The sequence below is a fragment of the Tiliqua scincoides genome, chromosome 4 (genome assembly GCF_035046505.1).
Source record: "Tiliqua scincoides isolate rTilSci1 chromosome 4, rTilSci1.hap2, whole genome shotgun sequence".
Lineage (NCBI taxonomy): Eukaryota > Metazoa > Chordata > Lepidosauria > Squamata > Scincidae > Tiliqua > Tiliqua scincoides.
Window position 1 is genome coordinate 194,168,665 of NC_089824.1, and position 144,179 is coordinate 194,312,843.

At 43.6% G+C, this 144,179-nt stretch overlaps 2 protein-coding genes across 4 annotated transcripts; both read right to left on the reverse strand.

Moving 5' to 3' along the window:
* Positions 1-17,280: 17,280 nt before the first annotated feature.
* On the reverse strand, positions 17,281-30,234 carry AAR2 (AAR2 splicing factor). 3 transcript variants are annotated; one of them, XM_066625509.1, is made up of 4 exons: positions 30,168-30,234; positions 28,220-29,004; positions 25,350-25,579; positions 17,281-18,389 (listed from the first exon to the last, which is right to left on the reverse strand). In XM_066625509.1, exons 1-4 carry the CDS (start codon positions 30,170-30,172, stop codon positions 18,222-18,224), a joined length of 1,188 nt encoding a protein of 395 aa, XP_066481606.1. In that variant the 5' UTR covers positions 30,173-30,234; the 3' UTR covers positions 17,281-18,221. The 3 variants fall into 3 exon arrangements, with proteins under 3 accessions (XP_066481606.1, XP_066481607.1, XP_066481605.1); XM_066625510.1 differs by lacking the exon at positions 30,168-30,234 and adding an exon at positions 29,954-30,161; XM_066625508.1 differs by lacking the exon at positions 30,168-30,234 and adding an exon at positions 29,757-29,939.
* A 9,896-nt stretch (positions 30,235-40,130) lies between these two features.
* On the reverse strand, positions 40,131-98,468 carry EPB41L1 (erythrocyte membrane protein band 4.1 like 1). Its single transcript, XM_066624690.1, has 22 exons — positions 98,280-98,468; positions 87,532-87,696; positions 82,470-82,574; positions 82,327-82,369; positions 80,539-80,614; positions 79,845-80,063; positions 79,507-79,594; positions 76,308-76,460; positions 75,519-75,616; positions 71,609-71,784; positions 71,237-71,239; positions 69,985-70,133; positions 68,074-68,109; positions 64,905-65,096; positions 49,246-49,626; positions 48,063-48,149; positions 47,531-47,608; positions 46,610-46,663; positions 44,045-44,140; positions 43,242-43,322; positions 41,787-41,903; positions 40,131-40,213 (listed from the first exon to the last, which is right to left on the reverse strand). Exons 1-22 carry the CDS (start codon positions 98,466-98,468, stop codon positions 40,205-40,207), a joined length of 2,595 nt encoding a protein of 864 aa, XP_066480787.1. The 3' UTR covers positions 40,131-40,204.
* Positions 98,469-144,179: the final 45,711 nt, after the last annotated feature.

The window sequence follows — 144,179 nt, forward strand, 5'->3', positions numbered from 1 at the left end:
CTTCCAAGAGGGCATCAGATAAGACCAATACAGAGAATGTGCTGCCACCTGCCTACACTCCTTTGTCAATGCACCAAGAAAGCTGTCCAATGAAGCATGGTCGCTCAAGGCGATACTAAGACTGCAGGGGGCTCAACTTGAGAATTATTGGGAGCCAGTATTTATTGATAACTAGCTTTAGTAAACCTATTGACCCAGAGAGGAGCTGCGGTGTGTTACCATGATGAATCGAAGCTGCCCCACGCAGTCATCCATCCACTCTTAAGATACATTTACTATTTCATTTATTAAAAGAGCTGATTGAGAAGGGGGGAAAACTAGCTACAAAACAACAGCAAAGCTCTCTCTGCTTTCTCCAGATTGGAACAGAGATCAATAAATCAGAATGATTCAGACCAGAAGAGAGGGAATCAACCAGAGACTTTTTCTTCCATGAAAGAGAATGCGGCCTTCTAACATTAAACACACAAGAGGAATGGAAACATATGCCTGGCTTCTTAGGGAAAGCTAGATAAACTTATGGTACAACGACACATTAATATAAGGATCACCTTCTCCCACATGAACCTGCCCATGAATTACAGAAATCTTAAGAGGCCCTTTTCCACCTACGCCTACATTCTTAGGTCAGGTGGGTGGCTGCTAGAAATAAGACAATTTACCTTAAGAAAAAAGCTTCCATTGACTTTCAATGAAAGTTTTACTCCTCTTGTAGTAACATGCAAGGGGATTGCAAGTGGAAGTAGAACCATTGTGGGGGTAAGTTTCCAAACCCCATCCATTGTTTCCATCTGTTTTGCATACCCCTTGTATGCTATTTTAAAGAGAATTAAGGAAAAAAGCAGGACCAACTCACATGTTCTATAATATAATGTGCAGTTTTCCACTGTTTTTATATCCTGTCTCTTTCCTTCATTCTCTCTGAGTGACAAATTGGAATGCTACAACACCAAGGTTTATGAGTCAGAGCTATGTAGAGTCCCACACTTGACTTCAGAATGGGCTCCCATATTCTTTAATCTGGCTGTGTATAAGAGGCATTTCATTCAATTACTCTGAACTGTTTGGTGCCTTTCCCCATCCACCTGATTATAGGACAGCAGTTCCCAAACTGTGAGGTTGTGATCTACCAGTGGGTTACGAGCCAATTTTTGGTGGGTCATGAGGCCTCCAGGGCAAGTGTTCCATGGCCTCCAGTCCCAGTGGGAGATCCTGGCTAGTCATGTCCAAATGTGATCATGTGGGCCAGACACTGGTTGTGGTGGCACAAGGCATTCTGGGGCGCTACCCAGCCAATGTGACTGACAAAGCTTTGGAAACCATGCTCAGGTGTGCTGACCAACTTAGCATCGTGTTAAATTACAGTATTTATTTGTATAAAGTGGGTCTTGGTGCTAAAAAGTTTGGGAAGCTGTAGGATAGCAATAACAGTAGGTGTTTGTAGGTGAAGACACTGGACTGGTTTAAACTACCGTATTTTTCGCTCCATAAGACGCACTTTTTCCCCCAAAAAAAGTGGGGGGGGGGAAGTGTATGCGTCTTATGGAGTGAATACTGCAACTCTCAGAATACTGCGTTCTCAGGGGCAGGAGAGCCGGAACAAAGGGGCAAGGTTTACAGAGAAAAGAATCAAATAACTAATGGCTCCCTGTCCCAAAAGGGCTCACAATCTAAAAAGATGCAAAAGAACACCAGCAGACAGCCGCTAGAAAAGACACTGCTGGGGTGAGATGGGCTAGTTTAAGGTAGTAGTGAAACAATGTATGAACAGGGCTGGGTCAAGACTTCTCAGAGCCTAAAGTAGCATGTCAAATGCTGCCTCAAATGTGTGCCAGGCTTTGCACACATGTGCGAAGTGAAGGGAAGTGTGGGGGAATGGAGAGTAGTGAGTCTTCTAGGAGAGTGGTGAGTCTTCTAGGAGAGTGGTGAGAATGGAGAGTAGTGAGTCTTCTAGGAGGACCAGTGGAGATGAGTGGGCACTCTCTGCCAATCTGCTTCTTGAGGCAACCTTCTCAGTCAGCCTTATAGATGGGACAGCCTGGTGTGTGAAGGGCAGTTCAAACATGCCAGGTGGATGGCAGAAAGTGCACAATCTTGTTTCTCATTGCACGGTTTGGTGCGGCCGGTCGAATACATCCTAACTGGCGCACTGATAACAAATAGCATAATCAAGCCAGATGTATAGAAAGCCTGGGGTCAATCTGCCTCAGAGAGCCAGGATGACTCATCTGTGCAGGAATTCTAATTCCACTTTCACTCCCGAAAGGAAAAAAAATGGTCCATCAATATTTTTGAGAGCTGTTTTCATTCTTTTTCCTTGAGAGCTCTCCTGCCAGCCCAGTCTGGCCTGGAAATAAATAAGAAACATTAAATGAACATTCATTGGGATATGTTCATATCCCTTCTTCCACTCCAAGGCACAGCCACACAGGAAACTCTCAGAAGTTGCAGCATGCCTGCGACAAATTAAAAGAACTGAAATTTCCCATTAAAAACTACAGCTGTTTTAAAACCATTGCAAAAACTCAAGGACTGGAGAATCAATGAATTGAATGCAGCACATGTGTAGTGCATCCATTAAAAGCCATCAGTGGAAAACGTTAACGATAATAATTGTTATCTCTGTTAAAGGGTATCAACAGAAAGAGGAAAACAGATCTGTCACATTTCTCTCTGCTCACCATGTCAGTTATTTACATTCCTGCCATGTCTTCCATCCAGACTTTTGTCAGACACCTGCTAATTATCGGTATTAGTTAGTCCCCAAGTCCATTGGTGTGACTACACATGTTACACTTATCTAACCACTATTCTCCACAGGATGTTTCAGAATCACATTTTTCATAGTCATTTAATAGCCTCTCCGTTCAAAGTACCGGGCTGGAAGAAACTTTATCGGTCATCCTGAACAATGTGCTCTTTCGAAATGTTGTCCTTTGTTTGGTTGATTCAACATTTTGGCTTCAAGAAAAATGTAGGTCAGACTTATTTTACCAGGTAGCAGAAGAGCATTTCTACCATCAGCACAATAGGGCATCAGGCTGCTTTGGCCCATGAAGATCAGAACATGTTTAGCTCCATTCAAAAAGATATCTGCTTATTTACTAAGATCATTCACATGACCTTCCTCGGAATTCAGCTCTCAGTGGAAACCTTCTTGCTTACATTGGGTTGTCATGTAATTTATATAAGTTTCCCCAGAGAGAATATCTTATAAAGAGAAGAGTGAAAATGGCACAGTCGCTGGGACAATTGTAGTGTTACAACACACTCCTTAGGAAAAAAAAAAAAGACTTCTGCTAAGCAAAGTGAGCAAAAATGTCCTAAGGAACCTTATGCCATCATGGCAACAAGTCTTACGAAAATGAAACCAGTCAAATGAATACGGTGAAGAATTTCTATCAATGTGATGTATGTTGAGTGATCCGCCCCAGTGGAGAGCCAATAATGAAATAAACCTATTAAAAGACTCAAATGAGAGTACACCAAGGTTGGGTAATGTATTTAAGAGGTCCCCATTGGATTGCAAATGGAACGTCTTTTAAATGTCTGTAATACAGACGTTCAACTGTGTTCAGAATCATTTGTTAAAATCTAATGTGACTGTTCAATTGACAAACAGTGGGCGCAAAAGGAATTTAACTTTGTGAGCCAATAGGGAGAGTAGCTTTTTTAAAAATATACACATTTTTTAAATTTAAAATTATTTCTTGCCCCTCTAATCTTGAAGCTGTTACGATTAGTGACTTCCTCCAGTGAATCTCTTGCCAAAGCCAGTCCAGAGACTTAGACCATTTCAGAAGCCAATACTTGCCCTCTAAAAATTCTGAAGTATCCACATGCATCATTGTCTTTCTAGCCAGCCACAGGTGAGTTACTCAGCAGGTTCATGCATGCATGCCAAGGATTATAGCATCAAATGGTGAGTGCAGCAGCTGAATGATTACATATCAAAACATCACTGTCAGAATGTTCATATATCTCTACCCCTAACACTGTGCAGATCAATGGAAACAGCTACGCTGAGCAGTCCTCACCTGTTAACAGAACAAGTCAACAATTAACCAGGCATGTCTGAACCGATCTTTAAACAACTATGGTTTTCAAATTGTACTGTAGTCTGTAATCATTTCTCCCTAGTCACTGGTCACCTAATCAGCTGTGATGCCAGGAACTGGTTTCTCTGTGCGTAATATCTGCAGCACAAATGAACACAAAAAACTATATGGCCACAGTATCAAGGTGCATTGGATATGAAAGATAAGATTCTGTTCCTCCAGAGGGCAATTTTCAACCAGCGTGCCATGGCATGTTGGAGTGCCACGAATAGTCCCCAGGTGTGCCAATGAGGGAGGGTCATTTATTAGTAGAGCCATTGGGGTTGCAAGCCCCCCACAAGTAGCATGGTGTGCCTTGTCAATTGTCAAAACACTGATGGTATGCCTTGACAATTTAAGTGCCTTCTCAGCTTGCTATGAGATGAAAAAGGTTGAAAATCGCTGTTCTAGAGCATGGGTGTCCGAAGTTTTTGGCAGGAGGGCCACATCATCTCTCTGACACTGTGTCGGGGACCAGGGAAAAAAGGAATTGATTTACATTTAAAATTTGAATAAATTTGCATAAGTTTACATAAATGAATATATTAAAGATGAACTTATATGAATGAATGAAGGTCTTGCAATAGCTTAAGGCCTATAAAAGGCCTTTCGCTAAGCAAGGCTAGCTTTTGCTGCCGCTTCTGCATCACAGACGTGAAATAAGCAGTGGAGGGAGCCCTCATCCCACAGCTCACGTGAGAGGTCAAACAGTCGCCCTCATGCTGAGAGCAGTTGCGTCGGGCCAGTGTGGGCTCCAACAAATCTCCAGAGGGCCAGAGGCCCATTGGAGACTGGGGGCTCCCTAAGGGCCACACTGAGAGGCCTCGAGGGCCAAAAGTGGCCCCAGGGCCAGGGTTTGGGCACCCCTGTTCTAGAGCAGTTTTCAACATTTTTCTTCTCATGGCACACTGACCTCTATGGTCTTCCCCTCTTCTGATGTCACGTCCAGCTTCCGGGAGACTCTTCTGGGTTCTGTGGCTCTGTTTCTAGGGTAACTGTCTGTTGTAGCGAATTGCTGGTGGAAGAAGGGACAATTTATTACAACAGTTGCCCTAGAAATAGAACCTGGAAGAGTTTTTCAGAAATTTTCAGCTGCTACACTCCTGCAGGACACCTGAGGACCTTTCACAGTGCACCTATGTGCCAGTTCTGCTGGGTATTTTGCCTCCCCAAGGTATAAAGTCTGTCACCATTATAAATGGGTGGGTTTGTTGCTCTTAAAAGTTCTCAGCAGCCAAGCTCAGTTTCTCATTACTGTAAAGAGAGACTTAAACTCAATCGACACCTGAGGCAGAATGAGGGAGTAAGATAAATGGTAGAATTCTGGGTTGTTTTGCATCAGTTTGCAGGTAGAGGGGTGAAATTTAGGATCAAACCTAAGAGAGGGGAATTCAGTATAGAACTGCAGTGCCTGGTGAAGGAGGGTTTAATGCTTCCCCCCCCCCTCATGGCAACCTCACCAAGCAGCAATAGCAAAAGGACAGCCCATTTCTCATATACCTATTATGCATATACTTCTTTAAATGTATGCAAACATTTGGGTATGTGGGGAAGAAACCAGACTGAACTTGTTTACTCCTGTCCAGTGGCAATGCTAAAGAAAGCAAAGACTATGTCTTCTAGCCTGCTGCCTTAGAATAGCCTGGTTCATTTGCCACGGACCCACTAAATATACTCTGTGGAGCAGCTGTTTGCAACCCAATGCATTATTAACACAGCTGTTTGAGAAATGTATACTGTAGCATCACCTGATTCACAAACACACATTCTGGATGAGCATGTGATCTCTCTTTCTAAACCAAACACAAATTTTGCCCATGAGTAATAATACATCTGACCTGCCATTTCCAATGCTGTTGACTCCTTCACAGAGAACACAAAGACAGAAGGCACAACCTGGAGCTTTTAAATGCTTCCAGGGCATGTGGATGTGGGGAAAAAAAAAATCAACAAAGCACACCACTTGATCAAAACACTAACAAACTATTCCAGAAAGTATCATCACAGTCTTCTCATTTTTTTAAAAAAAAATCTTGCTATAGGGATAATAATGCCATACACTACTTTGAAATCATCTCTTACCTTGTAGTTTCCCAATTTATTAGATGATTGTAGTTCCCAGAGTTGTCCCATTCATGTGGCTAACAGAGTCTTACAGAGTGGGAGGAGAAGCAAGCAGTAGCTAAAGCACCACATGTGAAGGGGAGGAAGCATCTGGCAATTGCTTCAGGGGCTGGGAAATCTTGTGCCAGCCCTGTTAGGTCTATTTCTTGATCCTCACTAAGGGCCCAATCCTATCCAATTTTCCAGCACCGGTGCAGCCGCAATGCAGCTCCAAGGTAAGGCAACAAATGTTTCCTTCTGTGATTGCCTCCCCACCACAGGATGCAGTGAATGCCCTATTGGTAAGGCTGCACTGGCACTGGAAAATTGGATAGGATTGGGCCCTGAGTTGTTCCCTACAACTCTTTATTCAGACCTTTATTATGATTATTTTTGTCTCTGATCTTTGGTTTCATTTTGCTGCCATTTTGATTTTTTAAAAATTGCATTGTTTGTTAACAAGTGATAAACAAGCTACTCCAAATCTATAGAAAAAGTGTAGGATAAAAATCTTTTAAACAAATAAAAATCCACCTGGGTTCTTCCATCTGTCTCTTTAACATGGTGCTTGGAAACTGATGCTGGGATTCCTGGAAATTCTGTTTCCTTTTTCCTACACTGGAATAAAAGGGGAAGGGGTACCACTTCAGCCATTAGTGTGTTTACAACTACTATGACCATGCCCTCCCCACTGTTTCCATGGTAACCAGCAATTTCCTGTTGCTGAGTTTCCCAGGAAGCATTGAAAAAGGCATTCTGGCACCACAAACCAGATGACTGCTGAAAGTGACCTCATGCTGTAATTAATGCAAGGAAAGTCAGACAGCAGGAACTTTCTCTGGTACTGAGAGACTACCACTCCAGTGAGCGACAGTGGACCTGTAGCCAAATCACTCCATCACCTCTGGCAGAACAGTCCTGTTGATCAACTACTGTGGTGGTGCTGTTGTTATCCCTAAGGAAGGCTGAGCCAGTAATATGCATGGGAGCACAACACTGTGTGGAAAGACAGAAAGCACAGGGGTTGTTTCTTTAACGCTGTAAGGTCTGATCACTGGTACAGGTATTAAGGGTAACTTTTTTGGGGGGGGAGGGGAAGTTTATTGTATTTTCAAGCAGCAACAATGAAAATAACAACTCAAAGGTGCAGGTGCATGCAAGTCATGGGTCTTAGAAAGTTCAGATATGAGAGTCAAACAAGACATGATGTAGGAGATCTGTGAGTGGGATCTCCCACTGTGGTTTATTAAAAAAAAAAAAATCAAAACAGTCACGGGCCCCCCAATCTGATTTGGCCTGTGATAATGGGAGGTACTCAAGACTTCCCCAGTTCAAATCTCACCACTGCTATCTCACTAGGCTGTAATACACCTATACAACAATGGTCTTCAACCTTTTTCATGCCACAACCCCAACGAACAAAATATGAGACTGGGGACCCACCGCCGATCTCACCTTCCTCCCGGAACCCAATCTGCCCGCATCCCCATTGCTGCCCACCTCCACTCCCACCTACCCTGTTTCCCACTAACTCTTGTGTCTTTACAACCCTGTGAGGTAGCAGCCTGAGCAGGACTGGCCTTCAGAGCTGCAGGGAAAGATAGTGAGAAGAGGCTGTGCAGGATTATATCAAGAACTCAGTTCTGATAAGGCAGTACTATGATTGGAATAGATCCCAGCCCTCTCCTGCACAGGCTTTGTAAGGTTACCGTGACACCCTCCCCCTCCAAAAAAAAACTGTTTCAAAGAACATTTCAAAAAATGATTAAAGAACACACTCACCTGGGAGTAAGGCCCATTGAAATAAAAAGACTTATTTCAGAGTACAGTAGATATGCATCGGATTCTGCCCCTTGGAAAACCACTCCCTTTCAGCTTCAGTTTCTCAGTCATAATATAGAAATAATAATCCTGACTTCCTTAACAGGGTTATTGTAGGAACTGGATTAGAAGAATACCTGGGACATACTTTGTGAAGGTAGGAAGTGCTATAATAAAGTATTTTGTTTTCCTTCATCATCTAGTTTATTCCTGATTCACATAAGGTGCCCTCGGTACAATCGGAACCAGTTGTAAATAACAACAAAGGCACTACCACAATCTCACTCACTCCCCACGCCACACATTCTAGATATTGTCTGAAAGGGGGTTGTGGCGCATTTTTTTTTCTGAATTCAGATTGAACACCCCACCTGCAGAGAAGGCCATTCATCTCTGTTTCAGCATGAATGATCAAACTTGGCATGTCTCCTTACGGGCAGCCTCTGATGAGGGTGGGGAATTTTGCTACATCAATGCATTGGGCATGATTGAGGCTGCAATCCTCTATGTGCTTTCCTGGGAGTAAGCCCTATTGAGCACAATGGGATTTACTTCTGAGCAGACATGCATAGGATTGTGCTCTGAATCCCCCAATAGCACCCAATGACACAGCAGAATTACCCATCTGCACTTCAGGCTTAGGAAGTTGAGAGAGAGAAAATCATGCTGAGATACACTGGACACACTCCTCTCTAGGTACTTTTGGCTCACAAGAGCCTTTCGTTTATTTCTTGCAGCACCTGAGCAGCTTTTCACAGCACAAACTTTTGAAAACTACTGGTTTAATTCTACGTACTACAGTGGTGAACATAAAGCAATGTAGCCCAGCGATTACGGGAGATACTACTGAGAGCCCCATATAATAGGGCAGTGCATTTGGTTTTGGAATGAATACAATTTGAATGGGGTCCATTTGAGACAGGTACTATTTCCTCCAAAACGAACAGGTGAGGGCAGGGGTGCCGCAGCCATGAGGCCTGTCAAAGAACTTGTTTCGGGCAAGTGGTAACCTGGCACCTGCCTGCCCCCTGCCTCATCTTGCTCAGTCTTTGAGAGTAAACAAGAGACTGCGAGGGGGTCTTACTGCCGTCTCCTCCAGAGCTTCTTCTAAACAGGTGGGAGAGGAGAGGTTCTACTCCCAGCATCTCCCCCCATCACCAGTTTAGAAGAGCAGGGGCTCCAATGTGTAACCACCTTCAGCCTGTGGGATGTTTGAGGAATTTTTTTAAACAGATCATTAACTGCTTGGGAGGATTAGGAGAGTTATTTATTTTAAATAAATTTTTAAACTTATTGTAAACTTTTAAGTTACTTAATGATTTGATTTGATTGTGTCATATGGAGGTATTAAAGGTTTTCCTGCTTGTTGATGCCACTTCTAGCCATGACATCACTTCCAGGCTAATGACATCACTTCTGTTGGGTCCCAAAAGTCATTCTAAAAAGTGGGTCCCGTGCTAAAAAGTTTGAGGACCACTGCTTTAAGCATACTGGGTTCTTACTCCTACCCTATTTTACCCTTACAACAACCCTGTGAGATAGGGTGAACTAAGGGACAGGGCCAAGGTCACCTAGTGATCTTCATGGCAGAGGGTCTCCCCAGTCCTTGTCCAAAACAGTAACCACTACACTAATTGTACCCCCAACTGCAATAACAATAATAATGGGGCTATAACAGTCACAGGTTTGTTATAAGAATTGCCAAGATAATGTAAACACCTTGAGCCTTCTAAACTACATTATATTTTCACATAAACTTCCTAAGTGAATGTCTATGAATGTCAGTTTTTTGGAACACTGGTTTGAAAAAAAAACCAAAAAACACTAAAAGCATTTCCATATTGGGGGGGAGCAGACTGTCAACTCATTTTGTGTTTCAAATAATTTCTGGAAAAGGCTCTTATAATACGTATTTTTAATTGGCCTGTTGCAACAGCTGTCACTTTTGGAAGATACTTTTTCCTGCTTATAAATGAACCCTCCATCCAAGCCACCTTTGCTCCTTTCCCTCCTTGCCTAGAGAGAAATTTCAGAGATGTCAGTAGCCAATTCAACTTGCAAGGATTCCGTGACACATCCAAACGCAGCTTCTTTGTTCCCAACCCCTGGGGACCACAAAGCCCTTCAAGCTGAAGTTGATGAACGCCACTGGAAGCTGGAGATAAGCTCCACTGGGAAGCAAGCACGCTCAGCCCTGGCACCTGAATAGCAATGCCTCGGTGGGGCGGCCTATTTCTGCAAGCTCCTGAGCCCGGGTGCCAGTCTTTGCAGCTCATATTTATGCAAAACCATCCATGCAAGTTAATCACACAGTTCCCTGCAGGGACAAGAAGAGGAGCAGGCAATGGAGAAACTGAAACCGTGACTTTGGGAATTGGAACATAGATCAATTTGCCATATTGATCACAATATGCTATTTAGAATATTTTGTGAGATTACACAGTGACTCATTTACCAATCCTTAATGAGGTCCCCATAGTCAGTCTCCTATGTGGCTCAAACGTTAATTATGTCATGGGATGATCTTAGAAGTGAATTTCCTCCAGGCATGCTGTGTTAGTTAAATTCATAGGAAAAACAGATAGGTAGAGAAGGGCAAAGGCTGATTTTAATTGTCTAAATGTCTGAGAAGGTTAATGCTAACTATCAATAAATCAGAAAAAGAGCAAGGCTCAGCAAAGGAAAGATGCTTAAACATTTAAGTAAAATTAAGAAAAAATAAAATATATGATGTTTTAATGCAAGGAAAGGACTTAATTGGCTTCTATATGCATTCTGACCATACTGATATTGGGGTAAGCTGTCTCTGCAGTTGCCTCGTTCTAGTACTGTAAATATTTTGGGATTGGAAGTGTGCCTTTGGATGAGTCTGCACTGCCTCCACTATGAAAAACGTAAGGCTTGGGAACAATGAAAGGGAAGGATCAGGAAGGCAATTGACCTATTTAAAGGCAATGGCTGGGAGGCAGAATGCACATGGTGGAAAACTGGATATGAATCTGACAGAACCCTATAAGAACTCATCATTGAGTCTGCATTGTAGCAGTGATGGCAGCCAAGGAATGATACTTTCTCCACCACCACTGTAGCTGCAGAGTGCTGTCCAGTGGAGAGAACCATCCTCTTTAGCTGGCATCATCTTGGTTACTCTATAATAGCTGGCATCACTTACTAGCCTTCATAAGGTTACCCTCTATGAATTGTCATGTTTCTTTCCTGCCTTTCATCCCTGGAGAAGGGGTGAGCATTTTCCCACAACAATCTGGCAAGGTAGACTGAAAGTCAATAACTTGTCCAACTACAATCCTGTTACAAGTTTAACACTCTAGCACAGCGGTTCCCAAATGGTGGGTCACAACCCACCAGTGGGTCATGAGCCAATTTCTGGAGGGTTGTGAAAAAGTTGTGGGCCAGAGTGAGCTGTGGCACCTCAAGGCATTCTGGGGTGCGACCCAGCTAACGCGGTGGACGAAGTGGGTTGTGCACTAAAAAGTTTGGGAAGTGCTGCTTTAGCGACTAAGAGCACAACGTAATTCAAATGAGATGCTGCTTGTCAAAATTAGCAAAATTGGTAGGGATTTGCAAGAAAAAAAGTCATGTGCAGAAATAAGGATTTTTCCAATGTAAACTGCACTGGAGGTTTCATGTAAGCGAGACGGGGTGACACTAGCAATTAAAGTTTCCATCCAACAGCACTTGTCTAAGCAGTAGATTGACTGGAACACTGACAAGGAAATCAAAATTAATGTTTATTTCCCTCTGTCGGTCTCCCCCGGGGTCATATCCAAATGACAGAGGAACCTTTGCATTATGTGGAAGACCCACAAACCCAGCCAAGTTTTATCTTGGAACTGACAGGATAGTTGGGTGGAAAAATCATTTTCTTTTTTAATAACGATGCAAGAGTGGCACACAGGAGCACTTTCATGACTTGCTAGAATGTATTTTTACAGCCTGAAAAATATGACAAGTTGCTCAAAATGATGCCACACCTCAGTAGTCCTTCAAGAAGCACCTTTAAAAAAAAAATCAACACTTGATGGCTGGACTCAAAATATGCTTAATATCAGAAGATACCAGGGCCAGGCCATCTATGAGGTGGTTGCTTCAGGCAGCAGATTGCTGGGTGGTCCATCCACCAACTTTCCCCCAGTCTCCTGCTCCTCCTCTTCTCACTCCTTGGGAAAAGATGAGCAGGACTGAGAGGAAAAGGAAGTGCAGAGAAGGGAAACGTGGGTTAGGGTGTCTGAGATGCTCCAGCTTACCACTCTCCTCTACACCTCCTCTTCTGCTCTATCCCCCTCCCTTTTCATGGGAGCCAAAGAAGCAGACTGGCCTCAAGGTCAAGCCTTCAGCATGCCTCCTCAGGTACTAGGGAGGTTTGGGGTAAGACCTGATACCACCACCTGTTGAATTAATTTACTCACCTTTGGCCAATAGGATATGGAGCTCCTTTCTCATGAAAGTCAACCACAGATCAGCCAGGGGGGCATGGCCCTATGGACTGTTGGCTTCAGAGAGAAAGACCACCTGATGCAGTCCCACTCCCTTCCCTGTGCTCAGTAAACCAATAGAGAATTATATAAAAAGAGGATTTACCTTGCTGAGTTCTAAGGGCCCAATCCTATCCCAACTTTCCAGCAGTAGTGCAGGTGTGATGCAGCCCCTAGGCAAGGAAAACAAATGTTCCCTTACCTTGTGGAGGTCGCCATAACTACCCTCCCACCACAAGATGCAGCGCACACCCCATTGGCATGGCTACACCAGGGCTGGAAAGTTGGCTAGGATTTGGCCCTAAGGCTTTTGCAGTTCCAGCCTCTTAACACTATGAAACGCTTTCAAAGTCTACCACACTCTGTTTCAGTTGCTTAACAAACATTAGTGGCACAACGACAGCCTACTAATCAGCCAGCTATATCAGAACATAGTTTCTGTTTAAACAAGCATTATTAATTATTATTATTATTATTATTATTATTATTAATAACAGTATTTATATACCGCTTTTCAACTAAAAGTTCACAAAGCAGTTTACAGAGAAAAATCAATAACTAAATGGCTCCCTGTCCCAAAAGGGCTCACAATCTAAAAAGATGCAAAAGAATACCAGCAGACAGCCACTAGAACACAGTGCTGGGGTGAGATGGGCCAGTTACTCTCCCCCTGCTAAAAAAAAGGAGCACCCACTTGAAAAAGTGCCTCTTACCCAATTAGCAGGGGTTCATTTTAACTGTTATAGTATAGAACAGTGGTTCTCAAACTTTTTAGTACTGGGCCCCACTTTTTAGAATGACAATCTGTTGGGACTCACCAGAAGTGATATCACTAACCTGGAAATGATGTCATGGCCAGAAGTGATGTCATCAATTTAGGCTTCAAATCTAAGCCACAATCAGCAAAGGTCCCATTTCACAGTATGCTTGTGCCGCTATTTTGCATAGCTCGGAATTCAAACATTCCAGCTCAGAAGTCAAAGCAGAATGCAGAATGGATCCTTCTCCAACCACACAGACCTCCCCCCTTTTCAGAGTTCCATCTTCCCACCTATAAAGAGCAAAGCAACATGCCTCTCTCCTACTTGGAGCCCACCCTCCCCAGCAGCAATGTCCCCTGTATTTTTAGCTCTGTGTATTTAATGGTGGCTGAGCTAGTGCTAGGCAACCCACCTGAAATTGGACTGTGACTCACCTAGTGGGCCCCGAACCACAGTTTGAGAAATGCTGGTATAGAAGATAAGAATTTGCAGTCTGATAAATATATAGAGTCATTAAAAAAATTAATGTGCCCTGAGATCACAGTTAAGTGCTGGAGTTGCAACTTCATCAGTTGTAGAGCAGTTTTGATCCAGAATCAGGGTTACTGGTTCCTATAGCCTTGGACATAATCAGCTGCCACACTTTTCTCATCTCCATGCCAACTTACAATGTTTGGGCATCCAGCTACAGTCAAGGCTCCTGAAACCGCATCCGTTCCATATATATGGAACACTTAATTTCTATTACTCATAACTTATGAGTCATAAATTGGCCTTTCTGAGTTCCATATTAGAAGAGATGTTAGGAAACACCCCACAGTCAGTAGATACTACTGGGTCTGATGAAACAATGGTCTAACTCTATATTAAGCAACTTCATTTGTACTTACAGCTAACCTGCCTCAGAGGGTGGTTCTGGGAATAACAGGCCACCCACGTACTTTGCCTTTTTTTCCTTAACAGAAGGTAGGATACAAATGTGATAATGAATAAAGTTGCAACAAAGCCCTGACTTCATGGATCAAATATCTTAGACAGAGCACACACATGTACACCTTGTACACCTCATGATAAGGCACCTTGGCTTTATAATTCCAGAGGATCCACTCCACACCTTCCCACAAGAGTTTCAGGCATCATGACCCTCTATTTCACCTTGCTCTACACCAGCTCCCCAGAAGCAGGACATTTAGATCAGCTAGGTCAGAGCTTTTGCTCTCCATGATGGCTATTTGGAGGGTGTGAAGATGCAGCCTTGAAGTTCTATGTAAGCAGGACCAGGCTAGGTCCTGAGATGGACAGTTGGAGATGAGCTATGATACAGTCCTGGCAGGCCCTCTTATATATGGTTATGCCTGCCAGCCACTAAAATGCCACATTACAGGTTGGCCCTCATTATCCACAGGGGTTCTGTTCCATGAACCCCTGCAGATACTGAAATCTGTGGATGTTCGAATATGTGGATTTTGGGGGTCCTTGAAGCCTCAGAAAGTGACTGGAGAAGTGCTCATGCAGCATGGAGGCTTTCTGAATGAAGCTGGCAGACAACTTCCAGTTTTCATCTTTAAATCGGTCCAGGCAGCATTCTGAGACCCGCCAAGACCTCAGGGTGCAGGTGGGCCCCTCCCTGTGGGTTTGGAACCCAAATATTAAGAAATCCACAGGTTCCGAATCCATGGATAACATGGGCTGCCTCTGATGGTCATTGCATAAAAGGGATGATCTGTCTTCTGCTTGTGTCAAGAGAAAAACAGGACAAGAACCCTGCTGAATTATCTCAAATCATCTTATTTTCCATAGAGGCCAACCAGATTCCTGCGGGAAACTTATCAATTAGGCATGAAAGAAGAAGCTCTACCCGGCCATTTGGCCTCCAGACACGCCACTTCTGAATTCTTAAGTTCTTTTTAGCTATCATGGCAAATAGGCTATTGACAGACATTCTCCTTTTTCAAAAGATTCATAAAATTACATGTTGTGTGAAGAAGTGTTTTTTTTGTGCCTGTCCCAAATCTACTGCCAATTAATTTCATTGGATGGGCATATGGTTCAAGAGTCATAAGAAAAAAATTCTTTCTAGATCAATTCACTGCACAGTATGCAGAATTTTATAAACTTCTATTGTGTCTCCTCTCCATTCTGTTTTTTAAAAATAAAAACAGAAAAGCCTTTATGCTTTTCCACCCACGTGTTTAGATCCTTTGAGAAATTTGGTTGCCCTTTGTCTGCACATTTTCCAACGCTACAATATCCTTTTATATCCTTAGATGCCTTTGGAACCGCAACAGAAGGCATCTATCTCCGGACCAGATCAGAAGGAAAGCTCTTCAACCTCTCCAGACTGAGAGCAAAGTCCAAAGTTCAGCTGAAATGTCTGCGTGAATTCCTCTTTGCCAACGATGCAGCTGTCACTACCCACTCTGCCAAAGATCTCCAGCAGCTCATGGATCGTTTTAGCAAGGCCTGCCAAGATTTTGGACTGACGATCAGCCTGAAGAAAACACAGGTCATGGTTCAGGATGTGGACTCACCTCCCTGCATTACAATCTCTGCGCGTGAACTGGAGGTTGTCCATGACTTTGTGTACCTTGGCTCAACGATCTCTGACACTCTTTCTCTCGATACCGAACTAAACAAACGCATCGGTAAAGCAGCTACCACGTTTTCCAGACTCACAAAGAGAGTCTGGTCCAACAAGAAGCTGACAGAACATACCAAGATCCAGGTCTACAGAGCTTGCGTCCTGAGTACACTTCTGTACTGCAACGGGTCATGGACTCTTCGCTCACAACAGGAGAGGAAACTGAACGCTTTCCACATGCGCTGCCTCCGACGCATTCTCGGCATCACCTGGCAGGACAAAGTTCCAAACAACACACTCCTGGAACGTGCTGGAATCCCTAGCATGTATGCACTGCTGAAACAGAGACACCTGCGTTGGCTCGGTCATGTTGTGAGAATGGATGTTTGGCCGGATCCCAAAGGATCTCCTCTATGGAGAACTCGTGCAAGGAAAGCGCCCTACAGGTAGACCACAGCTGCGATACAAGGACATTTGCAAGAGGGATCTGAAGGCCTTAGGAGCGGACCTCAACAAGTGGGAAACCCTGGCCTCTGAGCGGCCCGCTTGGAGGCAGGCTGTGCAGCATGGCCTTTCCCAGTTTGAAGAGACACTTGGCCAACAGTCTGAGGCTAAGAGGGAAAGAAGGAAGGCCCATAGCCAGGGAGACAGACCAGGGACAGACTGCACTTGCTCCCGTTGTGGAAGGGATTGTCACTCCCGAACTGGCCTTTTCAGCCACACAAGACGATGTTCCAAAACCACCTTTCAGAGCACGATACCATAGTCTCTCGAGACTGAAGGTTGCCAACAACAACAATCAGAACTACTGTATACAGTTTTTCACATGTGGCTACAGATTTATCTAAAGCCATTAAATCTGCCCAACTGAGGAACCACATTTCTGTTCTCCCAGGCACTGAAGGCCCAACAAAGTTCCAAGAGTCCTACTTCAGAAACAACCCACTGTTGTATACCTTGAACACCCCTTTTCAAAACCACAATCACATATGCTGTACTTTGTATGGGTGGGTCATCCTGGATTGTTATGCCTGATTTCTTCTTATATCCAGTTTGTACAGTTATAGGAAGAGACCAAAACTATTGGGCTCTTTCACAAAATGAATGGTAACTGATACCTGTATATGTCAAGTACACCACCTAGCTTGCATATGAAACAGACACTTTGCCTGGAGGGGCATACATAACAAGTGTTCTACCCCCATCACAGCAGTGCCAACCACAGCTGAGCCCATGCCTTACTTAAAATACAGATAGAATAGACTGTAGGAAAAGCTAAGACAAGGAAATTTACTGCGTGCTAAAGACTAACAAGCAGGTTATCTTCTTAGATACACATACCAACTCTTGAAGAAGTCTAATAGCTTAGAAAGGAATGAGCAAGACTAGCCACTAAATCACTTCACAGTGGGGAGTCCTGTCTGAAAAGTTTGGTGTCATCCTGCACCCCAGAGAAGGCAATCAAAGAGAACAATAGACAGCGTGCTTGCTGCAGGCTGTTTGACAGGATTTTCATAGCACTGAAGTAACAACAGGAAATCCTTGCCTAGCCTGAGAGAGGACATAAGTAAAAAAAAATGGGAACATTCAGTGCAGCTTTTTAAGAATGGCTTATACAGGACACAGTCACCAATTAAATCCTAAGTTTCGCATTTACTATAAATTTGCTCCACTTGGGCTTTTCTGTTGTCCCAGCAAAATCTAGGAAAATCCCCTGCTAGGCTGATGAGAGATGGGGTAAGAGTGCAAAGAGGATGGAATGGGAATAATTCCAGAACGTGGAGTATGGCATTGTAAAGCTCCACTTGAAAAAGTCCGCAACAGCAGCAAAACCTTGAACAGTTACAAAGAATGACACGCTGAGTTGTGTGGGCAAACTTCATTTGCAGCGTTTATAAGACATCTTTATACAGCATTGCTCAACTCGGGCATATACTAGACAATGATGTACCGCCTTCTGTGTACAAGGCCATTCAGCTTATCATTTCCCCAGTTATAAAGCACTGAACTGGAGAATAAACAAGTCAGGAATGAAGTACTGCTGTCTAAAATGAAGAGTCTTCACCACACAAAAGTGTGTCCATAAAAGAGTCACAAAAGAGCTCAACTGAAACTAGCCACTGAAGAACTAACACACTACTTGTTTAATTTAGAGGAAGACCTTCATGTAACCTCAGGTACAATTTCCAGAATGTGATCTATTTTCAGTGGGAAGAGAGTTGGTGGTCTTTCTGGATTTCTTGGAGCAGCCAAGGAGATGGGGAGGGAGGTAGAACAAGAAGTATGTGTTGCATGGTTAAATGCAAAATGAAAACAAGTTTAAGAATACAAAAGGGAGCTAAAAACAAAACAGGGAGATCCTCTTTCAGCCCAGAATGGCCCCTTCAGGCAGCTCAACTACTACTGGGGCGCAGTCATCTGGTTCAGCCTCAAAGTCCCACTTGAATTTCTTAGTGAGGTGAGCCTTGAATCGCTCTGCCTTCTTCCTCAGAGTCCTGTCAACAGATGGGCTGCAGGTGTAGGAGAAGAACACCTAGAAAAACACAGGCCTTGTCAGTTAGTGAAACAGTATAAAAAGCTCAGTGAGTTTAGTACATAAATAAGAATTTATCCAACTGGCCCATCTCACCCCAGCAGTGTCTGTTCTGGTGGCTGTCTGCTGGTATTCATTTGCATCTTTTTAGATTGTGAGCCCTTTTGGGACAGGGAGCCATTTAGTTATTTGATTTTTCTCTGTAAACTGCTTTGTGAACTTTTAGTTGAAAAGCGGTATATAAATACTGTTATTAATTAATAATTAACATTCATCCTCCCCACTTATGGGGAGGGGAAGCATCTACTGAAGCTTTTCTCTTGACAAGTGAACCCTAACATTAAGATAGGAAAAGTACACAAGATCTATGGCAAATCAGCAAGTTTATTCCTAACTTCCTAACCAGAAAACGGCTTTGAAGTCCAGCATTTCTAATCCTCTATGCAGCAATACACTGTCCTACATTAGCACAACAAATGTGTCAACATCCATTTTGTGATTATCCTGTGAACTGGACTGTAAAAATCTTGGGCACTGACAAAGGCTCTAGCGACAGCATCAGGGGTATGGGATGAAGTACTTTGCCATCTGCCCTCTCCTGCTCTGGTACTTTTCTTCTTAGACCTTAGGAGGACAACTGACACCTGAGGAGACCTGCTTGAGGCATCAAGCTAGGCAGGTGGTTGAGAATTTAACTGACTGCCCAGCAATCCAGAACTGGCTCATCAGGTTTGTGATTATGCACTGGGCTGGGTTATAGAAGTTTGGCTGTCATTGCCACCAGCAGGCGTTGACAGGGGGGGGGGGGGAGGGAGAGGAAATAACACCTTTTGGGGTGGAAATGGGGATAGCCCATAATAGTTTGTGCCAGAACCAGGTTGGGCCCATTGTAAAAGAATGAGCTTACTCTGGAAGAGTATCTTTTGATCCCTTGCCTCCAGTGCTTTAAAGTTTGGTTTTGAGGGCTTTATTCAGACTGCAACAAGAGGGCAGCCTGTGATGACTGGAGCTGACTGGTGGGAGGATATCATTTTTTTACTGTAGCTTCATTTGTTAGCCCCTGTTGGTAGTACATATATGTATATTGGCTTTTTGTGATTACCGTGTGTATATGCATTTGCTGTTTTTTTCCGTTTGCTATCACTATTTTAATCATTATGATGTCACATACATGTGACATTAAGCATATTTATACACCCCTTTTCAATGGAATAGTTCACCAAGTGGTTTACATAGAAATAAATGATGGTAGTTTTCAGACTGATTATTTGTATTTCTGTTGCTGTTCTGGTGTTCTTCAATTGTTTGAGTTTTTGTCTTTATTATTGTCTCGGCCTTTGTGTATCATAGATTTTCTTTTGAAAAGACAACTAGGAAATAAATAAATGAAATGACAACATTTTAGCAAACAGGATTATTGCAGCCCTCTCCTTTTTTCTGTGTTTGAAAACATGGAGAAAGCTAGGAGCAAAAATGGTAGGCATACACAGGTAAAGTACACAGCAAAGAAGAACATGCCAACAGTTTAAACCTAATATGCCTGAAGGGACCTGATCCATCCCTGCAAAGTCCTGATAGGCCCGCCAAATCTAATCACAGCTAGCCTTAAAGATTGTAGAGTTCTGAGCCACCTTCCAGATGAGACTGAGCCAACCAGTACCCGTTTTTCCTCAGTAATCTGAATGGAATGCAGGAAGGGGAGGTCTCCGAACAGTTGTGCAGAAATTAAAATCTCAAACAATACCCAATATAGTAATTCCTATTGATGTCTGAACAGTGAACCAAGATGATCACATGACCAAAGAAATCATGGCCAATTACTCAGATGAGATTTAACTCATTAAATTTCTATAAATTTGCATGTGGCTGAAATAACAGTTCCAAAGACTAAAGCCTTCTGTGTTTAGATGATACACATGCCACAAAAGACATCAGGACTCATCCCCTCTTGTGAGAAAGAAAGAATCCTTCTCCTTGTATGGCCATGAGTTTTGTAAGCACTTTTCTTAAAAATAATTAACCATGAAGGGGGGAAAAAACCTGCTTCCTGATTAATCAGGGACAGTTTTTAATCAATTTAAAGGCTATAATTGACTAACATAACCAATTTTAATCCTTATTTTGAAAAAGATTTTAGTCTCTCACATAGACATTTGTTTACTTCTCACACATTTGGTATTTTCCTTGACATGTCTGAATTATCACAAGTACGTCTGATTAAACAAGAACATTCAATCTCCGAGCTCATCTCTTCTACCACCCTGCTAAATTTGTTACACATAATTCATTTCCAAGGCAACAGACTGATGGCCCAAAGCAAAGGCATTTCCATTGCAAGATGAAACAAAGCAAACAAGACCCACTACAGTCAGCAGGAGAACACACTGAAAGTTAACAGCATGGTTCACTGCCTTGTACATGTCCATCATTTCCCCCAAGCTTCATAGTGTGAAGTACCTGACCCTACTAAAACCCTTGTTTTATGAGAAGTGATCCTGGTTACAAAATGGAAACCTATAATTTTGTGCTTTATCCACTTCACCAGCATGGTAAGATAATGCAAAAGTTCATGGGGGTTAAAGCCCAGTGGATGGTTTTCAAAAGGTGCTGCTAGGATAAAAACAAACCGTGCAGTCTTTCTGCCCACTGTGCAGGGCTGTTAGTTTTCTGTGTAGAATCTGGTGACCAATATCTGATAATCTTACCTTTTATGTTGTTTCATTTTTTAAAATCAAGTTTTAAAGTCCCCAGGGTTTGGAGTAACAATTAAAAACATGCAGAGGGTAACTGAGAAAAGTTCCAGAGTTCAGTGTTTTAAGGGGTGGAGCTTCTGTGCCCTGGTTGACAGACAATTCCTTAATGAGTTTGAATCATTTTGCCTTATCCAAAGAATCCTACAATGCATTGGCGCCCTGGCCCTGGGGCGGGGCAGCTGCCCTAGCCTCACACAGGGAAGGGGCCACACCAACTCAGACAAACAGTACATTCCAACTAAAGAAAAGTGAGATCATCACAGGGAGCAGTGAGGAGGATGTGGGGGCCTAGGATGCACATTCCACCCTGCGGCTCTCAGAGTCTCAAAAAGGGCTTGTCACATACCCATTGTTCCATCTTCCCCTACTGCCATCACACACAAAAAACCTTTCATCTGCAATCCTTATATGTAATTTGCTTAAGTATGTTCAGCCAGTTGAAAAGCAGCCAATGTTAATATGTTTACACTTTACAAAATGGAACATATTTGCATAATTTAGTCTCAATTTTGTATTACAGCATTACTAAAGAGAACTCGTTTTTTACTCTGCCACTTTGCCAAATGCAATCACATTTTTAACACTGTCATCCAGTGAACAATAAGCTGGAGCCAGGCATATGTTATAAGAGAGGAATGAAGCACATCTTGCACTAGAATGAAGAGCTAGAAAATAGTTCAAGCGGAATTCAGGTAGTGAGGAAGTTGCTCATGACATTTATAAAATAACACCTCCCAACCATCAGCAAGCACTAAAAGGCTGTGACAGAACGAATGCACCAGCCCATATACTATGCTTATGCTTTGCCTGTTGGTAGACACATAAACAAATCCTTCCCACCTTGCAATTTTATTCATTACATATGTACCTTATGACAAGGAGTTCAGAAAAGGAAATTACCCTGTTTTATTCACAGAACAGCCTTGCAAGGTAGGTTAGGCCTAGAAATAATGACTGGTTCAGAGTCACCTAGTCAGCTTCGTGACTGTGCAGGGATCTGAACCTAGGTGTCTGTGGTCCACGCTGGACACTCTACTCACTACACCAACTGCAACACAGAAATGAGTTGTGGAAGGATTCCTTCAATGTGCGATAATGAGAGAAACAGCCAAGAAATTCAAACAGAACTTCTGTGGGGTCGCTTCTTTGAAGGTCTTTCCCTAAGTCTCCAGCAGCAAACAAAAGAACGGCAACACTTTCTTAAGTCTAACGGATAGACAGATGCATGCTTGGTGAGTGACTTACTTGAGCACTGCCAATTGCCACCTGCTGTCAACAACTCTTGCAAATAACTGTCATAAAGCAGCTAGGAGAAGCCTCCTCCAGCTGTCTGGTAACATTTTTGTATTGTTTCTCTTCAGCCTCAATGCTGGAATGAAGCAACCTATAATTATACAGCCTGATTGAATTTCAATGTGTTGACACAATTGTTGTAGCTGCGTCAGTTGTAGAGAACAAACAACACTGAACAGCTAAATAGGGCCATTTCTCTTCTCTCTCTCAGGATTTAGCTCCTTTCCTAATGCAGCTCTCCCCAGAATCAAACTCTGAAGGTCTGAAGACCCTCCGGAACTGCATTTGATGTGACATGTGGGGCTGCTGCTGAACAACAGGCAACAGGGATGCAGGCAACTCCTCTGCACGTACCTTGAAGAGCTTCGCATGTGTGCCTCTTTGGATACTGGTCTCTTATTTTAACATTTTTGCCTGACCCATAAATGTACACATTTGGTCCTTGTTGCATATATGCAATGTAGGGCAGAAATGGCTTAATCTGGACGTGCAAATTATTTAAAAGTTGTGTGCTTTCAAATGCTACTTGATTATTCTAAAGATGGCACTTGGCTACCATGTTTATTCCATCTTGCTCTACTTTGTAATTGCCCTGAATAGCTCTCTCATAAGTAGATCCCATGAGTAAGTCCAAATGGAGTTTGTGAGGACAAAAGCAAAAGCAGAAATCCAGCTGCCTCAAGGGACCTCTGTAGTCTTCTTCCTTGGAGATGTGTTCCAGCAAAGGTTAGGCAGGAATCACACTGGGGTACCTCAGACATGGGATTTGTACTTTTTGTTTGTTTGTTTAGATCCTGTCTTTCCTTTAGAATGCTCAAGGCAACTGACAAAGGCAACTGACAAGCATTTGGAACAAATCACTACAAAAACATAGCAAACGTTAAAAATCATTCATAAGCAAAATGATTCTACATGGAATATTGGAAGATCGGATGTGGGTCCTGTCTTTGGAGCAGTACGCAGATGTCCTATAGCAGCTGCAATGATGGTAAATGGATCTGACCCATCTTTCAGCTGCTGTCACTTGCTGTACAAGGAAAATGTGGGTGAGGGCACATTTTTAGATCATCCACTGGGATCCTCCCAAATAAACAATTCAATTCTACAAAAAGGGGGATATATTTTTTTAAAACTTGCTGTATATTTTCACTTTGATGCTTCACTGAAGATTTTCAGTAAGATCGATTGCCACCATCTAACTAAATTACCCCTTCCCCTGGGTAAGGGAGCAAGCCTCACAATTGGACTACTGAAGTCTGCACTAGCTATTTAGCCAATGCACAGTTGAGAGGCCCCGCGTTGGGCCATGAGGCCCGGCGCTGGGTTCTGGATTTGGTGGAGCAAAGACTATGAGCTCCCCAAAAGTCACATATCTAAGCTCATCAGCAAGGGATGTAGATGCTGAAGCAAGGCTTACAAGTCACTCACAGCGGTTCATAACTAGTTGCTGCTTAGAATAAAGCTCTCTCATGCTTTTTTAATAAGGATTTTTCCGTCTCAAAGAGCAAAACTCAATAAGAGCAGAATGAGAGGTGATAAACATGCTGGTCATATAGCATACTCGTATCTCTTTAAATTACAATATTTATATTTATAAAATAAACATAATTTAATTTAAACATTTAGAGCCTATCAAGAAAAATGTTGTGCTCCCCCTCTTATCGCTGTAATGGACAGTTAAGGCAATGCACAGTGTGACGTCATGAAATGGTACAGCTTCCAATTCCCTTATGTCAGGGCTGTTCAAACTGGGACGTCACGACGCCCCAGCCTGTGGGCCCTGGCCCCTGCCCCCTTAAGGGGTGAGGGCAGCCTGGAGGCAGGGAGGAGGCAGCAGCACGATCCCCAGGATCGTGCCCCTCAGGGGGGCTGCAGGGGCTTGGGTGCACATGCCCAAGCAGTGAAAGTAGATGCGAAGTTATCACGGTGATCACTCCGCATCTATTTTCACTGCTGTGGGGGGCCCTGCTGCAGGTCGCACTGGGCTCTCCACACACCTGGGAGCCTGCAGGGGCTTGGGTACATGCACCCAAGCCCCTGCAGCCCCCGAGCGGCATGATCCTGGGAATCGCGCCGCTGCCTTCCCCCACCCCTGCTGCCTCCCCCCTCCCGCCTACGCAAGAACTTAGTGGCTCTCAAACTCTCCCAGAGAGTTTGAGAACCACTGCCTTATGTCATCATGGCCAATAATATGGAGAAATCCACAATGTGGTGGCACATTCACAAATTCTTCCACTTGAATCTATGTGTCCTGAGGACCTCTGAGAGAGGAACCCTCCTGCGTTTCCTATAACTTTCAGGGGTGTGGTGGGAGGGAACAGGTAGGAGGGTGTTTTTAGTGGTGGTACTTCCTTGAGGAATTTGTTTTTTTCTGGGAGGTTCATTGTACTCCCTCCCTTCTTTTCAGCATGTTCTGAAGACACTTTTGTTTGGTTAGGCTTTCCCTGGGTATATTTGTTGATATGGTCTCCAATCTCCCTTTAGGGTTGCTTTTAACTGATCTACTGTACAGTACTACATTTTATTGCTTTATTATATCACGGATATATTATGGCTTTCTTTTTTTTTTAATTATGTTGTTTGTCACCTTGAGTCTCTTTGAGATGAGATATAAATCTTTCAAAATAAAATAAATCACAAATTGTCTTAATGCCCTACTCTGGAAAGAGGAGGGAGGAAGTGATGTGAAGTTGCCACTTCAAGGGGCGCTCTGCAATCCTTGTAACATCTGGTTCTGGCCAAATCAAAAAACTGAATTTTGTTTTAGAGTTCCTTTAACAGCAAAATAGCAAGGCATTTTAAATATATGCCAAATAGCAAAAATAATCCATTTCCATTATGTGAGAGCCATCCTTTAATTTGATGTTGCATTTTTCACATCCAAGCAACTCACCACTGTTTCCAACCTACTCACCTGTAATGTGTTGGTTAAGAAGTTGTCGTGGGAGACTATGTCCACAAAGAAATCAGCTGGAATTTCACTGAGCTGATGATACAGAACAGAAATGAGGTTGCTGAACAGAGCTTGATGCTTCACTATGGCATCTTCTGACCTGCATAAAAGATTCAGGAGCTTTTTCCAGTGTTCAAATGCTTCATATACATTCCCAATCAGAAAGCAGATGAAGGCAAACTGCAGCTCCCCTAGAAAGGTCCCACCGATGAAAGAAAGGGGAGGGGGAAGGAACAGAAACAGGAAATGTTTGAGTTCTGATGGCATGAATAAAGGGTACATTGCTTTTGAGTCTGCATGCAGATGTCATTCCCTGCACTGACCTTTCTTATCCCTTTGTTGTTCAAAAGTGGCAGAGGCCATTACAAAACTTCTATTACTACATGATGAAGAGAAATGTCTTAGCCAAAGGAGTCAGAGCATTGACAAGTGATTTTCAGAGCAGATTGAGAGCTACTGCTATTCTGTTTGCACAAAACTAGAGACATAAAACAGGTATGATCTCTTTTATTATTATCATTATTGTTATTATTATCATCATCAAAGATATAATTCAAATATAAGGTCATCTCTAACAAAATCATTTTCAACCTGTTTAAATCAACAATTAATATAATTACCCAGTAGCCACAAAATTACATAACCAACTTCAAATTATATTCACATATATGTACTGCTTCCTGTTAACGTTCTCTTTCCCCCAACCCCAGCATGCAGGCTGCCTGCCTTCCTGCTTGTTGCTTTACTCTTATAGCATCTGTAAAAGCAGGAAACATGCCTGATTGTGAAAAAACAAAACAGAAGGTAATTGGTGAGGGGTGGCAGCAGAAAATTGTGGGTACCTGAAACCACAGATACCAGATCTGCAGATACAGCAGGGGGGAACACCTGTCTATGCTAAACTGTATCTCAAAATGTTTTGCTATATGAACTGCCTTGTGAACATTTTTTGCAACAAAGTGGTATATAACCGGCATTTCATCTTTCTCCGCCAGTTCTTCCTTCAAAGAACACATATAGTGTTAATTTTAAATTACTTTCAAATATCCTGCATTATATTTTCATAAGGAATTTGTCTATCCCAGTGCTTGATGGTCCAGAAGCCTTGGTCCAGCCTGAAGCCTTGCCTCCAGAGGCTCTTCTGAGGCCTGTGGAGGCTGCGCACAGTCTCCATGGACCTTGGAATGGCCTCTGGAGGTCCTAGAAGGGCACTTCCAGTTTTCGGCTGAATACTGGAAGTGCCCTTCTAGGACCTCCAGGCGCCTTTCTGAGACTTCCAGTTTCGCCTTCTGATGCTTTCGGAGCGCCTTCCGAAGCTTTTGGGGGCCTCAGAAAGGCCTCTGGAGGTCTTAGAACAGCACTTCCAGTTTTTCATCAAAAACTGGAAGTGTCCTTCCAGGACCTCCAGAAGCCATTTTGAGGTCTGTGGAGGTTGCACATGACCTCCAAGGGCCTCAGAACAGCTCTGGACGCAACCAGAGTAAGGCTTCGGTTGCGTTTGGAGCTCAGTAGACCCTGAAATTTGTGTGATTTGATATCACGCAGAATTCGGCATCCACAAGGTTTCTAGGAACGGAACCCTCATGGATAATGAATGTCCACCTGTACAGGGGTTCTCAAACTTCTTGGGAGTAAATCTCTTGAGATATGTTTGTGTGGGCATGGGAAAAAAGTTAGCAACGCAATCCTCAGGATCACACTGCTGCAGGAGGGGCTTTTTTCCCCTAACAGAACATACCTCCTGCCAAGGTCAGGGGGGTGCAGGGAACCGCGCAGAGTGCTCTGGAGGGCTTCCTGCAGTTTGTAAATAGTGAAAGTTGCAATAGCAACCCGCTTCCTGAATGCGATTGCGAAACTGGAAATGGGTAGTGATCACAATTTAGAATGTGTGAAAAATGTAGAAGTAATCAAGGGATTAAACTACATTTACTGTATATATAATACCAATTGTTCTACTCTTGAAAAAATTCATAGAAAAAAGCAAGGATTTGTATAGTTTTTACACATATACCCAAGTATAATCTTAATGTGATCATCACCATGCCAGCTTGTTTCATAGTTCTCTCCCCTTGCTACTTAAGAGTACGTTATTCAAGAATGAGTTTCTAACCAGGCTCTGGCATATGGTGGTAATTTCTCTTTTCAAGAATGAAAAGAGATATTTAAGGTACCACTATAAGAAACACCAGCCAACTGCCTCTAATAAGTAATTAAATATTGGATGTCACATTATATTTATCAAAGCAGTGTCATGGCCTTACCACTAGGGGTCACCGATACTGCACACGAGAAGCTGCTGGCTTTTAAAATTTATTTGTTCTCTTTGTTCCACATCTTTGTTTAATAAGTCAAGGGTGAAAAAACAGTCCTGTTGTAGGATAATTTATGAATTGGCTTAGGCACAACGTCATGCCTGGGAAGACTCTTCAGTCTGTCCCACTTGCCAACATACCTGCATCCTTTTCCAAACTACAAAAAGCTGATTGGCACAATTTGAAATGTTCCCAAAACAGTAACTTTCCTCTGCATCTCTTTTCAATGCATTTCAAAAGTAACCTTTAATCAGTAATAGCAAAGAGATAGTTCTCAGGTCACTTTGGAAAGGGATAAATACATCTGCAGCTGCAAACTGCACTATATAACATGTGCACTGATGTTGGGAAGAACACCCAAGTGCTGCAAAACAACGGAACAGGCTCTAGAAGTTCCACCTCTCTCTGAAATAAATGTATGTATTACAATTCAGACGTTATGCTTTCAGAAACATTTACTCCCAATGTTCCTGTGAAAGCAACATGACAAACAACTTCTGTGAGAAGAGATTTACTCACCAAGCACATCTTGGGAATTGCTGGCATACTGTTTATTGATCACAGTCTCCAGGGCATAGCTGAGATCCATGCTGTGCCTGGTAACTTCTTCAGGTGTAGCACCTTCAGGGTACATTTGTTTAGGGATTTCTGTGAACCTGATCTCAGTGCCAGCTTTCAGCTGCATTTTAGGCAGCCTGGCCAGACCTTCTGCATAGCTTTTGCACTCTGTGTCATATCTGGGCAGGTTCTGTTCAACCCGGTCTTTCGTATACTTTCCAGGCAAAACAGGCAGGACCTCTGAAAAGGCACATATCTGTCCACTTTCTGGCTGCAGCCTTTGGATCGCCAATTCATTAATGAAGTTAGTGAGGGAGATCCATTTTTTAAGAGTGTCGTAGGGGTAGGGACCCAGAAATTTGTCCATCTCCTGCAGATTAGCCCTCATAGCTTCAATCTCATTGTCAGGTGCTGGGGTGAGGTCCACTTCTTCTTTGGCTTGGTCCCAGCGCAGCAGTCGCAGATCTCGCTGCTGCAAATTCAAGAAGAAGCCAGTGCGAGGACCACTTTCTTTTGTATTGATTTTGTCAACAGAGCTGTAGTGAAGGAAATGAATACCTGGGGGGATCATCTTAACTCCTCGGAACTTGGGGCCCACTTGCCAAGTGTTGTAGTCAATGCCAAACTCTGTTCCTTCTGGCATGTTCAAAATCACAACAGTGGCACCCTCAAAAAAGAGCCGCTTGGCTAAATCTTGATCCATCTGCATTTCCATCATCTGCGCTGGTCCTGTGGGGACTGTGAATCTAGCAAGGGTGAAGCAAACAGCAATTGAACACAATTACTAGTACGGCACACAATAAATGCACCACCAAAATAAAAGGGAAGCTGACCAAACAAGTTCCAAGAAGACTGTCTCAGGCTTTCCATGTTGTGAGACATACAGTGCCAACTGGTGAAGTGGCAACTGGGTGTCCAAATTACTCAACTATATAAAAGATTTGACAAAATCACGAATGTTTCTATAATGGATCCAAAGAACAGTTATGAAAAACATGGACTGCCCCTTCCACATAGGCATCTTCATGAGCTTTGTCAGGGAGACGATTATAGGAAACACCTATAAACAAACTATTGGCCCTGAATTTTTACTACTGCTAAGAATATACATGGCGTTGTAAGAACATAAGAGCAGCCCCACTGGATCAGGCAAAAGCCCATCTAGTCCAGCTTCCTGCATCTCACAGTGACCCACCAAATGCCTCAGGGAGCACACAAGACAACAAGAGACCTGCATCCTGATACCCTCCCCTGCATCTGGCATTCTGAGGCAGCCCACTTCTAAAATCAGGAGGTTGCACACACACATCATGGCTTGTAACCCATGATGGACTTTTCCTCCAGAAATCTGTCCAATTCCCTTTTGAGCCATTTCTGCTCAACGTTGCACATCCACAACAGGGACCAAATGTGTACACCTGTGGGCCAGGCAGAAATGGGTTAAAGGCCAGATGCCACCCCCCACATCCTGTGGTAAGGAGTTCCACGGACTAATTACATGCTGGGTAAATCCAGGATGGGCTTTTCCTCCAGAAATCTGTCCCCTTTGAAAGGCATCCAGGTCAGATGCCATCCCACGTCCTGTGGCAGGGAGTTCCACAGACCAGTGACACTCTGGGTAAAGAAGCACTTTCTTCGGTCTGTCCTAAAAGCTGAATGTCTAAGATTCTGTCCTGAGTGTGGAGGAAGCTGCACCTGCTGAATGTCTGCCTGGCGGGCCCCTGTCGGGGGGGAGGGGGAGAGGAGGAGGAGCAGCAGCAGCAGCCCTGCCTGAGAGGCGAGGCCGCTGGCGAGGGGCGTTCCAAGCGCCTGCAGCTCGTGGCTCCAGCGGGGCTGAGAGAGCGCCACCCTCTGCGGGGCTGAGAGTCCCCCACCCGGAGCCGACAGAAACCGCACGCGCTCCGCTCACCGCATCCAGCGCACGGCGGGCAAGCATCAGCCACTTCCGGTGGGCGACCATAGAGACGGCGGAAGGCAGGCGCAGCTGTTCCGGCCACGAAAGCAGCCCGAGCAGCTCCCGCGGCCCTGTTCCAAGGGTTCCGCTCTCAGGGCTGGGACTGGGACTGGAGTCTGACCTGGTGACCTGCGAGCCCCTCTGAGTTGATGGGGCTGGCCTTCCCCACGCCTTCCTCCAGGCTGCAGCCCTGCACACGCCTGGGAGTCAGGCCCATTAAACTCAGTGAGACTTCTCTGAGCAGACACGCTCAGGACTGTGGACACGCACAAGGTTTTACACGTGCGCGAGACATGTGCTTGCACGAGGCGCGCACTTCAAGGCACGCTCAGGACTGTGGACATGCACAAGGTTTTTCACGCGCACAAGACATGTGCTTGCACAAGACACGTACTTGTAGACACCCTCAAAATTGTGGATATACACAAGTTTAGACATGCACAAGACATGCACTTGTAGGCATGCACAAGACTGTGCTTAGTCCAGTGTTTTACAACCATTGGTACGGGTACCATCAGTGGTACTTGATGTGTTGTCTGGTGGTACTCGCAGGACCCCTGGACACCTGTCACCCTGTAAACAGCACTTTCTACAACGCATATTTGAGAGATAGTAACTGAGGCAACTGACTGCATTTGAAGAACTCTAGAGGGGAGGGGAAGGATGTAGAGAAAGAGACCACAATTGAGTTCTCTTCCTCAAAGACTAGTGCAGTCACTGCCCCCTACCCTTGCAGTGGGTGAAATGTGCGTGGGCTGTGTGTGGCATTGGTACCTTAGTGCTCATGAAGATGTGTTTACTTACATATGCTCTAGAGCAGTGTTTCTCAAATTGTGGGTCGGGACCCACTAGGTGGATTGTGAGCCAATTTCAGGTGGGTCTCCATTTCAATATTTTGTTTTTAATATATTAGACTGGTATATGACTACATTTGGGGAATGTTACAGATCTGTACTTTCAAGAGGCTCCTATGTATATGCTTTTAGCAATGATAGTAAGTGGGACTTACACACGTGTAAGTGTGGATAGGATTGCAAAAATTTTTCCTGCTAGATGTCACTTTCAGTCATGACATCCCTACCTGTGGGTCCTGACAGATTTTCATTATAAAAAGTGGGTCCTGGTGCTAAACATGTGAAAACCACTGCTCTAGAGAGATGGTGCATCTATCCGCCTGTGTCTGAGCTTTAACTTCTCTAAGGAAATCTGGATTTAATATTGTGCGGTACGCAGGACCTGGTTAGAGATGTAAACGTTACTGAGCCATTGGGGAACAGTGATCATGCTGCAATCCGTTTTGACGTGCACGTTGGGGGAAGAATACCAGGCAAATCTCTAACAAAAACCCTTGACTTCCGACGGGCGGACTTCCCTCAAATGAGGAGGCTGGTTAGAAGGAGGTTGAAAGGGAGGGTAAAAAGAGTCCAGTCTCTCCAGAGTGCATGGAGGCTGCTTAAAACAACAGTAATAGAGGCCCAGCAGAGGTGTATACCGCAAAGAAAGAAGGGTTCCACTAAATCCAGGAGGGTGCCCGCATGGCTAACCAGCCAAGTTAGAGAGGCTGTGAAGGGCAAGGAAGCTTCCTTCCGTAAATGGAAGTCTTGCCCTAATGAAGAGAATAAAAAGGAACATAAACTGTGGCAAAAGAAATGTAAGAAGGTGATAGGGGAGGCCAAGCGAGACTATGAGGAACGCATGGCCAGCAACATTAAGGGGAATAATAAAAGCTTCTTCAAATATGTTAGAAGCAGGAAACCCGCCAGAGAAGCGGTTGGCCCTCTGGATGGTGAGGGAGGGAAAGGAGAGATAAAAGGAGACTTAGAGATGGCAGAGAAATTAAATGAGTTCTTTGCATCTGTCTTCATGGCAGAAGACCTCGGGCAGATACCGCTGCCCGAACGGCCCCTCCTGACCGAGGAGTTAAGTCAGATAGAGGTTAAAAGAGAAGATGTTTCAGACCTCATTGATAAATTAAAGATCAATAAGTCACCGGGCCCTGATGGCATACACCCAAGGGTTATTAAGGAATTGAAGAATGAAGTTGCAGATCTCTTGACTAAGGTATGCAACTTGTCCCTCAAAACGGCCACGGTACCAGAAGATTGGAGGATAGCAAATGTCACGCCTATTTTTAAAAAGGGAAAGAGGGGGGACCCGGGAAACTATAGGCCGGTCAGCCTAACATCTATACCGGGTAAGATGGTGGAATGCCTCATCAAAGATAGGATCTCAAAACACATAGACGAACAGGCCTTGCTGAGGGAGAGTCAGCATGGCTTCTGTAAGGGTAAGTCTTGCCTCACAAACCTTATAGAATTCTTTGAAAAGGTCAACAGGCATGTGGATGCGGGAGAACCCGTGGACATTATATATCTGGACTTTCAGAAGGCGTTTGACACGGTCCCTCACCAAAGGCTACTGAAAAAACTGCACAGTCAGGGAATTAGAGGACAGGTCCTCTCCTGGATTGAGAACTGGTTGGAGGCCAGGAAGCAGAGAGTGGGTGTCAATGGGCAATTTTCACAATGGAGAGAGGTGAAAAGCGGTGTGCCCCAGGGATCTGTCCTGGGACCGGTGCTTTTCAACCTCTTCATAAATGACCTGGAGACAGGGTTGAGCAGTGAAGTGGCTAAGTTTGCAGATGACACCAAACTTTTCCGAGTGGTAAAGACCAGAAGTGATTGTGAGGAGCTCCAGAAGGATCTCTCCAGACTGGCAGAATGGGCAGCAAAATGGCAGATGCGCTTCAATGTCAGTAAGTGTAAAGTCATGCACATTGGGGCAAAAAATCAAAACTTTAGATATAGGCTGATGGGTTCTGAGCTGTCTGTGACAGGTCAGGAGAGAGATCTTGGGGTGGTGGTGGACAGGTCGATGAAAGTGTCGACCCAATGTGCGGCGGCAGTGAAGAAGGCCAATTCTATGCTTGGGATCATTAGGAAGGGTATTGAGAACAAAACGGTTAGTATTATAATGCCGTTGTACAAATCTATGGTAAGGCCACACCTGGAGTATTGTGTCCAGTTCTGGTCGCCGCATCTCAAAAAAGACATAGTGGAAATGGAAAAGGTGCAAAAGAGAGCGACTAAGATGATTACGGGGCTGGGGCACCTTCCTTATGAGGAAAGGCTACGGCGTTTGGGCCTCTTCAGCCTAGAAAAGAGACGCTTGAGGGGGGACATGATTGAGACATACAAAATTATGCAGGGGATGGACAGAGTGGATAGGGAGATGCTCTTTACACTCTCACATAATACCAGAACCAGGGGACATCCACTAAAATTGAGTGTTGGGCAGGTTAGGACAAAAGAAAATATTTCTTTACTCAGCGCGTGGTCGGTCTGTGGAACTCCCTGCCACAGGATGTGGTGCTGGCGTCTAGCCTAGACGCCTTTAAAAGGGGATTGGACGAGTTTCTGGAGGAAAAATCCATTATGGGGTACAAGCCATGATGTGTATGCGCAACCTCCTGATTTTAGGAATGGGTTAAGTCAGAATGCCAGATGTAGGGGAGAGCACCAGGATGAGGTCTCTTGTTATCTGGTGTGCTCCCTGGGGCATTTGGTGGGCCGCTGTGAGATACAGGAAGCTGGACTAGATGGGCCTATGGCCTGATCCAGTGGGGCTGTTCTTATGTTCTTATGTTCTTATGAGGGAGCTGATCCCTTCAGAATGACAATGCTAATTGCAGTAACATTAACCAAGTGCTGAAAAGGCATCCCTCAATAGGCAATACTGTACTAAAAACAAAATATAAGAAAAGATATAAGGGACAGGTTCCAGAAAATTGGGACAGTCCATGGTCAATATGACCAGTTAGAGAACATGGGACAGATTATTTTTCATTCTGGCAGTGCACCTCTAGAGGAAGATTGTGATTCCAAGTAGTGCTGCTGCACAATGAACCCAGAAATGGCACTTGCTTGAAACTGGTCCTAGTGACATATTCAAAAGTATATTATTTAATTATTTTGTCATAATTTTACCTCATAATTTTACCTCATGGGCCCATTTCATTCCTACAACAATCTTTTGTGGTAGTTAAGACTGAGAGCTAGTGAGTACGCTAAAGCTGCCCACTAGGCTGAATGGCTAAGCAGGGATTTGAACCACCCAGGTCCAAGTTGGAAGCTATATCTTCCATTACTCTGGCACTGATGCTCACTGCCATGATAGTAGCACTCAGGTAGAACTCAGGCAATTGACACTGGAACCTAGTGAATGCTTTTCAGTTTTCGTAGTCTGTATGCTAGTATCTGAATATGGGTGACAGGTTTTTCCTATGGGTTTCTAGTTACTATTATTGCCATCTTCTCATTTTTCCCACCTCTTAGCCTGCATCAAAGCCAGAAGGATATTTTCACTATGAATAAATGTAAACCACTGTAATTAACATTTGTAAATAATCTATTTTCCATTTCTCTCTCCTTCTCAAGAGCGGCAGTGAAATGACAGGACAATGTAGTGCTGCCAAAATGTACAGGATGCCTACAGTTTGAGACATCAACCTTTGTTTTACAAAATATGGGAAGAAAGCTTAGAATTCATCATATAGGGAAGCGTTCCATGGTCCTGACTTGAAAGTAAGTCACATGGGTTTCTGTGGCTCTTACTTCTAATGCACTTGAGATTTTCGACTTTATATAAAAAGAACCCAGCAACAGCATTGTGAAAGGAAAGCAACAGATTGGAGGACATGTTTGTATGTTTTGTGTTTTGTTGCTTCCCAATATAAACTGTGGCAATATGATAGTACAAAGATGTTGGGTATACATCTGCAATGGTGACAATAGGAAATCCTTATCTTGTTCATCCTTGTTTTCAGTAATTTTTACCTCAACCTTCAAGTGGCAGATTTGAGCAGCAGTTTGCAGCATACCCAGCATCTGCCTGCCGGACCCCCTCTAGCCCACCACCCATCCAGTTGCTTCACTCAGTGCTCCGATCCTTTTCTAGCTCTTGAAGAGCAAGAGGAGAACTGAAGAAGCAGTGGCAACCCCCACTCTTTCTCCAGTGCCTCTACTGTGAGCAATCCCAGCAGTGGTGCTGCAGGAAGAAGTGGAGTGGCAATCCGATTCAGATTGCTCTCTTCCACAAGTGATCAAAACAGGATCACCCCCTCTTCTTCTCCTTCTTGCCTACCCTGCAAGAAGGCCAGGTGGGCATGGAGGAGGAGGCAAAGCAGCCCCACGTCTGCTGCTCCTTACCTTTAGGTCTGTTTGCCACCACTTCCTGCTTGCTCCTGCTTGGTCATGTTCGAAAAACAAAGTGATGTTCCTAGGATGTTTCCTCCCCCTGCCACCTGCTTGAACACAGCTGGACAGCAGCATGTGGGAAGCAGTAGCAGATGGCCCTAAAGCTAAGGAAGACTAGGGGGGCTCCAGATCGCTGTGCTATGCATCGTTTCCCTCACCCACTTGATTGCTTCCTGGGCAGGTGAGAATGTGGTGGTAGGAGCAGCAGCAGCAGTGGAGTGTGTGAAGAGTTTTTCTTTTAAAAAGCTGGTGGTAATTCCCTGGGGGGTGCAGTGCATGACACCTCAGCACCAATTCAGGCAGCAAGTCCACTCTGAATGTCCTGTTCGCTTTGTTTATCTTCCTTTGAGAACTGAACTTAGGGAGAACAAGTACTTTCAGTTTGATGCCATAGGGAGTGTGCAGAGCACTGATTGGTTGGGTGCCTGAGACATCACAAAGCACCCATCCTTACTCTCTCTAGCACATTTTTTTCTAGCTTAAAAAGTTTTTAAAAATTTGGTGGCTTCCAATTGTTTCAATGTAGAATCATATAGACAGTGCTTTTTGCGAAAAAGGAGACAACCAGAAGCATGGGGAAAGGGACAAACCAGTGAGGAATCAGTATTTGCTATGGCGGCAGGTACATGTGGCATTTGATGAATGAGGGTGGAGGGAAGTGGCCACATGGACATCTAGAAATAGGGCAGACAAAGTGGTAAGAGCAGCAGAAGAGTTGAGCTGCGGGAAGGAATGGACATGGGAAGAGGTAAGCTTAGAAATGGGGAACTAGTCAGGGCACAATCCTAACCCACTTTCCAGCACCAACATAAAGTCAATGCAGCTCTGAGGTAAGGGAAAAAAATATTACCTTACTTTGAGGATGCCTCTGTGAGCGCCACCCAACTGCAGGATGCAGCACATGTTCCAGCTATGTTAGTGCTGGAAAGTTGGTTAGGATTTGGGCCTTAGTGTAAGTGTGGCTATATGAAGGGAAGGGCAGATTTACTCTATGGTGCATCAATTTTCAAACTATGCCATGGCACATTGGTGTGCCGCAGGAGTTTGGGGAGGCTTATTAATTAGTAGCACCATTGAATAATAATAATAATAATAATAATAATAATAATAATAATAATAATAATAATAATAATAATAATATTGAGGGATATGAGCCCCCCAGCAAGCAACATGGTGTGCCTTGTCAACTGTCAAAAAACCGATGGTGTGCCTTGACAATTTAGTGTACTGTGAGATGAAAATGGTTGAAAACTGTTGCTGTAGTGTCTCAGATCTGGAGCTCTGTAATTGTCCTCATCCAAACAGCAGTGCATCCTTTTATGCAAAGTCTCCACCCTCTCACTCTCCATGTGTCCACAGCTTATTGTTTTCCTTAATTCCTTGAGAGATTCCACTGTCCTCCGCCTTAAGAGAAAAATCAATGCAGGCCACAAAGTGGTTGAGCATCAAACACATTTATTTTCACTTTTATTGAATACAAGAACAGTGAGCACACACGCATACACCACCAAGCACTGAAAGAGGGTATGATTGAAAGGGGTGGGGGACAAAAATGGGAATGGGGGAAGAGGATAGACTAGGAATTAGTGAAGGAATGACAGAGCATTGCAGTTGGTTGGTAAGGTGCTTCTCAAATTTAAAAAAAAAACTAGAATTAATATTATTAATTCATGCAGTTGCAGGCCAGTTTTGGAATCAATTTGCGGGCTCTGGTGCAAACAAGCAGTTGCATCTCCCACCCCCTTCAATGGAAGGTCCCAAGGGGAAAAAAAAGAGTGACCAGCTATTTCAGATGGCAGCAATAGGTGATGATCAAGGTGAGGAAGCCATGTCCTTCAAAATTATGCATGGCTTCAACACTACCACAAGCAATAAATATTATATATATTTATATTTATATATATAGATATCTATATATAAGCCACATCTTGCTATGTGAACAAAAAACTAGTTTTTGTTAATGGCTACCCATCAGCAAGCTGTGGGGGGAATCCAAAGTAAGGAGTCTGTTTTTGCTTTCCTCTCATTGCCCAGGGTTGTATTCTGAACTTGTGCATGTTGGTTTTGAAGCAGTACACCTTTGCAGATTTTAGTGGTGGCTTCATCTTTCCCAATGTATACTGGGGAAGTGGGATCACACTTTCCATCTGGGTGTTAAACAATGACTTTTGAGCTGATTTTTTGGTGGGGGGTGGGTTCAAATTAAGAACCGAAATGTGAAGGGGGGGTTCTCTCTTTTGTAATATGGGCAGATGTAATGCCACATACTGGATGTCACCAAGATTCCATTGGATTTGGGTTATTTTTAACCCAGCTGGAAGCACAAATCATTGTTTTGTTTCAGAATGATTCAGAGTGCTAAGCATTTCTTGTGCATATATGTGGTTTCTCCATTTTTCATTCTGGGGTGTTGCATGGTCCCTAAAAGCAACAGGAATGGAAAAAATAAGAACTCTCAAATGTAATCCAGGAAGAGAAGCACACATTTGGATACATTACAACTGGAAATTACTCTGAAGGACTTCAGCATAAAGCATGTGTTTATGCTCTCAGTGCTAATTTGGGACATGCCTGCATGCCAGAAGCAGATCCAGTTTGAGAGAGCCATAGTAGCAGACAACTGGGAAAACCTATGACCCACAGCTTCTTACAGTGGCAAAAACTTCATCATATGGGATATGGCCTTCTATATTAAAGTAGGCTCGTTTTTCTGCAAGATCTATATATCCCAGTCATAGGCACTAGTTAGATGTGCTTCTTATCCAAGTATCAAAGATATTTCAAGGTGAGTAGATGGAAGGCAAGAATGGTGCAGTCTAACTTCTAACATTCTTAGAGAAGAATGGCCCTTCTCTAACTTCTTGTAAACCTGTTTTGGTTTGGCCTGCTGCCTTCTGCTCCTGCTCTAATATCCCTTCTCATAGAGTGGATGAAGGCAATTCACAGGGAAACTTCTAAACTAAAGCGATACTTCTGAGTGCAAGGTTCTATTAGTTGCAGAGCAGTTAGATTTGATGTCTTCCTCACCCCTGAGCAGTGTCTGCTTTCACTGGTTTATCCTTCCAAGTTTTATGGCTTGTTATGTTGGATTGATGCACTTTCAAGAGCCAGAATATCACTTTCTTCATTAATAAACCTTGCCACTAGTTTAGCAAGTATACAGGTTGACTGTACACGAATGTGATGCTGTTTTGTATTGGTTCCCACTTGCTTGATATATGCTGCAGAACCTAGTGCCATTCTGACAAAATGCAGTCATGTCACATGCTGGGAGCAGGCCAGGGATGCCTTCTTGTTCAACACAGGTATTTCCTCTGGACAGACATCAAGCTTGTCAGAACTTCACTTCAGAAATGGAGCTAAAAGTGGAGTGTTCTGGCCCATGGGTTTGGGAGATCACTAGATTTGGAACAAAACTTTTTGTAATTTTGAAGAATTGAGACATGGGGCACAATAGTGTGACTACAACTAAACGCTTAGGTCTGAGAGATCAAAGATTTCTAGATATTGGAAAGCTGCAAATGAAGCAACCTGACCTCATGACCCCAAGGCAACCTTAGTTTCCAGGTCTGGAGGATGAGGGAGAAGATTGAGGATTGGCATGTCTTAGTGACTCTAACTGGACTGCAGTAACACTGATCTATTCTGTCTTCCTTGACTCCCTTTCCACGCTGCCAAGTGCTGCCATATCACCAACCAACTAATTACAAACACCACTGTGTAACTATGCCAGACCCTTTTGCAAGAGCACAAGTCAGGTGAGTGACAAATACTGCCTCCAGAGAGAGAATTAGTGATTTTTTTCTCCTAGTTGGTTTTCATGGGATATCAGTATGATCTAAGAGTCTCATATTACATCAACCACGGTCAATCTAATTATAATGTAAAAGTGTCGTTGTCATACTTATCAGCACTGTTTAATTTGTTTTAATATCGTTTCCCACCCTCCCCAGTTATATATAATATACATAACTTAAAAGCACAACCATATGAAACCTCTATAGGCTGCATTTTGATCAATGAGAAATCATGTACATATTGTTTTGCTTTGTTTTAACTGAAATCCACTCTTAATTATCTTTAGAAAAACAAGGGAGTGGATGAGGGGAGGAAGGGTTAAAAAAGGAAAGACAGGCTGGGAAACAACAGAACCAAAAAACATGAAGTGGCATGGAGTGGAGAGGAAAGGTGATCACCACACATCCCAAATCAAAAAATAATTAAACAAGAATTATACAAGTGAATGGGTTTTGATTCTTTCCTTTGCGGGGAATCATTTTGTGTTTCTGCTTGTTTTGCTCATTGATTTCTTGCTTTGTTGCAAAGCATTTTTGCTTTTCCATTCAGTATGCAACAAATGAGTTTTGTATCCTTTAAATGTAACATGCAGAACGGTGGTTTATTGTTTTGTTAATATTATTATCATCATGATTTTTTTCCTTTTAGTTCAGTCCAGTCAATTCTTCAATTTATTTGAAGAGGTGGTCGGTTTTGTTTGTTGCTGACGTTGCTGTTTGTAATTCATTTCCAGCATATAGCAGCAGTGCAAGGATGCATTTTGTTTCCTGTATATATAATATATAATATATTTGCTATTCCTTTTTTATTTTTATTTTTTGTCTCTCAGCGTTATTCTTGCAGCCACGACGTTCTATGTCTCATTGAGGAATCCAGCATAAAGGCCCCTTCTTTACTCTGAAGTTAAAATAAAGATGCCAACTTCTAGAAACACAAAGGTCAAGATTCCTGTACAAGGAAAAGTTAAATAAATAAATCAGTAACCATGAATGTAACCTTTTCAATAAGGCTAGAGATGAGATTGTCTTTGATTGCCTTGCATATGGAGCAGCTCTAGCTGCAACAGGGCAAACAGATTTATACCACTGCAGCTAAAATGGCATCATTGTGGGTTCTAAGTGGGTCAAGGCACTACACATTGAAACTTGCTGGACATGTATCTAGTCTCATATGGTGATTCTCAAACATCTTACCTTCATAAAACAGTTTTCACATGTGTTCATTTGACAGACAACCTTTGTATATCAGTTGTGGAATTTCAGAACATTGCAGAGGGTTCTGGGCAGTGTTTCAAGATACACTCTTGGCTAAGTGCAGGGCAGCACCTGGGCCTGTTTATCTTAGCTGCTGCACCATGTGAACTGATAGTGCACCCTAGAAAGTTCTCAGCCTTCCTCTGCAGCTACACATTACAGGACATTTTCAATAGTGATGGTGAAGTTATATTTTAAGTAGTTTTCCCTCCAGTACCAATATTTTCAATGAGGAGCTTCTGATAAGCATCAGGCAGGCTAATCTTAACTTGCGCTGGAACAGGCAGGTTGGAGGGCCTGTGCTGTATCCAGTGCAAATTTCAGGCAGCCAGAGGTAAGAGGAAACTTTTCCTCTTACCCCAGGGAGAGCCACTGCAGTTCCAATGCGATTATTTGAGTCTGTGCCATCTCAGGAGGTGGCGCAAATCTGTTCAGCCTGGGATTGCCCCAGGCTGCCGGGGAACAGGGTTAGGATCTGGCGTAACTGTCAGATCCTGGCCCCACCTCCCGCACCCGGCCTGCCCTGGGAACACCTGCCACCTGCCGTCACTCTACCCTGAACCGCCTCCCTCCCTGTCCTCCCCATGTCCTCCCTGACCCCTGCGCTGGCCAAGCTCAGCCAATGCAAAGTCGCTGTCCCTGGAGCTTGTGTCCGGCACTTTTGTGACACTCCTGGGCCGGCACAAGGGACTTGTGTCAGCCCAGGGCACAGTTTGGATTGTGCCCTGAGAAATCTAAAGTTCCTCCAAGCAGTTTATAAAATACAAACTGGCCTGATCTCATTTCAGAGGTGGCATTATGTTTGAGTGATTCTGTGCCATTATATATGAACTATATCCACATAGTAGCATAAATAAATGATTTATAATGCTCCACACAAAGAATTCTGCTGGATCAGACCCTGGATTCATCAAGTCCAGCATCTTGTTTCCTACAGTGGCCTATCAGATGCCTCTGGAAAGCCCACAGGCAGGACTGAAGGCAAATATCCCTTTACTGCTGTTGCTTCCCAGCAACTGGTATTCAGAACACACTGCTTCTGAACCTGGAGGAAACACACAGCCTTCATGATAAGTAGCCACTGGTAAACTCATCCTCCATAAATGTGTCTAATTTCCTTTTAAAGGCTTCTAGTCAAATGGCCATTATTGCATCTTGTGGGATTGAACTCCATAATCATGTCTTGTGTGAAGTATCTCTTGTTGTCCACCTTATATAGTCAGCTAGCGCTGTGTCTCACAGTCATACTTTTATACATCCATACACACCTGAGGCTTCTTGTCCCTTTCCTCTGGAGATGGTTCTGTTTCTCTATATACGACAGCTTTGGTTACCAGCATGTCAGGGTGCTGCAGTTTTGCTTCCTTGATTGCCAAAGCCAAAGCCTACAGAAAGGAAACAAGGAATGTTTAGTGCTACTTTTCTTGTGGGATAAACAACAACACTGTTCAAGTAAACTCAATATTTCTGTGACAGGTTTTCCGTTCACAGATACTCGCTTAGCTCAGGGCTTTTCAGACTCGGGCATTGTGACGCCCCAGCCTGTGGGCCCTGGCCTTAAGGGGCAGGGGCATTGAGGAGGCAGCGGCACGATCCCCAGGATCACGCTGCTCAGGGGGCGGCAGGGGCTTGGGTGCAATTACCCGAGCCTCCTGCAGCCTCCCAGGGGTGCGGGGAGCCCTGTGCGACCTTCTGCAGGGCTCCAAGCAGCTTCAGAAGTGAAAGTGGAAGCGATTGCTCCACTTTCACTTTTAATTTTACTCCATGTAATTTTACTCCATATAAACCCACAGTGAGTGTACAGCTGTCATTTGCTGATGCTGTAGCGCAGCCATTTTCAACCGCTGTGGCACACTGGTGTGCTTCAAATGGTCCCCAGGTGTGCCATGGGAATTTGGGAGAGGGTCATTTATCAATAGGACCATTGGGGGATGTGAGCCCCCATTGACAGCACAGTGTGCCTTGCCAATTGTCAAAAAGCTGATGGTGTGCCTTGACCATTTTGGTGCCTTGCCAGTGTGCCGCAAGATGAAAAAGGTTGAAAATCACTGCTGTAGGGGTTAAAAAAAACTGCAGTTGCTGAAATTTTCTCTTCTATACAACTGCAAAGGCACAGCCGTCCCACAGTTTAAAAGTCATCCTTGCTTTAATATGAAACTTTTGAAAGGATTTTACTCATCATCTGGGGGCTGATAATGGCACTGGTATCACTGTTGTTCTGACTTTTTGGCAGATTTTTCAAAAATTGCTGTTCACTACCAAAGCAAGCCATGTTGGGGTCGATTTGGCAAGACAAAAATTCATTTCAAAACATGGTAATTCTGGCCATTTGTTAACTATCACCCTAATCCACCAAGGTCAGTCAAGACACAATGACTGTCAGTCATAGACTTCCTGCTGTGTGTGTATTTCCAACTGCTATATTGGGACTGTATGTGCAGCACTGTACCTCTGGTTCAGGACATGTCTGCGCTTTCCATTTCTTATGTTATTGTGACACTAGGTTGAAATGTCACAGGGAAAGTCAACCCTAAGATTTGCTATGAACAAACATGAGGCCCCTCATCTCTACTGTTATATTGCTTCATACTGGAACAAGGTGTACAGAGAAAAGTGAATTGGGACATTCTTGCCATTTTAGCCTTCCTATAAAAATAGGAACTGAATGCTTGCTAAAAACTTCTTAACATTTCTTTCAGTTCTCACGTAGACTTCCTTCACACCTGGTCTTGGTCCACATCTTCATCTCCTGTTATGATGATTCGCTTTTCTATTCTGGTTTCAGAAAACCCTCCTTTCACAGTCTGGAACAAAGAAATAAACACATTTTCAGTATTTATGTGGCACTTCCAATATATAAAATGTTTTGTAAGTCACAATCCCCACTAAGCCATGAAGCTTCCTGGTGACCTTTGGCCAGTCATTATCTCTCAGCCTCACCTATCCCACAGAATTGTTGTGAGGAACATGCCCAATCTCGTTTGATCTTGGAAGCTAAGCAGGGTCAGGCCTGGTCAGTACTTGGATGGGAGACCGCCTGGGAATACCGGCTGCTGTAGGCTTATACCATAGTCTTTCAAGACTGAAGGTTGCCAACCATTTGTTGTGAGGACAAAAGGAGAGAAAGGAGCCATGTACACCGCCCTGTGCTCCTTGGAGGAAAGGTTGTATAAAAATGTGAAAAATAAACAAGAAAAATAAATGACCCCTCTTACTTAGGCCCAGCAAGTCTGCAAAATTTATCATTATTAAAACCATTTTACAGATATGAACTTGAGAATAAGACATAAACAGTTTGCACAAGGCAACCGAGTATGATTGCATAAACTGTGCACAAGAAAAAAGGTCTTCTTAGATAGTTTCTCCAGTTCCTTTTATTCCTCTGAAGCCAAAAACATTAAACCCACCTCTCACCATCTCACATTTTATATGGCTGTGCCAACATAGATGGGCCTATGGCCTGATCCAGCGGGGCTGTTCTTATGTTCCTAAACTCTGGAGAGCTACTCCCCTGTCCTGATCTTACCTTGGTAACATGGGTAGTTGTGGAGGTGGAAAGGGTTTCTGCAGTGGCACCAAAAAGGCTGGTGAAGGCTTCTTTTCCAACAGCACTGCTGGTGATCTGCAATAACATGCACATGAGATTCTGTGTCAGCAGGCTGCCAGTTTCTCTAAAACAGGGGGCCTGAATGAGGCCTTATAACATAAAAGTTATCTGGACTTGATACTCAAATAACACAGGCCAACACACATTTTGCTTCCTTAAACGTTACACCAATTCTTGGGTATATTTGGGGTGCCGATTGCAAAAATAGCAACCCTTTTGCCCTTATCACATCTAGTTTTGGAGACATGGTATAGCCTCTTTAGTGAATGGTTCAAGCAGCTTCTTCATGAGGAAACCATGGTGTAGGCTTCCTCATGAGGAAGCTGCTTGAACCATTCACTAATGAGGCTATACTATATCTCCAAAACTAGACGTGATAGGGCAAAACGGATGCCATTTTTTGAATCGGCACCCCAAATGCATATCATAACACCATAAAGTTGGGGGAAAAAACTTTTCTGACCCTCGGTTTTGTAGGCCTGTGTAATCAAATGATAGTTTTCCATCTGCTCCTGAGCAAGGAAGATGGTTGTTTAGTAACAAAGCAGATGTTTCATATATAGAGAGTTCCAGGTTCAGTACCTGGCAGACAAGATTAAAAGGAACTCCCAGATAACATGGCTAGGCAAGGCCTCTTCTAGAGTCATCACCAGTCAAAGAACACAATACTTCAGTGGTTCTCAAACTCTCTGGAAGAGTTTGAGCCACAGTACATGTTTGCGGGGGAAGGGGGGAGGCAGCGATGCGATCCTCAGGATTGTGTCGCTAAGGGGGCTGCAGGGACTGGCATTTACTTACCATTCCTTGCATCAGCCCCCCAGGGGTGCAGGGAGCCCTGCGCGACTGCCCACAGGGCTCCCCGAAGCTTAGAAAGTTAAAGCGAAGCGATTGCGCTCCGTCTCTGCAAAACCGGAAGTAAAGCGCAATCACTCTGCTTTCACTTTTTAAGCTTCGGGGAGCCCTGTGGAGGGTTGTGCAGAGCTCCCCGCACACCTGGGAGGCTGCTGCAGGGACTGGTAAGTCAATGCCAGTCCCTGCACCCCCCTTAGCGACACGATCCCTCCCTCCTGCTCCCACTACTTAAGGGAGCAGAGTCCAGGGTCCTCTGGCTGGGGCATCACGATTATACTTGATGAAATGAGCCAGTGGTTTGTCTCTTAGGAGCCAGTTTCTTGTACAGTAAAATCCCAATATTTCTGCACCTTCGGGGCCTAGATGGAACCAAATTATAAAGTATGCCAGACTATAAGGAGGTGCTATCCTGCTTGTGATGATCCCCAGAGCTAGGAACGGGGTTGATACTTTCATTACTGCCAATTCGTTTCATTCCATAGCCTGTCTCAGTGAGTCAGGCACAACTGTGCCTCTTCAAGGGTTGGCAAGTTTGGGAGTCTGCTCCCAAGGTAAGAGTGCTTCCAGACAATTTTTATGCCAGACTACCTGAGTGCTAGACAATTGGAGTTTCATTGTATCATATTTAATGTCTTGCTTTATTATTCTTATAACAATTTCATTAAAACAGATGTATTCAAATTCAGAATCACCACTGGAAGTCAGCAGACAATATCTGCCCTGACTAGTTCACTACACCTTAGAATCCTCTAAAGCAGTGGTTCTCACACATTTAGCACCGGGGCCCACTTTTTAGAATGAGAATCTGTTGGGGCCCACCGGAAGTGACTTCATCAAGCAAGAAAATTTTTAACAATCCTACCCACACTTACCCAGGAGTAAGTCCTGTTTGCTATCATTGTTAAAAGTACAGGTCTGTATCATTTCCCCAAATGAAGCCACATACCAGGGTAGCATCAAGTCTAATATATTAAAAATAAAATATTGAAATGAATGGGGACCCACCTGAAATTGGCTCATGACCCACCTAGTGGGTCCCGACCCACAGTTTGAAAAACACTGCTCTAAAGAGAAAAGACTCAGTGACCTTTCTAAAGACCTCCAGGGAAAGGTTCCAGCAGGCATCTTCTAGATAAGGTGTTCCCCAATTCTGGGATCACAACAGAAAAGGCTCTGTGTTTTCTCCTAACAGGTCACCACTTAAAATGAGGAGGGCCCCCAACTAGATCATTACAAGTGGGAGGGCTCACTAAAATATAGCTATAAGGAATGAGATTAGCATTTACCTATTATATTGACTTTGTGCTTCATTGTTTTCTGAGAAGCATAGAAGGAACCATACTGATAAACCCCAAGTTTCATGTGTAGTGCTGTGACTGTGGTGTGTGAAGACGTGACACACTGTGTTAATGAATTTATATTGCTCTCAGGCACACTGGAGATTGCCTGTAGCTTCTGTTTTCCAAAATTCCACTGAAGCTGGTTCTCCCTTTACTAAGGCTGGAAAGAAGATGGGAAGGTGCCTCAAGACAGTGTGTTCTGTTTGTTTTGCAGGGTGGGTAGATCATTTTATTTCTACAAAGAATCCATGATATCTATAACTCAGTGCTCCAGGATTATAAAATCACTCACTGGAGAGATGGAGCGAAGTTCTGTTGTTCCTTTCCCAGGCTTGGCGCTGTGTTCCTGAAAAACACAATGTTTATACTGGAGCTTGGAGATATGGAGATGCCTGGATAGTTACAAAAATTCCTACTAGAAGAATGGCAGTCAAATACATCTTGCTGAATCCTTTGGAAAGTCGGTTGCCCCAGCTCTGTCACGCAAGGACAGCACTCACTCCAAGAGATTTCACTGTGTCCGCTTCTCTTGAGGATCAACAAATGACAAGTCTCAATAAGGGACTCACAGGGCTCATCTATCCTGAAATGTAATGCCAACCAAACATTTGTGGTGGATCTGTCAGGTTTTTGGTACCTTACACATGACTGATTAATTCCTTTCAAATTAGAAATAAGCTGAGATGATGTTTATTTATAATAGTTAAACCTCATGCTTCAGTTTGAAATTACTTGTATTTTTACAGGTAATAAATTATACAAGTATATATGTTTCAGTTTAAAATTACTTGTGATTACTTGTGAAATTAATACAGTGTATTACTTTTGTTTTCTGTTTTAAAGTTTTAAGACAGAAAACAAAAGTAATACACTAAAAACAATCAGATCATTACCCTGCACATGCCTGATCTCATCTGATCTTGGAAGCTAAGCAGGGTCAGGCCTGGTTAGTACTTGGATGGGAGACTGCCTGGGAATACCGGGTGCTGTAGGCTTATAACGTAGTCTTTCAAGACTGAAGGTTGCCAACCATACCAAACAAAACTAAAATTAACTAATCCTAAAGAAAACTAACAGAGATCGAAAGAACAGTCAGAGCAAAGATTTCAAGTTAAGACAAAGAACTTTAAAATGGAAGTATGTTGTTGCCAGGTGAGTTTGAGGGAGGTTAAGAAGTTTTGGGGTTCATTAGCCTCCCCTTATGGGCACTTACTGAGGTTGTTGATATGGTTTCTGTGCTGACAATGTGGGAAGTGGTTACTGGCTCTTTTCCACTTGTGGTCCCATCAACCTGAAAAGGAAAGGGAAAGCAAGGCGAGTCAATGAGGATACTACAGGTTAAGGGTGAGCTGCACTATGTAGTATGTAGCCCAATCCTTCATCCACCTGAACGAAAACACTGGTATATGGATTTAAGTGAAAATAGTCCTATTCTAAGTACATTATTCATAATTTGGTTTTGGATTGAACTGCTAATACCTTGAAGATATCAGAAGGATTGCCCTATTTTTATCATTCTCTCTCTCTCTCTCTCTCTCTCTCTCTCTCTGTTGTTGTGTTTTCTTTAAGGTTAGTAAACTGTAAGGTATCTCATTTGCACAGCTCATACATTTACACATACAACCCTTTCATATCAGCAAAAGCACAGCAATCCTCCGGTGTAGAGCTAGAATCTTATTTTAAATTCTTTGGTTGGAGGATAAACATGACAATGGAAAAATAAACCAATAAAATAAATAGAATACCTGTGTAATTTCTTTTGCAGTGATTATGTGCTGCACAGAGGTCTCTGTTTCTGATTTTTTCACAGTTTCTGTTTTCACAACTGAGGACTACCAAAGGAACAGAACAATTTAGCAACCAAGCTTCATTTAATTTTCCAAACAACTGGTTTGTGTGCAAAAACTTTTAATACTGGCACTATGCAAAACGTCTTTGATGAAGCTATTTTAATTCCATAGTCCTGGTTTAGCTTGAGCTCAAACAATTGTCTACTACAAATGCCCAGGGTATTTTTCTTTGATAGCAGAATGAGAAGTGATTAAAAAAAAGAGGCACAGTAATGAAGTAGGGGATGCTGGTGGATAAACATCCAGAAGAATGGAATTACAATCTAAGCTTACAAAGTAAGACAAAAACTCTATTACCTTAAATTAAGGGTAGTTGGGAAGCTGACTTTATAGTTTTATATTTTAGTGCAAACTTATTCATTTAGTCCCTCAGATCAAACCCATAATTCCTTTGAAAGCTCTAGAATACAGCTATCAAGTGTTTTGTGTGAGGCTTGTTGTTACAAACCTAGAAACTTAATTCTAAATTTTCAAGGCTAGTACAGTTTTCTCCAGCATTTCCCCCTTTTGTTTTTCCCCCCCACTATTTTTTTCAGTCATACTGTGCAGTTTATTCATACTGCAACTCCCCACATCTGACTTCAGGAAACAAGAATGGACTCTTTCTTTCAGCTTGCTTCCTAGAGGCTGCTCATCTCCATCAATAGACAAATCTATATATGAGATTGACATTTCTTCAATACACACATTATTTGTTAAGTTCATGCAACATAGAGAATACACAAACCCACCCCATGAGACAACTACAGTGGAAGAGCCAAGCAAATACTATGGGTTAAATGGTAATGATGATGGTAACAGCAGGGTTAAAAAATAACATAAGAACACTCACAGAACAATCATGCATTTGAATGTCAAAAACCACCATGCAAACAAGACAAGAACAAGAACTGAAGTAGGTAAGTAAATTTTTAAATAATTTTTTTTTTTTGAGGAGGGGGACGTTGTTTGGAAGCAGACATGCTCTTCCAAATGTATTTGAGAAAGACAGTCAACCAAGCGATGCAAATGCCAAGACAGACAACACTGCTATTGGGGATGCTAAGACACAACTGTGTGTCATGGCTCCCATTTGTACCTCTTCTGGGATTACTTGAGGAGCCTTATCCCCACCCTTGGCGTCATCGTCCTGCCTGAAAGATGGTTTGTCAGATTCCTGAATCTGACTCTCTGCTTCTCCATCGCTCTTCTCCTTGTCCAGTTCAGGCAAACTTCGGGAAAAGTCTTCGAAGGCTGCACTGTGGTAGTCGCCAATGACTGTGAAGTCCACTTCAGCCTCCAGACTGGAAGTTGAGCTGACCGTGATACTTGAGCATTTGCGCTCAATAGCCAAGTGGTTGTCCTTTAGGAAGACCGAGTCTCTCTCCTGGTCTTGTTCCTCGTCCCCAGTGTCACTTTCAGGGGTCCTGTGCCGAGGTGGCTTAGATTTCTCCTCTGTGCCCTCCCTTAATCCCGCTCTCTAAATGAGACAAAAGGGAGGAAAGAAGCTAAGACTGTAAGTGCTGAAGGGACAGGTTTGAGCCATCTAGACCCAACAAGAGTAAGGGAAGAGGAAGCATCAGAGAAAGGGTTTCAAACACATCCCAAGCATGAAAACCAAAACTTCTTTGACAGCATGTACTCTGCATGGAGAGGAAAAGGGCTTTCTGATTTTATTTGCCAAACTGCAGGTAGAAAATAAAATAATGGCTTTGAAAACGTCCATCCTAAAGAGGTGATTGGCTGTATCTAAAGACATATTGGTATGTGTGGTAAAAGCAAGTGTGTGCCAAGAGCAAAACCTGTAAGACAATAAAAGAACTCAAGTTCTCGCTTGAGTGGGTGTCAGAAAGAAAAGAACCAAAGAAGGAAAAAGGAAGGAAAGGGAAGGTGGAGAAGAAGAAAGGGTTTGAATGTGTGGGAAAGACAAAGACTAAGGCCAATCAGCTGCACATATTGTAAAAGAAGCAAGAAAATTTTGTCAATTTCACTGAGATTGCATCAATAGGCATTTTCTCCCATGTGCTCATGTTCAGCTTCAGTTTTTAATGGTAATTAAATGCTCATTTTAAAGTGCACAAGGACCACTTAACACCATCCTTGAAGCAACACAGCACGGTGTTTGGAACAGCTTGGGTTGTGAGCACTTGCCATCATAGAAAACCCCTTATCTTGTGGTATATTTGGAATCAGTGTAATTGACAAGAAAATCAGAACAAAAGGGTCAGCTCTCTCCTAGCTCCCCAAGAAGGCCACACATACCTCTCAACTGCTTTAGAGAAGAAACACCACCTTGCACTGGCCCAGAGCTGTTTTGCAACACAGCAGTGAAACAACTTAAATTGTTTTATAGTTTCCCTTTCTCAGTGGACAAATTCTTCATTAAGGATTTCCCTCTGTAGGGACTTGATCCCAACATTACTGAAGTCAATGGAGAGATTCCTTACAGCACCAGCGAAATTTGATGTGGGCAACTTGGAAGTAAACACTATCCTTTAATTTAGCTACACTGATGACCCATTTCCTTATGCCTCACTTTGCTCTTGTTTCTGGTAGGTTGAGAGGTATGAGGAAAGATAGTTAAAACAAAACAGAGGATGAGCATATATATAAAAACATATATATATATATAAATATATAGCAGCTCAGTAGCAGGGTAAGGAGTTGGTGGCACACAGCTCTCCATTGGTTAGGTTGAGCTTTTACACCACAAAAACAAGCAGTTAGTAAAATAGTATTGAAACCTGAGGGGCCACTGGAGCAGCGGCCTTTAAACTCTCTTCTTTCAGGGAGACTTTTATTGATGGGCCTGACAAATCCTTTTCTTCCCAAGCTGGTTCTTGAAATTTGCTCTAGATTAAAGAAAAGGGGTTAGTTTTAAGGAACGGAAAGGAACGTGGCTAGTGCCTTGTTGAAGCAGTGGGGAGCTATTTTGTAAGCTAGCCACTAGCTTGTCAAAGGCAGGAAGGAAGGGAAGGCTCACAAGCCAAGCAAGAAAAGTACCAAATTAAGAGGTGCAAGAAGGAAGAAGCTGGAAGCGTGAGAATGTTGCTGCTAGTTATGTGCCTGGAGGTATGGGGGAAGATTCAAAGCTCTCAGCGTGACATCCCTTCCCACCCTGCCACTGCGCAACTCCATGAGAGGCATTTTGCCTGGTTCCACATTAGCAGCTGGCATTCTCCAAGTAGCCAAAACTTCAGGAATTCACACACACAAATTAACAATCCAAAAGCTGATGAGCTGTCTGGGCCAGCAGGTTTGCATTCGGCAACTTAGTCAGGCCAGCAACGCACATACAGAAAAGGACAGGGGAGGCAAGCAGCAGCTCTCAGTCAACTGCCATGTTGGAAGCCATGACGAGTGATGCATAGAGACGAGTCACACAACATGCTTTATGAACTTTCCAGTGGGACAGTTCATCTGGGAAGTTACCACAGCTTCTGCCAAAGTGATTTCACAGCCAGAATCAGGAGAGGCCAGTTCAGCATCCCCTTCTCCTTCTCCTTGCTCTGATCCAACAGAAATATCTTCCTTCCAAGACGAAGGCTGAGAAGGTTCGCCCTCACTCGCTCCTTGTGCGATAGTTAAATAGTCCATATCTGATGCTTCTCCAGAATCCTTCACTTGGTTATAAGATGTGCTCACTGCCACTTTAACCTGGGCACAGTCCTCTAAAAATATACCTTTCTGTAGCTCTATCTGCATAGTTGGTGGAGCTGGTGGTATCTTACTGGCTGCACGGCTCTCAAAGAATCCCTTTTGGGTTAAGAATTGCTCATCAAAAAGTGGATTGCACACTTCACCTTGTTCAAACATCCTAATTTTAGAGGCTACAGAGATTTCTTCATTGGCCTTACTTCCATATGCTAATGAACCCTCAATGAGCGAGGCCATGTTCTCAGCTTTTGGAGGTGGAAGAGTGTCTGTTCCACATGCAGTGAACTTCAAGGGCTCTAGGTCTGGTTTATGTTTTTTGCAGGTAGTTTGGAGCAGTCCAATTCCTTGAGGTGTGGCATTATCAGGACATGAACTTCCTTGCTTATTTTCTGGGGATCCAGTCTTATGAGAGATGACATTTGTTGCCTGAGTTTCCTCTTTCAAAGAATGTTTTTCCTGGAGTTTCCATCTCAATTCCAGAGGTTTAAAATCAAGAGAATCATCTTGGGATAAAGGTGTATCACTAGAATACTGCTTCTGGTTAGAGGATTTGTCCTGCACCCGCTCCTGAGAGTCTAGGATTGGATCCTGTGAACTTTGCAGATTATCTTCAGACAGTTTACAGTGTTTATGCTTTGCTGTGTCTTCCAAGTCTGGGATTTTATCCAAAGCTGTGCCTGCTACTTTTGGGTGTTTATTCAACTCAAGGTCCTCGGACAATCTGTTCAATTCATCAATGCCTGTAGCCTCAGAGAATCCATCCTTAGTTGTCTTTTTTGATTCAGAGATATAACTCAAAGTTGAATATCTCTCTTTTGTTGACTCCTCTGACACAGGGCCTTCATATTTGGTCATCTGTTCCATATCAAGATGATGGGCTTTGGTTGCATCTCCCAGTTTTTTGTGGGCATTTTTGGCTAAATCCTCCAATTCAGAAGCTTCATCTTTAGGAGACTGTCCTAATTCAGGCTTTGATTCTTCCAATTCTGTGCACTTATTTTGGGCTCGCTCTTGTACTTCAGAAAATATCTTCTGTGGGGGCTGGTTTGAGTCTGGAGTTTCATCTTGGGATGATCCTCTGGCTTTTAAGTGCTGTAGTTTAGGTTGCTCTTCCTCTGAAATTTCTGTAGCACTGGAAAGCTGCTGTGCTGAGGAACTCAGAATGGATTTTGTAATTTCTATGGCTTCCATTTCAAGAAATATTTGAGATGTGTCTATGTCTTCTAACTTACATTTTCCCTTTTGGTTTTCTGTACTAAATATCATGTCCACTTTTTCTGTGGTAATGTCCATCTCCTTCTCTTCAGATCTTTCTGTACCTTCTTGAAGAGCACTTTGGGTTTCACCAACGTTCTGTTTTTGCTCACAAGAGAGCTGAGCTGCTGCTGCTGCCGCCTTTGGTAAAGACCCAGGTTTTAGATGTGTCGTCGTTAAATTGAAATCTCTCACACTAGATTTTTCAGTGGAAGAGTGTGCAATGGATTCCCTGCAGTCTTTTGTTTCATAATTGTCTAACTCAACAGAATGGCCTTCCTCTGGAATTGATGATGAATGCTGCCCTTTTCCATCAGTACAGTGCTCTACAGGATGCACTTTTTTACCATCCTCTGTATCTTGGTCAGGCTGTTCTGATTCTATAATTAGTTTATTGATCTCTGAATCTCCTTCACCGTGGGTGGATGAGCCAAATTTGAGCTCCTCATTTCCTCTGGTCTCTCCTGCATCAGCAAGTCCAATGGTTTTCACCTTTCCATCTGATAGTTCTGCTTGGTTCTCTTGCTTCTCTTCCAACGAACAATGCTTTTTGCTGTCAGGGATTGTCTTACTCTTATGATCCTCTTCCTCTGTTTCTTCTTCAGGGTCCAAATAGATTATCCTTTCTGTAGCAGAAGACACCATCTTATCGCTCAGTTTCACCTTAGTTTTAACAGTCTCAGAATCTGAGGTAATTTTTAACACTTCCTTGTCCAAGGCTGTAAAAATAGTCCTGTGTTCTTGTATGATGATTTTGCTTTCTTCTTTGGAAGACTCTGAACAAGACAAGGCACAACTGTGGTCCTCTTCAGCTCGGAAAGCTTCACAACTCTTCTCTGCTGGCTCTTTGACTGGACCAGTTGGTCTCCCGGGTTCAGTGGTGACTACCACAACTGCCTCCAATCTGTGTCTCTGCTCAGGTTCAGTGGAAGCAGCTACATTTGATCCAGTTTTGTCTCTTTGCTCTTCTGTCTCCTCAGCTATCTGACTGTCTGTCTCAGAAGAATGTTTTCTGTTGTCTCTCTCATATATATCATCCCATAACGATTCAAAATCTTCTGGGCTGGCTATCATTTTGGCCTTTTTGGAAATCTGAGTTTTGCTTTCCGTACTTGCTTTTTCCTCCTGTTCCGCTACTGCTTTGGGCTCCCCTACTGTAGTGGTCACTTTTGATACGTCCCAATTTGCTTGCTTCTCTGAAGGACCTGCATGTGCATCTTCCTTCTGGGTCTCTATAATTTGTTTTAGTGCTAGCTCTTCCAGCCCAGAAGTTTCTCTTTCTATAAATACCCAATGCTCTGAACCCTGCATTGCAATTGGAGCAAGAAGAGTTAGCATTAAACATAAATTACTTGAGCAGCTAATCATCAACACATGTAACAAGTCTTGCCACTGTCGTAGTATTAACTATATATTACTACTTCTCAGGAAATGACAACTTAAGATGACTGTAAGATGTTGACACTGGCTGGGAATGTCAAAGCTCTGTTTTGAGACTGCAACATAATTTTAATGGGTAAGATATATCCCTTTCATTTGCAAATGTCTGATACCAAAAATTTCCCACAAAACATTTAGCAACATTATCATCATTGTATGTTCTCAAACTTCTCAGGAGTAAACCTACCAGGATAAGTCTATGCGGGGGCAGGGAAAAAGCAACAACGTGATCCCCAGGATCACGCCGCTGTGGGGGCAGGGGGGCTTTTATCCAGCACATCTTCTGCTGGGATCGGGGGTGGGCACGGGAGGGTGTAGGGAGCCCTGCAGAGTGCTCTACAGGGCCCCCTGCATCTTGTAAAAAGTGAAACAATCATGACCCACTTCTAGTTCCTGGAAGTAGGTTGTGATAGTATTTTCACTTTTTATAAGCTGCGGGGAGCCCTGCAGAATGCTCCACAGGGGTCCCCACATCCCCTGGACCCCGGGCAGAAGGTAAGATATGTTTTAAAAAGCCCCCCTGCCCCCGCAGCAGGGCGATCCTGGGGATCATGTCGCTGCCTTCTCCCTTCCTCCGCCCCTCAAAGGGTGATGCCTGAGTTAGAGAACCTCTGGTTTAATTTAATACCTATGTGTGGAATACATGTAGAAAATCAAATACAAGTTGTAGGGTGTTTGAACACTGACTCCAATTTACCTGAGCACCAAAATTCAATAATATATGCATGAATCATATATCATACACTAAAATCACTTGGCAAGTGGATGTATTTATTTGCGAGCTGGCCAAAGAAGCACTTTTTCAAGTGGTGCTTGTCTTACATTTAGCAGCTGTCCCGCTTCACTCTAGCACAGTGTCTTTTTAAGTGGTTATTTCTGTTGTTCTGCATCTTTTAAAACTGTGAGCCCTTTTTGGGACAGGGAGCCATTTAGTCATTTGATTTTCTCTGTAGACTACTTTGTAAACTATTTCTTGAAAAGCAGAAAAAGAATATAAATATTCTTAACAACCACGACCACCTACTTTTGGTATGTATATCCAAAGTCTCAGACTTTATTCTTATTGTTTAGATATTTCCAGCAAGGTCTGCTTATGAATCTATCAGAATATGACTGAGTGCATCTTTAAGAATCAATATAATTGGAGGGAGAATCCTTCCAGCCTACTAAGGTCAAAATAAGAATCCAGCCTTGAAAGTCCCCCAGTATGCTGTTTTTAATACTCTTTAAGGAGCACCTTAAGAAATTCTACTCTGACAAGGCAAATAAAAAGGGGGGGGGGAACAATTACAGCTTCACATGAGATCCCACTTCTCTAGACAACAATTTCTCTCCACAACTGTAGAAATACTAAATTCAGGCCAGTTCCATCAAGAAAGAGTCAATGAGAGGGCTGTGTTGAAAAAAGTAAATAGTGGGAGCAGCTAGCCAGACTGGCAGCAACTTGGAGTGGGCACAAGGCAGCAAAAAGGAAGTATATTGGAATAAGTTTGGAAAAAGTAATCTTTGGTATTTAGTACAGGATGCAGCATAGAAGTACTGAACTGCTTAATCAGGGTGTTAAGTATTCATCTGTAATAACTTGTATGTTACACTGCATGTATCATCCAAACCCATCACCCATTGCTTGCTCTCAGCAATGCTTAAATTCAGTCATCTCTGTGGTAGAAAGCACAGTACATATAGGGGCATGTGAATGGGTGGGAGGGAAAGGGAACTTCTGGATGAAGAGTTCTATGAAGGCTGCTATTATGCAATGTGTTTTAGAACGGGAATAGTGGACATACAGGAGCCCAGTGTAGCCTAGTTAAGTCCATTATTTGCACATGGAGATGTTACTGATGATTTGCTAAAAAAGTGGAAAGATATTTTGTAACAGATAGATTTTGCAGTTAGCTTCACAAAGGCTGAATGTTTTGGTCCAGGCGCAACTGATTTGCTCTAGTACTAGACCGTAATACAGTGCAGTGAGTCAGGACTGGGATGTGAATTACACCACAACACAATAAAGACAGGCAACTTTAAGGAAGGAGTAGTAAAGATCAGAATGTATGCCAACCATATAGGAATTACCAACCATATAACCAGTTGTATGTTGTATGTTGAAGCATAATTTCAGTAAATATTAACACAGAAAACTCAATCAGTGATTATTAGCAGCAAAAATCTAAGGAAGCTCTGCTTTGCCCCTTCCCATTAAAAATATTCAGAAAAAACTGAAATATTAATCCAAGAACATTTCTTTCTCTTTTTGGATTAGTGCTGGCTGTGAAAACCTACAAACATATATAACATTTCTTTCCTTCTTCCAACATCTCTGATTTTAACAATAGCTAAGGCTGTGAAAGATGTTCATCACCCATTTCAATCTCTTGGTCAAAAGGAGTGATTGTGTGGCAAGGACAAAACATTTCCTGCAAAATCTTTAAATGTTCAAAGGTTCAACTTTAAAAAAATGTTGAGTCATTGTTTCCCTATTTGTTACTATTATAGATCCACATTTTTCTGGATAGGGGTTCTTTCTCCTTCCTAGAGTATACAGCTAATCAGGGATCTCATAATGAACATGATGACATTATAACCAATCAGATTTGTCTATATCACCAATCACAAAAGGGGTGCCCAAACGCTGGCCCGGGGGCCACTTGCGGCCCTCAGGGGCTCCCAATCCGGCCCACGGGGAGCCCCCCAGTCTCCAATGAGCCTCTGGAGACTTGCTGGAGTCCATGCTGGCCAAATGCAACTACTCTCAGTGTGAGGATGACTGTTCAACCTCTTACTTGAGCTGTGGGACAAGGGCTCCCTCCACTACTTGCTGTTTCACGTCTATGATGCAGCAGTGGCAGTGAAGGAAAGGCTGGCCTTGCTTTGTGCAAGGCCTTTTATAGGCCTTGAGCTATTGCAAGACTTTCATTCATTCATATAGTATATTTGATCTCTATCTCTAATATATTCATTAATGTAAATTTATTCAGATTTGAAATGTAAATTAATTATTTTTTCCCCAGCCCCCCCCCCCCCCAGTGTCAGAGAGTTTGGACACCTCTGATTTAGAGTGAAGACAATGTGCAAGGTGATCATGGCCAATCAGGAATTGTGTAGTGAATATGATGTGATATTATATACTCAAACAAGTCTGGCTGCTTACTAATACCACTGAGGGCAAACAATGCCTTTTTAAATTGACTGCAATCTTTCCTACATTGGTAAACACTTCTGTCTCCTTTCACAACAGTCCCCTAAAAATGGTCAAAACAGGGTATCTCTTGACATCAGCAAAAATATTCACAACACCGTCCTTTTGAATCAGCCTTACTGATGACCTTCTTCAGTCATTTATCAAAGCTTCCTGAGGGCCTATCCAATTCCCTTACTTTGAGGAGGCCTCCATAACTACTCTCCCACCATAGGATGCAGCACACACCCTATTGGTACAGCTACAATAGGGCTGGAAAGCTGGATAGGATTTGGTCCCTTCTGACTTCAAGCAGGAGTGGAAGAAAGGCACATGAAGAAGGATAGATGATAGCATTCTGATAGATGGCAGTATTACCTCAAAAATTTGATGGTATGAATTTTAATAGAAGTATTAGAAAATAGAGACATGGGATGACAGGACCAGAGAAGAAAGAAAACAGAAAATGAAACTGAGCTGGAAATTAGAAGAGGTGTGAAAATGATGGATAGTGAAAAGGAATTCATGATGTGCATGTAAAAAAAAGTCTTGAGCAGAAAACTGTCAGTTTAGTTCAAAGGCTCTGAAAAACTGGACTTGTTCAAAGATCATTTTTGTTCAAACAGCTATAAACTACAGAACACTGATAGCTATCAAAGCAGATATTGTGCAAAATTAAAACAAAGGGGATGTCAAGGTTGACATCCTTTTGAGTTCTTTGGTATTACAGCCTTCTCCAAAACAAAACTTTTCAACTCCCCAGGAGATATAGAGTGCCACAAAAGTGGTTGTTTTGTATTATAGGCACTAAACCTTACACAATGTTGTTTTCTAAAACAAAAATGCTCAACTTGTCCAAGACTATGGTTTACATGCCAAAGTCCTGAAAACTACAAAGAGTTGACATGAATCAGCTGAAATGTAAAATCAATACAGCTTAATTAGTCACGATGATTTTGCAGCAGTTGGACTAACCAGTTCAGCAATTGTGAATGCAGGTTGCCCTTCTCTGTGTGGAGTAAAAGACTCCTAATTCAATGCACTGTTTAGAGATGACTCTAAAAGAGTATTTTTGATGCCTTCTAAACAATTAAAAGCCTATGAAGATATTTCTGCAGTTCCCAGCATCTTGGCTTGGTCCCAAATTGCAGACGATAACCAGTTCGGAATGGCTGTGATGAAGAGAGAGGTTAAACTTTGATTGACTGCCTCTCTCTAGTCCTTATTCAGGCATTATGAACTGGATACAACAGAAGCATGCTGGGAGGAAGTGCAGTGTGAGTGCACACTGGGTAGCCCTGCCCCTTGCTCTGACAAGCTGACTAGCCATGTGCCCTGGCCCTCTGTGTGTTCAAGACTGAACACAAGCAGGGAAGTACTGAATATAGGGAAAGTCTCCCCATGTTCTACAACTCTGACTGGGCAGGGTTCTAAATTGCAGGAGAACTGAAGTATGCAGCCAGGGAGCACAAGGGCACAGCAGCATGGCTAGCTAGCCTGCTTCCACTTCCCTTTCCTAATGTTCAACATGGAGACAACAAGATATGAAGGGGAACATAAAGTCATAATTTCTCATATTGTCCTCTCCAGCCATTGTCCGCTAGAAGGCAATGCAGTTTTCTATTCCTGTACCCATACTTGTGTATAAACACCAAATGGTGCATGATGCTTATAATTAAATCTGTACTATTCAGGCTGCAAAAGTAACCTTGAAGCAACAGCTGCTTGAAACAGCAAGAAAACTCCTAGAGCCTGGATGGTGTGTTTGTTTGTTTGGCCAGGTGGTAGACTGAACAACAGTTTTTTATATGGCTGCTGTTCACCACCTCTGCCACCAGATGTCCCAAGTTTTATGTTATTCTATATTTCTGGCCACACAACCATTGTGATTAAGCATCTGAAATGTGATCAAAACTTGTAAGCCCAATCCTATTCTCCAACCTGATGGTGCAGCCATGCCAAAAATGGGCACACTATATCTGGCGGGGCGGGGGGAGGGTGGATTGGGAGGCTTTAGCAGGGAAAGGGAATTGAAATTCCTTCCCCCTGCATAAACCTCCCAACTTGCAATGGGTCTCCTCAAATTTCACTAGTGCAGGCCTGAAGAGAATAGGCAGGAAAGCAGCAACAGTGGGGGAGAGTGCGCACCATTGGTGTCAGATCCGCCCCCTCTCGCAGCTTCCTTGCCCCATTACGCTCTCTCCGTGCCCCCATCACCACCTTTCCTTGCCCTTGTTCCATCCCACCCCTGCCCCCTCTCACCCCTCCCACTGCCTTACTTGTTCTGGCAAGCAGTGAGAGAGCTGACAACACAGATGGGAAGGCTTTGGCCTTCCAGTCAGTGTCCTGACAGTACACCGCTTAACGTGCTGCCGGTAGGCACTTACTTTATGATAGCTTTTCAGAAGTCTCTGGCAGTGGAACTCATGTTAAGCAGTTTCTCTGACTCTGTTTGGTTAAATGGTGGAGTCACTGTATGGTGGAGCCCACTTTAGTTTAGCAGATTGAAATACATACCTATGCAATTTGGTTTTATGTATATCAGTAACAACTACCCTCTGTAATGGCAGCTATTAAGGAACTCTGAGGGCCCAATCCTATCCAACATTCTAGTGCCGATGCAGCTGCAATGCAGCTCTGAGGTAAGGGAACAAACATTCCCTTATCTTGAGGATGAGGAGGACCCCATTGTACCACAGCTAGAATGTTGGGTAGGAATGGGCCCTGAAATATATAAAACATATGACAAGTATCCCAGGTGATAAATTATATCAAGATTAAGATCTGTGTTGGTAAGAAAAGCAATACTTTGTAAGAATAAGTAGCCAAGAGGGACATTTGAATTATACGGTTCACCAGGGGTGCATGTACCTCTATTAATTGGAGAACTGGCTTAATTACCAGTGTTACCTTTCATCACAGCTGATTTTCTATATAGTTGTCCTATCCAAGTACTGGCTACATTCAACCCTATTTCCCAAAAATGTTATTCTCAAAGTTATTTGGACAGTCAAAAATACCACTCTCAGAACTGTACTCCATAATAAGCCAAATTGGCCTTAAACACCACCACACATAGAATTACTTTGGTATAAGTGCCCAAATGCATCCCTAACTCACAGCTCCTGGATGGCTAGATATGGCTGATCATTGTCATTAAATCTTCCTAACAACTATAAGAGAAAATAAAAACAGAAGCAGATACAGAAAAGAGAGAAAGAGTGATAACCTCAGGAGAAGAGACAAGGCTTTTCTGTGTAAAAGATTCCATGATTAAGGCAGCTCCATGCTCAGATGACAGATCCTCTGGAGAAGCATCTTCTGATCTCTGTTTCAGCAGAAGAAGCCCAAGACCCCAAGGCAAAGAGATAGAAGGAGAGACAGAGGAAGATTCAGGGAGAAACAGAGAAAGAGACAGAGAGTAAATAAAGTATGGAGAATACACTGCACCTGGAGAATCTTACACTTTATCTGACCATTATTCTGAGAAAACAGCCTTTCCTTCAGCTTCCACCTTCTCTATGCTAGCAAGACTAGGAGCTAGTGACCAGCTCAACTCAGCTACCCCTGCTTTCTGTTGTTCTTCTGGGGCACTTGAACACAAATAGATCCAGCCAACTTCCAGTAGAGTGGTTTAAACTCTGTCTAATATGCATTATTCAGCAATAACCTGAAACCTAAGGATCAAAGGGACAGTCATGATTGTTTTTTCATGGTCCATGTCAAGCCAGTTTCACGTACAAAGGGCCAACACCTTGGACACTTTTCTCCAAGGCTTGCTCCAGTACAAGGAGTGAGTGAGGCTTAGACAAAAGCACCTTGTGCAATGGAGCAAGGAAGTGTTTAGTTCAACACCACCACCACCTGTCCAGGGTTATAGGCAGGGATAGATGGCAAACACATAGATACAAAACAGGGCTACCCTGTTACATCAGCTTTGGCTCTGTGCTTCAATGTCCCTCAGCTAGAGAGTAGTCCTTAGCTGAGCCCGTTTTCACAGAGCCCAAGACTTATCCATTACAAAATCAGCAGCAGTTAACAAGGAGCTGAATGCTAGTGGCATACCTGCCTATTAAAAGAAGAAAGAAAACACCAGGATAGCATATGTGTTCCTACTTCTTTCTCTAGTATTGTTCTGAACCTGCTTAATGCAATGGTTTTAAAAACAGAATTCTGTTTCCTTAAATCCATGAGTTTAATAACTGAGTGTTTCATGATGGTCTGATTTTGAATAAAATCATGGAATCTTTAAAGTCCAAGCAACTGCCATGGAGATATTTCTGGTGAAAGAGTTAGCTGATAGAATGAAAGAATTTGCAGATCTAAACCCCTTCTTTTAGTCCAAACACTACTGTAGTGCGCCACAAACAGAAGAAACCAAATCCATAAAAATGCTTGAGCCCTGAAGCACAGGCTTCAGTACAATTCCCAAATCATAAGACACATGAGAAAACTTTGTGTGCTGTCTATCCATATGTTCATGCCTGTATTCTGTATTACTTTGTTTCAGAATCTAATACAGAGAAAGTTTTCTTCTTTTCTTTGAACTCAGTCTGAATTTAGCTGTCAGAAACATCAGAGACACTAATCATAGCAAAGCTGTCTGATTTTCTTAACAAGATTTTTAACATGGAACATCCCTCTCCTGGGACAAGCTCACTGCTTAAACCTTACGTAAGTATGTCTGCTGTTAAGAAGAGAATCTGGAGATACTTACGTCCACACAGAGTGTAATGCTGCTCCACATGCAAAGACATATTTCTCTCAATAAGAGAATCCCTACATCAGGGCTTTTCAGACTGGGGTGTGTGGGCCCTGGCCTCTGTCCCCTTAAGGGGCAAGGGCAGCCAGGCAGCAGGGAGCAGGCAGAGGCACAATCCCCAGGATTGCGCCGCTCAGGGGGGCTGCAGGGTACACTTACCTGATGTACATTTACCTGAGCCTCCTGCAGCCTCCCGGGGGGGGGGTGGAGAGCCCTGCACGACCTTCTGCAGTGCTCCCCATAGCTTCAGAAGTGAAAGTGGAGCGATCGCACTCCACTTCCTCTTTAGTGGAGGCGGGGCGCGATCGCTTCACTTTCGCTTTCAAAGCTGCGCCCCTGCTGCCTCCCCCCACCCCAGCAAGAACTTAGAGCGGCTCAAACTCTCCAAGGGAATTTGAAAACCGCTGCCCTACATAATTACAGGTTAGGTTCCAGAGGTCTGTAAATAGGTTGAAAGAGCCTATACTAACTGGCCCCAGTGCTATTGTGCCTGCACAAAAGGAGTACTGCACCTGTGTGAAAGCGCCAAAGACAACTTGGAGGTCTAATTCGGGGAGCCACTGTAGTCTTATATGAGTCAGGGTATTCACCCACTTCTTTATTGACACTCCCTTGTAAGTTGAAAAAAATCTCTGAAAAAGTTTACAACATCTACCATGGAGTCACATGATTAGAACAACATATGTGAGGGTTTTCAAATGTTTCAGCCCCTGAATGGAGCTGTCACTACACAGAAATATTTCTAGCAGCCTCTATAACATCGGTTCCCAAAGTGGTGCATTGTGACCCACCATGGGAACCAAAAGCAGGGCATTTCCCCCTTAAGGGGAGTGGCCCTGTTCCTATGTCAGCGATTATGCTGCATGGATCACAGCTCCATCACTACGAAGGGGCTTGTTTTCTACCTGAGGAGCAGAGCTGGATGCTTGCAGGCTCCTTGGATGTCTTTCATGGCCGTGTAAGCAATCCTGATCTCCGATCAGCAGCTACTTTTGTTTTCATGCGAAAAACAGAGATAAGGGCTGTTGACGCAGCCACTGAAGACACTGGAGGGGGCTTCGAGTCTCCAGGAGCCTGCAAGAGGCCAACTCTGCCCCTCAGGTAAAAAACCATCCCCTGATAGCGATGAAGCTGCACTCGCTGCAGTACCATCACTGCATCCCTCCCTGCCCTGCCCAGGCAAACACTTACCTGGTTCCCAGCTGCCCTGTAGGTGTTTGGGAACCACTGCTCTATAACATTTGAATCATCTCTAATATGGACAAAATAACTGCAGATTCTTTGCAGTTAAATATGGCATGAGGATCTGTGTTATTAATGAACTACAATGAAGTTAGGCTATTTGATATGGTGTTATTTCTTCAACACCATATGAACCATATCAACTTTATTAAAGTAACAAATACAAAATAATGATTGCATTGTGAGACAAACATGTTTTTTATATTGATATATTATAAAACAAGTAATGTTTGTAGGCTGGTTGCATAATGCTGTTTCATGTTTCTTTTGATAGGCATGTTATTGTATTACATTTTATCAACCTAGGGGTTGTAGAACTATTTTACTAAATCCTAAGTTTTTCCTGACTGCTCACTTGGCTACAGTTCACATCATACAGAGGAGGACAGAAAGTGGGTTGAAGTCACCTGCAGGTCAGAAAAATGTGCATAGGTGATCTAACTCCTGACTATTAATTGATTCCCAGGAACCTGCTCCCTGCTTGGGACAAAGAAAAGTGAATAATGGTAGCAACTGCTTGTTAAAAACCCCAGAATGATGTGTGATTGGTCTAGTCTTGCTTAAAAGAGCGTTTCTGAGAATGACAAGTATGTTGCGCCAAACCAGCACAGTTACTGATCTATGCCAGTGACAATCCTGAAAAGGCTTTGGCACCATTATAATGTACCGTTTTTATGTTTCTCAGCTCAATGTGAGTAGTCACGCCCAGGATCTGCACTTAGAGAAGCCACCACAACCTTCAGATCACAAGGTTACTGGTGAAATATGATTTCAGCTACTGTTGGATTTTTAAAAAAATATAGGATTAATGTGACTGCTTCTTCACGAAAAAGACTTTCAATATCTAGCATAAAACATATTCTTGCACAAAGAGCAAGAGGAGGTGGGGGAAGAGAACACTGTGGTTAAGATGCTACTCATATGTTTGCCTAGAGTTCAGGAAATGGCTGTTGTAAAGTAACAGGAGGTAGTGTGCTTTCCATGTAACAGTCAAACCATGGAGTGATGAGCAGTGTCTAACAGAATAGCCTGGAGAGAAATCAAGTACAGCAGAGACAATGCCACATGGCTCCTGATCAAGCTTACTCCATTGTGCTGGAAAGCAGATAAAGAATCAAATATAAAACCCCCAAAGCACATACATTATTTCAAAAGCACATATATTATACAACTGCAGAGTATGCAACCAATAAAACCTTTGTTTAATTACAACAGCAGCAAAACAAACCTCGTTTGCCTTCTCTGGGGTTCCCTTTGGTGTCTCATCCTCATGTTTGGGCGAGGAAGAGGCAGGTGAGGAAGGCAGTCTCCTATCCCGGTCCCTGTGCACAAGTTTGCTGTTGGGTTCCTTCAGCGTCCTCTTCAACTCATTGATGCTGGCCTGGTGCTTTAGCAAAACATCTTCCGGTTTGTCTAAAAACTTTTGGAGGGAGAGGGGAAGGTAACTACTGAGGTGAGGGTCAGAAGAGGAACATGAGTGGGACAACGACTGATGTTTTGGAAGGTGGAAGCTTCACCAAGTTTAGAGTCTCAAAGGCCTATTTTCTGGGAAGTGAAATCTTCACAGTAACACCAGAATTTAAACTAAGACATGGATGGCAAGTAGGCCTACAAGACATGTTCTGTCACTACACTGAATAAAGTATGATCCTCTTGCATCCTTGAAGAATTCACAGGGGCCAAAGAGACTGCTGTTCAGGGCTGTAAAGGCAATTTCTATCCCCATTTGAGTCAACAATGTAACAATGACCATCAGAACTCTCTTTATCGGCTGGTTTATGACAGTTTTGTATTGGAACACTAGTTATTTCAGTCCCAGTAGCTACATCTGTTCTCCTGTAATTTGGGAACAGATCTGGAAAGAGTGACAATTTCTACTAGTTATTATTAGGAACTAAACATGGGATATTTCGAATATTAAAAAGCTCCAGAATTAGGGATCTGGGTTAGGCTCATGATAAAGCCAGGTTCAGGATCAGCACTAAAATAAACCATCCTCTTTTGTGCAGCTTTTACTGTAGTAAGTGAAGCTCCACTCTGCTCAAATATGCAAACTGATTCAAAGAAAGAGTAAGAAATACTGATGCCAAACTCAACCAGAAATTTAGGTTTTGGTACCTCTGTTCCTTAATCTTTAGTTCTAGATGAAGACTCCTTTGCATTTCAAGGCTCCATCAATGTGACACAGAAATAATCATCAGTTCCGATTCCCCTTACCCTAGAGAAGAGGTGCCCGAACCCCGGCCCCGGGGCCACTTGCAGCCCTTGGGAGCTCCCATTCCGTACTGCAGGGAGTCCCCAGTGAGCCTCTGGCCCTCCGGAGACTTGCTGGAGCCTATGCTGGCCCAACACAACTGCTCTCAGTGTGAGGACGTTCAACCTCTCACCTGAGCTGGGGAACAAGGGATCCCTCCACTTTGCTGTTTCACGTCTGTGATGCAGCAGTGGCAGAGAAGGAAAGGCTGGCCTTGCTTTGTGCAAGGCCTTTTATAGGCCTTGAACCTTGAGCAAGACCTTCATTCACTCATATAAGTTCCATCTCTAACATATTCATTTATGTAAATTTATTCAAATTTGAAATGTAAATTAATTCTTTTTTTCCCCAGCCCCTGACACAGTGTCAGAGAGATGATGTGTCCCTCCTGCCAAAATGTTTGGACACCCCTGCCCTAGAGCACCATTTTCTTAGACTTCTGATAACAGAAGTACCCAAATTCTGAATTAAAATTGAAGGCAAACTTAAGGTTTACTTCCAGAATATGTAAGACTAAGAATTGCCTGTCCTGATGTGCTGTATTTCTGCATTCATCACTACTCTGGGGATGCCTCCCAAATGGAAGCAAGCAAGCCCAAGTAGCCAATCATATGGAAATGTTATAGGGAGCAATTTGAGGGTGGGCGATTCTTTTGAACTGGAAATGACAGAATCATCCAATTATGTCCAGTGCAGAAAACATAGCAGAATCATCTGCATGCAGTGGAGATAGATTAGAAGGAGGCAAGACCAGAGCACCAATTCATGCAGAGATGTGGAGGGCAGCCTCATTTTTTGATAGATACCTGCAGGAATCTTTAATCATTCAATTTTGGGCTTGTGACATGCAAGCCGTTCTCTTGTGACACACAACAGAACACATTTTGGGAATTATTACCATAGGTAAGAAGCAGAAGAAACTCGAATGATGTGTGTCCCTGAAGCAGTTTGCCACTTGCCCCATTCATGTACCGGTTAGGTTGTCAATAAGGATCATAAAGGGTGGCAACATGGAACATGCAGAAGTAACGAATGATGAGACAATGTGGAGGGAACACTGAATAGCCGGCACTGAAGTCCAGGTGTGGGGGGAAAAAAGCACATGGGGGATCATCAGGCAAAAACCAGTGACTGGCAGGGTTTGTTATTCCTGCAGAAGATGGTGAAAACTAGAATTTTAGCATGATTCTCAGTAGCCAAAATGTTTCCTTTTCTTTCTGACTGAGTCTGATTCAAGTTTACTGAAAATCAGCAAAAACTCTTCTGTGTGATTCAGATGAATTTAAACTGGGACCCTGCCATTCTGTTCCAAGACAAAGCTAAGCAACAGCTCTCCCTAGCAGGATTCCTCTTCAGACTTGCTTAACAAACAAGATGCTTCAAGACAAGTTATGAAGGCTCTTCTTATCACTCTTATTCATGACTACACAGAAGGCACTACAGCCAGGACTGGGAGAGGATAGGACTCTACTTTTATTCTCACTTCACTCACTTTATTCTCACTTCACTCAATCTGGATGTATACAGTCACATCAAGCTTATCGTTTAAATAAAAATGGCAGGAAAATGAGTGCTGTTGCCTTCAACTGCTTTGCAGCTCAGCCTAGGTGAAAGCCTTCATTTCAGTTATGACCTAAGCTGGACCAGCTTGGGAACAGTGATGCAGATCTTCAACCTGCAACTCAGGGGAACAAATTCTCATCATGCCTCTTTCTGCCACCTAAATAAGTATCTCCTACCTGTGGACATCAGGGCCGGAAAATGAAAAAACAGAGACAATGCAACACCAAGAGACACAGGCAAGTCAGTTGGAAGGTAAAATAGGAATGACTTCCTAGGAAGCAAGTAGGTTCAAGTGACTTGGCTTCTGCTTGCTTGCTAGGAAGGTTTCTTGCTCACATGAACAAGATGAAGGAAAAGGCCTTAGTGGAATAAAAGATGCTGCTTGTGCTTTCAGAGAAGAACTCTGTTAAGTATAAAGTTGGTTTGAAAGACAGCAAGAGGGACAGACATCCCCTACTCCTGGTTTGATTGCATCTTGTATTCCAGTAAACGGGGAGACATACATGTTGTTTGCATTTTTAAGGAGGATGAATACTGTGATGCACTGATGAGGAGTTAAGACATTCCAGAGAAAGAATACCTCCTGCTTGTGCCTTGGGGTGGTTTCTTGCTCCGGCTGGTAGCAAAAAGAGGGGGAGGGAAGAGTAACTGGCAAGGTCAGTCATGAGAACTCATATGCAATATACTGCAGTTACAATTCAAGAACTAAGAAAAATATCACCTGTGAAGTCAGATTTCTTTCAGTAGCATGCTGCTGGTGCTGAAAGAGGCTCCTAGGGTTTAGGTTTTTCCCTGTGACCCAGGAACACAGTGACTCTGTGCTTAATACATTTAGTGATGGAGAAGACTTTGAAAATGGGAAAGTTCGAAATATGTGCCACATTACAAGATGAGCCCAGTTACTCCAAATGGCCTAGTTTGTACTGCACTCACTATGGCTGCTAGCCAGTCCTCCTTATCAGCCCCTCTCCTTCCTAGGTGAACCAACCCATGTGAAAGAGGAGGAGACCTGGCATTAGGGAGGGCTTACTAGAGTCAGGAGAGGACTTATGGTTTCGGGGGGGGGGGGGCAGGGGAATCAGATGTAAAAATATAGCTAGCTAAATATAAAGAAGTGCCTATGTGATAGCAAAAATATCTGCCCCTGGGTTTACGGCACATTTTCTTTATTCCTTTGAGTGCCAAGGGGAAACCTGCAGAGCCCTGTTTAAACAGCCAGAATTGGATCTCCATCTCCGACTCTCCAAGGAGCCAGGTTCACAGGGCCACCCAAAGACTTCCTGGAGCCTGAGGCAGCATGCCAAATACTGCCCCCCTCTCACACACACAAGTGGTGATACGACACATTCTGTTCTTCTCTAATACTCTAGCCCAGCTCCCTTCAAACCCCTGCCCATGGGCTGGATCCGGGTTTCGGGAGAAGCTGTTTGCTCCATGAGCGGAGCTTACTGTTCCGGCATACTACAGCACTCCATATCCCCCAATCGGGATGAGGCAACTCCGGGCAGTAGTGTCTGCCCAGAAATCCAGGTGCAATACCCGCGGGGACATTGCATCATAGATGTGACTGCCAACAGCGTTAAATCGTCCCAATTGGGGGACATGGAGAGTTGTGGCGCACCGTAACAGTAAGCACTGGTCATACCAGGGAAGGCATTCACAGTGTGCAGCAGTCTCTACTTTGGAGACCACTGCTCTAGCCCACCACTCTCCTATCCTCCACACTTCCTCATCTGCTCCATATTTGTGACCTGCCGTGAACCCCAGAAGACTTGCAGGGCTGTGATAACAAGCCATTTTGTTCTGGCACACATGGCAATGGCATTATCATAGAGCACCACAAAGCGAGGAGAAGCCGTCAGTGCTTCAGCTGACAGCAGTCTTGGGAGAAGGCCTCATGAATGGTCCAGCCTGGTGTATTAATGATAATACTATTACTGTCACACAGGCTGAATACTTCCCATGTCACACACTGGCAAGCACCAAAAACACTCCTCCAATTTCTGGCAAAAGTAATTGCATGCACCCCAAGAAAGGACAACTCCCTAGGGTGACTGGCAAACAGAGGACATAGAGACCAAAATCAAAATTAGCCCAAACATAAATGCTGTTGCTATATTTGTGAGCATGCCAAAGGGAATTTTGGGTACGAATTCTGGTGTATAGGTCAAACTATACACCAACCCTTCATGAGAAGACCTCTGACAGTCAGGACAAATCCCTGACTAAAACTATTCCTTATAGAGAGAGAAACAGGGAACAGCCTTCTTTGAACTGGGTGCTGATAGTGGAAACTAGTAATAGTGTTAACTTTACTAATTAGCTTAAAGCAGTAGATTTTAACACCCCCTGGGAGGAAGCTATAATGCAGATATCTCTATCTGCATCAGACAGACCTATCCAGGCAGGTATATAAAGCTATCAGGTGCAGATATGACAGAAGTATCTCTCCAGCTGCTGGTCTTCTACATTGTCATCTTTGATTTCATACCTTCAGCTCCTTTATTTTTGTTGGGGTTGTCACCTCGTCATCCTCAGCCTCAGAGTGTGTCCTTCCACCATACTTGCTACCTTCGTCTCTCTTCTCTGATTCCAACCCTCCATCGTGATTCTCGCTGACTGAAGCTGGGCGGGAGAATTCTGCAGAGGAGAGAGACCCCCCACTGAGTCCAACCAAAAGCAAGGACAGAGCTGTTCTCTCCTGGACAGCCTTACTTACTACAAATAATGGTTCAAAACGTGCTGCCATTTCCCTGAGGCACTTCTCATAGGCTCAGGGAATATTAAAAAAAAATCACCTCTCAAATGTAATTTTAATTTTGATCTTTGTTCTCTAGTACCTAGACCTCTTGGGCTTAATTTTTTTTAACAATGCTAGATTATCTCTATTCAGTGGCATTGGAACCATTTCTCTCTTGCCTGGCACATTGTGCAATAATCAACTTTATGTGCCATTCGACCATTTATGTGAAACTCTACTCCATCAGAACAAGAACTGTTTTGTCAGGAGTGCCATTTTTGGAGAGCAGAGAGAAGGGACCATCAATCCTTTCTCCATGTTTCAGTGGCTATTCCTCAGGAGTGATGTGCTCTAGTCAGCTCGCTGGAACTATTCAGCTATGTACAACCAAATGGTCCTACACTTGGGGCATACATTGCAAAGACACAAATCCTTTTGCATAAAAATAATATACAATGATGCTATCAGTTGCTTTCAAGAGCAGTTCATCAGATACCAGAGCAAGAATATAAGTCTCAGTCATAGTTCCTAAGTCATAGTTTACCATATTGCCCTTATTTGTCTGGTTTGTGTGCACCCACAACTAACTCAATAACTTAGCACCACTGCCACCATATTTTGTGCCCATAGTATGTTTTGTCATTGCATATATATTTGCTTATTTTGTATAATTTGTTCAGCTTCAAGAACGCAGATTTTCAGAAGGTATGAAAGAATTCTCATCCTTAAAAGCAGTGGTTCCCACAAGTTCTACCAAGGGCCACCAATATATTGTCCCTGTTTGGAAGCCACCAGCCAACTTTCTTGATCAGGGTCAAAAACTCTCATTATCCCCTTAAATTGGACTGTCCCAGGTGGGTTGTCCCTATAATCAACTGAAGTGTCCCTGCCCAACTTTTGAAAAAGAAACCTGCTCTAAAGCAGTGTTTCTGAACCAATGGTATGGGTACCACCAGTGATACTTGAGTTGGTGTCTGGTGGTACTCATGGGACCACTGGACACCTGCTGCCCAGCAGTGAAACCAGGAATGTGACACAACAAACGGCGGTAGGAGGCTTGGCTTGGCAGGCAGAGCTCCAAAGCATTATTTTTCACACTCAAAAAACCCTCCCATCCACCCTGAGCCTCTTACCGGTGTTTGTTGCATCGCATAATGTCCTCCTAACCCAGAAGTAACTACTTCCACTGGTAACTACTTCCACTGGTACTTCAAATAGATAGACCGTTTGAAGTGGTATGGCAGAGGACAAACGCTGAGAAACACTGCTCTAGAGAAATAGTAACCTAGCCCTCAGCCTCCCCTCCTTTCAACAAAAGCCTCCCAATGCCCACCAGTGAACCAATCTCCCTCCCCCTCCCCAATTTGGGGCATACCTCCATCGAGGCTGCGAGACATGGTGTACCGTTTGCTGGAGGAGCGCTCAAAGTAGGGGGCGGGACGATCAATCAGGGCGCTGGCCTGGCGTGTTTGTGCCTGTGTTCGCCCACTGTAGCGGAATTTGGAGCCCATTACCAGGAAGCCCTTTGGAGGCGGCTCCGGAGACACTAGCCTATAAAAGAGGGAAAGAGGGCAATAGAGAATAGATCAGTGTGCCATTCAGCAACAGAGTGCAGAGTACCCTGGAAAGCAGGTGAGAATGGTGTCTTGATAAAGCTGCAAGCTGGATCCAGAGATCTGTCAGAAGTATTTGCAATCAATCTGAGAGTGATGAGATATTGGAATGTTACCTTTAAAGTCTAATTTGCTACTAAATCCCTGCTCAAAACCTACCTCTTCTGTGAAGTCTTTGGTCCAATCCCCTAGTCCACATATCATATTGCAAACTAAGCTTAGGTAAGTACACATTAAATAATTGCTTGTTCTCACGCAGACTTTCCGTGCATTCATATCCCTCCCCTTCCTCTTGCCTTCTTCGTCCCTTCAGGGAGAAGGCCTTTTAGAGAGAGAAAGCCTTCAGGAAAGGGACCTGTCTTCTCACTCTAGGTAAAATGCCAAGCACACAAATGGTATAATCACCTCATGTAGGAACTAAGGTTTCTGTGGCCGGAGTTGTCACCTAATGAGAAATTCATTTTCGGGTTTCAAGGACATGTTCACCAAGTCTAGATAGCAACCTGACATTTTGGCCTAAACTCTGTAGAGCAGTGTTTCTCAATGTTTGTCTTCCACTGTACCACTTAACATAGTCCACCTATTTCAAAGTACTAATGGAAGTAATAATAATAAAAAAGTAACTGATAATAACATCATCGCCTGCTACTTCTGGGTTGGGAGGCCAGTTGTAATACGACAAACACCAGTAAGAAGCTCAGGGTGTACTGAAGGGCTTTTCAAATGTGAAAAAGCATGCTTTGGAGCTCCGCCAGCTGAGTTGAGCCTCCTATCTCTGTTTGCTATGTCACGTTTCTGGTCTCGCTGCTGGGTGACAGGTGACCAGGGGTCCCGTGAGTACCACCAGTCACTAACTCAAGTACCACTGGTAGTACCCGTCCCACTGGTTGAGAATCACTGCTGTAGAGAGTTATCAAGGGAATAAGGAAAGGTACAGCTAAACTAACACCTGGAAATCCTGAAACCCGCTAAGAGCAAGATTATGCTCCACTGCATGAAACAAAAAACTAGGGCAAATATCTCTGCCAAAAGCTCAAAAGAACCCTAATTAGGGTTCTTTTGAGCTTTTGGCAGGGATTACGCCAGGTTACTATTGTCGGGTAAAGTCGAGTTACTATCTAGACTTGGTGAACAAGGCCTTGAAACTCAGAAAATGAATTTCTCATTAGATGGTATAATCACCATCACAGGGGTTTCGTTTGTCATACTTTCCAAAACAAATACACCATGGCCTTATGTGCTCCCTGGTGTCACCACTCCAAACATTTGATTCTCACCTTGTCACTAGGTTTCCAGTCATCACTGGTGGCAGTTATTGGTGCAACTATATCTTTAGTTTCACCTTTGCATGTTACATATATAGTGTACACCCTCAACTAGGCTTTGAAGGTTCAAACTAGCCTAATTTTGCAGGTAGTTTTAGCCAGCAAACTCACTCACACATTTCTCAATGATTTCTGAAGATGCTAATCCCTGCAGAACAGGGGGCAAAGGCATAAGTGGAAAAGGAGGAGACAAAGTTCAGGTGCTTTGCTTAAGTCCTCTTCTAATAAATGCTGTTGGTTAAAGTAAGCAGGTATCTTTGAGGAAGTTGCATTTAAATTGTTGTTGTAAAATGTATTCATGGTTAGGCTGCACTGTTGTGCCAACATTGCTGCAAACATGTTATTTTATTTGTGCAAATATAGGGTTGGTATATAAACCCTTGTGGATTTTTTTAAAGGTTTTAAGGGCCCAATCCTATCCAATTTTCCAGTGCCAGTGGAGCTGTGCCAATGAGGCATGTGCTGCAACCTGTGGTAGTGGAACAGTCACAGAGGCCTCCTCAAGGTATGGAAACATTTGTTCCCTTACCTCAAGGCTGCATTGTGGCTGCAATGGGGCTGGAAAGTTGAATAGGATTGGGCTCTGAGGGCCCAATCCTAACCAACTTTCCAGCTCTGGTGCAGTCGCAATGCAGTCCTAAGGTAAGGGAACAAATGCTCCCATACATTGAGGAGGCCTCTGTGATTGTCCCACTACTACAGGTTGCAGCGCATGCCTCATTGGCAGGTGCCTGCTGGCCAAAAGCTGAAATAAGGGAGGGGTTGCCTGGACTTCCCCAGTCTGGTCTCAGCCTCTCGACCAAGCAGGACAGAGCTGATCCCAAGTCCGTCCTGCTTGGTCAAGAGGCTGAGACCAGACTGGGGAAGTCCAGGCAACCCCTCCCTCTCAGGAACTTTGAACTCTGGCCTGCCAATCCTGAGAGGGAGGAGCTACCCATTTGGAGGACTAAGACGGACATGGAGATCCCACTGGAGAATGGTTCTGAATTTTTTAAAACCTTAGTCCACCTGCCCCACTTGACAGATATTCTTGGTCATTAGAGAGCTGAATGAACCAGACCCATGAAGTTCAGCCAGTTGTGGATTCCCACTCTAATTGATCAGAGATTACAGGAAGACATCTGAAGAGACTGATATCTTATGTGTGAGACTGCCAATGATCTGGTGGTTATTGTTTCCCTGATCCAGCCCTAGACTTTGCTTTTCAGTTCTGATCATGCTTCTGTTTTCCATTTCTATCTGATTCTCCCACTAGTGTCTCACCAATTCTAGCTGACTTGATGACTGCCTCTATCTCTTGTCATTGGAGTTTGCAGTCTGTGTGGTTAGGATTAATGGCTCTTGCCAGCTACTGACTAAAGGCTTGAACTTGCAGCTTTGCAAATCCTAGCATAAGCTGAATTCTGACACACTGTCACTTCTCTGCTTTCCTTTGTTATGAGCTAGCGGCATAGACTATCCTTCCTCCCAACATCTTGGGAGGATGAGATCTCTCTCATCTCTTTCCTTCCTCACAGAAAGAGCTGTGGGCTTTGTGGATGTGCTTGATTGCAGAGAGGAATGTGGAAAGAACCATGCAGAAAGCCAGACTTTTTTGCAGTGTGCAGAGGCCTGCCTAATGTAACACTGAAACCCAGAGACAATCGCACAGGATTTTGGTTGTCATTTAAAGAAACAGAGCTAAATGCATCCAGGGATAGGTTGGCAGCTGCTTTTCAGTTACTGTTAGAGGGAAAAAGGATATCATGAAAAATCTACAGGGTGAAGGATCTGGGAGACTGCCTTGATGTATTAAACATTGCTCTGTCAGAATAGAAAATGTCTCATACACAGGCAGAAGTAAAAAACCTATGAAATGTGAGGCCTGGAAGATTAAAAAAAAAAAAAAGATTTTAAGACTTTCATCCTTTCCCTAGAGCTCAGCTGCTTCTGGCAAGTGTCCCATGTACAAGGGACAGAACGAAGGATGAGTAGGGACAACTGCCTGGAAAAAACAGCAGCTTATAGAGTCAATGCTAGCTAGTCTACCAGAATTTATGTTTTACCAGGAATTCATGAGACTATCATGTCATAGCATAGGTCACTTTTGGCTGGGACTCTATTTTATGAGTTGATTAGTCTAGATAACTTAGTCATCCCTGCTCCTAAATTTTTATTCAATTTCTTTAGATTTCCAGTGAGCTATAAGATTTCTTTATCTTCACAACAACCTTGTGAAGGAAGTCAGACAAAGATGGTAAATGAGCCTTGTGGCTGAGGAGAAGTCTAAGCTCCCACACACAAACTTCTCACACATCTGCAGCACTTCACTGTACAGGACAAGACTTCATACGTTTCCTCATCTCACCTGAAGAAGGTGTGGTGCTCAATGCAAACTTTCCAGAGTCTCTTGGCTGAGCGGTGGTTGGGCAGTTTGAAGCCAATGGTACTCTCAAACTGCTCATACTGAAAATGCAGGAAACAAAAACCGTATTATGATCAAGACTGAAATTATTCCCTGTGTCATGAGAAGCACCGTGAGAATACCTCAGGAAGAGAAGCCTGATATACAACAGACCTTTCCAAAAGTGTAAGTCCCCAAATGAATTCACCTGGGGCAACCATGGACATCCAACACAAAGATCCCCTACCCCTCCTCCAAGTTATCTCTTAGTTGCAAAAAGCACCTCAAAAGGAGAGAAGGAGTGATTTCTCACTTTGTGTGAGGTGTTGAAGAAGAAAGAAGTGGTGAGAAAGTCCCTTGCCATCTTTCCTACAGCAAAGCAGAGGACTCCAAGAAGGGCCCAAGCCTGGTCGTGCTTTGCATTGGGATTTGAAGAATGCTGGAGCAGTGAGAATTTTTCTCAATGCAGCTACCTACTCCTTCAAAACCTAGTGAAAAGTGAGATATCATCCGCGTCCCTTCTGGCACAGTCTTCTGGTGCCAGAAGACTCAAGAGAGAGTAGGATTTTATGGCAACCACAAACAATGGTTGGCTAGTAAGCCAAAATAAAATCTGTAGCTGCCTGTCCAACATTATTCAGAGGAAGAATTGATTTTTGATAATATTCAGACTCTTCTTGGGAATTTATCTGTAAGTACAGTGCCTGCTAAGAAAGGAAACATTTTTTGTTTGTTTTAAGAAAAGATGCCTACCTCGCCAGGTCGAATTTTGATGTAGAAGTTACTCCTCTTATATGAAATCTTGAGAATCTTAGGCCAAGCGAAACGATTTATCCTCAGTCTGTCCCTATAGATGAGAAGGCCATTGGCACAAACACCCAGCATGATGTCAATGCCTTCTGAATCCTGACAGAAGTCATGCCAGAAAATATGAGAGAGAGAGAGAGAGAGAGAGAGAGAGAGAGAGATTAGTGCATATGAATGCAATGTCAGGAATATATTTAGAACAAAGTCTCAAATCCTGTTGATTGTCATTTTAAAATTGTCCAAGGGTGTAAAGCAGGAAAGGAGCAAGGATAGGGCAAAACATAAGGGGTATTTATCTGCCTCAGGCTACAAATGCTTGCTTCACATTTCAATGCATTAAAAACTTGACTCTACACCTGGAAGGAAAAAAAAAAGTTGACCACTTGGTCCTTGTGGAATCTTCTTAACTCTGAAGAGATGGGATAGGTATTGATCACAATTATCAAGGGCATTTGCCTTAGAACAAGGATTGTGGATGGCCCATTCTATGCTTTCTAACTTTAGGATTCTAAATGCTTGGAAAAGCAAACTGACACGTATGGATTGGTCTTTATCCCCAACTCATTGCAACAGGCTACAGATTTTTTCAAAGGAGTTAGGACACACAATAATGCTCCAGTAGTCCTTTGCATGTGCTTTGTTGGTGAGAAGGCCAGTGCCACTATGGCCACAAACCTAACCAACTTTTCAGCACTGACATAAGGGCAATGCAACTCATAGGTAAGGGAACAAACATTGCCTTACCTTGAGGAGGCCTCTGTGACTGCCCCCCAACTGCAGGATGCAGCACATGCCCCCCTGGCACAGCTATGCCAGTGCTGGAAAGTTGGTTAGGATTGTGCCCTAAGTAACTACGGCACCACAGCACAGCTTAAAAATGTTTTCACCATGATAGATTCTCATTTAGAGAATACTTAGGACCCAATCCTAACCAACTTTTCAGCACCAATGCAGCTCCAAGGTAAGGGAGCAAATACTCTCTTACCCTGAGGAGGCCTCTGTGACTGCCTCCCAACTGCAGGATGTCGCATCCACCCCACTGGCACAGCTGCATCAGCTTTGGAAAGCTGAATAGGATTGCATCCTTAGAATCAGAACTTATGCCAGTGGGTCCCAAACTGTAATCTATGACTCCCTGGGAGCCATGGAAACCAGTCAGGGGAGCCATGGAATTCTTGTGAAAAACCTGCTGCTCTACACAATGTACAGGACTGAAGGGCATTTGTGGCCAATAGCCCAGTAAGTCAAGGGAGCGGCCAGCTGAAAAAGTTTGAGATTTCCTTATGCCAATCTCATAAAGAAGTCTCCTGTCTCTCTGAAAACGTTTACACCAATGGCACAAGCCTGCCAGTAGCTGTTCCTTACATAATGTGTTACACAGGTGGTTAGGAGGCTCCTGCCATGTATCGTAAACACTGAACACCTGCCCAACATATTACAGAGGACAGTATAGTGCTATTGTATTTGCTGCTAGGAAAGAAGAAGGGGCTAGGAAGAAGAATGGAGGAGAAGGGTGTTCGTGAAGCAGAACAACATGCATCAGGTTCCTATCCTCATCCTCTTCTCTCCCGCTTACTCTCCTCTACCAGAGCCAACGAAATGGCTGGTGCAGATCCAAGGAGACCCATTTGGACAGCAGTAGCTTGTCCCAGGGTAAGGGAATGAAAGTTCCCTTACCTTGAGGAAACCTCTTCGACTGCCCCCTCCACCAGAAGATGCAGTACATGCCCTGCTTGTGTGGCTGCATCAGTGGCAGAAGATTTAGTTAGAATTGCGTTGTAAATATGCCACATAAAACCAAATGCCCCCTCCACCTTCTCCAAGCTTTCACTTTCTCTGTAAATACATCAGAAAGTTCACTAGGGATCATGCTGATGAGATGTTGCTTTCCATTTGCTCTGGCTTTTAAGGGATTAATTGCAACTTGCAAACTGTGGTTAGCAGGTCAAATGGCTAAAGTGTCAAATGGCAGAAACTGCTCAAGCTAGAAAGGACTATAATTATAGTCCTTGTTGCTGCCAGATTATACATTGTTATGAAAGGACAAGGACAACATTTATGAATGTAAAAAAATCAAAGAAGATACACAGGAGAAAAAAGAAACAGGATAAAATGTGTTTTAAAAATAGTCTACTTTGTAAAACAAACAAACAACTTCTAAGAATAGTTTTATCCTGAGAACTACAGTTGCAGAAACTGGGGGGGAGGGGAATCAGCTTTCATGAAATCACTAACTTACACTTATAAAGACAAACTCCACAGTGCGGTTGTAGAGTGCCACAGTGTGGTTGAAAAATACTCAGATCTGAAACACTGACCTACATGTACCAATCTGTATCTATCTGTAAAAACAATAGTTTTTGAAATTCTAATAGCAAAATGCTAGTAATGCCTTATTTTCTTCTCAAGCAAATCTTACAGGAATTTATAAAACCAAACCACTTGTGAATAGTCTGCCTTGAAGGCAAGGTTGCCATGTGATCACTTCGACACACTCAGCTTCCTGTCCAACCCACACTGGAGGGCCTCTTCTTCACCCATTTAAATTCACATCCAAAGACGTAACATGAGAATGTGACAAACAGGTGTTCAGGAATACAGTTAGTTCATAGGTAGCACATAGTTAGAGACACAGGATTGGCTGAGGTTTCCCATCAAGCATAAAACCCAGTCAAACCTAGGTTTGTTGCTGTGAAACTGTGGGCCAGAGTGCTGTCACAAAGCAGACCAAAATACCATGGCATATGTGAGCTATGGTGCAAGCAGGGCTCAAGCTGAAACAAGTGCATAAACATTTCATCACATGTTCAAATGTTGCTCAGATCTCTCAACCACATCCCCAATCAGTTACACTGATTATTAAATCCTTAGTTATCAGGTTGAAAGAGATGAGGAAAATAGCCCCAAATGAAAATGTGTTTGATTTTAGACCTACTGCAACTTGTGAGTTATGAGTATTTTTACTGGCATTTCACAGGAAGAAAACAGCAGAGAAGGACAAGAATATAATACATGAGCTAAAGTAGGTCTCTACAGAATGGCTACACATGTAGCTATAGAAGGGCTACACATGGAGGACTCCAAGCTCAAAGGCTTCTTCCCAGCTGTAATTTCCCAAACCTCTGAGTCTTCAGGTTCAGGATACCTTGGCATGATGCAGGTCAACTCCATACATAGAGAGTTTCTTGGCATTCTCCAGGAAGTGGATTTCCGCCTCACCAGGTGTCATGCCCCTTTGAAGAAGAAAGAGAAATGGCGAAAAGGTAAATAATATGCCCCAATAGATGGTGCGAGAGACTGGTGTGGTGTATCTCTTAACAGAAGTAGGAACGCAGAGGTGCAGGCTGTGTAATAGTATTTGCTCCCTAAATTTATGAGAGAATATTTGCTCTCTAACTTTATGACAGAACAGACTTCCCTTGTCTTGCATCTTCTCCATACAAAATTCATGAGTAACCACTGAGCAGTTGAAGACTCACTCACCGGTACGTCTTATGCAGCTCCATAATGCGCTCTTCCAGTTCCCTGGTCTGGTTTGGGGCAAAGCGAAGCTCACTGACATAGTTGCCTGCATGTTCCTCGGCATCATAATCCCCCAGTTCAGCCTGTACCGCATAGGAACCTAGCAGTGCATGTGTGACAAAGGAACATGGCAAACGACCACTGATGATGTCTGATCGGAGCTGAAGGCATAGGTAGTACCTTGGGCAGAGCGGGAGAGAGGGTGTCAAGCAGTTAAGATGAACAAAAGGAACAAGTGAGTAAGAAAACAAGAGTGTAACCATTTAGTAAGGAATGGTTCCTATGTCCCCCCCTTAATAAGATAAACCAGCACAACTTGTGACCTATGAAGCCAAATGCAGCCACCAGCCATGCACAATGGTCACTTGGTAGCTGGCAGATGTGACACTTCTGGTGCTACCTGGGACTGCAAAAATAGGTGTTTCTCAAAACCTGGTAGGACACAATTCATGGCTGGTGAGTGGCCATCAGCTTGGTGGGTCATAAGTTTTGTAGTCCCGTAATAAGAGACTAAATGAAACCAATCTTCCACTGCTTCTGAGGCTTGTTCAGAGCACATATTGCTTTTTTCTTGCAGTCAAAATAATAATTCAAGGTTCAACAACATAATCTCTTCTTGCAAGGATAATGTGACAATCGGGTCTGCTTTACTCACCTTGTGATGTCCTCTGTGAGTTGGGCAGGGTCTGGTGGGTAAAACTTGACAGTGAAGGCGAAGTTCCATGGGCCACCTAGGCAGAGAACCGAGGGAATGGAAGGAGGAAACAGTATAAACAAATTGACATGTCCAGCTAAGATACACATTTGTTGTGTCTCCCAAACATGCACCCAGCATCTCTGACTGCTGCTTTCCTGGCTTAGATTGTCTCCCGCTCCTGCCCACCAGCTTCTCAGGAAATGATCAATGTGTCTAGAAAAGACAAACCCCTCAGAGTCAGCAGGCATCCCTGCTTGACTGGATGTTCATGCCTGAGGCAAACAATAGGCCGCACTTGCCTGCTAAGACCTATAACACAGGAGAACAGGCTTCACTGCACAGAGACCACAACTTGCTGTTGCCATGGAAACAAGCTCAAGTTTCCCAGAGGGCCTGCTGTTGGGGAAAGACCTCTTTCAGCATCTGTATGAACCACTGCACAGCAAACCCACCCAGATCCTGCTGTTCTATGAGCTAATTTCTATAGAGGGTTTTCTTCTAGAACTGAAAGGATGAAGAAGCTAGTACTATCAGGGCCTAGTCCCTATCAGTGCACTGTGCAGCCGGCTTAAATAAAGCAGAGGACACCACTTCCTTTACCTAATGTCAGTATAAACTGAGACTTCCCAGCACTAAGTCATCTGAAACTATTTCCTGTGGACACCTTTATGCATAATTGTGCATAACATGGCATCAGCTCTCTCCTTGTGGCATGCTTTGGATTGTGGAGGCTGATTTGTGGAACTGGAAAGAAAAAGGTCCTGCCTTTGGGTCAGAAGTTTGGTCATATGAAGTTTGGTGTTTTCCATCTGTTTGATGTACAAAAGGGATTTCAGGATAGGTACCAGCCACTCACACTCCAACTTTGTTGGACCTACAGAAGCATGCTGAGAATAAGCATGCTATTTCCTAAGGGGTTTTCTGTCTGCAGCTCTTCTGAAGAGCAGAAATGATCTCTAAGTGCTAACAGGAGCCGGGGATGGAACAGACTTAGCTGGCTTCACTCCTCAGATTTGCATGAAATGGAAATTTTAAGGGCAGTTAAGTCTGTCTCTGTCAGTTACCATAACAAAAATAACCTCCAGAAACCTGACAGGGGTGGTCCATCTGGTGTACATACAGGCTCATTCATCTGAACAGCTAGTGTATTTCTAAAGCTTTTTCTTTTTTTTTAAATAATCATACAGGATTTGTTTAATCAGGAATGCATTATTATGATTGCTATCCATGTACAAGCATAGCACTCCTTTCACATAAAATGCTTTATAGTCATCTGATTCTTGCCTCCATCACTTTTGGAAGTAGGCTGCAAAAGTCATTATTCCCAGTTTACAATGGGGGGGGGGAGGGAGGGTGTGATGGACAAAGTCACTACACTTTTCATAGACAAGGAATGCTATATGATGCCACTTCTTTTACCCTTCATAGCAGAGCATTGAATATAGGACAATGTGGGAGTCTGGAGAATTGAATAACTCCAGTTAAGGACTTTTGGGATCTTATTCCCCCACTCAGTTTCTACTTTTCTATCTCCCTTTTCCCTACTTCTCTTTGGGAAACCAACCTGTTTGAGTACAACAAATGAGTTTATTACAAATGAGTTACTTACAAATAGTGTCTTATGAAGTAATAAGATATGCCTTTTTGCCTTCCCTAACCGTCACTTATATAGAAAAGGTGGTTACCACAGAAGACCTGTTGGAAAAGACAGCAAGACCCTGAGCACACATGCTTTGGGCTACTCACTGCGAATCTGCTTCTTTATTTCCTTGGAGGGATCCAGCCAGTTCTGAAAAGGTAAGAGCCAGCACATAAGGAGAAGTCCCACTTAAGAGCATCTTGAATGGAGAACGCTCAGGTTGGATCCCCTCAGGGTCAACCAGACATACCTTCTGACTGTCTGAATCACAGAACGTGAGTCCAAAATAATCCTTCTCCAGAAGGTTGAGATGCTCACAGACCATGTCGAAGAGTACCTGACCCCGGGCATGCTTCTGTAGAAGACACAGAGGGAGAATAAAAACCAAGCAATACTGTATAGTCTTCTTTTTCCAAAGCTAATATGATGCTGTGCAATACCAATGTAAAACTGGGACTCCTTTCCTTGATCATGCAACCAAACATAACCTTTCTGACCCTGCACATCCTGCTAAACCCAGAGAATTACAAATAGCTAGATAGGATTAAGAAAACAGGTTGCAAAAGAGCAGAAATGCATGTAGACAGGTACCTATTTCCTTGCACATAAGAGATGTTTGAGGTATGTAGGAGAAGTAAAACTTCCCCTAAACCACTGTAACCATCCCTCCCCCCCCCCCCCGTCAAACCCATCTTTTTCTCCTGTTGCTATGTTCACATTGCCCTTCTCTTTCGGTCCTTATATTTGCCTTGCATCACATTTGGGATCAAACTCATGTTTCTAGAATTTTACAGCTCTCTGCCACTCAACCTATAACCAGATGGCTTCCTTAATCTCATTTTCCTGCTTTCCCTGGTCCTATTGTTGGAATTTGGATGCAGTGTACTGTCCAATCACCTGAGACCATCTACTTGTCCTCTCTGTGGTTCTTGCAGGAGATGTGATCCTCAACCATTTCTTTCCCTCCCCTCCTTCTCATGTTCTTTCTCTCCAGACACCAAAGGAGAAGGATGTGCTCTGCCAGTGGTTCGTGCCCACATGCTCACCCTCACCAGGTTGCCCTACAAAAGAAACAGCTCTAGGGTTTCCTGTTCCTAATGTACCAGGGTGTCTGATCCTAATCAGAGGATACATGTAACCAACTAGGAATTGTAAGTAAAGTATTTGTTTTGAATCCTTAACCAAGCCTCCACTTCTGTTGACAGCAACCAGCTGGGGTGGTGGGACATATCTTTACCATAGGAGGGGGGGCTTTCACTGATTGCTACTTCCCCCTCTCCCAACACATTTGTTCATCTCTTTTCCTTCCTATCTCCTGTTACATGAGCCTATGCTAGTACCCCACTAACACCGCTTGCTAGGTTTAGTTCTTCTGCTCAAGACTAATGTATTTAACAAGAGTTTTTTGTGTAACCCACCCCTGAACCTCTCCTTACTTTACCTGGATCATTTTCTGAAACTCCCATTCCCCTCTGTCCTCCCCTCCTCTGCTCTCACAAAATCATTCCCATCTAGCGTGGATAGTAAATCCGCTTGGCAAGAACTCTCATTTCAGTGCTCTGTGTCTAAATGGTAAGAAGGAGTAGGAGAGTGACACAGATCTTTCTGTGAGTTTGTCAATGGGTAAATATCAGCCATAGTCTTCAGGGAAGGATAACTAATTCCATAAGTCTTTTCAGGTCCCTAAAAAACTCCCCTCTCCTGCTTTGAAATGATCTTCAATTATGTATTCCATTCCATTCTAACTCCCCCCTTTTTTGCCTAAGAGAACTTATGCAGTAAGTAGCAGGCAGTTTCAGAATCTCACAATTAGAGATGTTTCCTAAAGACCTCGACTACAGGAGTGATGAGATCAAAGCAATCAATTGGCTCTCATCCCTTTCACCTTCTCAGCCCTTTATTTCTTTCTATTTAATTAGTCATTCTGATCGACACTTTTCAAGTGGTTCAAAGCAACAGTGATTGAAAGCAATCATAAATCAGCAATGAAATTAATCAATAGAACATGCCACTTAAAACAGAAAAACTAAGTTTATGAAATTGAACACTAATAGCCTGTTTATTTAACACCCTCTTCTAAAAACTATTCACTGAACTTTGGTGAGCCTCTTTGGGGAAGGAGCTCTACAAAAGAGAGTGGTGAATACTGAAATGGCCCTGCTACATACCCCTGCCAAGTTCAAGGCACATAAAGTAGAGCTCCTATTGGAGATCTGATTGGATATGTGAGTTGCTACCTGGAGAGAGGCTCACTAACATATGCATGGCCAAGGCTGTTGAGGGATTCAAAGTTGAAACTAGAACCTTGAATTAGGTCTGGAATTGTGAACAGGACCTAAACTCATGTCTACCAGCAACTCAGTCAGTTCTCAAGAGCTGTTGCACAAAACTCAGTCTACCTCATTAGGCTTAGATTGACCAGCCTTTTATTATCCAACGTGTACCTTTCAGTACATAGGGGCTTTTCAGTGGTGGTGCCTCATTTATAGAATTCCCTTCAAATGGAATTAAGAACAGCTCCTTCTCTGGAGACCTTTTGGTGGGGCCTCAAAACCCTCTTATTCAGGAAGGCTTTTAACTAATACTGGGGGCTGGTGCTTTTAATATATCTATTTTAATAGCTGAGCTCCTGGGTGTTTGTTTTAATTGCTTTCAAGATTTATGTTTTTAATATATATTGAATTGTATTGGTTTTATGTTTTTACATAGTTAGCCACCTTGACTCCCATTCGGTGTGGGAGAAAGGTAAGATGAAAATACTGCAAATAAATATATCAAATTATTAATTAAATTGGAACTGGGTGGGTGGGTGTGTACACATAATTCATGAGGGAGCAAAATGGACTTGATAGCATCAGTTCCTTAGCAAAGTCTGAGACGCTGACCTCTAAGGAGAGACAAGTATTCTCTAGTGATTTACATGGTGGAAAAACCAAATTTGCCCCTACTTTTGACATTTCCAGGCCTAACTTCTTTCTCCAGCTTGGGAATTTGAATTTTACAAGAGTACTTGTGTCCCCACTCTTTCCTTTTATTGTAATACCAGTGGAGAATAAGACTTTGGAAAATGCTTAGTCTTGAACTGTAAGTCTCTTACTAATGTCATGGTTTATACCAGTGATTCCCAAACTGTGAGTCATGGCTTCTTGGGGAGCCACAGAAACCAGACAGGGGAACCATAGAATCCTTGCCCCATACAAGGTATAGGATTGTAACCCTGACAGGGAGCAGCGGCCAATGGCCCAGTATGTCAAGAGAGCCACCAATCAAAAATGCTTGGGAACCACTGGTTTACACTATCACGACCAAAGTCAGTTCCCTCCCTACTTCCATCAGTTTGAGACATAATGATTCAAGGGCTTCCAAATTTCATAACAAATCTTGTCTGAACAGGGAATATAATACGGACAGCTTCCAACATGAGTTGCATCCCAATTTCTCCAGTAGTACAAGGATGCTGCTGCACCTCCACAAACACCTGCCTCTTTCTTTCTCCTCTCATAGGAGTTCAGGGAGTGCCATTTTTACAGACTGCAGCTGCAATCCTACCCACATTTAGGTAAGCCCCATTGACTTTAATGGAATTTGCTTCTGAGTAAATAGATATGCATATGACTGGGCTCTGGGTTGCCACATCTGCAGATGGGCTGGTAGAATTTGAAGAAGCCATTCCAACCGAAAGCTAGGAACATGTGGGCAGTGCCTTTTAAGATGCACTTTCACTTTGCATACGTTATCTGTTTACATCACCCAATTTTGTCCTCCCCCCCCCCCCCCCAAAAAAAATAAAAAATAAAAATCTGGTCATTAGCCCCGGTTACAGTGCTCACTGAAGATTAGGCCAGATTGCTCTCCTAACTCCCTTCCCCCCCCCCCCAAAAAAAAACAGTGTTGTGAGACAGGTTAGGCTGAAAGATGACCCAAAACTACAAACTGAGTTTTCTCTTTTGTTTCTTTTTTAAATAGCTCAGTGGAAATTTGGATCCTGGGTCTTCTCAGTTCTACTTCAACACTCTAAACCAGCCATGTTCAACCACTGTACTGTGGCACGCTGGTGTGCTGTGAATGGGTCTGCAGGTGTGCTGCAGGAGTTTATTAGTAGGGTCATTGGGGGATGTGAGCCCCCCACCAACAATTTTAGAACCTTGTCAATGTGCCTTGAGACGGAAAAGACTGAAAATCACTGCTCTAAACACTACACTGTACTAGCTCACTAACAAGGGGTTTACATGTTTTAAGCCAAGTCTCAAAATAGTATACTAAAAGAGATCATTTTTGGTGCTGTGCTGGAATAAGAGCTGGCATTTTTCTAAGCTGGAGCCGTAATAGTCAAATTTAAGGGTAGAAGCAACATCTCTAAGTGAAGAACAAATGGAGGGATGCTGTGCTGATTGAAAGAGCTGATCTTCCTGCAGGGAAGTGCAGCATTTCCTTGTAAGGGAAAGGAGGAGAATTTATTAAACACTTGATAGGGGAAACAGACTTGGTTTCCACTGTAAACACTGTGGACATGAGGGTCTGCAGCAGTGACAAGGATGCATCTCCCCACCCTCTAAAAGTTTCCCAGGACTGTAGACTAGTCACTCATATAAAGAGCAGGAAGGGGAAAACAGACTTTCCACTGCAGACCTTTTTGCAACCATGAACTGTAGTGCTTTGCATATGTGCTTTCTCTTCATTAATTATTTTCAAGAACTTATGCACCCTCTTTGCTCCATCATTCAAACAAAACAGTGGACTGAGTGCCATTCATCCATAGGGAACAACGATCCTAACCTCCAGATATGTGAGCCATTGCTAAGATCTCTTCCCATTCTGCAGGAAAGAGAAAACACTGACAGAAATAAAGGGATGGGTTTCGCACAAGTGAGGCTCTATAGCAAGGTTTAATGATGGCCTCTTGCTTACATGCTATTAATAATACCCGCCCGCTTGCGGGATCCCAGTCAGGGTAACAGTTACACAAGCTCACTCTCACTTTCTCTCTCTCACATATACGCCTACATTTCAATTTCACCATAATGTATCAATAGCAGGCAGCCCATGCTTGGAAATGCATGAGTCACTTCTGCTTTCCACGTGCTTTTCTACAGGGAGTAAAGTGCATGCACGCACATGTGTCTGCAGCAGGTCAGAAAGCATTAATTAACATATCAATCACAGACGTTGTTTTCAAAAGGTGGGTCTCAGTGGGCATTCTCCCCAGAGGAAGGTGCTCAGTGCCTACAGTACTGTAGTGCAAAACATACAGAAGCTTATCAGTGGATTAAAAAGGTCAGGCCAAAAAAAGTGGAGTATTGTCCCTTGCTTACCTCCACTTCACACTCGTACTCTGAGGCATCAAGCAGAGTCACTCTGCAGATGGCACTCTTGAGCTTCTTGGTGACTTTCTGAGGAGATTTCTGGGTCTTGCTGGGGGTAGTTTTCTCAGAAATCCCATCTGCTTCACTGTAGTCCTTTTCATCCATGTCCACAGCCTGGTGGGGTGGGGAATGAAAATCATGCACTGTTATTCTCATTCACTTTGGAGTCCTTTGCTATATGATTGAAGCACCCTGATTCCACTGGAAAAAAAACAGGAAGTTTGCTCATAATATTTGGGTTGCAGGATGTCCACCCAGTACCTTTCCACTGTTCGGTGCTGCACAGCACAACCACAGTGATATGATATAGGGATATAAAATGTTGTTTGCATGGAGGAAGTGGATAGAATGACAATTTTCTCCCTCTTTCATAACGCTAGAATCTGGGGCCATCCAATGAGTCTGATCAGCTGGAGATTTACAACACACAAAGGACATATTTCTTCACTCAGAGCATTATTAAGGTCGTGATGGCCACTAGCTTAGATGGCTTTCAAAGAAGGTTAGATAACTTCATGGAGGGCAAGTCTATCAATGGCTTCTCAACATACACGTGCTACTTGCAGGTTCAGAGGAAGAATGACTCAGAGAATCAGCTGCTGGGAAGCAACAGTGAGAGCGAGAAAGGGGGGGCAGTGTGCCTACATGTCCCACTTCTGTATTTTCTCAGAGGCATCTAGTTGGCCACTGTGGAATACAAATAATGAACTAGAATCATCTCTGATCTGTTATCCAGAAAAGCTCTTCTTTGTTAAATTTTATGTGTTTCAGGATTTATATTCCACCCGTTCTCCTCCCACAAGAGAGGCACTCAAGGTAGCTTACAATAAAAGCAGACTTAAAAAAGAAAAGAAAAACATACACACACACAATTATGATAGCAGCAGCAGAATCAACAAACAAGTGCATCCCCACAACAACAACAAAATACTCATGAGGAATCATAAACAACTCAAACAAAGATGGTGCTGATCTAACTTCCTGTGTGAGAGAGTTTCACAATGTGGATGCCACCACAGAGAAGGTCCTTTCATGTCTGATGGATTTCTGTTGGCAGCAGAATTTTCAAAAGAGCCCTCTCAGATTATCTCAAGGGACACAAAGGCTAATTAAGTGTACCTTCAGATACTTTTGTCCTAAGCTTTAGGTTTAGGGTCCTTACAGGATAAAATCAGCATCTGGAATTGTACTTGGCAACACACCGCCAATCAGTGAAGATGGCAAAGCACAGGTGTGTTGTGGTTTCCATGTCTTGTGCTAGTAAGTAATTGAGCAGCAGCATCCTGTACAAGCTGTAGTTTCTGGGTAGTCTTCAAGGACAGCCTCATGGAGGGCACTTTACTGTAACATAAGTGAGATGTAACCACTACATAGTCAGTGATCACAGTCAGATGATTATCATAGTCAGATCTGATTAGCTAAAAAATTATGCAGCTGGTGTACTAGTCTAAACTGGGCAGAAGACCGCAGCACACAGCCAACACCTGAGCATCCAGATGCAATGTGGGGTCCAGAAATACTTCCAATCTGCAAACCTGCTCTTTCAAAGCGAGTGCTACCCTTTCCAGAATAGGCTGATAACCTGTAACTCAGATTGCAGTATCATTTACTGGAATCTACCCTCTAGGAAAGACTGGAGACATTGTAAAAGAGTGTCCCCAAATCCATCCCAACCAGAAGGATACAATGGTCGATGGTATAAAATGCCTCCAAAAGGTCTAGCTGAACCAACAGGGACACACACCTTTTGTCCAGTTACTAGCACACATTTTCAACTAGGGTGACTATGACCAGTTCCGTATTGGCCCACAGCCAGAGCCCCAGCCAGAAGTTGGACTAAAATAGGTCCAGATAATCAGTGTCATTCAGAAATTCCTAGAGATGGGCCACCACTATTCATTTGAGCACTGTGTCCCAAAATGGGAAGTTAGAGAGGGGCCAGTAATTCTCCAGTGTGATGGGATCAGGGAAGGACTCTTCAGGAGGATGGACCACCATCATTTTAAAACAAGCAGGCATCATGCCCTTTCCCACATGTTCTTATAAGTGCAGCTAGCATTGCCCCAACAAACTGACAATTCTTCCTCTACGCCAGCACCTCCACATTTCTTAGGAGAAGCAAGACATGCAGATCACATAGTCTGTGCTGGTCTCTGTGGGCCATATAGATTTTCCGACTAATCTGGCCTGAATTACCTAGCCTATGTGTAGGCTCATGATTTAATGTGCTGAAATAGCACACTGAGGCCTCTAAAACAAGAGTATTTGGGATGTGTCCCAAGACTGGAGGTGACTTGCATCCAAAACCTCAACATTAATCCTTTGTAAATTGAGCATTCATGCCCTCATTCTTTTCCTTTGTTCCCCTTCTTTTTATGATCCTCTGTCTTTTCCTCTATCTTTTATATTCAAAGCCTATGGGCAGAGCCTGTCTTTTGCTACTGTATATATGATACTTTAATTGGAAGATGCTTTATAAATACAATTTATTACAAATTAGTATTAATTATTATAATAATAGTAATATTATTACTAGAAACTGGAGTCAGAAACCCTACACAACATTTCCAGTGCTTAGCAAAACAGGGTTTTTGTGCCCTATAGCACTGCTAGATGGCAAAAAGAAAAAAAAACAACAGGAAAAACCAGGAAAAGCATGAAAAATAATACATGCAAATATTCTGGATTTGCATCACATGCACAGGCCACATAATTTAACTACTCCTAGCAGAGCATCTTCCCATCTCTCTCCCACTCCATCTTCCCACCCCGTTCTGAGTATACATTGCCTAATATCACATATCTCTTGTCATGGTTTTATGCTGCTGCTCAGCTGTCTTAAAAATATATATCTCCACAGAAAAGGAAAAAAAAATCAGAGAGCAATAGCTGAAGTCCCAGCTGGCCACAATAATTTCCTAAGGGCAAATTGGTTCTTGTTAGGACAGCATCAGAGCACTGTAAAATGCCAGTGACTCGACACTCCCAAGATGACTGCTGTCCTGCCTCTGGGTGGAAAGGCAAAGCATCAATCAAAACAAGGTTGCAGCCCACATACTATTTAGAAAGCTGGTCCGCATTGGTGATATATCCCATTCTGGGCTGGCTTGAGGCAATTTGACCAGTTTGACCAAACTGGGCCTTGCACGTGGAGGGGCCCCACACTGGCAGCAAGCAGAGTACACACAACCACAGCCAGCACCATGCTCCATAGCTGACACTCAGGTATGGAATCTTCCATGCTGAAGCATCGGGAAGAGAGTGCAGAGCAGAGCATTGCTGATGAATGGCCCTCCTTCCTTGGGTCTGATTGACTTGAAATCCCCCCGCCCCCCCCAAAAAAGCAGTAAGCAGTGACACTGCTACTGGGTACCTCACCACTGCCACTCACCCTGGCAAGGGGGGGGTCCCCATGGGGACACTCACAAAAATAACTAGGGGACATTCACTAAAATTGGGAAAGTTAGAACAGACAAAAGAAAATATTTCTTTACTCAGCGTGTGGTTGGTCTGTAGAACTCCTTGCCACAAGATGTGGTGATAGCATCTGGCCTAGATGGCTTTAAAAGGGGATTGGATAAATTTCTGGAGGAAAAGTCCATTGCGGGTTACAAGCCATGATGTGTATGTGCAGCCTCCTGATTTTAGAAATGGGCTACGTCAGATGCGAGGGAGGGCACCAGGATGCAGGTCTCTTGTTATCTGGTGTGCTCCCTGGGGCATTTGCTGGGCCGCTTCGAGATACAGGAAGCTGGACTAGATGAGCCTGTGGCCTGATCCAGCAGGGCTGTTCTTATGTTCTTACTTACATTTTGCATTGGGCCCTGCAGCTCCTAAAGGCGGGCCTGATTCCATTGGACATCAATCTGGCACTTGGTAATAAGATCAGAGCAGGATCCTCTTGTAGTTACAACACTTTTCATTAATAAAGGCATGCTTGACATGGAACAGGGGAAAGTGGTTGGCAGAGAACTTATTTTAGCCATGCAAAACTACCCTTTTGCTTGGAGACAGTGGCTTGTGCACTGCTAACACATTATTCTTTCTGGATAGTGCTCATTGCATTTCACAACCCAAAACAACATTCACTCATCCAAACCCCCATACAATGCTGCTGGCAAAATGACCTCTCTAAATCAATGGACAGACAAACCGTGAACTATACATAAATGGACAGAGGCACCATACATAATAAAATTTATGTGGTCCTCTCCTAATGTGACACTGTTAATGACCTACTAATGCACAGCCATGATGGCCTCCAGACAAATCCTTTGAGACGGTGTGGACGGTTTTCTAACTTACAGTCCAAGATTACATTTGCCAGCGCATAGTTTGCCTTTGGTCTCCATCCTGGGCCCACAACTCTCTTCTGTGCTAGATTGCAAGGAACTGAAATGTTTGTTATATGTCAGAGACCTATCACTTCTGGACAGGAGGGGCAACTGAATCATGAGACACAGTACAGCAGAGCATCTCATGTTTTCACCCTGATTCAGGGGCCAGGCAAGGCTCATTCTGCTTCTCATCTTGCAGGTGTCTCTCCCATCAGGAAGTAAGAGGTCACCCCACAGAGCTCTGCAATGAGGAACAGCACTCTGAGATAACCTCTCACTTCACAAAGAGGACTGCCTGCCAGCCTGAAAGCAGCACATGCATCGCTTGTGCGCTCCTTTTAACCAAGACAAAACAGCTAATATTATAATGCAGTTGTACAAATCTATGGTAAGGCCACACCTGGAGTATTGTGTCCAGTTCTGGTCGCCACATCTCAAAAAGGATATAGTGGAAATGGAAAAGGTGCAAAAGAGAGCGACTAAGATGATTACTGGGCTGGGGCACCTTCCTTATGAGGAAAGGCTATGGCGTTTGGGCCTTTACAGCCTAGAAAAGAGACGCCTGAGGGGGGACATGATTGAGACATACAAAATTATGCAGGGGATGGACAGAGTGGATAGAGAGATGCTCTTTACACTCTCACATAACACCAGAACCAGGGGACATCCACTCAAATTGAGTGTTGGGCGGGTTAGGACAGACAAAAGAAAATATTTCTTTACTCGGCGTGTGGTTGGTCTGTGGAACTCCTTGCCACAGGACTTGGTGATGGCATCTGGCCTGGATACCTTTAAAAGGGGATTGGACAAGTTTCTGGAGGACAAATCCATTACAGGTTACAAGTCATGATGTATATGTGCAACCTCCTGATTTTAGAAATGGGCTATGTCAGAATACCAGATGCAAGGGAGGGAACCAGGATGCAGGTCTCTTGTTATCTGGTGTGTTCCCTGGGGCATTTGGTGGGCCGCTGCGAGATACAGGAAGCTGGACTAGATGGGCCTATGGCCTATCCAGTGGGTATGTTCTTAAGACAGCATGGTCACTGGCACTGAGTCTGTTAATGGCACAGACAGACAGAGAAGAAATTGCATACCACTTTCAAGTCAGGAAACACCCTTCTGCCATAGAGAACTCTGTGCCAACTATTCAGTGCCCAGTGGGAAAGGAACCTGGAAGGTAAGAAATCAACATACAAACCTCCTTGTCCCATTTCTTATCATACAGCAGGACTTCTCAAACTGGGGCATCGCGATGCCCCAGCCTGAGGGCCCTGGACTCTGCCCCCGTAAGGGGCGGGGCAGGGGGAAAGCAGTGATGCAATCCCCAGGATCGTGTTGCTAAGGGGGTTGCAGGGACTGGCATGTACTTACCAGTCCCTGCTGCAGCCTCCTGGGGGTGCAGGGAGCCCTGTGCGACCCTCTGCATGGCTCCCCAAGCGTCAGAAAGTGAATGCGGAGCGATCGCACTCCACTTCCGGTTTGGAATCGATCAATCGATCAGGGTGCAATCACTCCACTTTCACTTTCTAAGACTTGAGGAGACCTGCAGAAGGTCGCATAGGGCTCCCTGCACCCCAGGAGGCTGCAGCACGGATTGGTAAGTACATGCCAGTCCCTGCATGCCCCACAGTGACGTAATCCTCCCCCTGCCCCTGCAAGAACTTAGAGCAGCTCAAACTCGTCCTGAGAATTTGAGAACTGCTGTCATATGGGTGTTCTTCAATTTCTTGAGCCTCTGGTAGTAGACTCTCTCAGACCAAGTTGCTGGGGGTAGGAGCAATAACGCCATAGCTGGCTTTAAGGAATTTGCTCAGTGGAATCCAGCTCTCAAGTTCAAGAACTTGGCCATTCTTGATTTGAACAATACCTGAGAGCACCCTGCTTCACATCCTGTGAAGACAGGGCAAGCTCTCTAGTGTGGCTGTTATCCAGCTCCTGGATAACAAGTGGACTGCGCAAATTTTGCAAGCCAATCAAGTCATTGTTATGTATCTTGTCAAACAGAAAGTGCTCTCAGATGGCCCAGAACCAGTTTAGATAATTTCTGTGCATAGCAGATGGAGCTAACTTTTGGCAGATGACACAGCATCTGAAAGTATCAAAGATCTCTTCGTTTTTCTGCCACTCAGCCCACAGAGTTTTTTAGCCATTAGCTTTTTCCTCCATTACGTATTTGCTTGTCTTAAGCTTGTCCTTTGGTCTTCCCCCACGCTAAGGGCCTGGCTTGAACTGACTACTTTGCCCTTACAGAAAGGACCCAGCATCTCATAGCTACTCTACTTATATGACTATTCTGATCACCATAACCAATTCATTAACATGCTGGTTGTCTATTTTTCTCCACATTTTCTCCACATTTTGTACTCTGTACTTTGTAATTAGATGTATGGGGTGCCCCATCCACCCACTGACTAAAGAAATAAAGAGAAGGGTGATGGTTTTCAGAGTTGGAACCAGAAATGTCTGGATGCCATGCTAAAAAATTACACTTGCTATATATTAGGAGAGAAACAAGGATACTATACACAAATGAAGTTTGAGGGGGAATTAAATTTCTGCCTGACAGATGGGCAAGGGCACAAATATGACCTTCAATGAACAAGTTCCATATTGATTCTCCATTGCTACAAGACTTCCATACAGTCTCATATGTTTTTACAAGCAAGAACACGGTGGTGCCATAAGCAGCTCAGCCATGTGAAGTGGAAACCTTCTCACTGCACATGTTCCCACTGATGCTGATAACACTGGTTTGGGCGTTTATTTGGGAGAGGAGAAAGTACTTCTTTCACAGAACATAATAGCAGCCTTGCTGAATCAGGCCAAGAATCCATCTAGTTCAGCTTCTTGTATCTCTCAGTGGCCCACCAGGCACCTCTGGAAGCACAGAAGACAACAGGATACCTGTATCCTGATGCCACTCCATTGCACCTGGAATTTAGAGATAGACTACCTCTAAAACCCAGAGGTTGCATATAGCCACCATGGCTTGTAACCTGTGTTTGACTTTTCCTCCATAAATCTGTCCAATCCCTTTTTAAAGGCATCTAGGCCAGGTGCCATCACAACATCCTGTTCCACATATTAATTAAACACTGGGTAAAAAAAAAAAATATTTCCTTTTGTCTGTTCTGACTTTCCTACCAGTCAATTTTAGTGGATGACCCCTGGTTCTGGTGTTTTGCAAGAGGGAAAAAAACATCTCCCTATTTATGCTATCCACCTCATGCATAATTTTCTATTCCTCAATCATGCCTCCAGGTGCCTTTTTTCCTAGACCAGGGGTGCCCAAAGTTTTTGGCAGGAGGGCCACATCATCCCTCTGACACTGTGTCGGAGGCCGGGAAGGGGGGGGAATTAATTAATTTACATTTAAAATTTGAATAAATTTACATAAGTTTACATAAATTGATATATTAAAGATGAACTTATATGAATGAATGAAGGTCTTGGAATAGCTCAAGACCTATAAAAGGCCTTGCACAAAGCAAGGCTGGCCTTTCCTTTGCTGCCGCTACTGCATCACAGATGTGAAACAGCAAGCAGTGGAGGGAGCCCTTCATCCCATAGCTCACGCAAGAGGTCAAACAGTTGCCCTCACGCTGAGAGCAGTTGTGTCGGGCCAGTGCGGGCTCCAACAAATCTCCAGAGGGCCAGAGGCTCCTTGGAGACTGGGGGCTCCATGGGGGCTGCACTGAGAGTCCTCGAGGGCCGCAAGTAGCCCCAGGGCCGGGGTTTGGGCACCCCTGTCCTAGACTGAAGAGCCTCAAACATTGTAGCCTTTCCTCATAAGGAAGATCCCAGCCCATTCATCATTTTTGTCACTTTCATTCATCATTTTGGTCTTCTCCACCTTTTCCAGTTTCACAATATTGTTTTTGAGATGTGGCCACCAGAACTGGACACAATACTCCAGGTGTTGCCTTAGAGAACCCAAGTTAACTAGAGAATGAGGCCACAGCCCTCTTCTCTATTGTTTCTTGAAAGACATTTCAAGATGGGCCAGAAGTATAACAGATTGGGGAGGGGGCAAACTGAAATGGGTAAGCAATGCAAGGGAAAAGTTTAGTACCTTTTCATCCCTGCACTGTGGAATCAGTTTGGAGTAGGAGCTCCGTGGCAAGACATGGAGAATTCCAAGTGTGGGATTCAAATGCATATTAATCATCATTTCTAGTTTGAAGACTCAATGAAGTAGGTACATAAGTACAACCTTAGTTGTACCACTGACCCTTTAATCTCTTGCCATTATTCAGATCAGTTCAGACAGGCTATCTAGCTTCTAATCTCCAGGTGGGACAGATGCACTTCCTGCAAAGGTATTTTCTGCAGCAAACCAAAACCTGGATGCTTCAGCTGACTAATGAACTAGAATTTCTGGAGAGCTGCTAAACAGGACACTAGCACAGCGCTAGGGAGCCAAGCATGCAATGGAATATTTTTTTTAAAAAGGGGTAGAAGTCCAAAAGGAAATGCTGGTGCGCATTAAGTGGTGGTTGTGGTTTTTTTGCAATCTCCATACAATAATGGCTGAGAGAAAAGGATCAGGGTTAAAGGGGCTGAAGATATATAAAATAGGTGGCAAGAATGCCTACCTACATGCAGTTTGCTCAGTTTCTCACAGGCTGTAGAAGTCTACTGGAAGATGGATTCATTGCCAGTAAAAAGTGTGAGCTAATTTTCACCTGGACATCACAGTGCCATGTGGGAAAAAATGGTCACAGTACTCTTGCCGAGTACTACAATCCTAGCCAGTAAGATAATTCAGTCACTGTTACCATTTGTTCATCCCCAGTCAAGAATGGCTAGGACCAGAAGGTAAGAAAGCAGTTGTGCCACAAGGAAAGTTGAGATGGGGAAAGGCTAGCTGTGAGAAGGCATTCTCTTGTTTAGACTGAAATCTCCCCCTTTACAAATACACCAGCTGGTCTGGTTGCTGCTGCTGTTGTGTTGCTCTATTGGTTGCCACTGGTAGGTCAAAGCTGCACCTGCAATGAACTCAGAGAGGCCTCACTCTGCACAAACTTATATTTCAGGGATAAGTCCTGATTATGTGTGGCTCACATTAAGTACAGGTAATTGAATTCTCAGTACCACTTATTCTCAACGAACATGCTCTGTACATTTAGAGTTGTAGTGCGCTGGGGATTCCCACTAGCATCCACACACATCTATTGCTTCACATGCAAATCACCTAAAAGAATGCATATTACATTATGCAAATGATGATCAAACCTTCCAGGAAGTGGCTGTTTGAACAGTATGCAAAATATACTATGAGAAAAGTAATGTGGGTGGAAGCCTTTACATGAATCCTAACCAAATGGGAGCCAGCATGAAGGAGCCAGCATGAAGGCAACTGTGCCAGTCAAAAGATTCACCAGGAAGATGAAGGCCAACATGCCAGCCCTGCTGGATTAGACTGAAGGTCCTTCCAGCCCCTCAACCTGTTTCCCACACTGGCCAAACAGACGACCCTGGGAAACCCATATGGAGGATATGTTGCAAACAGGCCTCTCCCACTGTTGCTTCCCAGCAGCTGGGTGATATTCAGAGGCATACAACCTTTGATCCTAAACCACACTGCCATCTTGACTAACAGCCATTGATAGATCTTTCCTCCCTAATAGACTAGGGTTGCAATCTTATGCACACTTTACTGGAAGTGAACACAATGGGACTTACTTCTGAGTCAACACACACAGGATTGCTCTCCAAGTCCCTGACATGCTCCAGGTTGGAAGTATTATTATTAATTATTATTAATAATACATAATGCACTCCCCACATTTTTCATCTAGAACTATAATTATAGTCAGTCTTTCTAAAGTAAGAGAGATCAGGATTTAAGTCCACCTCACATCCATGCTCATCATACTAGGAATCCTTCCCAGGCATGGCAGAACTCTGGGACAATGACCATAGGCATTCAGTGGTCAGGGCTCATTCATCAGTTTGAGCACATGGCAGTTTTAAGTCACGTTGTGCTGACTTCCATCTGTGCTGCCACAAGCTGAGTTGATCACATACCCACTACATGCCATATGCAATGCTGAGCCCAGATCAGCTTTGTTCAGTCAGTCTCCATTTCTCAGCAAGCTGACATTTGTTGATAACTGTACAAAAAGCCAAGGGAGACTTAATTTAGCATCTGGTGGTCAGGGTGCATACAACTGGTTTGGCCATGGTCAGTCCAGTAAGCTCACACAGTTGGAACAAACCTTCACTCTGCTCTTGCTCAAAAGCGCTCTCTTCTTCTTATCCCTTCACATGGCCAAGGGCTGCACCCTGGCACTGAAGACACCTGTCAGGGCTAGGCCCTAGCGATGGTACTTTCAGCAGTCAATCTCCACTCACCCGCTCTGCAAGTCTATTGTCACTGTGGGCTCCTGGCTTCTCATTAGACTCAGCTTCTTGGTTGTTTGCTGTGGGTATGGAGCTGCTGGTCACTGTGTTGGGCCCGCCTGCTGCTGCCTCCAGCTGCTGCTGCGGACTTTCCTCCTGGGCATTCTTCACCTCCGAATCTGGGCCCGTCTCTGTCGTCATGGTTACTAATTATTCTGCATTTGCAAAGGTAAAATGAGAGGAATGGGGAAGGAATTAAATGTGCAATCCTAGCTTTGGAAACAATCTCTTCTAAGCCTGCAGGGACACATGTCCTCCTACTGATGTCTCACATACAGGGAACTGCACAACCACTTTACTGCTGAGGGACTTCCAAATCTAATCTTCTTGATGGATGAATCTGCCACTAAGACACTGCAGACCAATCTCAAACACCCCACCCCACCAAGATGCTGCACACAGATGGAAATCTTTGAAGTAAACATCTCCTGATGCAGTAACATCAGACCACACTGAGACTTGCTTAGTACCCTGTTCCCTATGAAACTGAGAAGCAGGATTACCAGGTGGGCACTCTTTTAAAGTAAGGGACTTCTGTTCTCTGGAGCCCTGAGTTTCTGTGCTGAAACTCAGAGTGCTCCAGCAACCCACGGCATTCAACCAAGGAAGCAATTCTGCACCAGAGTGCCACTTATTTTCAGTAACTCTATGTGGGAAATTCATCCTGGGTGACCTTGGGGAAAACATTCTCAAACCAATCTACCTTACAAGTTTTTACAGTGAGGATTGTGGAGCACTTTATACAGCAAAAAGTACTATAGAAATGACATATAATCAAAGGTAGTCCTTCAAATTAGGGAGACTCAACAGTTATATTCAGGGTTGTGTTTTGAAAAGCTCAAGAGAGAGGAAGAGGTCAAGCTACTACCTTGCTCAGTGTGAATTTGTCCAAAAGAGTTTCTTCCTTGCCCTCTTTGAAGATACACCAAAGAAATGCACGACATAGATTTATGCCATGCAGAATCAACTCTTTTGATACAGTGCTATAGAAAACCAACCTGGATTAAATTTCATTGGGTAACGAAATGGATGTTTACAGGAAAGGCATTTACAGGTAGAGGGGGAGAAGCCAGTCACCCGCACATCTTGTCATTTAGACCATGTGTTCTGCAATGCCCGTATATTTATTTTCACATTGACTTAATATCACCCAGTCGCAACATTCACACACAGAGAAATTGGACATGGTGCTCTTGGATGCTTGCCAACCCCACAGACAGTTGGGCTGATCTGGCACTGCTGAATTCTTGCTTAATAACAGATGTTTATACCCTCCAATATTTCTCCTTTTTGCAACTGCTATAGAAGCTTGAGTAGAGCAAGAAGAATGTCACAAAAAATCTCAGTGTACACACAGCCACAACTTTCCATCTGGGACTGAGGGAGTCACAGTCTCATAAACGACCCTTTATCTGGTCACTCTGGAGGTTGATTGTATGTGGCACCCAATCTTTCCATTCCCTTTTTTTCAGGAGAAATACAATCTACGGGGATATTAGGATTCAAAAGGAGACACTCTCTGCTTGCTGAGCCCTGACTTATAGCCATTGGACTATCTACATCCTGTGCATTGTCATATGGACTTAATGAGATGGCAGATTTAGCAGCGCAGAAGGGCACAGATTAATGGGCTGGTGCCTGTGCCAAACCAGCAACAACTCTCCAAATGACTTGTATGGCTGATTGGTGTCCAGCACTAAGGCTCCATCCCAATGACAGCAGAGCCACACAGCCCGTCTCAAAGCTTGTGCAGCTCATGGAAAACATGATCCAGAAATTCTGAGAAAGTCCTCTCCCTGAGAGCCTGTGAGCTTCTCGCAGTTAGGGAAGATATTGTTAGGACAAATTGGTGCTTTTCATGTTTGAGAGCCATAGGGTTCCTGGCAAGCTCATTTGGAGTTTTTAATGAAATAATTAGACAGGTTTGCCTGACATACAGCTTTCTCAGCACTACGCACCTTTTCCTTCAATTATGTAGCCACAGAAGAGTGCTGGGTGTCTCCTAGCATATTTTCAGGTTTATGCACAGTGGCAGTAAAAACCAAAAGCTGGATGCAGGGTGGTAGTGAAGTGAAGCAGGGTGGAAGGATAACAGCAAAGATCAAAAGGCTGCCCTATGTGAACTGAGTGTATGCTTTTGAATCTCTGCAGCATACAGAAGATCCACGGCAGATACGCAAAGATTTCTTAGCAGACAAGCATAAAGATGTCACCAAAGTATGTACTTCCATGTCATGAATTACAAGTCCCTGTGACTTATAATATTTGCTTTAGATGTGAGCTGAGCATTAAGCTCCTCTACCCAATGTCTTCTATGGAATGAATTTTAATTCCCTGAAGCCAGAGAAGGATATGATGCTTTTCCTTCCAACCATCCAGCTGCAAGCCTCCAAATCTGTTTTCTCTCATCTGCATACCTGATTATTATTATTATTATTATTATTAAACTTTATTTATATGCCGCCCTTCTCCCCAAAGGGACCCAGGGCGGCTCACAACATATTAAAAACAGATTAAAAACATAATTTAACCAATAAAAACATATTAAAAACACATTAACATATACCCATATTAAAAACACATTAACATATACCCATATGATCTCTACTCCAGCAGGCAGGAGACTGGAAGCAAGGAGAGTCTTCCTATACAGAGCTAGGAAGCAAAGAGAGTCTCCCACCAGCATGGCTATAGGAGTAACCCAAGTGTCAGCTGTCCCAGGGATACTGATGCAGACATCCTACAGGCAATAGCCCTGGGAAAATTTCATTTTCTAGAGTTACTGACACCTGGATTACTGCCACAACAGCAATTTGGGAACCAGAGAGGGTGGGAAAGACCTTCCTCAATCCCACTCTGCCCGAGCAGCAGCCAAGTAAGTGGGTAGGAGGGAGGTTTAAAGCTTATGGGGGAGTTGAGGGAGTATTCTCTTGTAATATTATTATATATGACACAGATTATATAATTTGCTTTAATAGTTTAATTGGTTCACAGCCCAATCCTATCTACACTTTCCTGGGAGTAAGCCCCATTGAATCTAATGGAACTTACTTCTGAGTAGACATGCATAGGATTGGGTTCTCAAACTGGTACTTTTAGTTGTACTTTGCATCATGATATAAACTGGCTAAACGGAACCATGGAATGTGATTGTCGTGTTTCGTTACTAAGGGTTATTTATTATGTATTTATTCAAAAGATTTATACCCCACCCTTCCCCCTGAAAATGGAGTGCCTACAGCGGTTTACAACATTCATTAAACAAAGATAAAAAGATATATACAATAAAAATCAAAACAGACATCAGCAGAAAGCATTATAAAAAAGCATAAAAATATACAACACACACAAAAATATAAGATAAAATGCAGTAGCAGCAGAAAATAATGTTATAAACTACCTTGAGTGTAACTGTGTAGCGATGCAGCATAAAAAATCAAATGAAAATAAAAAGCAGTGTGCTAGATGGAGCAATGCCTGATTCAACATAAGTCAGCTCTTTATATATAGTAGTCAGCGTAGGGAGTTTCTTAATACTGAGAGGTAGTTCCTGAAAATTTTTTAAAAAATCTCTTGACAAGAAAATACTGGACCTAACAAAGTACCATGGGAGTGAAACAGCAGCCTCTTCTCAGCCTTCTCATACCACACACAAATCGTTGGATTTAGCTATTAGAAAGCTGAGAAAGCTATTGGAAAGTTTGCCTTAGTTCTCAAAACACTGTTTGGCAATGACAATCACTGAAAGACCTTGAGGAAATTACTCTCTCATCCTAATTTATCTGAATTCAGATGAATAGGTTAAGATCCAGCTGATAAGATGGGAATTGTTAAAGCACTTTCTACACTCAAAAAGCGCAGTATGCAAATAGCAACAAAATAAAGATTCTCCACAACAAAGAAAAACATGGAGGAAAATTAATCTTTATGGAACTCAGAAAAGAATGGAAATAGCTGTTTAAAGGAACTATATCTGGAGCTGTCCAGGAAACAGGTAGTCCCAATTTCCTGGAGTCTTAGCCACTGCTATGCTATTTTTCAGTACTAATCTAAAACAAAACAAAAACATGTCAAAATGAACAAGACATTTTTGAAACTGAAATGTTGAAATGAATAAGTTGGGTATTATTGAGGGAATGACAAGTTTGCACATGTCACAAATAGCATTTGTTTTCTATTTCCAAGTGCCACTTCAAAGTGACATAATGTAACTTCCCCTTTTGACAGCTCCTAAAAAAACAAAGTAAGGTCAACATTTTCTTAAGAATGATGTTGACATTGAGGAATCCCGTTTCCCCATCAAAAAACTTAATGATATTGCTACAAAGTGTGCCTGGACCAAATTGGGCACTGGTCTGAGAGCCTAAGGCTAAGAAGGGACCTTTAGACATTTTCTAAAGGCTCACTCCATGTGGAGTGTGACAGTAGAAGGCACCTACGCCTTGACCTGGCAACATCCCACAGAGGTTGTTGTGATATGGCCCTTGACCCAAGGGCCTCTGGGAGGAAGCCCACTGACTGAGGAGGAGGAGGAGCTATTACTGCTAAGTTCCTCAGTGGCAGTTTCTCTTCACCCTCCATCAATCAATGGAGAGGCATATTGTGGTGGCAGCAACAGAGACTTGGAGGGGGAGCTGCTGCCACAGCAGTATCCCTTTCCAAGGGGTGTGTGTGAACCTGCCCAACTGTGTCCAGAGGAGGAGGCGGGACCTTGCCCACCCAACATTCAGAGGAGAAGATAGCCCACCTCTGGGGAGAACAACATTCATGGGGAGAACTGGGGACCGGAAGGGATGTCCCCCCCCCAACGTGGGAGGAGTATTCATTCATCAAGGTCCTGATCCTGCCTCCCAGGAGGAGGGGCATCCCAGCAGTAGGAATGCCAGCCCTTCCTTCCCAGAGAAACCTGAGCAGCCACCAATTTCTTCCTTGCTACTGGTTTGTAACCACATGCTCAATGGCTACACTGACTTGGAGCCTGCCCTGCTTCAAATTGCATCAAATATTCGTATAAAGCAATTTTTCCATCTCTGAGCAATACCAGCTTGATATATTTCTTCCTTGAGTTTCTGCCCCATAATGAGTTTCAGCTCTAAAGAGACATATTATTCTGCCCATTAAAAATGCAGAAGTGCTGAATATGTCAGGTGAATGTTGAATATGTCAGGGAATCACTTCTGAGTATCTTAAACATTTATTCCATTGTACTGAACACAGTCATCAGTTTAAAGAATGGGTGATGCTGCCCAGTTCCAGCTCTTGCATATGGGCTAAACTATAAGCTTGGTGGTACTTCGGTAGCAAGTTTATCAAACTTTGAAATTAAAAAAAAAAAAAAACTGAATGGGGAGTGGATTCTGAAGGAGGCTCAAGAGTAAAACTTAGAACAAGTCCATGGACTTTGATGGATCAGTGGGGGCTGGGGGGGGAGCGAATGCACTTCTACATGCTTATCACCCTAACTGGAGATGCTAGGGATTGAACTTGGGATCTTCTGCATGCAAAGCATGGGTTCAGTGGCATCACTAGGGTTCACGTCAACCGGTGCAGTGCGGGAAGCCAGAGCATCACTCCCATGCAGTGGGTGGGGCAACACTCCAGGTGGTGGGCATGGTGATCTACCATCGCCCCGCCCCCACTGGTTTTTGGGCTGTACCTTTTGATAAAATAAAAATATTTCAATGCAGTTTGTTTCATTGCATTCTGTTGTTGGATTCCTCTCGGCCTGCTCTTTCCAATGGACTAAGGCAGGCTCACCTACACGCAAGTAAACACACAAAATGGCTTGGTTTCACTTTCCATTGGGCTCCATGCATTTTTTGATTTCTGGTTTTTTGCCAATAACTTTTGACAGAAAGGAGAAAATTCACTCCTGTTTTTCGCATTGCATTCAGCTGGAAAGTCTGCATCCAACGGTATAGAACATGATGGTATTACTCCTAACCACCACGATTTTAGCGCTCCCTCCTTGTGCGTCACCCGATGCGGCCCGCACCCCCCTAGCGACACCACTGCATGGGTTTATCACTGAGCTGCAACTCACTGTCCCCCAGTGATGGAGTTTAGTCATTTTGGGCAACTCCTTCCCAAGAAGCTGTTGATTTACCTATAGCATACAGCTTTTTACAAAAGCAGCAAGGAAGAAAAATGCCATCTTGCACCTTGTTTTTCTGGCAACTGGCCCTAAAGCAAACCAAAAGGGAAAAAGGTAGGGAATGACAAACTGCAGCCTAACATTTTTTTTCCTGGTTGGCTAGCTGGCAGCCTTAGCAGGCAACTACATACAACAGGGCAACTGAATGGAAATCTGTTGTTGTTGGCAACCTTCAGTCTCGAAAGACTATGGTATCGCGCTCTGAAAGGTGGTTCTGGAACAGCGTCTAGTGTGGCTGAAAAGGCCGATTCGGGAGTGACAATCCCTTCCACACTGGGAGCAAGTGTAGTGTGTCCCTGGTCTGTCTCCCTGGCTATGGGCCTTCCTTCTTTGCCTCTTAGCCTCAGACTGTTGGCCAAGTGTCTCTTCAAACTGGGAAAGGCCATGTTGCACAGCCTGCCTCCAAGCAGGCCGCTCAGAGGCCAGGGTTTCCCACTTGTTGAGGTCTACTCCTAAGGCCTTCAGATCCCTCTTGCAGATCACATAGGGAGGAATTAAAAATGTCAGTTTCTTAAGAACTCTGGCTTTCCTATTTGGGCTGGACTGCCACAAGGAGGTGCCGGTGTTTATCCAAAATACTTTGGTCATAAGTTGCATTTGCAATGAGATTTCACACACTAAAATTACTGTACTGGACACAGCAGGGTTCACACACACAGCATGTTCCATACTAAAGCAAGCTTTCCCATGATCCCACTCATGCTTCAAAGCAGCGATGATAACTTTTTCATTGTGACTAAATATGTCTGTCTACCTGCTAGACTTGCCAGGATACAACCAGGGATCTCTCTTCTGCCTTTAAATCTGCTGCCAAATTGGGAGATGAGGTAGTTGTGGATTCTCCTGCGTTTACTCCCTCGTTCTTTCATCTGTCTCCATTTCCCAGTTGCTTCAGAACACAGGTAGATTCTACTAGATGTCAACTAGATGGACTAGTAGATATTATATGCAGGAGCATCCAGGTATAACATAGAGGACTTCAGGAGGACCATGCAGAAAGTGAAGTAGAGGAATGGAAAAAAGAACAAGAGATACAAGAAGTGGAAGAAGCTATGGAGCCTCAAACCTCAACTCAGAGTCAGATTTAAAAGTGCAGGGCAAAACTCAGGGCTGTGACCTGACAATTATACTACCTGTATATGAAGCACTGAACACCTTGGAAAATTATTATTTATGCAGCTGAGAGATAGGAACTGTAGCCATTTTGTCAGGCATGGAGAGGGAGGGCTTTCTACATCAGGAAAACTAAGAGACTATGGAGTCCAATAGCACAGTGTTCCTCAACCTTGGAGTCTTGACCCCAATGGGGTCACGAAGCCTCTGTTGTAGGTTGTGGCAACTTATGGGAATGAAATACCTTTAGGCTGAAGACTACTGGACTAGAGCACCACCAAGAAAAGGGGGAGGCATCTGGTATAACACTTCAGGCACCAAGAGATCGTGTCCCAGTCCTGTCCCAGTCCACAGTTTTTAGGAATTGTGCTAAAATAGCTTTCACTAGCGCCCAGCTTCATGGTAACTTTCTCAGCTCCCTCCAATAATAAAATTTGGTTACAGTTAACAGTGCTGGGAGGGCATAATGGGGGGGGAATGGAAGATGATGGCAGCAAGGAGTGAGTGGATAGGGTCCTGGGAGGGAAGCAGGATTGACGGTGGGTCCCCAGTCACATCCTTTTTTTACTTACTGGTGTTGTGGCATAAAAAAGGTTGAAGACCACTGCAAAAGCACATCTTTCTTGCTTTGGCATTTTCTATAGTTATCTTGCCTGGATCACTTTTTTAAATATCCAATTTTCCCTTGCCTGTGCTTTTGTCAAGACCACTGGTTGGGTAAATCTTCACTTTTCCTTTCAGATTCTGACACAGTAGATAGAAACTACAAAGCACCTATTCTCAGTGTGCACACTGATAATACTGCTCGCTTATGGAATCTACACTGATATGCCGGAATGGTCCTGACCCCGCCAAGATCCAAGCCTTTAAAATAATGTTACTTAACATAGGGAAGGGCCACAGCTCAGGGGTGGAGCATGTGCTTTGCATGCACAAGATATTTAGTCTGGTATCTCCAGTTAAAAGAACCTCTAGAAGCAGGGCACTGTTGCAGACATTGACTGACATCAGTTCTCCAGAGCAGACAGTACTGAGAAGGGTGAGAAGGATCAATGATCTGACTCCAATCCAAGGTCACTTTATATGTCCCTGGAGAAAGCAATCAAAAAAATAAAAGCAATAATGCAGACATCGTGCTTGTGTGTATGATTGACTGACAAGTGAAGCAAACTGTCATCAAAATGAAAAGCAGAACTAATGAAAACTACCTGCCCTCCTACTCACCCATGCCACTTCACTTTCCTAGCTGTGCCACATACCGTTAACCTAAAATTCACTCTAAGGGAACAGGGTGTGGATTCTGCGGAGGTGGTTTCCCCACCCAGCCTCTGCCCAGGGCTTCCAACCTCTCAGGACGTGCAGTCGACAAGACAGTGTTGACAAACTACACACATACCATCAGCCTGTGTCCTGGAGCATGAAATTTGATTAACCAAATAGTTATCTTTGCTTGTGTGGCTATACAAGTCAACAGATTAACCCATTCCTATTTTAAAGCCCAGCCTCAGCTTCTCTGTTCAACAAGCTCCTGCAGCAGACAATTTCATTGGTGTATTACTGCATCTTGTCCAAAACCTCTCTCTCAACTAAAGGAGAAAACACCTAGGATTGGACCTTCATTGCCTTGCTTTGTACAACTTTTATAATTAGTCTCTATGAATTTATACATCTTTGCATATTAGAGGCATTCAGATCTATTTTGCTAGAGTTACTTAGAGGACAAGAGAAAGATTATCAGAAATGTACGGAGATTGGAGATACAGTGCAAAACATAGGTGCTATACCAGTGGTACATATATATATATGTACCATTGTGCAATGTACATATATATCTTAAGCATACATGTCTAGTTCAGTACATATAGTACATGTCTAGTCTACATGTCTAGTCTAGTACATGTCTAGTCTAGTACATATATATCTTAAGCATACAGGTCATGGTTCAGGATGTGGACTCACCTCCCTGCATTACAATCTCTGCGCATGAACTGGAGGTTGTCCATGACTTTGTGTACCTTGGCTCAACGATCTCTGACACTCTTTCCCTCGATACCAAGCTAAACAAGCGCATCGGTAAAGCAGCTACCACGTTTTCCAGACTCACAAAGAGAGTCTGGTCCAACAAGAAGCTGACAGAACATACCAAGATCCAGGTCTACAGAACTTGCGTCCTGAGTACATTTCTGTACTGCAGTGAGTCATGGACTCTTCGCTCACAACAGGAGAGGAAACTGAACGCTTTCCACATGCGCTGCCTCCGATGCATCCTCAGCATCACCTGGCAGGACAAAGTTCCAAACAACACAGTCCTGGAACGAGCTGGAATCCCTAGCATGTATGCACTGCTGAAACAGAGACGCCTGCGTTGGCTCGGTCATGTCGTGAGAATGGATGATGGCCGGATCCCAAAGGATCTCCTCTATGGAGAACTCGTGCAAGGAAAGCGCCCTACAGGTAGACCACAGCTGCGATACAAGGACATCTGCAAGAGGGATCTGAAGGCCTTAGGAATGGACCTCAACAGGTGGGAAACCCTGGCCTCTGAGCGGCCCGCTTGGAGGCAGGCTATGCAGCATGGCCTTTCTCAGTTTGAAGAGACACTTGGCCAACAGTCTGAGGCAAAGAGGCAAAGAAGGAAGGCCCGTAGCCAGGGAGACAGACCAGGGACAGACTGCACTTGCTCCCAGTGTGGAAGGGATTGTCACTCCCAAATCGGCCTTTTCAGCCACACTAGACGCTGTTCCAGAACCACCATTCAGAGCGCGATACCATAGTCTTTCGGGACTGAAGGTTGCCAACAAACAACATGTCTAGGAATCCTGTAAGAGCCAGAATGTTGCATCTACACATGTGTATTATTATTATTATTATTATTATTATTATTATTATCTGCTCATTATGTGTTTTCTGTAAAAACAACAACAAAACTCAACACTGGTATTTTTCATGGCAATCAAAACATGCAGAGCTGCCTTTATCTACACAAAAGAGGGCTTAAGGTCAGAACGCCATCCAAGAGCAGCAGATCATGTCTTCAAATGTGAGGCACTGCCCCAAGCCTGTAAAGCAGGGAAGTGAAATGGTGGATGGGAACAGGGTGGTGTACCCTTCCCACACCGACCACTTTTTCTACAGGTGTTTTTAGTTGCTCAAGCTCTGAGACTGGAACTAAGCCTGACTGGGGGAAGATCTGAGGAGGGAATAGCTGAAAGGGGAGAAAGCAAGAAAGAAGAAACCAGCTGCCCTCCTGTGCCTTTTGGTTTTCCACTTTGTTTATTCAGGCATTTATTTCTCACCCTTCTATGATAAATCAGATCCAAGGCAGCTTCAGAATGTATGTAACACAGCAAACTGATGACACTTGAAATTGTTCCCTACTGTGTGGGTGTTTGATGGTGACCTGTGTTTGGAGACACGAGACTATCACCAACATAGAAGCTTTGCCCTAAATGTCAGGTGCAAAGCCTTCCAGTTATCTCCATGAAGAAAAATTTGAACACATCACTATTACCCTCCGACACACACATTTACATGATTCATCATGTGGGTTAGGGAACAGATACTGTACTACTCCAAAAGGCATTCTGGTGCTTTTTAAATGAAATTTAATTGTGATCCTGGGGGTGTTTTAATTGCTTCAATATTGCATTGATTTTATGTACTGATTTAATTGCTAGCCGCCTTGAGTCCCCTTTTATGTGGGAGAAAGGCAGGATAAAAATACTATTAAATAAATAAATACCCCGAAGGAAAAGCAGCTTTCACATGAGGGCTCACAAAAGAAGCCCTCCCATGATTCTAGACCTTGCCAGCTACTAGCTGGCGGACTACTCAACTTGACTCAATAATGAGGGCTCAGACTTTTATAAGATTCCTGTTCAGAAACTAATCTTTGAAAAGTCAGTTAAACACAAAGACAATAACTCTACCACGCTTAGGCAGTTGCTTGATGTGACATGAAGCAATGAGCTGAGAGTACTGATCCTGTTCTAACGCCTCACAGCTGTTTTGCACATTTAGATTTCAGTCCTAAACACAGGTTAGGATGTTGGACTAGGGAAGTCTGGGTTTAAATCCCCATTTAGCCATAGAGCTCACGGGGCTGACCTTGGGACAGGTTATCCCTTTCAGCTTGCACACTATCTCACAAAGTTGTTATGAGGACAAAATAGGAAAAACTTGTACTGCTTCACTAAGCTTGAAGAAAGGAAGGCAAGATAAAAATGGAGTACAATTTTCTTCAAGGAATTCTCTCATTTGCCAGGTAAGAATATTATACTTTGCAGGTTATGTAGACTCTTTGGTGATCCCAAACGGGGATTTGTTTTCAGTTTGGCTTTTTATCTTTTCCCTAAGTCTTTTTCCTAAGATATGACCTTCTCTGCAGAGCAATATAGGGCTTTGCAACACACAATGGATAATCCAAACATCCCTACCTAAACAAGGAAGGGCTTACAGCACAATCCTAAGCATGTTTACACAGAAGTAAGCCCCACTGAGTTCTTCCAGGTAAGAACTGCTGCCTGGGGTTTTCAAACAATGTGACTTAAAAAAAAAAATCACATAGTGATAGTACTGACATCTACTTGTCTGTGAACCATTAGATCATATTGCTTCTGGGGAAAAAATATAGAATAATAAAAGCGCTGGTTCACTGCTCCACTTAGATGACTCTATGACAACTCAGACAATGTAATACCATATCCTAGTGTTAGACTGAAAGTGCAATCCTATGAGCTGAAACCTCCAGCAGAACACATATTCCACTGGCAGTAACTGTTGAAAAAGTGCCAGAAAGCGCTTTCCAGCAGTGCGCTGAGTAGCGGGCTGCTGGGATACCGGCAGGAAGGCCCTTACCACACACACTGTCAGCTCTCCCACCACCTGCTGGAGCAGATAAACCAGTGGGAGAGGGGAAGAGAGGGTGTAAATGGGGGCAGGAAGGGGGGAAAACTGGGCAGTGAGGGGGCATAATGGGTGGCAGGGATGCTGCAGGAGGGGGTGGATCTGGTGGCAATGGAGAGTACCAGATCACATCCCCCTTTCCTGCAGCCTCCCCACTTTTCTCCTCAGACTTATGCTACCAAAATTGCTAGCACAGGTCCAAGGAGAGCCATTGCGGAGTAGGAGGGTTACATGGGAGTAAAGAGATTTACATCCCCTTTCCCTCCTGATCTTTCTCGCCCACACTGGATACAGTGAGCCTGTTTCTGGTGCAAGAGCACCAGCAAAGGGGGGGGGGAGCTTAGGACTGGTCTGTAAGAAAGAGATTCTGGCATACATACAACCCAACTGAGTCTGAAAAAGCACAACAGATCAACACATGTTGAAGCATTGTTCATAATTCATTGTTTTCTACTCTGCCATTATAAATGCACCCATCTGAGATAACATGTATCTGAATAAATACACCACGTAGAGGTATGACGAGTTGTACCATCTCCAGGGAATGCTACATTTCCAGTGATTCTAAAGAAGGATATCTGATAACGACCAAGCATATTCCAAAACTACCTTGAAATAATGCAGTTATGGATCTGCAGGTCAGCTCAGCGTCAATCAAGTAGTTCTTGGGAACGGAGTGGAAAGTAAGTGACTGTCACTTCTGCTTCCCAGTCCAAGCCTATAAGGAAGGTAGGCAGGATTTGATCTGCCAGCCAGAAGAATCAAGCTTTTGGAGGATCAGCAGGAGATAGCAGTGTACTGATTATGTACAAAGAATTGCTGAATTTCCTTTTTCTCTATGCAGATCACCCTTAGCTGCAGAGCAGGAAAAAAAAAATCCTAACTAGATGTCGGGAGATGCACTGAGTTACTACTGACCACCTTTTAAAAATATACCTTCGCTCTTGATTTAGACAAATTTGTCTGCCACATAGGAAAAGGTGTCCTTTGAGCAATTTGCATTTAAATGCTTGGACATAAACCTCATTTAGACTGCAATCCTATCCACACTTACCTGGGAGTAATCCCATGAACTATAATGTGACTTACTTCTGAGTAGACATGCATAGGATTGGGCTGTTAATTCAAATGGAGTTTCTCTCTTGTAGATGATACATTCATTGATTAATTTAGCACCACCCATGTACATGGCCCTTTACATAGATGAAAAGGCAGATCCCAAAGACTCATTAGCTAAGAGGGATGAAAAGGAGACAGCAGGAGAAGAAGGAAGTGGGTATAGGGAAAGATAAAGGAACAAAAGGCAATTATTTACCATGTATACTTGCCTATGCTTAGTTACAGTGTAATAAGGAGATTAAGAGATTGAGTCAAATGTTTCACAAAAAATGGTCCATCTTCCCTCCTCCCACTCCTGGTAGTTCAAATTGCTCTTTCCTGTTGTTTCTTCAGTTCTGCAATACATTTTTGGGAAGCACAGCAACCAGAATGGCATGCAGCATTCTTTACGTAGTGGTACCATGTATCTATCATAGCATTCTGATATTTTATTTTCAGCCCTAACAATTTCCAAGACTGATTTTGCTTTTTTGCATTGCCACAGCACAGTTCTGGTGCCGACAATGAGATTTTGATATCTCTTTTGCTTTCACCCAATTTAGACCCCAGCAGTACATTTATGAAATGAGTAGATTTTGACCCAATTTGCATCACTGGGTCCTCCTTGCTTCCACTGAATCTCATCTGCCATTCTGCTGCCCAGTCAGCCAAACAACAGAAGTGTGTCACCAGAACAATTTAACCCCAGTCCTCCAAGAGCCGTGCATCTGCTGCCAGAGCACATTTCCAGTCTGCACCCTTAATCCCTTGGCTGATTGTTCCCTTTGAGCATTCTGTGTGTCAACCTATGATTCGCTCAGATTTGCTGAGCACTGAACTCTAAAGAAGTAATTGCACAGACAGCCCTTAAAAAAGCTATTCCTCAAAGGAAGAAACCAAAACCTTTTAATAATTTAAAATTATAATAAAGCTATACTCATGCTCCTTGCCCTTTCACTTCAAACAGCATCTTGGGCTAGCAACAGCCAGAAGGATGACTGAAACACAGTGCTTGCCCCAGTGGGCAGAATGATTGTGGTAGAGATGGAGTCCTCACTAACACAGGAGCATTAACTAGGCTTGGCATTTACTAGGACAATGGTGTAAGCTATCTGTGGGTAATCAGGATGCTGTTCTGCAATGGAGGAAGGCTGGCTCAGGTAAGGTTATTATTTATGCATATCATGCCATCACTGCACACAGCACTTCACAATAGAAGAGAAGAAGGTTCCTGCCTCAATCGGTTCACAATCTTAAAAAAGACACAAGGGAGATAAGAGATGGAAGGAGGGGGTGGTGACTAGGTTTATGGAGAACAATATGTGATGATTTCATCTGTACATACTTAGGGCCCAATCCTATCCAACTTTCCAGCACCAATGCAACTGCAATGCAGCTGCAAGGAATGGGAACAAATGTTCATTTACCTTGAGGAGGCCTCCATGACTGCCCCCAACCGCATGATGCAGCACACACCCTGTTAGCACAGCTGCATCAATACTGGAATATTAGATAGTATTGGGCCTTTAGGATGGTTGCAACAGGGAAAAGAAACAAGGACACAGTGCTAACAGCTTCACGGAAAAGGTGGATTTAAAGCAGGGATTTGAAGTCAGGAACAAAGGAGGCATCCCTCAGGTTATCTGAGAGGGTCAAAGAGAAGATGGAATGATGAAGAAAAAGGAAAGATGAGAAGCTTCCAAAAATATCTGGTGATACAAAGGGAATTGTAGGGTCAGACTGTTAATTGCACTTTCTTCTCATATCACTGAACTAAACTACCAAATCTGAATAAGATAACGGAGCACATGACTTAAGGGCGACAAACTTTTCCTGGGTTCCAGGCTCAATCTTGACCAGAGGTAGCAGAGTGCAAATAGACATGTGCCTTAGACCTGAAGAGTCACTGGCAGTCAGTGCAGCAGACGGTACTGGACTAGATAAACAGTATAGGCAGCATCATGCGTTCATTTAAACACATACAAAGTCTATTCATATCTCTTTGTTCCAATTCAGCATTTTAGGCAAGAAGTCCCACAGTATGCCTGGTTTCACGCTGGACCCAAGTTGCTTTTTGAATACCTATTAAAGCAGCCATTTTCAACCACTGTGCCGTGGCACACTGGTGTGCCGCGAGTGGTCCACAGTTGTGCCACAGAAATTTTGGGGAAGGTCATTTATTAATAGGGCCAATGGGGGATGTGAGCCCCCAGTGGCAGCATGGTGTGCCTTGTCAATTTTCAAAATCCTGGTGGTGTGCCTTGACCATTTTAGTGCCTTGTCAGTGTGCCGTGAGATGTAAAAGGTTGAAAATCACTGTATTAAAGCATCTCTTTCCATTGTCCTTTCCCATACTGTGGAAGGAATGGGAAAGGAATGGGAAGGAAGAAACCGGCAATAACACTTTAGGACTGTATATGTATACTACTGTGCTCCTTTAAATAAGCCTGAGCATTTTCTTTTTCATAGGTAAGATTGTACAAATGTATAACAATGGTCTAGAGCAGCAGGCATCAACCCTGGCATGTGGGCCAGATCCAGCACCCAAAAAAGTCTTCCTTACATGGCTCTTAACTTGCCATTCTGAACCACAACCAATTATCTTTGCAGCTGAACACCTCAGAAGGCAGCTGTGCCAGGCAGCTGCTTCTGCCCAGAAATCCAGGCACATAACCTGCTGGGGCAACAGGCAGCAGAAGCAGCTGCCCAGCCTAAGTTTCTGGGGTGAGCACCTGCAAAGATAAGCAGCTGTGGGCAGAACGTACATGATGCACCACAGGGGGAAGACATTTGTCGGACATCAAGCAGGAAGAGTTTTAACAATCCTAGGCTGCAATCCTACCCAAACTTACCCAGGGGTAAGCCCTATTTACTATCATTGTTAAAAGCATATTCATAGTAGCTTGTTAAAAGTACAGATCTGTAACATTTCCGCCTAAAATTAGCTCAAGACCCACCTAGTGGGTCCTGACCCACGGTTTGAGAAACTGACTTAGTGAGAAATCCTAACAAAAAGTAGCCAGTCAGACCAACAGTCTTTCTTAGTCTAAGGCTGAGGTATTCAATCTGTGCGTCCCGCCTCCCTAGTAGGCGTGGTTAGCCTCCAGGGGCGTCCCCAGGCATCTCAGAGAGAGAGGTGGCTGCTGAGCGCTGCTCAGGTCAGCTGCACCGGCTGCCTCCTGACTTGCTGCTTTTGAGATGAGAACGATGGTGAGTGGGGCAGTGTGAAACATGGTGGGGGGAGGTGGGAGAGAAGACTGGCTGGGCAGGCAGAGGTGCCGCATCTCAGCATGGAGCTCTCTCCATGTGCAACCTCGCCCTAAGGACTACATTTCCCAGTGTGCCCCTCACCCTGGGCATCCTGGGATTGGTCAAGGCTGAAGGAAAGAAGAATGCTGAGGTGCTGCATCTCATCAGCACAAGGGCACTCCTGGCAGGTTTCAAACTGGGAGGGAAGAGTAAGTACAGGCAGTGTAGTGCTTTCCTCTGCTCCTGGGGGGGGGGGCAAATGCCCCAGCCTGCATCCCTCTGTCTTGCCTGGGGGAACAGGGGTGGCATCTGCATGCTGGGTGTATGTGTGTGAGCAGCCCCAGTCTACTTTGGGATGAGTTGTAATCATGCTGTATGTGGCTGCAATCCGTTCCACACTTTCCTGGGAGTAAGCCCCATTGACACAAATGGGACTTACTTCTGAGTAGAGCTACATAGGCTTGGGGGTCTGTGTCAGCTTAACCCAGGATCTTCACCTTTCTCTTCGCCCCCTTCAAAAAAGGAAAAAAGCCACTCTTGATGGCTTTGTCTCAAAAAATTGATTAAAAATAAAAATGCCCATTCCTTTTTAACCATTCCCCTTTTTCCTCCTGCCTCCTTTTGAGGGGGGGGGTACTCTGTTGGCTGCTATTGTAAGACAAAAGGCACAATCCTGGCTAGGTCTACTCAGAAGTAAGTCCTATTATGTTCAATGGGACTTACTCCCAGGAAAGTGGGGTTAGGATTCCAGCCAAACAGTCTCTGGGTCTCAGTTTGCATCAGTCTGCAATTAGCAGATACACACAAAACAAAGTCTTCCCCTCTTGCAAATTCATCACTTCCCCCCTCCCTTTCCAAAACCCTCCAGGTATGCTGCTAACAAACTCAGGGCACAATCCTAACCAGGTCTACTCAGAAGTACGTCCTATTTTGTTCAATGGGGCTTACTCTCAGGTAAGTGTGGTTAGGATTGCAGCCTCAGAGTGCTGGCAGCCTTGTTTCTAGTGTATAATTATAACACCTTCAGCCGCATTTTGGGGGTAACTGAGGTGAGGTGTTGTAATGGGGAGCCGTGGCCAATGGCTACAAGGATCAGGGGAGGCGCAAGCTGGAAAAATTTGAGAACCACTGGTCTAAGGTAACAAATATTCTATACAAGGCCCATCTAGTAAGCCTTTAGCAAGTAATCTTCAGAATATCCAAGTAGATTCTAAAATCTGATATTACATTTTTGCAGATTCTATCAATCTTTCACAGAGAAATTAATTCACTGTAAACAACCAGTTCTAATGCATTGTTTTCCACACATATTCCTCTACAAGGATAATTCCAAAATCACTCATTTGGAGGAAAAGATTACCTCAGGAGTGTCCTTCTGTGAACTTTCAGCCTTCAGCCGAGGAACAGTGACAGGTTACATATCTTCTACTGGGGGTGCCACCAGAGTGGCCAAGCACACACTGCCAAGCAAACATGGCCAGCTCAAGACATGGTGCCCTCAGTCTCAATGGTTCATTCTGAAAGGCCAAACCTGCATATAAATCTCGTCCCTTCAAGCTCTTGATGATGAAGCAAAGTAGCCAGGAGCTGTCAGCCTAACAGCCAGCATCGCCCAGAAACAATAGTGGCCTTGTTTGAGACAGCATGGTTCAAATGAATAAGAGCATTGGAGTTGGACCAAGAGGAACTGGACTCCAGATCCCTGCTAAGCCATGGTCTCACTGGGTGGCCTTGGGCTACCCTTTCATACCGGTGGAGAGGAATCAGGGCAGCTGGGGAAGCTTGAAAATAAAAGACCCTTGACAAATATGTAGGGAGGCTGAAGATTTGCAACAAGAAGGCTGTACACAGATCAGAAGTGCATGATTTTGACAAAATCATGTTTGAGGTCCAGGGCAGCAACCGAAGACTGACAAATCAAATACCTCAACAAAATTGAGAAAGAATATTCCAAGGGACATCGTGATGGTGAAAAACATCCCAAGGGGCGTGCCAGCAGCAGAGAGTTTTCAAGACTGGAAATGTAGTGGTAAATTTTGAGGTGCAGAAGCTCATTATGAAAGCACTCACAGTCACACACCCATAGCCAAACTCCCTGATCACTGTGCAAAAACAACAACAAAAAATCAACTATACATTTCTTATCCTGCCGCTTATTTGTACATTGAAACTTAATGTATTTTATTTAAAGATCACTTCATCCCAGACTCTTGGAGTAGGACGCAATATCAGCAACCAGTGGTTCCCAAACTGTGGGTTTGGAACCACTGGTGGGTCGCGACCTGATTTTTGGTGGATTGCCAAAGTGTGATGGAAAATCAGATAAGCCGTGAAGCTATTCAAAAATCAGATAGTGCAGCTGCTAACTGCCCTGCAAGAAGCTGAGCTCCTGCAGTTTGCAAGCATGTGTAAATACAGGGAGCTAGATGTTTGTGGGTCTGTCTTTCTGGTTATTACTACTAAATAAATAAATAAATACATAAATTCTTTCTAAATCTTTTTCAAAAAGTCTGGTAAGCCTAGATGGGTCTCAACAGAGTGTTGTTTTAAAAAGTGGGTCTTGGTGCTAAAAGGTTTGGGAACCACTGTTCTAAACAAATGTATAAAAATGTAAAGGTAGGATTTTAAAAAACCCAAATAACTTAAAAAGGGATTTTAGAGTGCTAGCTCATGCATGTTTACTCAGAAGTATGTCCCACTGTGTTCAGCAGGACATTCCTGGCAAATTTGCATAGGACTGTAATGTTAATGTGACACAAGCTACAAACTGTTTCTCAGGCAGCCCAAGGAATAGGCAATGACCTAGACATTATGCCCTTAGGCAAATACCTCAGTTTGCATTCTGCTGAGCCTGAAGCTATGCTTAACTATGCATAGTTAAGGGAGGGAAATGAAGGGTGTCCTTTGGTGTTCTGCTTCAGAAAGCAAAATGTTAACTCTTTGCTATGGTCCGCTGAATAAAGTTTCAAAGGCAGCACCTGAGAGCTCCTGCTGATGACATCACCAGTTCCGTTGTAGGAGAAAATCCAAAGCTCTACTCCTCCCCCACATCTGCTACTCCCCAAATATACCCTTGGCTGGCTTAGAGCATTTAGGAGCAACTGGTCCGCATTACTCCACTATTGTTGAAAATTCTCACTGAGGGCTCCAACTACCCTACACATCTGTGGCATCATGAGGCCAGCAAAGAATTGTGATCTCTGGCACAGAATTTAGCATCCAGGCAATATTCCCTATAATGTCTTAGCCCTCATCAGTCATGGAGATTGGAAAACAGCCAATAATTAGGATAAAGGACCTTGTACACTCTGCTCTTCTATAATTTCCATTTCCTGTTCCTCAGCCACCACTACCAATCATGATCATGCTTCTGGGGTTATTTTCCCCCAAAACTAGCTCCCCCCTCAGTTCCATCCTTGAGCCACTTCTTGGAACACAATCAAATCATACCTAAGAGATAGAAGCCCTTAAACCAGTGGTTCTCAAACTAGGGTGTCGCAATGCCCTAGTCAAAGAACCCTGACCTCTGCCCCCTTAAGGGGTGGGGAGGGGGGAAGGCAGCGACACAATGCGCTGGATTGTGCCATTTTGGAGGGGTGCAGGGGCTTGCTTTGACTTACCAGTGCCTGCAGCAGTTTCCTGGGTGTGCAGGGAGCCCCAGCACCAGCCTCCGCAGGACTCCCCAACATGCGGAGACAGTCAAAATCGCAATTGCAACCACTTCTGGTTTTGTGAATGCAAAATTGGAAGTAGTCGTGATTGCAATTTTGAGGGTCTCCGCAGCACCCCTGCACCCCTCCAAAGTGACACGATCTAGCATGTCGCATTGCTGCCTTCCCCCCGCCCCTGCACACACTTACTGCGGTTCAGTCTCTTCCTGAGAGTTTGAGAACTGCTGCCTTAAATACTTAGCTGGGATTCAACAATTGCTTCATTCTCTGGGGAGAAAATATCTACAGTGAGCATTAATGAGCATGTGTGCATGTGAAGGATATTACTGTAGTCTAAAGTTCTGTAAAATTACCACTGCCTCAAAATCCTTGTATTTAATTATAAGTCCTGAAAATAATATAGCTGAAGAATCACCAGGAATAAGAGATCTCATGGCATTTTAGTATTCAGATATAATTTCTACGAATGATCCTGGATGGCCAGGTGGCAGCTATGTCCTGGGGGGCCTTTGCCGAGTTTCAGCTGGTGTCAGCTGTGGCCATACCTGAATCAGTCAGATCTGGCTATGGTGGTCCGCGCCTTAGTTACATCATGTTTAGATTACTGTAACCCACTCTATGTGGGGCTGCCCCTGAAGGTGATTTGGAAATTGCACCTGGTTTAGAATGTGAAGACTTGTGTGGCTACTAGGGTTTAGCAGTTTGATTTTGTCAGGCGACTTCTCCGGTGAGTGCACTGGTTGCCGATTTGTTTCCAGGCCAACTTAAGCTGCTGATTTTGACATACAAAGCCCTATATGGACTGGAACCGGGGTACCTACTCCCACACTGTCTGGCTAGTCGCCTTAGGTCATCTGACAGGGCCCTGATAAGAGTTCCACCACCATCCAAAGTTAAGAGGATGGTGGTAAGAAACAGGGTCTTCACTGTGGTGGCACCACACCTCTGGAACATGCTTTCAGAGGAGCTTCAATCAGACCCCACTGTGGAGCAATTCCAACAGGACTTAAAGCATTTAATAATAGTAATAATAATAACAACCGGTATTGTATACCACCTTTCTTAGTCATTGGATTACTCCTTTGACTTTAATCCAAGGTGGTTCACATAGGCAGGATTTCTATTTCAACTAGGTTTTGAAGGGGCAGGGTAGCTTTTGCTGCCTCATAATTACCATACTGTTAAAACTGCCTGTTTTATTGCTGCTATTTTATTGCCAGCTGTCTTTAATTTCTAAATGGTTGCATTTTTTTTATTATTGTGAACTTCCTTATGCAGTTTTTAACTGGAAAGGAAGAATACACATTCATAAAATAAATAACAAATAAAATAAGGATTGACCCTGCCATGAAGCAGGGGGAAGAAGATCACTTCAAGTGGAAGTTTGTAGGCCAGTTTTTATGTCAATAAAGGTCTTACTGATTACTGACTGACTGTAGGCCAGTTGTCAGGGGCAGCACAGTAGCCCATCAAGCACTGCTCTCCCCATAGATGGCCTATACTCTACAGGCTATAGAGGACCAAAGGCAAAATGGCATAATGCAACTTCTCCTTTGCCATTTTCAAACAAAAAGGAAGGAAAGAAAAGAGAGTTGAAAGAAGGAAGGAAAAGAGTATGGTTTTAACTGAAGAAAAGAGAGAGGGAGGGAAAGGTAGGGTGCCATTTGATGTTCTGCTTCAGACAGCAAAATATAATGAGTCAGCACTAGAAAAAATGACTGCTGGTGAGGACAGTCACTATTTGTCATATGGTGATATGATGGTTCACAAATAGGTCCTCTGCAAGGCTGTGGGCCCTGGTCATAGGCACTGAGTCTGCCTCCGGGTCCTGATTTGAAGAGCAATGGCAAAAGCAATGCTCCCTCCATCCTCCTCATCTTTCTGCCAGCACAAAGCCAGTATTGAAAATATTAACTGGAGTTAAGGTCTTTAAAAAACAAGATTAGGTAGGAAGCAAATGAAAAGGACAATTCGAACAATGTCTCCTCCCTCACCTGCACTGACCTACAGCTGCACAAGGCCAGGTAGCAGCTCGTTCTGCCACTGAGTATCACCTCTCCATCTCCTCTCCTTTCTTGTGCTTTGTTCTCTCTTTGCCCTGAGATCTTACATGAATGCTCAAAGACTCCCGTTACACAATTCATGTTCAAATTGATGCTGTTCACAGCTCCCTACTCCCTTTCGTCTGTCACTGTCCTTTATTCCTCCTTGTCAGTTCACCTTCCACCAAAACCACTCCCTTCTCCTGTTCCTTTGCCCTGGTTCCCTCCCCCCCAAATCTGGTCCTCCTTGCTCAATCCCCTCCTGTCTGCATCCCAACTCTCTGACTTCCACATGTTTCTCACTTCCTCCCCCTGCTGCTCCCCAGCACTGATGCTCACAGCTCAGAGGCAGGGCTGCTTGAGAGCTTTAATCACCAAAGTTCAAACGAGAGAGAATTCATTTAATAGAGTTGTCAAAGCTGATATTCTGTGATGTAGACACTGTAGCCCCTGGCAGCAGGAGAGAGAAAGACCATTTTCTGACTGGAGCAAATCTTGGCACCTCTGCGACTCGGTTTCAACCATCACAATGACATCGATCCATTTCTATCTGTCTATCACAAACTCATGTGAGACCTGTCTAGTAGAGGGAGGGAGGGAGGTTTTTTTTTTTTTTACATTGTTTCTGCTTTTTCCCTCAGCATTTTCTACAAAATAGTACCATATCCTACTCCTTCTATCAGAACTTGCTTCACGTGTTACATTCTGTTCTTGAGAACCAATTTCCAGAAACATTTCAAAATTGAACATTGAACTCTCCCCAAATTAGACACAATTTTCCAAAAACAAACTTCCACTGTAAGATAATGACTTTAAGCCTGCAAAATGCATGTGAGTGGGTGGCAGTCTCTTTTCTTATCACAGCTTGCATGCATTTTGCAGGCAAAAGCCACAATTTACACACAAACATACCATCATAAATAATGCTATGTATGTGTTAAATGCGAAACGTTAAGATACAAAGTAGCCCTCAGATCTATGTGTTCCTTTCCTATAACTCCTTGTGTCAAAGACTGAAAGCAAGAACTTGCGTCATTGGGATTTTTCACAAAATTATCAAATGGCAAGGTTGGAAAAACCTAAACGTAAAAACCTAAGCATCTAATCTCTTATATTTGATGCCGGCCCCAAGAATCTGAAATCTTTTTCCAGTCTTTAAAAACCAAGTACATTAACAAACTGGGTGAGATGAAGAGCATCATAAAATTCCAGAAAACCCAACTACCTACACTGGAAGTCTTAACTGACACAGCTGTAATAAAGAGATTACCCAGAGGCCAAAATTGTCTCCCCATCAACTTTGAAACAGTGACTTTTTAGACAACTCCAAGTGTCGTACCTTATTCCTCCTTCATTGGCATGAACAGTTAGGCTGGAATCCATAAGCCGCTTATTCTAGAAGAGTAGTCACATTTATTCTGTGTTATAACTCTTATTCCAGAAGAATCGCCAACTATTGCAGAACACAAAACACAACCCAACACAAAACAAAACAAAGAGTCCTGCAGAATCTTAAATACTAAGGATTTGTGTAGTGTTGCCAAGGTAAGCCCTCTACCATCAGAGAAGCAAAGTGAGAAATTCAGCCAAGGGAAGCCAGGCAGGCAGGGGAACAGGTAGAGAAGGGCGAAGTCCAGGCCAATTGTAGAACCCAGAAACAGATTTAGCCCTGTCCTTGGAGCACACCTGGGCTCCACAGTGACTGAGGATACCCTGACATAGGGCTGGGCTGCAGTCTCTTAAACACCAAAGGAGTGACAGAAGCTACTAGGAAACTGAACACAGTAAGAACTTGACAGTAAAGTGACACTGAGCACTAAACACTTATATCCCAGCAGCAAAAGATGCCTTGTGATCTCCAGAGGAAAGACACCAAGTCACAGACAAACAATGAAACAGCCTGAAGGATAAAAGGCCCAGACCATCATTTTTTCCTCATGGAACAGCAGACAGAAATTCCTTAGTCATTTCAATATCTGCTATTTGGTGCCCATTTAAGTTTTCTTTATCACTGGACAGGTTCCCACTTGTCACCTCATCTTAAGAGGTCACTTCTTTGTTTTAACTTTTTACCTTTTTATTAAGCAACCCAGCTATATTATCTTTAACAAACAAAAAAAATCCAAAAAACGAAAAACACTGATGCACTCATTCCAATGTGAGTGTGACATGGAGTCCTACCTCTCATAAAAGACAGCTCAATGGGTCACTCTAGTTCAGCTGAGTCATGTGGTTTTATCATAAACCTCCCAATATTTACCCCTGCTAACTGGGTAAATGGCACTTTTTCAAGTGGGTGCTCCTTTTTTTAGCAGGGGGAGAGTAACTGGCCCACCTCACCCCAGCACTGTCTGTTCTAGTGGCTGTCTGCTGGTATTCATTTGCATCTTTTTAGATTGTGAGCCCTTTTGGGACACGGAGCCATTTAGTTATTGATTTTTCTCTGTAAACCGCTTTGTGAACTTTTAGTTGAAAAGCGGTATATAAATACTGTTAATAATAATATAAAGTGCTTAGAAGCACAGTGAAATTAAGGAAGTCACAACTCTAGCATCACATTGGAAGAAAAAGACAGGTTGAAAAATATAAATAAATGGTGTTTTAAACACACACACACACACACACACACACACACACACACACACACCATGAGAAAAGCATTTTAAAAGAACCAAATTTTATCCCTTTGACATACATAATTTGGGCAAACACAGAAATTCTGCATGCCTGGTTCATTATGCTTTAATTGGGGTTTAGCATTATCTCAGTGATTAAGAGGCAAGAAAAGACAGAAGCAAGACTCAATGGATAACAGTAAATCTGGCATTGCTTAGCTTTCAAGTATTTAATTTTGCAAACCAAATCACTGTTTTGATGTAGTTTTATGTCTCTGCTGCCCACCACCAGCATCACCACTGCAAAACACAGTGCTTTGATTCCATGTTTCTTCACTTTACATGGTTCCTTCTGCAGAGCCTCACTCTAAGTTTAGCCACTGCCCTTCTGAGAGAGCCAATGCATTATTGAAGATAGTTAGGGATTTATATTCTTTAAAAAAAACATTTTCGGCTCAAATTTGAGGACAATCATGGAGGGATTTGGGGAGGGAGGGATGAAACTGAGGAAATTTTGAGGACGGGCATGAAATTCAAAGTACATTTCTGGGACAGCTTACTAATCTTTGGTGGCAGTGTGAACATCTTTTTAAAAACCATTTTATGCTGTGTCTCTCTTGGTGCAACATTTTGGGAGCAAAAGAAAAAAAAGTGCCAGCCACCGGGAAGACCCCCAATGGTTATCATGATCACCACCACCAAGCTACAGTAAGACCCCCTAACTTTGAGAATTTTGTATTCAACCACTAGTACCAACAGTCCTGCACCAATTTTTGTCACAAAGGAAGCACACAAGCCTGTTCAGAGCTCACTTTTTTAACCACAGATTTTTGGATGATATGCAGTAGATTGCCAAGAATGCCTGAGTCCCAACAGATTAAAAACAGCAACAAGAATTCGCCTCCCCCCCCCCCCTCCAAATTAGGCTGCTGAAATGAAGAAAGTTTGGGAGAGAATCAGGAGTGGATTCGTGTGTGAAAGAACTGAGAGATCAGTTTTAGTACTGAGACAAATTCCTTAGTTGAACATCTATTCAGATGTTGTATTCAGCACTTACCATCAAACCATTGTTTTGCACCTGGATTTTGTTGGTGAACCTCAGGATTCTATTAAAATACAGAAGGAAATCCCATAGTCTACTCACCCCCTTCCCTAAAGTCCTCCATTATTTTATGGGCGCTAATTGTGTTCCAGCCACAGACAGAACTCCGGGAAACCTTCCCACAGAGCCTCCTGCAGCTGTGCAAATGCACAGATGCCCAGTACCACCCCTGCAGAGGGAAAGGGAATCTGCAGTAGCAGTGAGCTCAGCAGTATCCTGCACCATTCCCAACAGGCACTCCCAAAAGCAGGGAGCAGCAATCTTGTTCTAAATTTAAACACTGCCTGTTCCCTGTTTATACTGCAGATTCTAATTCTGATGGCTGATGGTGAGCAAGGCTTTTTGTTATGATTAGCAAGTACAGAATTCAGCATCAGATCTCTCTCTCTCTCTCTCCCTCTCTCTCTCATATACAATCCTGGCCAACGCCTCTTGATTTGCAGGGCTAAAATAATATTTGCATATTTTCCAGGACAAAGAAAAAGCCTTTTCTTCAGAGATGGATCCTCCCAAAAGAGAGTCTTTGTGCTTCTCATACTCAAACACACACCTCTCTCCAAAAGCTCAGATAACAGAATTATTAATTCTAAAGAAAATTTGTAGGGAATGCTCAGAAATGGCAAGCATCTGAATTATTTCTGAGCAATAAACCCTGAAGATATTTTCTCCATTTCTTTCCACCCACCTGAACATTTAGCTTTATCCCACCGTCTTCCTTTTCCCAACTCAACTGCCCTCCAAAGGCAGCACAAACAAAATGGTTGGGAGCAATATTATTTTGATCACTTGCTCCAAATGTCCCTATTTTACCAGTCTCCATTTTCTTGGTTGCTCTCCCTGGTAAACCATTTACTGCATTTTGTCCCTCTGTTTGCCTCTGTACATAACCTTATTAGAATGTGTTGTGCAAGCTGCTAGCATTTGCCAACCTCAGATTCAGCTCCCTCCCCAGAGTTTCTAGAGGATAAATCATAGAGTGAGGACTGGGTACATTCATTGCATCCAATGTCTGATCACGTGCATCAGGGCTGTCAAAAATAAGGACCTTGGGCTGGATATGGCCTTTGGAAGCTCTTTATACAGCCATGTGGTAATTGGGCTCACTCTGTGCTGCTCTTTCAACAGTACCACTTCTGCTGAGGCTCTGGGAGTGAGGCTCTGGGAAGGAGGCTTCAGATGGCAAGGAACACTATGGGAGAAGGGGCAGACCAAGAGGGGAGGGAGAAGGAGACATTGCTGGTGCTGGAAGAGCTCAGCTATCACAGACTGTCCTTTCAGCAGTGCTGCTTCTGCTGAGGTGTCACTTTTCAGAGCACCTCTCAGTTGCTCAGCTGCAAAGTGATGACTCAGCAGAAGCAGCACTGCTGAGCAGCATGGCCTGTGTGATAATTGGGCTCAGTTCAGAGTGATGAAGTGATAAATGATCAAGATCTGCATATTGTCTCTTCTGCCATTTACACTAAGGAGTTCCTACATGAGAACAAAGTGCTTATTTCTGCTTAATGACATCATTTTTTCCTGCTTAATGACTTTCTCTGCTTAATGACATCACTTCCGGCCCTCAGGGGGGTGTCATGAATGCAGTTCAGCTCACTGTATGAAATGAGTTTGACACACCTGTCGTACATGAACATTAAGTCTTCGTGCAGTGTAGGGCCTGCTATTTCAACCTCTGTCTGGGTGCTTAGATTTTGGGGGGGAACCTATTTATTTATTGTAGACAAGATCTTTTAGGACTGCTATGTTTCTCTAGTAGTGCATCTTTAAATGGAAAAAAAAACAAGCTCCCTCTTGATTCTCAAAGTGGTGCAAAACAGGCAATTGCAGAGAAAATAAATACAGCACATAGCAGGTGGAAGCAATGTGCAATAGCAGAACACTCAGCCAGTTATCCTTGATATGAATATTGGGCTGTATCTGTAACATTTGCCTGTGAACATGTTGGTGTATATGTTATAACTTCTGTCCAGGAATGAGGTCGACTAAAGCAACTTGTTTCAAGTGGTGAGTTGCGGGGGTGGTGGTGATGAGGGTGAAAAACTGACAAGGGGTTCTCTACCCCCCATGTCTGCCCACTGCCTCCCTCTGGTCTGATGCCCTTGTTGCTGTGTTACTCAGTTCTCCAATCCTCTTCTTACTCACTGAAGAAAGAGTAGAAAGAGGATTGGGGCAGAGGCAGCCCACCTCTTCCTCTAGAGCAAATTACTTGCAGCAGCAGAGCTACAACAGAAGGGGCACAGTGATCCTGTTCTGATAGCTCATGAAAGGAAACAGTCAAAACCTGGATCAATCTGCTCCACCTCCTTATCATCCACCCAGCAAGAAGGCCAAGAAGGAAAGAAGGAGAAAGAGATGGACTACCCCCCCATTGCCTCTTCTTATTATAATAATAATAATAATAACAGGTATTTATATACCGCCTTTCTTGGTCTTTATTCAAGACTTTATTCAAGGCAGTTTACATAGGCAGGCTTTTATTTAAATTCCTTATTAAACAGGGATTTTTACAATTGAAAGAAGGTTCTTTCTTTCAAGAACCACTACATTCAAGGTGTTACATTCCGATCTGGCTTCACATTCTGGCCTCCATCCTCCCATGTTCGGAGCAGATGGAAATAGCTCGGCTTCAGCTTGTCAGCTGTTTCAAGGTCGCACGGTGCCGGTGGCCTCGAACTGGCGACCTTGTGGATGTTAACTTCAGGCAGACGGAGGCTCTACCCTCTAGACCCAGACCTCCTGCCCAGTCTTATTTTCAGTCTATTGCCACTTCCTTCCTCTTGCTTCCACCAGCCCTTTACTAAACAAACAGGATGAGTGGTGCATGTTGGGAGCACTTCCAGCATGCTCCATCCATCCTGTCTGTTTCAAACAGGTCTGATGGGAGCAAAAGGGAGAAAGTGGCATTAGTGATGGACTGATAAGAGGAAATGATGCTAGTTTGCTACACTGTACTTCACCTCCTTTTTCTCTAAGCAGCTGGGCAGGTGAGGGAGGAGAAGAAGATTCTGGAGATGGCAGCAGTGGGAGGGTTTGTGTGCTAGCTGAATTTTTTGTTTCTTTTTTAAAGAGGAAGTTACAAAATAGAAGGGGGTGGATCTTCTTCAATTCGGGCAGATCAGCTTGAACCACTCCTGCTTCCATCAGTCTATAACCCCAACAAGAAGGGTTGAATTAAGCAGTGCAATCTCCCCTTAGGGTCAAGTCAGGCTCCAGGCTCCCTCTCATCATGGCAACAAGAAGAAACCCTGTGACAGACATCCTGCCAGGAAGCTGTATATAAGCTTGTAAATATATCAATTAATTTACCAATACATATGTGGAGCCTGAATTCAAAATTCAACATTCGACAGACTACTACTGGTACATATTTGTGGTTGTGGATTTTATGCAATGTGATCATCGCTGACAAGAGCTGTGAGTTTCTAACACTTTCTAAATGCAATCTGGACTTATGCTCAGAACTTGGCTTGAAATTTTGTTTTCATTAAATAATGTTTCTAGCCAATTCTCACAAATGTTTCTAGAAAAGGGAAAGCAAGCCATGGAAGATAATGGGCAAGGAATTCTAGTACTTAGGGGCCACCACACAGCTAAAAGTCCCTTCCCACAGTCCCAAGGTCTGTCTATTATGCTACTACTGTCCTGGTTACAGATGAACTACTCCTGCAGCTCCTGTGAAAATACTTTGAATTCTTTGGGAACCCAAATATTGTGATCCAGATAATAGGCTTATCAGAATTAGGCAAATTCAGAGGACTTTCCAGAAACTGCTCTATTTGTATTCCCCTGGCACAAAATTTTGGTCACAGAGGCCGACATAGCCTTAGGGAGGTGCCACAGGTGTGCCTTCTGGGCTCTGCAGTTCATATTCCAGTCTCCTGGTGTCTCCCATTCAGATTAAGATGCTATAATGAATAGCTTGTGATCAAAGAACAGCCCTGCAGTGCCTTCATTCCTGGCCATGCTTTGTACTGCCTCTCCCTGAATCATGTTGTTTTGAGCAGATCTTCCCACAGTCATAGAAATCAATAAGGAACTATGGCTCATCTAATCCAGCCCTATGACCTAGGAACACTAGTCACCCACAGATCAACCCCACGTAATCCAAACTGCATGTTCACCTCCAAAGATAGCATATTGTGCCAGCAGTTTTAGAAGAGCATACTCACATCTCTTTTCAAGTCTGATACATCAGGATATCGTTATACAATCCCCATTTCTCCATGTGCTGAAACATTCCAGAGATAATGTTATCAGGTTTTATTTTCTTTGGATGCAAAAGCACTGGAGACATATACCATCTCTGTAATACTTGCTGTATGTACAAATATACAAGCAGAAAATAAGTGGGTGGAAACAGATACTCCTACAAGGCAAAAAATGCCAGAGAGAGCCACATGGGCAGCCCACAGGTAAATTCCTCACCACTAGCTAACCATGAACTCCCACTGATTGAACATCAGTAGAAGATCTTGGATTAGCACAAGAACAAAACATAAGGCAAGCCCTGCTCCATCAGGCCAAATGCCCCTCCAGTACGGCTTTCTGTTTCCCACAATAACCACCTAGCTGCAACTGAAAAGCCCAAAAGCAGGAAAGAAAGGCATACTTCTTTCCCACTTTTGCTACCCTGCCAATTGGTACTCAAAAGTATACCGTTGCTGTACTTAAAAGTAGCGCGTAGCATTCATGAGTAGCAGCCATTAACAGACCTGTCCTCCATGAATTTGTCCAATTCCCCAAGAAGTCATCAAGCTAGTGGCCACTTGTGGAGATGAATTCCACAGCACAAGTAGCCACTAGCATAGTTTTACATCTCAATCATCCCTTTAATCACATTTTTTTCACAGCTAAAAACCCCCAAATACTCCAGCCTTTCCTATTAAGAATGGTGTTCCAGCCCACTGATTATTTTATTTGTCCCCTTTTGTATGTTTTTTCCAGCTCTCCAATGCCCTTTTTGAGGTGTGACAACCAAAACTGTACATATTATTTCAATTATGGCCACACCATAGATTTGAAGAGAGGTATTATAACAGTATGAATCTAATTTGCAATCCCTTTTCCTGATGAGCCCTAGCATGGAATTTTCCTTCTTCTTAGCTGCTGCACACTGGTGTCATCTGCAGATTTGGCCACTTCTCAGTTACGTTTAACTCCAGGCTATCTAATCCATTGTCAGTTAAAGGTCCAACTGCCTCCCTGGCGGGTTTACTGCTGCTGTCGTATTTAAAGACATTTTTATGGTTTGCATTCATGCGTTTAACTATGTATTACTAACATTTTTTGCATCCTTTATTATCAGTCTACATTCCTTTTGCCAGAGTTTCTTTTTTGTTGACCTAATTTGGGCAAGATTTTCACTTTCTGCAAGAAGCCTTCTTGCCTTTTATAGCTTCGTTGACTCCACTCATGAACCTCACTGGCATCATCCTGTACCTGGCGATGTCTTTCCTACTTGGGGGTATCCATGTTAGTTGAGCTTCTGCTATAATGGTGTTAAACAACATCTAGAGATCTGACCCTCTTGACTTTCCCTTTCAACATTTGTTGTACTAGTCCCTTCATATTTTAGAAATCCCTTCATTTGAAGGAATGTATCCATGCTGGACTTCCTTGGAAACTTTCCAATTACATAAGTTCTGAACTAGATTGCAATATCACCACTATTCTGCATTGGTTCAACAGCATTGTTGTGACAACTAGCCAGCAAATCTGCCCAAAAAAAGATTGGTCAAGCAGCAGCCATAATGTTATGAAGTTCTGAACAATTATATTCTCATTTCTCCTGTACCACACACTAGCAGTAGCTTCACTAAAGCTATCCATCAAACAAACCTGAACTGAATGGAGCTATGGGGGGGGGGGAAGCCTGGGAACCCCTTGGGATTTATCATTTTTTTACAAGTTATTGTTAATTAAAGGACATAGTCCTAACCTGCACTGGAACAGGCGGGGCCAGCTGGACTGCACTGTATCTAGTGCAGGTTTGGTGCAGGCTGGGGCACAGCTTAGAGTAAGGGGAAATATTTCCCCTTATCCCTAGCAACTCCCCAGGCAGCCCTATAGGGCTGCTCGGATCTGCGGCACCTAAATCGGTGGTGCAGTTCCAAGCAGCCTGTGTAATGTCAGGCTGCTCAGGAGTGGGGTTAAGATCTGGCCCAAGTGCCAGATCCTGTTTCCACTCCCCACTTGGGCCCGGTCCACCCATTGTGCACCAGCCTCACCTTCTCTAGAGTTGGTGCAAACATGCTTTATGGCATGTTTGCGATGGATGGAGTTGGCAAAAGGGACACTGGGAGTTAGGATTGTGCTGCCTGTCAGCCAGTATAGTATAGTGGTTCAAGTGCTGGCAGCAGGAAGACTTGAGTTCTAACCCTCACTCAGTTATGCAATTCACTGAGTGACTTTGGGCATGTCACTTTCCACATAAGCTACCTCACAGGACAGTTGTGAGGATAAAATGGAGGGTTATTGTCTGCTATTCCAAACTAATTGAAGTGTGGGATGGGCATGTAATACTGGTGGGATGCAAATATATACAATAATCTTAAAATTATGGTGCTGTCCACACTCTCACACACACCCCAACCTACCACCCTAGGGACTGACATCTGTCCTGTGCATCCGGACATGCTATCTGTATTCAAGTGCCAGCTATTGTGTTTCCTTTTTATACCTTTCATCAGAATTATGATGAGAAAATACGGGAGCCAAGACCAGGAAACCAACTGCCACTGCAAAAAACAGGAGAGGACGCCCAGATGACTTGAGATAGTCTCCAGGTGCCACTATGAGGATCAAGGCCTTCATATTTGCATTTCTTATCATATTAAGGAAGATTTACAACTGACAGAAGGAATTCGCTCCCCCAACCCATGTCTTTTCAATCTATCCACAAGGCACAAAGCTAGGAGTATCACCAAATAGGTTTTAATTTATTTTTCCTCTGCAAAGCTTTCTTCTAAAGGCTCAGGGTGCCTCCTCTGAAGGAGAGGGAACAGCCACCCTCTCTCCTCTCATCCCATCTGCCTGCCTAGGCTGTGCAAACCTCTTTCAGCTCTATCCATCTCATGCCCGCAAGTGTCAAGACTGATCTGTGGTGCTGAGGCTCTCTCCTCCAGTTGTCCACATCAACTTCTTTTATTAATAATGAGTGTCTGGTTTTTATCAGCTGCACTTGCCCCAGGCATACCCCATAATACACTAAAGCAAGCCAACCATCAGCAGCTGGCAGTTTCCCCAGAGACAAGGAACTGCAAAATGCAGACAAACAACCCTCCTCACAGCTCGATGCACATGCAGATCAGAGTGCGCCCCTCTGCTAAAGGGAGGTGGGTTCCTTTCATGTTCATTATTTCAATCACAATAATGATACCACTTGCTTCACTGACAAATCAAGCTTCACTACACCTACCTAAGAGAAATAAGAAGCAAAAATTCTTGAGGCACTGGTGAACGCTCACACCACAATGCCTTTATTTGTCTTCAAATTGATTATAGGGCATGAACTTTCATAAGCTGATAACTTGTGTGAGTTTTAAGCTGCCACACGCTCTGTTCTTTCTACTGCAACAGATTTAAATGGCTACTCTCTGAGAAGAAAAAATTCCTCTGTAGTTGAGGATAGCAGCAGACCTAGTGCTGCGAAAATGGAGCAAATGCCCCAGGCACTGAGCTTGCACAACTCCAGGACCATGCAGGAAGCCTTACTGAAGTTCTCAACGCAAGTGGAAACAGTACATCCAGTTTTCAGGAAATACTGCTTAAGGGCCCAATCCTATCCAATTTTCCAGTGCTAGTGCCGCTGTGCCAATGGGGCATGCACTGCATTCTCCAGTGAAGCAGCAGTCACTGACACCTCTTCAAGGTATGAGAATATTTGTCCCCTTACCTTGGGGTGCATTGCAACTGCACTGGTGCTAGAAAATTGGATCAGATTGGGCTCTAAGACCATGGGGAAGCCTCAGAACACTTCCCCAGTTGGTCCTGGAGTCACACAAGGTTGTGTTTCATTGGTAAGCATGGGGAGGGCTGCATGGTGCAGGGGGGGCATCACTGTGGACCTTTGCCCCGGGGGGCTTCAAGGGCATGTCTGTTACTGCTTGAGAAATGCACAGTCCATCGTTTAGATCAGGGGTGTCCAATGTTTTTGGCAAGAGGGCCACATCGTCTCTCTGACACTGTGTTGGGGGCCGGGGGGGGGAAGAATTAATTTACATTTAAAATTTGAATAAATGTACATAAGTTTACATACATGAATATATTAAAGATGAACTTATATGAATGAATGAAGGTCTTGCAATAGCTCAAGACCTATAAAAGGCCTTGCACAAAGCAAGGCTGGCCTTTCCTTTACTGCCGCTACTGCATCACAGATGTGAAATAACAAGCAGTGGAGGGAGTCCTCATCCCTCAGCTCATGCGAGAGGTCAAACAGTCACCCTCACGCTGAGAGCAGTTGCGTCGGGCCAGTGTGGGCTCCAACAAATCTCCGGAGGGCCAGAGGCTCATTGGAGGCTGGGGGCTCCCTGAGGGCCGCACTGAGAGGCCTCAAGGGCCTCAAGTAGCCTCAGGGCCAGGGTTTGGGCACCCCTGATTTAGATTATAAATCTTTGCATCACAGCTCAGCTTTAGTAGGACAAGAGAATACAGTGCCTTAGGAATAAGCAGAGTGCATCCCTCTAATTACTGTTTAGTCCATAGGGTGCTGCCATACCTATTCCACCTGGCCGTATTACAGTGAGAGATGAACCCACTCACAGCCTAGCTCCTTTGGCTCCTCCTCTTCCAGAACTGTCTCGGGGTCCAATCCTATCTAACTTTCCAGCACCAGTGCAGCAACAATGCAGCTCCAAGATAAGGGAACAAGCAAGCACTCCCTTAATAGGGATTTAATAAATCCCTTAATAGGGATTTAATAGGGATTTAATATTTAATAGGGATTTAATAAAGCCTGCCTATGTAAACCGCCTTGAATAAAGTCTTGAATAAAGACCAAGAAAGGTGGTATATAAATACCTGTTATTGTTATTATTATTACTACATTGAGGAGGCCTCTGTGATTGCCTCCCCACCACAAGATGCACTGCACGCCCCACTGGCATGGCTGCACTGGCACTAGAAAATTGGATAGGATTGGGCCATCAATCACCAGCCATTCCACACAGCTGCATTAGTGAGAGAAGAACACAGCAAGGCCCACTCTGCTGTCGCAGCTGGGACCAACTGCCATTTAGCTCCTCCTCCCAGAGGAGTGTTCCTCACCTGCTTGTTAAAACAATTACATCACATTTTATAAGGGATGATGCCCAAGTTTTGTTTGTTTTCCGTCTTCCTTTCCCATTCTCTCTTTTTCTTTTTGTATGGTTTCTATTTCACTGGTAGCTGTTAATGTAACCCATTTTTGCCCAGCCCACAGGTGTATATGTTTAGTCCCTGTTGCACATGTGCAACATTGGACAGAAACCCTCTCTGAATGCGTATATCAATGTAGCAAATAATACTAATATGAGTTACCAGGTCAGGGGATAAAGTCCACACATGTGCCATTATAGAAAGGCATTATGGATTTTTTCATAATAAGCCCAGCTTCAGCCAAGCTACCAATGGTACATTTGTTTGCATTCCTTTTCTGACACAGTTTGAGAGAATACAGGGCTTTCAGAAATCAATCTGAACGGGCATCCCCCCCCCCCCGCAACTATTAATTCAAGAAGCATGTGTTTAAAATCACTTCATAAAATTAATTGCTACTGGAACACATAAACCTTACTCCAGCTTATTTTTCCATTCCAAACTTGCCTTCTCTCTAGCCTATGACAAAACCTTCCTTTTGATTGTGGCCTGACAGGTCTGTTCAGTAGTTTCAGTGACAGATCTGAAATAAGCACTCTTCATCAGTTCATGATTCATGCACCTTTTGTTGCTGAAATCTCAGGAGTTCCCTGAAAAGCATGCTTTTTTTTTTTAGCTTAGAGAGTGTATGAGGTCTCCAAATAATTTTAGAGTCTGAAAATCCACATAGTTGTATTACGCTCTGATGTTTACAGGGCTACCTGAGCAAGAGTGTATGGTGAACATTACACACATTGGCAAACAGGAATATATGCCAATAGTAATAGGGCAGAAAAAAGCAAGATTCTCCTCTGAAGTAGATGGAAATCAAGAGTCCTTTTCAGACATGGCACCAACTGACATGTGTGCAATATGTCTTGGTGGGAATCAGCAAGCCCTGCTCCTTACTTATAAGCACATTCAAACGAACATCCAAAATGTTCCTACATATATGCAGTAGTCCAAGGATGACACATTCCAAGACTTACCGCTGCAGATGCCCAGATAGTACTTTGTGAACTTTGTGAACTTTGGTTGAAAAGCGGTATATAAATACTGTTAATAATAATTAATAATAATAATAGTAGTGAATATACATTCACTACTGTATATACATTTTTAATTTACACACATTCCTATGATAAAATTATTTTCACAACAACACTGGGATAAAGTGGCAATGAATGCAGACAGCAAGAACACTAGAGGCTTACTGGACATGAATAAAGCGGGCCAGCACAGTAACAGAGGACAGAGAGAGATGAGTAGTTAGCGTGATGGGGTGGGAATTTTCTGCCATGTTTCTCAGAATAGTGTGCAATTTAAAGCTTATGAAACATTTTATTTCTGGAATTTTCCATTTAATATTTTCAGGTTGCAATAAACCACAGATAACTGAAACCATGAAAACAGAATTCGTGGATACGGGGGTTCTACTGTATAAGCATAAGCATAGCACATGATTGAGAATGCTGAAAAAGCAGGGGGGCTGATTGTATGGAGCCCTGCCTACATGTGCAGGAACACTGCAGACACGTATTTAAATGCATGGCTGGAGAGGCAGAGCCTACCATTCTCTGATATATGCATATTCATTGTACATTGAGGATGATCCTGAATGTCTGAAATGGGCTATTATTACATTATAGTACACCAATTCTGCTCCTCTCCCTGGCTCTGCATCACTTAATACCCGTGGACAGCACTGCTGCATCATCACCATTTCAATACATTTCATTTCAATACATTTCAATGTCATAGCTTTAACATTTTCAAATCTCTGCGTCCCTGAGAAACTGTGTTATTACTGACATGCCCTGCCGTAAAGACAACAACAATGCATTAGTAACCACATGTCACAGCGACAGCTGTACACAGCACATATATGCTGCTTCCTAGCCTGTGCAGTCAGTTACTGCCTGGAGTGTTTACAATGAGCACAACACAAGACTCTTCCTCAATTTTCCCTGAGAAATGAAGGAGCAAATTTGGGAATAGTCTCTAAATTGCATTATACTGCATCAAAAGATTTGAGCTAGAGCGGAACAGGCACTACAGGTTGGAGCAACAGATGGGTGCCTCCTTGTAGCACAACAAAACTAGCTTGAAGAAAATTACAATGATGTGAACCACAGAGACGAGAGTATGTTTATGAAGTGGAATCCTGAGCTAATGAGAAACAGCAGCAGACAAGAAGCGTTGAATTACGGTTTGCCTGTTGTACATCTGGAAGCTCAAACCACGGTGTAAGTTCTCAACAACAGTTAGCCCAAACTGTAGGCCTTCTAAACCCTATAAACATAGATTCATGATTTTTGATGCAGTCGTGAGAGCAAGAAGCTTACCTTTTACAAAAGCAGCAGCACTTCTTGGAACTCCAGGTTTTATGCTGTGCAATGCATGGACAATCATGTACCATTTTCCATTCAGGCAATAAACCTTGCCACTTCATGTGGTCAAGTGCCCCATAACCAGTCGTAACTACCCAAGACAGCAACTGCTTTGCGAGTCTGTTGAACCAGTTCTTCTTACTGGAATGATCTTAGTTACATTCTGAAAACTCCAAATGCTCCTTCCCTCTCTCATTCTGCAGGAAATTTTCATCAATTGCCATTGCTTTTCCATTATTATTTTCGGGATTACTACTAATGAGCTGCACTATAGGCATAAACAGAATTTCCCAGGTTTCTATGGCACCTCACAATGCCATTGAGACATCGAGAAGTGCTATAAAACTATGTTTTGTAGGCAAATACAGTAGTCAGATGCACATACTGCTACAGAGGAAAAAAAACTTTAGGATGACAAGAAAAATGGGCCATTCCCTAGATGGGCAACCAAATGAGGCTGTAAAATTTTGTGAGAACGAATTACAGTGTTGCTGGACTGAAAGACTCATGTGCTTTGTGTGTATGGGATGGATAGCTAAGCGTGGGTCTCAGAAATCTCTCAGCAAAAGTGTAGCCTGACACCAGTGCATCAGGATTCTATCCAAATATAGTGTCCTTCAGCCCTCCTGCCAGCTGTTATTGACAGGGCAGTCCTCTGATTAAAAAATATTCACAGCACAAGCCAACTGGAATACCTCAGTAACTCTTACAACTGCTCAGTAAAGTAGGCTGCTAGGATGTCCATATTGCAATTTGGGGGGAGGGGTGCCAAGGGCTAAGAGAGTGGCTTACCCAAGGCAAGCCAAAGCAAGACTTGAACTGGGAATTTCATAGCTCACATTATTCACTACTGCATTGCAATTTATGGTACCATGCTATTCTTTGGCCTTAATCATAGGGCACACTTTCCTGGGAATAAGCCCACGGAACACAGTGGCACTAATTTCTGAGCAAATATGTATAGCAGTGTTTCTCAAACAGTGGGTCGAGTTTCTCAAATCTAGCTGGGTTGTGAGTCAACTTCAGATGGTGGCATAGCACCTAGCTCAGCCACCATTGAAAATACAGAGCTGAAAATACACGGTACAGAGCTGCAGGGTAGGGTGGGCTCCCCATGGGAGAGAGGCAAAGTGCTTTGCCCTGAAAAGGTGGAAAGATCAGACACTGGATGGTATGCTGGAAAGAAGAGAGGGCTGTGTGTTTGAAGAAGGATCCAAGTCTGTATACAGCGTTGACTCCCAAGCTGGTATGTTTGAATTTTGAGCTCCAGAAGGATCTCTCCAAACTGGGAGACTGGGCAGCAAAATGGCAGATGCGTTTCAATGTAAATAAGTGTAAAGTCATGCACATTGGGGCAAAAAATGTATAGACTAATGGGTTCTGAGCTGTCTGTGACAGATCAGGAGAGACATCTTAGGGTGGTGGTGGACAAGTTGATGAAAGTGTTGACCCAATGCGCGGCGGCAGTGAAGAAGGCTAATTCCATGCTTGGAATCATTAGGAAAGGCATTGAGAATAAGACAGCTAATATTGTAATGCCATTGTACAAATCAATGGTAAGGCCACACCTGGAGTATTGCATCCAGTTCTAGTTGCCGCATCTCAAAAAGGATATAGTGGAGATGGAAAAGGTGCAAAAGAGAGCAACAAAAATGATTACTGGGCTGGGGCACCTTCCCTATGAGGAAAGGCTACAGCGTTTGGGCCTCCTCAGCCTAGAAAAGAGGTGCCTGATGGGGGACATGATTGAGACATACAAAATCATGCGGGGGATGGACAGAGTGGATAGAGAGATGCTCTTTACAGTCTCACATAACACCAGAACCAGAGAACATCCACGAAAGCTGAGTGTTGGAAGAGTTAGGACAGACAGAAGAAAATATTTCTTTACCCAGTGTGTAATTAGTTTGTGGAACTCTTTGCCACAAGAAGTAGTTATGGTATCTTGCCTGGTTGCCTTTAAGAGGGGATTGGACAAATTTCTGGAGGAGAAGTTCATTACAGGTTACAAGTCATAGTAGGTATGTGCAAGCTCTTGGTTTTAGAGGCAAGCTGCCTCTGATTGCCAGATGCAGGGGAGGGCACCAGGACGCAGGTTGTGCCTGTTGTCTTGTGTGCTCCCTGGGGCATTAGGTGGCCCACTGTGAGATACAGGAATCTGGACTAGATGGGCCTTTGGCCTGATCCAGCGGAGCTCTTCTTATGTTCTTATGCAAAGTAACAGCACGAGCACACTCTGTAATGGGAGCTTTGGCAGATCATGGCTTAGATTCCAAGCTTAAATGGATGATGTCACTTCTGCCCATGACATCACTTCCTGTGGGTCCCGACCGACTGTCACTCTAACAAATGGGTACTGGTACTAATCAGTTTGAGAACCATTGATGTATATGATTGCACTGTACTATAGTCCACTGTACTATACTACAACTACTATTATAATAATAGCTGTAGGAAGTATATACTGCTACAGATGAAATGACACCTCATAACTTACTGCATTATTCGCTTTCCTTTGAGGCACAATGCCTTGTAACAGGATTGCAGAGTTTAAACTGTTTTACTGCCATCTTTGCAGCACTTGAATTCAGTTTATACACATATTGCTTTCAGGCAGCAGTCAGTTGCTGCATTATCATTTTGGGAAGACAGGTGTTCTGAGGTAAACTCAGAGACAAGCTGAGAAACATTGCCTCATAAGATAATCCCACTGTGCTTAATGATTCTTACACTTAACTAAGCATCAACAGGATTACAACCTAAATGTTGATATTTATATTGCACCAGAATAAAAACATTGCCTTAGATGATTTTTTGAAATTAATAAATTATTCCTTGTTCAAACACAGGAATACCTCAGATTGTTCTCTTCTTAGAGCAGAACAGCAATCAGGAACACTATTTTTTCTCTCTGGTTTGTGGGCTTCCCAGAGGTAGCCAGTGGGCCACTGAGGGGAAATAGGGTGCTGAACTACATGGGCCTTTGGCCTCCAGCATAGTTTTTGTTATATAAAACAGGCGCATTCCACTGACAGAATCTTGCCTTCAAATGCTTGACTTGCCTATTTGCTCTCTCAATGTTCTGTTGAGTTTTGTGTGCTGAATAAATACATAGCTTAAGGGCTGTTGTCCAGCACGCATTAATCAGGGGATGTTATTAGGTCCTGGGGGATCGGTCATTTCATTCACAAAATGGATTTTCAATTTTGTAGATTGCCGGCTTGTTTCTCCCCCAACTCAATGAGATGCAGAAAGACATGCTGACACGAATACTATAGTACAGAGTGTCTCCCTGGATCAGCATAAGAGCCATGGGGACAAATATGGGCTGCCAAGCTGCCTACGACCACCATACCACTAGGGCATCAGTCTCATGGCAATCTGCCCTACTGCTCATCTCGCATACACTCACAGCCCACTTAGGCACAATGAAGCTCCAAGGTACATCCAACCAGCTGTGAGCTTTTGGGCAAGATTACAGAGTCATGAAAAATAAATTAGAAAGGAGTGCCAGCATGACACAGGGAGAACGGAGTGGAGATGCTGGGTCTAGCTAGAAACCATCCTTGCTGACAAGAGACCCAAAGTCCGCATTCTCCCTGTTGTGTCCAGCTGAGCCTAGCAGATGCACATTGGGCTATGCTGGCTTTGCAGAAAAGCAATGAGCAGTGGCAAGCACAGTCTAGGACTAGCATTGGCAAAGGCACATTCCAGGGCCTAGAGACAAAGGCTGTACTGAGATCCACAGTACCATAGCAGGCTGCCAGTCTGAAGATGTGGGCAGTCTTGTCAAAGGCAAATCAACGAAGTACTGTCCCTTCTTCTGCTGCAGCCTCTACCATCAATGTGTACCTCACAAGGCTATGAAGTAAAAGCATTCAGAGTAAAGAACCTACAGCAGACACAGCCATCTGCGTGAACTTTGTCCTCTTGCAAATGAACGCACAAAGCACCATGGAATTCAGCTTTGAGGTATAGTCTGTGCTCCTCCTGGACCACCAAGAACCATCACCATCATCATCACCAAAGAGCACTTTCACAACAGCATGACAGGCATGTCAATTATTTACATAGAACATAGGAGAGGATGTTTCTCCCTTCTCTCCTGAAGTTACAAATGAGAAAGAGAAATGCTGGTGGGCAAAAGATGGTGAGAATTGTCCCTGATCTGAATTGAATGGTTTGGGAAGGGGGTTTAAAAAAGATCTGGGGTTTCATGTTTCTTACAAGATAGTGGTTTTTAATACCTGGGGAGAGCCCCAAATATGCAGAGCTTCCTACCCTATCTGCCATCTCACTCCCCTACTGGTTGGCATAGACTCATCAAGTTTGTTAAACAGGGAAATGATTGCTCATATTTATTACAACTGGAGTCAAGACATTAGATTTGACTGGGCTGAATGCAGAGGCAGGATGTACATCTCAAGCAACCGCTTCAGTCAAGGGTATATATACAAAAACCAAGGGCCAAACCAGATCTCATGTTAAAATGTGGCACGGCCTAGCTTAGGACTTATTTTCACTTTAAAATGTGAGCATGTAGGGGCCCAATCCAGACTAAAACCATTACACAGAGGTAGAGGGTGTTTAATCCTTTACTGCTATGATATTTTTTCCTCTTGAAAATTACTCCAGAAGTTTTTACAGGCCCCCAAAGGAGCAATGGCCCCTTGGGAGGAGACTGAGAAACAAAACTATATAGGCTCATTCCCAAGAGAATGCCCCTCAGACCTTTGAACTGAACTAGCATTCTGTTTATCAATACCTTTAATTAGCCTCTTAGTTTGTCTACAGCTTGGCCCAGTGAAACAACAAAAATATTTCAAGACCCAGCACAGGAAATACAGAAGGTTTATAGATACCGAGTGTTTTCCTAGTTTAGCAAATGTGCTAATTCAGGTTCAGAAAACTAAAAGCATACACACGCCACCGCCCCAACAGTAAATAGGGCACGCACTGGCATCTGTGACCTAATGTAAAATTAGCTGCCTCTGCTGAAACATTCAGCTACAAGAACTGCACCCTACCCTGCGTTTGGTTGTCGGTATAATGGGGCTGTCCATCTGTAAATTCACTGATGGCACAAGCAACTCAGCACAACTGAGTTCTGTAGAACAGCATGCTGCACTCTCAGCAAGGCATATTTAGGTTTTCTAAAATGCAGACAGATTGCACTTCTGGTGGGCAAGTTAATCATCTGTAGACCTGAACTTACGGGAGGGCTTTCATTTTGTAGGTCTGGCATCCACATCATGATTGCTTGGCCTACATTACAGACATCTCAACATATCTGAACACTGCATCCTGTCCAGATGTACATTTCCCAAAGCACATCTATCAACAATGATTTGGTTCGGGGACTGCCAACCTTTTGTTTTACTGGCCCTGTTGCTGGCCATTAACCATATCCTGACATGCAGAAGCAAAGCAGATTAACTACACAATCCTACTGAGTTCAATGACACTTACTCCCAGGCAAGTGTGTATATGATTGCAGATTGCAGCCTAGGTTTTCTTGGAACCTGCTAAAATTCTGCATGTCGGTCTGCTGTTCAAAGATACAAAAATTTGTGACAGCGAAGGAAGGAAGGAAGGAAGGAAGGAAGGCACACTATTTGAGACAATCTGCTGGAACAACTTGGTTTTGTTTGAATAATGCAAATGTATCCCAGTAATACAGCTGGATCCAACTTAATAATAAATAATAACTTTATTTTTACCCCGCCTTTCTCCCCAAAGGGACAAACTTACTGATTGCTTTCCCATTTCTATTCACTTTCTCTTATGTATCAGAATTTCTGGTTGCCACAGAAAACCTTCAAAAGATCATTCCCTCCCTCCCACCATGAAAATTTAGCTTTAAAGCCCTTTCTAGCTCCCTTCTTGCAGCATGAAGGGAATGTTGTGCACAAATTTTCGTTTGTCAAAATTAATCTTTTATACTGTCTTTATTGGTATGATAAATACAACTTACCCCAACATCCCTGAGGGACAACTACTCCACACCACCTTCCATTCCTCAGGGTAACACTATTTCAGTCTATTGGAACTTATGCAAATAGTTCGTAGAAAAATCAAATGTGTTTTTCTTTAAGCATTGATTTAAATGGCTTTGGTTTGAAGGGTTGCAGACAAATTGCAAGATCTAGATTAAAAAAAAAACACGATTTCACTATGCTCCCTGCTCGACTTCCCACCCTTTCCTTCTGCTTACTTTGGGGCAACATAGGGATCCTGTTTGTCCCAGCAAACAGAAGGGGAGGGCAGATATATTGGGGGAAAAGCAGGTTGGAAAACATTATTTTGTCCATCCTCCTTCATATCTGTGGGGTTCTTAAAAGAAGCAGATGCAATCTCTAGGTAGTAGGAAATTACTACAGAGGACTGGATGCATGCTAGACATAAGGAAGAATTTTCCAACTATAAGAACTATCTAGCACTGGAACAGACTGCCTTGTACAGTTGTGGGCTCATTGGAGGTTTTCAAGTACAGGCCAGAAAGCCATTTGTTAGGGATACTATAGTCAGTGAGCTGAACAGGAGGTTGGACTGCCCAGTATCAATAACCTCTCAGGATCCCATTCCAACTCTAAAATTCTAATAGTAGAGTTAGAACTCTATAAGGACATTACGCTAAACAAGGCTGAGAAATTCCATACTGTAACAGAGTGACCAAATTAGAAAAGAGAATCTGGCTCCTGTACCTTTAAAGTTAACAGAAGCAGGAGTTTGGGTAGGCTGAACTTGTCATAGATGCTTAAGAAAGCTGTTCATATTCCTGTCTTCCCTAATAGACTCCTAAAATTCTGAGAATGGCAGCCATATTTTGAGCTGCTGGGAATTTGAATAGAGTGAAGCCTTGGGAAGCTAGATAGGCCCTCCCAACACTAAAGTGCTTTCAGATAAATTTACCACATAACCCCAGTTCCAGCACAGCACTAATCGACAGCATATGTAGCATCATGGTTAATACAACCCTACAGTGAGGTTTGAAGAGCTCTTGCATAGCCTAAATATTCAAGAGAGCACTTCAGGGATGGGGAGGGGGAAGCAGTGTACCTTTATTCAATGCACTTCATACACCGTCACTGCTAGAAAACAGCACAGCCATTTTAACTACACTACTGGCCATCAGCAACCACCCTGGACACAGGATACAGCTTCTCCTTCTGAGGAACTTATATGTAATAAGGGGGGGAAAGCAGCTTCACTCCATCTCTGTCCTTTTGCAGAAAAGAACAGAGGAGCTGCAATGCACTGGCTCAAGGTTACAATGGTAAAGGCAGTTGAGAACTATAAGTCCAGATAGCATATCTGTTTAGAAGAGGAGGCTATTTCCCAATGAAGAAAGACTAAGCTAACAATCTCTGGAGAAAGCCTGTGTTACAAAAAGGCCCCAAAGTTCCCCTTCCCCTCCCTCCCAATCCTGGCTGAGCAGGTCCTACCTTTGCAACTGCTCCCCATCTCTGCTGTGTCGCTGCTCTCCACTGGGTTGATGCTGTATGTATAATGCACTCCTTTCTGCAGAGCAATCTCTTCTCTAACTTTAACACCCCCACGCATTGATTGATGCATACTGCAGTCGCTGCAATCCTCACAGCCCACAGCTGGGGGTTGGGGGAGAGACTGGGATCCCCTCCTACACTGGCAGGGCAGAGCCTCAGTGACAGTGCTGTCTCTCTCCATCTCTCTCTTCCCCACGGGATTTCCCTTTTTAACACAAATCTAACAGATGGCTTTAGACTAATAGCAGGAATGCATGTTAGGCATCCAGCGGCGTTCATTGAGCTTGCTTTCCCTTTCTGTAGCTTCCCTTGACTGTAGACATCTGGCTCATTTCAGGAAGATCTCTGAGGAACAAATAACTTGCTAACGTCCTGCATCACACACCCCACTGCTGCAACAGAATGTGAAAAACAAGTCTGGATGTTTCTCCTCTAAATTCCTAATAGGGCCACATGCCTCTAGCAAGGTTTGGCGTCTTTCATTCTTCACATTCATATTCATTACCATGATCTAATTAACAATACAAGTTTTCAGGCGTCAGAAGCATGTACTACTGATGTTGCTGCAACATTCTGCAGAAAAAATAGACTGGATGGAGACAAAAAGTGGCTATTCCAATAGTGATGCCTGTGGAGCAGCAGAGGTAGAGATAAGATAATTTTGGGAGGAAG

What these genes read in the sequence shown, in the direction of transcription:
- EPB41L1 (XM_066624690.1), bottom strand. Translation starts at nt 98,468, where the DNA reads ATGACGACAGAGACGGGCCCAGATTCGGAGGTGAAGAATGCCCAGGAG. An exon ending in TCAAAATTCGACCTGGCGAG is followed by an intron (nt 75,617 to 76,307) that starts GTAGGCATCTTT and finishes CTGCATTTTCAG; the next exon opens with TATGAGCAGTTTGAGAGTAC. An exon ending in CTCAAGTAATCCCAGAAGAG is followed by an intron (nt 48,150 to 49,245) that starts GTACAAATGGGA and finishes TTCCTTTGGTAG; the next exon opens with TCCTCAGTTGTGAAAACAGA.
- AAR2 (XM_066625508.1), bottom strand. Translation starts at nt 29,815, where the DNA reads ATGCCTTTCAAAGGGGACAGATTTCTGGAGGAAAAGCCCATCCTGGAT. An exon ending in ATCCTGGATTTACCCAGCAT is followed by an intron (nt 29,005 to 29,756) that starts GTAATTAGTCCG and finishes CACCCTTGCTAG; the next exon opens with ATTCACAGTCCCCACAGGAC. An exon ending in CAATTCCCAAGATGTGCTTG is followed by an intron (nt 25,580 to 28,219) that starts GTGAGTAAATCT and finishes GGACCTTTCTAG; the next exon opens with GGGAGCTGCAGTTTGCCTTC.